The sequence below is a fragment of the Tachypleus tridentatus genome, chromosome 10, assembly GCF_004210375.1.
Source record: "Tachypleus tridentatus isolate NWPU-2018 chromosome 10, ASM421037v1, whole genome shotgun sequence".
In the NCBI taxonomy this organism is placed as follows: Eukaryota; Metazoa; Arthropoda; class Merostomata; order Xiphosura; family Limulidae; genus Tachypleus; species Tachypleus tridentatus.
The window spans coordinates 178,759,936-178,864,591 of NC_134834.1; the positions used below are offsets into that span (position 1 = coordinate 178,759,936).

General features: G+C 30.7%; 2 protein-coding genes across 7 annotated transcripts; one reads left to right on the plus strand and one right to left on the minus strand.

Annotated features, from left to right (window-relative positions):
- The first annotated feature begins 272 nt into the window (after nt 1-272).
- Noc1 (Nucleolar complex protein 1) lies at nt 273-32,119 on the plus strand. Its single transcript, XM_076465508.1, is given in 18 exon segments — nt 273-419; nt 1,400-1,492; nt 3,459-3,511; nt 5,888-6,182; nt 8,634-8,742; nt 14,317-14,508; nt 15,414-15,481; nt 18,163-18,378; nt 20,486-20,683; nt 21,951-22,211; nt 26,076-26,255; nt 27,119-27,268; nt 27,575-28,110; nt 28,112-28,446; nt 29,172-29,277; nt 30,035-30,071; nt 30,667-30,748; nt 30,981-32,119. Coding segments are annotated over 18 exon segments (3,144 nt in total). The 5' UTR covers nt 273-350; the 3' UTR covers nt 31,145-32,119.
- A 3,903-nt stretch (nt 32,120-36,022) lies between these two features.
- Nucleotides 36,023-100,046, minus strand: LOC143231029 (uncharacterized). Of its 6 annotated transcripts, none has more exons than XM_076465501.1 (23): nt 99,712-100,046; nt 96,571-96,658; nt 92,073-92,134; nt 88,950-89,063; nt 81,476-81,593; nt 79,092-79,141; nt 74,420-76,496; nt 71,417-71,474; nt 69,314-70,032; nt 68,312-68,372; nt 60,668-60,724; nt 57,376-58,117; nt 56,037-56,077; nt 54,771-54,913; nt 54,118-54,180; nt 53,258-53,392; nt 50,959-51,075; nt 48,989-49,240; nt 48,194-48,310; nt 47,496-47,570; nt 44,670-44,741; nt 43,705-43,791; nt 36,023-36,483 (listed from the first exon to the last, which is right to left on the minus strand). In XM_076465501.1, the coding sequence occupies exons 2-22, from the start codon at nt 96,634-96,636 to the stop codon at nt 43,711-43,713; spliced, it is 5,220 nt and encodes a 1,739-aa protein (XP_076321616.1). In that variant the 5' UTR covers nt 96,637-96,658; nt 99,712-100,046; the 3' UTR covers nt 36,023-36,483; nt 43,705-43,710. The 6 variants fall into 6 exon arrangements, with proteins under 6 accessions (XP_076321616.1, XP_076321621.1, XP_076321617.1 ...); XM_076465506.1 differs by having other exon boundaries at nt 99,844-100,008; XM_076465502.1 differs by having other exon boundaries at nt 99,440-99,850.
- Nucleotides 100,047-104,656: the final 4,610 nt, after the last annotated feature.

The window sequence follows — 104,656 nt, forward strand, 5'->3', positions numbered from 1 at the left end:
GGCAGCTAGTCATCACCACCCACCGCCAATTCTTGGGCTACTCTTTTACCAACGAATAGTGGGATTGATCGTCACATTATAACGCCCCCACGGCTGAAAGGGCGAGCATGTTTGGCACGACGGGGATGCAAAATAATAGCCAATCTATAGTGGAGTAGTACCTTAAGTTTAAAAAATAAAAAAAGTTGTTTAGGGTCTCGCTGTCTTCGAAAAACTCTTTTTCTTGTTGTTGTTATTTTTGCCGATTGTTTTTATTTGCGTGAAGTGTTTCTTGCAGATGGCGCTTTTGATATATTAAAAGACACACATGGAAGAGAAGAGTTTAAGCCTGAAAATATCGTAGGTACAGTATGGATAATGTTAAACAAACTGCTTCAAAGAAAACCTTTTTAAGAAAGAAGCCTTCGATGAAACACAAAGTAGGCGCTAATGTTTTGTTTTCGGTTAAACAGTATTAAATATACTTCAATATTATGGTTTTGTGTACAGTGTCAGTACTGCGTATTATTCGGCCATTCAAATTTCTCATCAGAAGTGAAGTTTGTCACTGGTATTAGTATGATAATACTGATAGTGATAGAGTAAAACATTGATAAATAGTGTTGATTTTCATATTTGTGAGAAAAGCACAGTATAAAAAGTATTTTTTATGTTATTAAGAGATTAAAATGGAATCTGTAAGTTCCTGAAAAATTAAACATTGGTTTTAAGTTTTCAAAATTCAAGGGTAGGTTTACAGGCAGGTGGCATCGAACTTAAACTTCAGCTCAGGTAGTTAGGATGGTGGCTTTTTTTATTGCTTATGAGAACATTTTGGTGTATTACATAAAATCAGTTTGAAATATAGAAAACTTATTCCAACTTTTCCAGAAGCATTGTATACTCACTAACGTAATGATTTAATACTGTGATTGTTTATAAATTATACAAAATAAAAGTGAAATTTGTTCTACATTAGAGGTAATGATGAAATACGTACAATCATAAATTTTATCCATGTGCAGTTATAAGATGATAATATTCATATGTTGGAAATGTTTACTAATTAACAGAATGATAACTTTGTTTAAGAAAAGACTTTCTGGATGTTAAGAAATTCTGTTTTTATTGTTTTGTTTTGTTTTATTCATTGTAAATTGGTCTTTCCTCACTTACTTGTATTGGTGTCAAGACATTAGGTGAAATTACTTGTCATCACATAATGTGTATATTGTAATATCTTGTGTAAAATTATTTTGTGCAAATGTCATTTGACGTATGCTCAGAAATATAGCTTTGTTAAATTTGCATCAGTAATTAGCAGTTTATTGCTTTATTTTTGGAAATATTAAGCTGTAGTGTGATGTATGAGAACCTTATACATTAATTTTAATATGATGTATTTTTGTTAATTGTTTAGAACAAGGATAGTTTCTCTAAAAAACTTGCTCATAGTGATGAAGTTTTCGAGGTAGCTAGTGATGGAGAAGATGAAGGTGAAACTACAAGAGAAGCAAGTATATTTTATGGTGTAATATATTTAACATTTTAATGAAGTTTATAAGAAAACTCTAAATATAGGTTATTTTTAAAACTTGATTCAGTGTATTTTATGCAGTACATATTTGACTTTGACTACAAAGTACTTATGTAGTAGTATAATAAAGCTGTACAGTTTTAACCACTGCTTTGGGCTTTTATCAGGAAGGCTGTAGCTCTGTCTATCTAAGAAAGGCTTAGATTGTTCATTAAAATGGTGTTTTAAATATTTCTTTAATAGGCCATCAGAACTTTATAAAGCTATGCAGTGTTTTCTTTTATCACGATATCTGTGCAATGACTGAGTCAGAAGATCTGTAAAGAGTTATAAATATTATAGCAAAAAGTTTGAATTTCTTGTTTATACGTCTTCTGCTTCTATTTTTTATGGTAACTGCAAAACAAAACAATGGTATCAGTTAATTTTAATAAGGCAAAATTATTCCAAATGGAATATCCACTTTTATAAGTATTATTAGCTACTAGTTATCATTACTGTTTGAAGTTAGTTTTTTTATAGAAATTTGTTGTTCCTTTAAAAAGCTTAAATACAGAGTGGGACATAAATTACCAATAGGAAACAAAACTTACAGTTGGAATCTCATTGTATTTAGAACTTGGTTATAAGTACAACCTTTCTTTGTCTGTTGAAACATTACATTAAAAAACAAGAAGGGAACAAGTAAAGAAAAACACTTTTCAAAAAGGAAGTAGATATAAGAATGGCTAACATCAGTTCTTCAAAAACAATACATGTAAGGTATTAGGGATGGTATTTGTGTTATCTTCAGGTAATAGCTAGGGTAAGAACAAACATATAGCAATGTATAAAACTAGTCAATTATAGTTGAGTTCATCCAATTTTTGTCTGTTAACATTTTACAACACTCGGTGCTTGTACTGTTATAGAGTTGATGCAAATGCCATCTGACTATCTTGTTTGCATTGATTAATATTAACAATCCCTACTTTTATTTCCTTTTTTAAATAGTTTTTTTACTTGTATACCCATGAAACTATAAAGGGAAGTAAGAACAAATGTTTCCTAGTCATAAGGCTGCTATTATTTCTGTCAAATGACTATTTTAATACTGGATTCTTCATACTAGATAAATAGTTGTAATTTTTTTTGTGATTAATTTTGCTATTTTTCAAAGTGTTTTCATGATCATCCACAAAAATAAAATAATTTGAAAATAATAATTGAAGGATGTTAACTTTTTTATTTTTGTTTCTGTTTAGCAACTACAAGCATATCAGTATGATTAGAGAATATTTTGTTGACAGATACTGCAATGTTTTTTTTTAATTATGAGGTAAATAATTTAAAATTTAGATGTTTGTGATTTGTTTCCATCAGTTTGATTTATTTAAGCATATTAAGTAGATGTTTAACTGACAAAAATGAGTAGTTCCTTTTCACTTGCGTAGGGATAAAACACTTCTAACAGTGTTACTGTCATACTGTGTTCTTATTTGTGATAATTGTTTTTTAGGACACACACAGCATCAAATACTAGCCAGGTCACAATATATTTAAAAAAAAATAACAGTAACTACTTTTGCTTTAAAGAACTAATTTTTGGCAGTGAATCTGTAATGTATAATCTAAACCTTTTAATACCCTGAATAACTTAAATGATTTATTGTGAAATAAATTTGTTGCACATTTTTTAGATATTTATATTACAGACAATAACACATGCTTTCTATTTAAATATTGTAGTATATTTGAAAGAAAAATTGTGTTTTCAGAAATACTGTTAACAAGGAGGTTCTGAAGTTCATGTGTGATTCTAAAATATTTGTTTCAAATTGTTGCTATTTATTTGTGTGTGGGTATGTATTTTGCACACACACACACACACACACACGGATTGATATATAGAAGTGTGTGTATATATAAAATTCTGTATTTATGTATGTTCTTTTACATTTAGGTTGGGGCTTTTATCAAAAAATTGGGGTTGCAGTCAAAATCAAGCAAAACAACGTAAGTGAATAAATATAAGGAATGACATTACTAATACAGCATTGGTATTTAGTCATGAAAAGTTTTGTAAGCCAAAGCATTAATTACACTGTGAAAAGTTTCATTTAACACTGCACAATTAATTATTATTTCAATTTATATTTACATTTATTGTCTTAAAATGTGTATCATGCTAAGCTGATTCAGGTGTATAACACTTGTGTACAATTTTCTCTTCTAAAAATTAGTAGTTAACAGCATAAGTCATTCCTGGTCTTATATTTTTTGTTCTGTATCATGTCAGTACTATGAAGAGAACAAATTTTGATAAAGTACAATTATTCTGTACATGAATTAATCCAATTTTATCAGGTACATATTAAGTGTACCCAATTTGAGTAATGAACAAAACAGATGTTGGATTAGAATATAAGAGGAGTACTGTTCACTATAATTCAGAATTTACCAAGTTTATCTTCACAAAATGTCAATCTGTTGTATATAGTATAACAGGTATGTTAAGAAATTATTTGTACTGAAGATACATTTACTTGAAATGGAAATGAATGTCTGACTTGAACATTGACAAATCAGAGTGCAAGGTGGTGCTCATCTGAGGGATTAAAAATGCTTTTTTGTATTTTACAGTTTGCATACTGCATTGCATAACCTCTACAGTGTATGTATCTATATTTTGGTATCCCTGTGTATTCTATCTTATACATTCTTTAGCACAAATAGTTGTAAATCAACATTGTAAGGTAAAATTATAATTTAAAAATTTTGACATCCATTTCATAACTCCATGTTGAATAGCACTCTGTCCAAGTTCGTGGCACTTTACTCTAAAACAACCAACCAACCAAGGTTGCAGCATGATCACTTTGATCTATACCCATGCATGTAGGGTTATGTGAATAAAGAGGTTATCCACACAGTTCAACTGCTGAAAATGTATTGGGATGTATCTTTTACATGGAAATTTTAACACTGTAGAACAAAATAAACATAAACAAAAAGTCTAGTAATTGTTAGGATAATTCTAAAACATGAAAAAATGAACAATTATTCTTTATTAGGCTGGAGTGGTTATCTTGTGGTCTGCTGGTCAAGTGGACTAAGGCCAATTGGTCTACAACATACTGGCTGTAGGAGAGTTAGAATGTTTTTAAAGATGTAAAACTGACACTTTGTTGTATTTAAGTCAATGGTTCCACTTAATATGTAAGTTCAGTATTTAACTAAGGTATTAGATCAATTGATTACATTACACCTCAGTTCTCACTACTGATTTGTAAGGACAAGAGTTTTGGAAGGGCTTGTAAGTGCCACATTTGTAGTACTGGCTGTCAGGTCACACTATTTCTTCATTTGTCATGGTATTAGCAACCATTTATTATGTTATTTAAAGTGCTTGCCATTTTTATAGAATGTGATCTGCCACGTCAGCTTGCTTCTAATTTAATCCTTTTGTGACTGGTCATGGATCAAAGGCCATGTCATCATGTTTGTTGACTTGCATTCAAAATTTTATTAAAATACTATTTTTGAACTTATGTTACTGATTTTGATGTCAAATTTTAAATCATAATTCAGATTTTAACATTATGTACAAGTTAATTTCTTAACTTAAAAGTAATTATTAAAAGAACACACCTAAATGTTTATTTTTTGTGAGTCACGTTATATGTTAAATGCAGCACTGGTTAAAGTGAGACATTTTTGAAATAAGGTTATTTACATTTTACTGAATAGTGGTGAAGAATTCTCAAGGTCTTTACACTTAAGAACATTATAGTTTTTATTCTGAAAATAAATTATATTATTACAAAATTAAAACTATTTGTATTTGAAAATAATTATCAGAATGTAAAAAAAGCCACATTGAAAATCCATAATGACTTTGGAAAAAAGATGTTGGTTTTAGCACTTTTTCTTCAATCTCTTTGTTTTACTTTTTTATGTAGTTACTTGGAAAGGCATTTTTCATACAATGTAAATTTATTTTGAGATAAATATCTAAATATTTATTTTGATATTTAGAAATTTTTCTGTGACAGGAAATTCCACATAATATCTATACAAGCTGTAGTTTATGTACTTTTTAATGAAAATTTTACTCATTCTAGAGATCTAAAATAAAGATTTTATAAAAATAAAATAATGTATCTGTGAATAAGTTGGAAGAATAAATCAGTAGCATTAGTGCCAGGTATTTTTCAAGTCCTACATAAATATAGGTTCACTGAGGTGAGAAGAGGACAACTAAAATATCATGCATATAATATTAAAGATTTAATTTTTTTATGACAGTGAACTTAAAACTTTCAAAACATTCAGTTGTTATTATTCTGTTTCTTAACAGTTATTAATATTTATTAATATTTATATTGACAGTTCAAAGTTCCTAAAAACACCAATGAAGGAAGTGAAAACACATCAGTACAAGAAAGGAGATAATAATAATTTGAATGAAGTGCGCAGTACTAGTGATAAACTACCAGCTACTCAATCCTCAAGTATGATGACTAGCAAGACAAAACGAAGGAACAAATTCAAAATACAGGATAACCAAGTCACGAGCACTAGTGATGATACTGCCAAGAGTTCTGATAAAGTGCTCTTGAATAATGAATCACAACAACGAAGTACTTTGATTGTTAAGAATGGGATTAAATGGTATGAACATCAGGTGAGAATCGGAGGAAATATATTGTTCTGGATTTTAAAATTTTTACAATATTTTCTGTCCAAAATATATATTTTATTTGCTAGATAAAATTTTAGGATAGATGCTTTGTCTTCATATAATTGAAAAACTGAGAAAAACAAAGGAAAACATTGCTTTATGTTCTCTTTTTGTAGTTAAATGTTTCAAACATAATTTAAGATATGTGTATTGTGAACACAGTCAATTTGTGAATGACTGAAATTTAAACATGTGACATGGTTTTTATTTCATTTTTTAACTTTTTTTTTTTACACTTAAATCCAATTTGTGAAATGAAACATATAATACCAGTAAATTATTCTAAAACTGCATGAAAGTTTTCAACTTTAACAAATAATCTATTCATAGAATTAAATTACTTCAAAAAATATGCTTAAAATGGCATGGCTATAAAAATTCAAGCTGTATTGAGTGTATGAGTGAGGTATTACATTATTTCACTCTGCTGTAGTAGTAACATACAAAGCTGACATCCTTATGCTGACCTTTTCACCACAGTTTTATTTTTTATTGTGCCACCAAATAAATATTAATAATTTGACAAATAAATTTGCATTCGGTATAAACTTTTATATTTAAATATGAGAGATTGTATACTGACTATATCATATAATCTTCAGTATGATTCTAAATGTTAAAAACTTTATTTAAAACTTTGTTTGTTTTACTTATGTTTTTTTCGAGGAAATTTAAGTTCAGGAACATTTAATTTTAGAAGTACAATTGTTTTACATCTTGTATCTGTTTTCATAAAAACAAAATACTGTAGGATATGGCGTTGTTTATGTAACTGAGAAGTATAAACTCTAGTGCAAATTTCATGTCTTTAATAATGATTACGTTACTTTAATATACCAATATGTTTTAGACTGTATTCATTACCCAACCTATATTAGTGTTAGAAATAGTTTAAATCTAAAACTGTTTAGGAGAAAATCTAGAGATATGTATAGGTTCTGTTTTGTGGAAAAAAATGAGATTAGGACGTGCTCCGAGTCTTCCAGTGGATTGAAGTTAGTTGAGAAAGAAAATGTTGTTTCTTCTTATTTTTTTCAATTGTATAAAGTGCACACAATTCATTCAATCTCTTACATGCAAGTGAAAGATAATTAGTTAAGAATTTTACATTAAAAAAATAATTTAAAATGCGTTTACTGCCCAAAATCAACAGTTTATGAATATGAATATCTGACACACAAAAAATATATAACTTTCTTAACATCCCCCAAAAATAGTACTTTGTGATATTATGTGGTACTGAAATTCATTGGTATCCAACAAGTGAAGAAATCCATCATAAGTAGAAAAAGTTTCACAAAAGAACAATGAATTTAATAACAAAGGAATGAGGAATCAAACACATTTTAAAATGAAGATTAATCTTTATTTTAGGATTGCTTGATGTTTGAATAGTTGGGTGTTATTGTTTTGTACTGGTCAGATTCTAAGTTTATAGACTAATATGCCAACTAATGAAACAGAAAGGAATCAGACTTCTGCAGAAAGGATTGTGTCTGCACCACATAGTTGAGTCAGAGAGTCCTTATGTGGTACTATACAATCATACATCATTTGTTGACCAGTTCTTAATTTGTTTGATCTTTTTAGTTGCTGAAGCTATGAGGAAAATAATCTTTCAGAGTGAAGTCTTTGTGCAGTATCCTAATATTCTATATTTTCTGCATCATTCTTATCATATACTTAAGAGAAATTAACTCCAAGCTTATGCTAATCCTTACAAACAATTACATAACCCCTTCTTTGGGAATGACCCACACCTTAGGGGAAGGTAGAACAAAAGACTGCAAGCAAGATGATTACCTGATTTTAGGTATTTGTGCTTGTCTACAGCTCAGTAACATTATGAATACCTGTGCCTGTTCTGTAGGATTATCAGTATATTTCCATAAAGTACATGAAAAATAATTCTGAGTAAAGATATACTCTACCTTTAAAAGGTTAAAATATGCAGTTTTTGGCTGCCATAGAGTAAATTAGTAACACTAATTTTACTTATTCCTGTATTATTGTAAATGTAGGTTAATTGGGTAAAGGACAGTTTAAACATTATACACAAAAAAACAACTTATAAAGGCATTTGTTTATGTGTTGAAAAATGATCTCGGTCATAATTTTGTAATATTTTGGTCATTGTGCAACATCTTGTGTTTGTGTTTTAATGCAATCCAAGAGCATGTTTTATGCAACATATGTACACTAATTCTGATCTTTAAGGGCATCACAGCTGTAAGTTCCAGTTTGATTTTAAATAGGTTGACGAAATTTGTTCATATTATTTATAAAGTGTTGAAAATTGATTCCAAATTTATTTGATCATGAAATAAGTTATGTACATAGTGAATTTTTTTGTTTTCTATCACAAAAGGTTTTTTAAATGATATTCTTTAATAGCTCTCGGCTGAACCTCCTCTTCAGGAGACAATACCAAATGAAGTTTCATTAGAGTTACGATCTTTTGCTCAAAAACTTTTGTCGGGTGACGTTGAACGATATAAAAAATGTATGTATAACTGTTCTTGTGTTCATCTCAGTGATATGATCAAATTTATGTTTTTGTTTTATATTTATCTAGCGAGTAAGGTTAAATATTATAGTATCTTTGTAACACTATAAGCAGTAGATGAATAAATACAGAAGTCGGGTACACTCAATTTATGACTATTCCAAAGTGAATGCTTTCTTAATGTAGATTTATAGGTGAATGTTTTTGCAAAATACCACCACAACTCATTTTTATGACTTATAATTTACATCATGATGAAACTCAGATTGTGCTAATAAATAAACTTTTTCAACATGGGCTAACTAGTGATATTTTACAAAATCTTTATTAGAGTACAATCTGAAATAATTAAGACACAGTTAGAGCTCGGATTTCCTCGTGAACCTGAGAAAACTCACTGGAATGTGGATTTTTGTTATTTTTTGACATTTTAATATAATACAATGTGCATATGGTTGTACAACATCAGCATTTAAGTGAGTGGTTGAGGGAAAGCAATGTTAGTAGTTATCAGTACGTGGGGTGTGTAAGATGACAAAAATCTAATTTTATTAAGCCTTGATATTACAATGGTGACTTGTTTTTGGCATGACTAACTGGTTTGGATTTAAGTCCAAGAGATATCAGTTTGTAGTATACCTTCTGTTTCTGTGCAATACTTTCATAAACTATATTCTAAACTATTGTTGATCATGAAAGAATACTAATTACTTGTGGTTGGAACGACAAATATTAAATATTTTAATCCGAGTAAATACAGAGGGTTGTATTATATTATAAACAAAAGCTTGTAATGTTGGTGGAGGAACTTGAGAATTGATAGTGTTATTGGAATATACATATACATAGTTGACATTAACTAGATATATGAAGTTTCATGGTTTCAGCCTTGTATACATTAGCCATGACTTGATTAGCTGCATGTGTGGGGATCAAAGTTTGCATGCCACAACCTTTTACAGAGTGCCTTTCAACATAGTATTATGTAATAGATGCCAGAAGTATCAATTATTTATTTTACCCTACACTGATAATTTAAATACAGCTCATGGTGAAGAGAGTGAATACTAGATTGAATATATATGGATACGGAAAAATGTATATATGCATTTCATATGTTCTAGAGGTTATTCAAGTTCAATATGCAAACTGTACAATGGATAAAAGTGTTTATATTTGTCATGTGAACATTGCAGTGCACTCCAACTTGTTAAAATCTAAGTCAGACTAACATCTTAAATGCATAGTACAAATTATTTTGTTACATTTTAAGTGTACAACAGACTTAAAACATTTTACTAAAGTTTCCTACATTTTTTGTAAATAGACTTGAATTTGAAATCACGGTCGACGTATCTTCCCAGTACAGGGGTGGTCAAGTTATCTGTTCCCATGCCCATTAAGTGAACTTGTGTAGGGCTAACTTTCCATAGTTGAAAGTATGAGATATGGAGTAATGTTTTCTTGTTTGGGGGTTACAGCAAATAAAGTAAAGCATTTCAATATTTGTACAGTTCAGAACTCATTAATTTCTTGAAGTATTTATTTGTTTTTAGTTATATTGCCGAGTTTCCTTTCTTACAAGAGAATATATATATGTTTCAGTTATTTAAATAGAATTTAAAGGAATTCTAGCATCTTCCAATTATGAAGCAGATCAACTGTTTGAATACTCATAAGTCTAAGCAAGAAATAGTCTTTAGTAATTGATGTTTTTGGTTTCTAGAAAAAAGAGAATTCCATCCTGAAAAATTGCTTGAGTCTGGAACTTTGGTTTGCATAATCTCTGTAATTTTCATTTATAAAGAGGGTAATGACATTTAAGAGCAAATGAAAATTTTAACAACATTGATTCAAAACCTTTTCTGAAACTTTTGTTTTGTGTGAAATATCACACTTTTTAAGCACAACTTCATTTCACCAGTTCAACTGGTATTTGTACTAGTCAGTGTTACCAGTGCACTGAGAAAAGCAACAACATGTTTAATTCTAAATCAAGAAAAATAATGATACAGAATCATAAACAGTTATTGAAATCTATACACAAAATAATTGAACATTCTCGTGTTTCTACTTGCATAATAATAGTAAATGTTTGTTTTGGGTTTATAACCTTCATATTCTTTGCCATGGCGAGTTTTAAGTAATTGTAGTGATGTTTCTAGACTTGCATATTTAGTCTAAAAGTTATTTTCTTTTGAACATTGATTATACTATTTTTTAAGTAGAAAGATTATCTTTTATTATCCATGGTGCCAGAGCATTAGATCTGTATATGATGTATTCACGACATCATATCTGCACCCTGAAAATGGAGAAAAATAAAGTTCTCGAAAATGGGAAACGGGTGAAACAGGAAAATTGTGACCTCTATTGCAAATCTGCATGCATACAGAATAAACATTTCACAAAGTTTGGGGTTGCACTTTGCATAATAAAGTTTTTTCCAGTATCATATAAGCAACATTTCCATTACAGTATGATATTATTTGTGAGAGCACTTGATATTGACTGACAACTGCAGAAATCTTGAAGTGTATTGTGTATTATCCCTTTTTGGATTGAAGATAGAGTTATATGGCCATCCTTGCAAGCTGCTAGAGGTGGAATAATAATGATGATGATAGAAATGTTTTCATTGATTGTAACATGACACTTGTTATTGACTAGAGTTTCAGAAGCTCTTAGGACTCTCAAGACCACACTTTGGGATTTTCTTAACTGATCTTAAGATTCATCACTTATCCAAAATGAAAATTAATTACTAAAATTAATCATGGAACTGAAATGATTCTTCCTCAACTATGATCAATATTTTACTTGAAGAAAATATCCAGAACTATAATACAAGAAAATGATAATACAGTTTAATTACTGTTTTAGTTCTTAGTTTTGCAAAAGCTGCAGGAAAATATTATATATTACTGACAGAGAATTTTTGCCATCATGTGAAAATTATTTAGTTTTCAAACATTCCAGGTTTATCATCATATTTTGATATTTGTTGGACCAAAGCCATTTGATTTCTCTTGCCTTCTTACTTTTCTTTTTTTAATCTTTCTGAATGGTCAAGAAATTAATAACATCTTATCATAGAAACTGACTGTAAAAATTCACTTTTGTGTTAAATGTTATAGTTTCAACTAACTGCTGAAGTTACTTACGATGGTCTACAAAAAGTAACATTCAAATATTTTAGGTGCAAGTTGCTTGAAACGATAACTTGATATGGACAAAAAAAATAATGTATAGTACACTTAAACATTATCATTGCAAGAGAAAGTAAACAATCCATGGATGTGTACACAGGAAGTGAAAGGCAATTGTCCTTAAGCAGAGATATCATATTTTACAATCAGTTGCTACTAGAATATAATTTGGAACTCAATCGCTTTCATGAGTTTGAAAATATTAAAAAAAAAATTATCTAATCTATTTCATTAGTAATAAGTATAGTAAACATTTGTAATTTTATAAAGACAAGTGGGAAGTGATACATACATAACCTACCAAGCTATAGTAATATAGAAAGTTTTAATGCTGCAAAAGTATTGAAACAAAAAAGTCAACAACTACAAAAACTGAGTTACTTACAATTTAATAAAATTATATTAGATGAAAAATAGAATCATTTCCTAGTCATCAAGTTTACATCATTTATCTATGATAGTTGCTTATGTTGTATTCTTATATACTATGATAATTAAATGCACCTCCAACATATGATCAGAATAAATCCAGATGCTACAATAATCACAACTTTGTCTTATGCATCTCTTTATGTTGTCAATGTGATCCATGAAACATATAGAACACATACTGTCTTTGAAGATTAACTAATTTACTCGTGAATCTATTTTAACATTTGTAATTTATCCTGAGAATTCCAGTCTTTATTATTGTAAACATTCTGATTTCCACCTGAGCCAAACTCTTTGAGGTTAGTAACTGTTTAACACAATTTGAGAGATACTTGATTTGTTGAGTAACCTCTGGTAGATATGGCAAAGTTGATTTTATGTGTTGCTAATTGTTACACCTTGTTTATGTGAAATTCTGCACCATGTTCTGCTTTAGGTACAATAAATATTTGAATCCTTTTCTCTCCATAATTGTTATAATATGGACTTTCTTGTAGCATACAACTTGGCATTATGTTAATAGAAGTTTAAATTAAAGATGAAGTTTTCTTTACATGAGTGTAATGTTGTAACAGCTGAATTGTGTTTATAAAGTTTTATGAATGAATGAAGTGCTTGTAGTTCAACAAGTTATTAGTTTTAACTTATTTGAATGTTTCTAGTTTTTATGATTTAAAGAATATTATCATTTTCTTGTTTACCTTTGCAATTTGATATTTGTCAGGAAGAACGTCAGTAAGTTTTAACAGAAAAAATTATCACAATTACCTTTATTTAATGTTTTTCTTTTTTTAACAAATATTTTTTATGCCAATTATCAAACATAATTTTTTATGCCAATATTTAGCTTCAAATCAAATAATGCTATGCTTTGGAAAGCTAATCTATATCACTGGCTAAATTAGTCAACCAACAATATTAGAAACATTCATATCATTGACCAAATGAAGCATATTTTCTTAGCTGTTTGCCTGTGCTTCTGAGAGATGGATGGTAGCTGCAAAATGTGTAGAACAGAAAAGGGATTGTAAGTAGTTTTCAGGTGGAGATTCACATTAACTGCCAAATTGGCAAGTTGTACCAGCGGGCACAAATGAATTGTCACAAATAATTTATACTTGTTGTTGGAAACTACAACTGTTGCTAGCTAAAGTCTAATGTCTATTGATCCATGATTCTCTTATTTTTAGAATAATTCTGAAGAATTTCATAACCACACAAATAACAAAGGGTACATCTACAATGTTCATATTTCTGATTATAGTAAACTGAGATAATTCAGAGTTTGCACCTATGCTCACTTACAGGCTATTTTGTCCATACTGTGATATAGAATATTATATTCAATAGTCAAAGTGTAGATCCTTGTTAGTAAAATAACTGATCATTGGTGATTAGATAAACTTAAAATTCCTTTTTACTGAAACTTGTGTTGTTTTTTTTATCTCAAAAAGCTGTATAATTTTTTAACAATCTTTTACATTGAGAAAACTTGAATGTAAATATGTATTTAAATATTGTATTAAATTCACAATTAAACTTTTAAGGGAGTGCATATTATAATGGTTTTCATTTATTAACTGTCAACTTGAATGATGGATGTGTAATAAGTCGAGAAATAATTTATTAGATTGCTAAACAGATCTGCACTGTTTTATTTGCAAGAATTTAAATATTTTTATTTACAAATTTTAATTTTGTACTTGTATTCTTAAAAAAATACATTTTAGTTTGAGAAAAATATACTGTTTTATGTTTATATAATTGTACTCTTAACAAATTATGTTCACTCACATTAGCAAACTGATTTTGAACAGAATGAAGTAATTGTTTAGAATATTTTATTAAAAACAACTTAATATTGCTGAATAAAAATTTAATTTTTATGGTGTTGAATTAAGTATTTAGTAATTTATTTTTGTATACTTAGATCAACATACTCGACGTGTAAGATCAGATTTTGAATGGGTTCGGACAGTTCTGATTTCTGGAACATTGGCAGATAAAGTTGCAGCCTACACACTTTTGATACAGGACTCACCAGTTCATAATCTCTCCAATGTTGACTCTCTGATTGCCATGGTAAATACCAAAGGGAAACGGGAGTGTATGATGGCAATCGGTAAGTTATTGTAGATGTTGAGTGATTTGTTATTTTTCTGCACAGGTCTATTTTTTCGTGTGTGTATATATATATTCTAATTTTTCAAGAAGTGTTATTTAAAAAAGCATGGTTTATTTTTATTAATATGAGATGTCAACATGAAAAATTAACAATTAACTTATCTTTCAGTCTTTGTTTTGACACTAAGAAACTTTTTTTAGTAGAGAAATACTAGTTTAACTTTTTTTCACTTTGTGATATAAAATCGGGTCAGGGAGTATTAGATTTTAGATCAGATCAGAAAAATTATAAACAAATCAGATTTTGTTACAACTTTGAAAATGGCATGCTTTGATACTGTTAAACACATTAGAGATATTGTATATTATCCTTCCCAATTTATAGTGCTGAATGATTATTAAGAACATGCCATATTTTAACTCAACATAAGTCAATAATAAATTGTTTAATTAAAATTTGAATGTAATCCTGTAAAAAACAAAGTCATGGCATTAATGTATTTGATCCCACAACCACTATTGCATACATATGGTTAATGTTGTTTGATTTTACAAATAATGTAGGGTAAGCTTGCCTTTTTTACTTATTGATCAATTAATGTGTTAAAGACTCAAGGCTTTACTACGTACTGATGAATTCTTAACATGTTTCATGTGCCAGTGTTATATTTGTATGCTGAAGATTAAATTGGTACAAAAGTCAAAGCTGGTGTGAATGGGTGCTAGCCTCTAGTGTTGAGCAATTTACTATGTTTTCTTTAAATTGTAATTCTAAGTACCATTTAGTATAATTTAATTTTTAATCTTAATACTACTTTGTCTATGGTTTGTTAATGAATTGTAAATTATTTCTTTTTGTAACAAATACGAAGGTTTTTAGTATTTCTTTATGTGTCTGTTTAGATTCTCTACGTGATTTGTTTTTATCAGACTTGCTGCTGGAAGATAGAAAACTACGTAAATTTGAACAGGTATTTCAAAATTTTGTACTCTAAAAACAGAAGCTAAATTCCTTATAATATAGAGACAAAAGTAATTTAGTCTCTATATTTGTTACAGGTTTATAATAAATGTAGATTTCCTGCATTTCTAACCTTTTTTATTAACCATTTAAACTGTAAAATGTGTATACGTTTTTTGTTGTTTTTTTAAAATTTGCTTATGGTTGTTAGGTTTTGTCTTTAAAGAATATTTCATTCCAAATTTACTTATGTGCTTATGGACTTCGCAGGAGGCGAGATATTTTGTTTAAACATCACACTTTCAGTATACTTTAAACCATTTTTCATGAAATGATAGAGATATCTAGTTTTTCATTTGACATCCACATGAAAGTGTATTGTTTTGAGGCTCAATCTGGAAAAATTTTAGAAGAATAAAGATTGAGACAGTCTAAACAACTGTTGACATTTATTTAATGTCACTTGAAATAGGTGGTTTTTTTGATATCACAATCAGAATAGTTACAAAAGTTTTCCAGACTAATTATAAGCTTAAAAGTTTTGTAGTGTGTGTGCGTTTTTTTTATTTTATTGTCGTATACTTTGTTAGTTTTATACTTTGTATATTTTAATGCTGCATATATTTTTATAAATAAATAAATTATCAGATTAGGCTCTTAGCATAACAGTTTTAGTGACAGTACAGCTTCTGAGCAAAGTACACTTTTATAATTGAAATTTGACCTTTCAGCTCGCATCAGGTAAGTATGATAGCTCAACAACAGTAAAATATAAAAATATTATCATAATTTTAATAAAATTAGAATCTCAGTTAAGTTTACACTGTTTGAATATGTAAAATATACATTCTAGGCAATAATAGAAAATAGAAAAAATTGTTTTATTGATTTATTTCTTGGAATTAGAATAGTTTTTATAACAATACAAGTGTGGTTTATGTCCAGACATAAGAACTAAATGTTACGGTTTTAACAAAAAGTGTACAAGAGTTATTTCTGTAATAGAACTTGATTTTACAAAAAATTGTATGGTTTTATAAATAAAGAAATGGGATCTAGGAATTAGCATGTTTTTTGTTAATATAATATATTTTTCACAAAAATAATTGTGAAAAAAAAGCATGTCATACTATAATAGAAACTCTAAGTTTGAATAACAATAGACTTCTAACTTTACAAAAAATGCATGTCAAGTTTCATGCTAATAGATATAGTTAAATTTTGTGAAGTATTTAAGGTTTTCAGACTAAGCAACTGTGACTGAGAGAGCTAATGTCATTAAGATTTATTTCAAAAACATATGGTCTCTGATGCATGTTATGATTGTCTGACATCAGTTTTAGTTCTGTGCTTATGTCGTGAAATATTATGAAAGATTAGGTGGCACATTGTTGGCTATTTCTTCATAAGATATGGACTTTGCAATACTTACACAAAGGATAAATGTGTTATGTTTGTGTATGCACTTTTATTATCCAGTGTCATATATTTATTTCACTGCACTTTATTTGTCTGTTATTCTTTTGAGTTCTGACATTCTTGATTTAATAACATTTTTAATTATAGAACAATTGCAATATTTATGCTAATTTTTCTGAGAAACTAGTTGAATCAATATTGAAGAAATTTGGTAGAGTACCTCAGGTGAATGAATTCAAATGTACAAGTTATTGGTGCAGGGTTTGAGTTTGCTTCTATTTTGATATTTACTACTTGAAGTTATCACCATATTAAAATAACTAATGTCATGCACAGCACAGGTACTTTGAATCAGTGGCCTAAATGATAATGCCATTTCAAGTTTTTTATTGCTGTTGTCTTTATTTCAAATTCTTGATTTTTGATAACCTGTATTTGGTAGACATACAATGTAAATGCATATATGTTGATTGACTCTCCATGTGAAGTCAGTAAAATAAGTGTCATGTGTAACATGTGCAGTGTTGTTAGCTAGATCCTATATTCTAAGTTAATCATTAAAAAATTTTCAAAATATATTTATTTTCTGATTTTGATATAATGCACTTTATTATACATTCTAATATCAACTTAAAATTGTTTAAACTGTTTTGTTTTATATTAAGCTGGTAAACCTTCTTCAGGAGTTCAGTTTTGCTGTATATTTAGAAATAATCTCTTTATTTTTCCACTTTTAAAAGTGATGTGCACTTCAAATATTTAGTTATGTTTTTGTATTTCTTGAAAAACAAACTTTTGCCACAAATGTAGGTTATTTATTTAACATAATTTGTGTAGCAAGTGCTAACAGACTTTCAGTTAATGGAAAGTTCAACTTATAAACTACAGAAATTATTTTGTGTGCTAAGTACAGGTTGTATATTAAAGAAACCTTTTTGTGTAGAAATTGGAGGCCACACATGAAAGAAAGTAGTTATTGAGGTAAATTAAGGTCATGCCCTAAACCATTCATTCATTTTTTTGCAGGTGTTTGTGGTAAGGCAAGTAGCATACTAAAAATGATTTCTGTTAGTAACAATTCCAAGTTACAAAGTATCTTAAGTTGCATAGAAATTACTCTTAGTTGTAAGGGAAAATCAAACATTGAATGTCAATTACTGTAAATACCCACTGCTGTTATTGAACTTAATGTTAGGAAGTTGTATGGAATGAGAATCATGTGTGTCATCATGTCTTGAAATTACAGTCTAACTCTTTAATTGTTCATTCCAGCATCCACTCACTATGTTGGAGGAACTATCAAGTGGCAATCGAGAAGCTAGAGATCGTCGTTTGTTATTGTGGTACTTTGAAGATCAACTTAAAGAACGATACAACATGTTTTTACGGGCATTAGAAAAAGTATCACATGACACAGTTGAAAAGATGAAGCAGAAAGCTGTAACAACTATGAGTGAACTTTTAACTCAAAATCCAGAACAAGAACAGGTTTGTACACTGGTTTATGGCAATAATCTGGCATAACATTAAATCTCTATACAGAGATTGGTTGGCACAGTAAACATCAGGTAACTATGAAAGTATTTATACTATAACTTTTTTAATGTAGTAAGAGCATTTTTACAAAATTTGGCAGCATTTAGTAAACATTACATGTATTTTGTACCCAAAAAATCAGATTGTTTTAAGCAAGAGTTTTTACTAAATATTTGTTCATGAATATATGGAGTCAGAGTGTAATTCAGTCCCTGAGCACAAAGTGACTTTCTTATTAAGATTAAAAATACTTTTTTTTCATCTTACAGTTCTCAATTTTTATTGTCATAACCTCTAGAACCTCCAAAATTAATATAAAAAACATGTATTTTATCTCTCATTTTTTCTGTTATAACACTGTATGGACTTTGTCAATTTGACCAACCTTGTAACCATCAGAAGAAAAAAAATTAAATCTAAATTACCCTTTTTTCTTTTTTTCTCTCTCGAATGAATGCAAATTTAACAAAAAATTAGAATATTTCTTAAACAACTTAACTCGCACTAGGTAACTTCTGTTTTATTTAATTTGTTTCTTTAGCTCATTATCCCATAGTTATCCAATAATACAAGCTGTAAATCACATGGCAAGTCTGTAGTTCAAGTTGCATTATTGAATGACATAATACTCAAGCTACATGTGAACATATTTCATAGAGAAATATTTCATTATATGATCTAGTCTAACATTATCTAACTTAGTAAGTTTTTGATTTTTACATTTTAGTTACTATTATAACAGCATCCACTGGTGTTTTAGTATTTATGTTAGGTCTCTTTTTTGTTTTGCCATTGGCCCTCCAATGAAAATTAATCCTAATTTCTTGTAAAGAGTTATTGGTAACTTGCAAATTTTTAGTTATTTGGAATAAGCACTTAAGAATAAAATATTATAACAAAGCCAACAATGTTCTATAACTATTGTTATCTAATGGGATTTCTAAGTAAGGCATAATTGCCTTGAAATAAATCCCAAAGCTGGTCTGTTTGAACTTGGTGTTAGTAAATTTGAATCTGAAGGTGAAATAATTAAGAATTTATACTGAGAACAAGTAAAATGATGGTAATTTATAACTATCTTTTTATTGGCCATAAATGATTTAATAGTATATGTCAGGAGAGTATGGCAAGTGGGTTTGATTTTCTAAGCAATGAAGATTGAAAGTTATAAAACAGATTATGCCTTAATAATATCTGGTAATTTATGTTAAACCTGGAATATCAGAGAGGAGTGATGAAAAAGTAGAAAATGGTCAAGTTAAAGAGAAATAATATTCTGTTGTTCAGATTAGCAGGTCTTGAAAATTTATTTAGTTATTTCATTTTGAAATTAAAGAATTGATGCTTATATTAAAATTCAATTTATTAACTGCATTTTGGTACCAAGTTTATTTATAACCCTGTATGTCTTAACATGCACACTTTTACTTATGCATGTTGGTAGAATTAACTGTTTAACCTTTTCTCCATCTTAAGTACTAGTTGATATAAAAGAGAGATTTATGTATTGTGGCATATTTATTGTTATTTTACTTCAGTCGTATTACAAAAACGTGATTTTCTCCAGTTTTAATCCTAATTTCCAAATCACTCACAGGAGTCTCTGATATTAAAAAAAAGAAAGAAATCTTAGAGTAAAGAAGTGCTAATCTTAGAATTTGTATTTGTTTTATCTTTAAAAAGATTGAATTTTGTGAAGACAGACAAACAAATGAAAATTTAACCATACCTCATTTGGGTTGAGAAAATATATTACGTAGAAGAGTGAACAATGTTTCGACCTTCTACATAAAATATTCTCAACCCAAACGAGCCGTTTTTGCATATATATTTCTCGACATCACTGATTATTATTTCATACCTTTGAAATATTCAACTTTTTTTTTTATTTACAATAAGGTATAGCATGTTTTTAGAGGGGAGTTGTACATTTCTTTGTCATTCAATTTATTTCCAAAATTCCAACTGTATATCACCTACATTTTTAAAACAATCAAAATATTATATTATTGGATAACTGTACACACGATTTGTACATTAACTGTATTTGTATGTGTAGTTTCTACTTAGCTGCTTGGTAAATAAAATTGGAGATCCAGTGCATCGAGTTGCAGCCAGAATTCCTCAACTACTAGGTCATCTTTTAAGTGTTCATCCTGACATGAAGAAGGTAGTAGCCGAAGAAGTTGAACGACTTCTGTATCGTCCAAACATTTCTTCACGTGCCCAATACTATGCACTCTGTTTTTTAAATCAGGTGAAAATATATTTTAGTTTTATGACATTTACTTTTATGTTTTATAACTATTAAGTTGATATGAGCTGAGTTACAATTGTAAGTCCCTTGAAAGGACAGCAGTAAATCTATGAATTTACAATGGTAAGATCAAGAGATTGATTACCCTCAGTGGACACAGCAGATAGTCCAATGTGGCTTTGTCATAAACACACACACACAAAATTGTAACATATTATAACATATTAAAGGTCAAGTATAGAAACCAAATTTTTTCAGCTGTTGATTGGATTATTTTTTTAATATAAGGTAACTGTTTACTAATGTTACTTAAGAAAATAACACAAATTTACAGTCTCCTAAATGAAAATAATTTTGTTGTGTTGCTTGCCTCTCAGTTATAACAATAATGCTAAACAATAATATTTTCCAACAAGTTGAATTAATTTCTTCCACATATTCAATGGGAATACAAGAAACTTTAAAATACACAGATAAAATATTATTGAAATAAAATGGTAAAGAATAAACCTGAACAAGTTTTCATTGTCGTAGATGTCCACCATCAGATGTGATCAAAACTAATCAGGTTTTAGTTTTTACTTAAGTTTTATTTGTACATTTTGAAATTTTGTTGTGTTTTTATTGAATAATATTCTTGGTCACGTGGAGATAATGAATAACTTTGCATGACCCAATACTGTTATAAAGTTTCATTCAGGCCTGGCATGGCCAGGTGGCTAAGGTGCTCGACTCTTAATCTGAGGGTCGCAGATTCGAATCTCCATTGCACAAAACTAGCTCACTCTTTGAGCAGTGGGAGCATTATAATGTGATGGTCAATCCCACTATTCATTGGTAAAAGAGTATCCCAAGAGTTCGCAGTGGGTGGTGACGGCTAGCTGCATTCCCTCTAGTGTTACACTGCTAAATTAGGTATAGCTAGTGCAGATAGCTCTCGTGCAGCTTTGCGCAAAAAACAAAACAAACAAGTTGTATTCAGAACATTTGAGTATATTTCAACTGTGTTTTATATACTATTGTTTAATCAGAATAAAAAGTGGTTTTTGCACTAATATATAAAAGTTCCTATGGAAATATTACTACAACTGCACAATTTGGGTAGATGTTTTCAAAATATTTTTAAATTTGCTAATTTCTTTTGTAAAATGAATATAATATCTGATTTATCATATGTTTCATTTGGTAGTTATTCCTTTGATAAACAGTTAATGTAATATGGTCTTCTTCAGTTGGAATTATGCACATGGTCTTGTCTTTGATGTAGATGGTTCTGTGTCCTGAAGACAACTTACTTGCCGACCACCTACAGAGTATATATTTTGGATTTTTCAAAGCCTGTGTCAAGAAAGGAGAAGTAGATACAAAGATGATGAGTGCTCTTTTGTCTGGAGTCAGTAGAAGTTATCCATATACTACAAAAGACAAAAGCACTAACAAGTTGACAGAACAGCTTGACAGTATATATCGTGTAGTACATTGTGTCAGTTTCAACGTAAGCGTACAAGCTTTGATGCTAATTTTTCAGGTACTTTTCAATTTATTTTTCTCAGGGTAACAAAGGTGATTATGTATGTGTTTGCTTCATATATTAAAATAGTATAAGGCCTTGGTGTTATTACTAAGCAAATCATATTTATATTTAAAGTGATTCAAGTGTTTGACCATAGTAGTTCAGTAAAATTTTGAATTCAAGTAAAAAAAAACATGATGCCATGGCCTTTGACCCATAACCCACTGCAAAAGGGTTAAACAGTCCATTAATTATGTATGTCAGAGTGGGTGGTGAGGGTCTTAACATCACAAAGTGCATTAATTAGTTTGTTTTATCAATGTCACAAATCAGATTATTTCAAAAATAAATACATCAATATTACCTTTTTTTTTTTTTACACAAGTCTCCCAAAAGATACTCACTAGATAGTGAGGGTTTTCCTCTTGTTTAAAACTATCTGCAGGATGAAATGTGATGTTATTCTTCATTGTACATATAAACAAATGTTTAACTTTCATAAATGCATGTACTGTATATTGTTGTATAATGTTCTGGAAATGAGATCAATTGGAGCATAATATTGAGCATATAGAGTGTGGAATTGTGGTTTACAATGTTTGAGAAGTGGAGCATGGTTAGAAGTGAATCAGGAAACCTAGTCAACTGTTTTTTGTGTGAAAAAAAAATTCAAAACTTCCTCTTCACAATAAATATCAAAGAGAATTAATGAGTTTGTATGAAAAAAATTCTTGGTGTGTGTGTGTGTGTGCCTTTTACAAGGTGGTGAAAATGATTACAATTAAACGTGTCATATGGTATCAGTATTATACATATTACATTTTTAGATATTAAGCTCTTTATCTAATCCCTTAGAAATTTTAAAGAATTAGAAGACTATAATAATGGCATTTGAACTACACTCTGTTTGTTATATCCATTGCTTCAATCCTAGAGTTTTTCAGGCTCTATCAGTGGTATAAGAAATGGTGTTTCAACCATTACTGTGTCATCTGTTAGTGGGCTGGTGAAACGGAAGGACTGAAGCCCAAAAGAACTACATATCTCACTCTCCTTTAATGCATATTTAATGTGTACAAGTCTAAATGTGGTTGAGGTCATGTACTGTAAAAATTTAGCTTAAGGTGTTACTATATGTAGATTTTCTGATGTATACAGATTATTACTATTTAGAAGTAATCTATATAGATATATAATGTATAATAACTGAAATGTGGCTGTATATTACAAAATACTAATCCATTAAAACCCAGCCAAGAAAGGGAAGAGTAAAGGTCAGTTTTATATTATACGATACATAACAAGTGCACACGCATCACATCAATGCAAGTTATGTAATGTTCACTAGGCATGGCTGGAAGGTCAGTGTAATAAAAAAAATATATACATATACATAAACATATAATACTACAAGACTTAAACTACTTATTACTAATCAGTTGTATTTTTCGTGTAATAATACATAGTCATTCTAACAAAAAAGAAAAACAATTTATATTTGTTTCCTAAATCTTTTATGATGGTTATGAAGTTGGTCAATTCACAGAACCCACATAATTGGAGTATAGAAAATAACATAATATATAAAGTCTTGCTGAAAACAAAAATTTGAAAAGTATTTAGGAGGTTTTAGAGATCACAAATATTCAGGATTCTGGGAATGAAGAATTGTTCTTTAGTCATAACATGAAATCACTTTGCACTCAGACCAGTAACAAAACAGACTCAATATTTATCACAAACAAATCTTTAGAAAAATTTTTCATTAAAAAAATTTGATTTTTGTGCACAAAAGAATTGTAATCTTCATGAAAACTCTACCAAATTTTGCGAAGGTACACATGCTGTATCAAAAGTTGTAGTGCAAATACCTAATATGTTGATGAAATTGTGTATATTATCCCAAGCCCATTGTGAAAGGATTAAAAATCATAATTTATGAACATTTTGAATATTCTTCTTTTTATACCTGTTTGAAAAACAAGTCTTAGCTTTGGTATTCATACTTGTGCATTTTAGACTTAGTGGTGGTGGTGGTATTACATAAAACCACAAATCATGGAATACTGTAAAGCATGCATAAGAATTATTACTAAAGGTTGGTACAACATGGACTAGGTTGCAAGTCATTGTTCCTTGACATTTACAAGTGCTGTTTCTCTTTCAGTTACATTCTGTTGTTGGCTTCATCATTTGAGTTTTAAAGGTTGCAAACTTTTATACTCATAAAAGTGATCTGAAGGAACATTGAAATTAGTAAATGTAATAGTAACTCAAAATTCTTTAATTTTAGAATTAAACTCAACACATTATACTTCCCTTTACTCTAAGATGCTAGTAAAACACAGTTACTGAACATGCTAAATTTGTCTAAGCATTTTAGTATTAGCTATAACCAGCTTCAAAATATAATTCAAACTTTAGTATTATGAATGAGTTAATTTCTGAATTTGAAAGTAAATATTAAAAGAACACACCTAAATATAGATTTTATTGAGTTGCATGGTATATTGAATGCAGCACTGGTTAGACATTTGTGATGTTAAACTACTAGGTCTACAGTTTCATACAAATTATGAACTACAATTACCAATATTAACAAGCTAGAATATAAAATAAGAGCCTCGTATCTTTTTATTTTGCTGAGATATGGCTTATGTACTGAATCAAATAGTGGCCCTGTTGACCTATTTCAGTTTTTGCAGATAAAGGTCCCTTATCTGCACTTAACACAATATTTGACATGTGAATAACCTTCAACAGCTTAGAATCTCTCCCTAGTGGTTTACTGAGCCATTTTTTATTATTGTTCAGCATAAGAAAGAATGTGTGTTTAGTACTTTAAGAGGGAAGATCTGTAAGGAGAGAGTTTTGTCTTTGATTTGAGATCCAAAATTCATCACCCAGTAAACAGAATCTATGTTTCATAACTGATTTGATCTCAACTTTCATATTATTAATGAAATGAATGGTGCAAACATAGGTTGATCTCAAACCTTACATTGTTTAGAGGAATGAATGATATAAATGTGGATTGATCTCAAATCCTACATTGCATAGTGGAATGAATGATGTAAACATGGGTTGATCTCAGACCTTATATTGTTGGTAGAATGTTTATCCTGCATAAATCTAAGATGCTTTCGTGGTTGAAAATTTTGAAATTCAGGTTTGAACAGTATAAGAGTTTAAATAAAGCATATGTACTGTCAACTAGGAAATATAAAGCTATTTCATACCTTAAGAAAAACTAAAATTTCTTCTTCTTGAGTTATACATATAAAATAGAATGTTATTTATTTATTTCATACAAATAATTAAAGTAAAAATTGCATGGTTAGTAGCCTTTTCTTTTTAAACTAGCAGTATTCATAGAATTATCTTCACAGTTTGCATCTGAAGAAGAAAGGGGCCCACCTTCCAAAAGAGCTTGGGTTTTAGGGTTTTTATTAATTTCTGTCAAGACTTCTTAACCTACGTGTTTTTTCTAACATCATGAATCATGAATGAACTTAAAAATTTGTTAATGCTGTCTGTTTATATAGATTTATTTAAATGATATTAATAAAATTTTAAAAGAGTTTCAAATGAATTTAATATAATTGTTTTTGAGCAAGAAAAAGAAAACTTACTTTTGATATATTTAAAATTTGTGTTTGGATAAACCAAGGAAAAGAATATTCTGATAATAATTCAGTGCTATTTACATTTTCAGAAGTTGGATGTGATGATAACAGGAGGATTGTGTGAACATAAAAGTTAAAAAATATTGAAGATAACATATTTATAAATAAACGTATTTCAGTTTTAGTGATTTAGTTTTATTTTCATCTTACCATTATCAAAATTTACATCCTCAAACTTAGTGTGTGTCTGCAGGTTTTGGATTCCCGTGAAGACATTACAGATAGGTTTTACACAGCCCTGTATCGAAAGCTTCTAGATCCTCAGTTACACCATTCATCTCACCAAGCAATGTTCTTGAATCTATTGTACAAAGCATTGAAGAAAGATCCACATGACCAACGAGCAAAAGCATTTATGAAACGTCTTTTACAGGTTATAACTTCACATCTTTTTCCACTGACAAATTTTGCTTTATTTATTACCCATATAGATCTTGCAAATGAAAATTCCTCTTGAAACAAAGAGCAAAATTAAATGTAGTTGTTACAATAATAAAAGTATATTATTTTGTGTAACTTTTTTCTCATAGGATAGATATACTTGTGTATGCTTCCAAGATTGCATTTCATTTCAAGACTTAAGTTTCATCAATAAAAATAATAAAATAGTTTTAATCCAATCAAAGCTAATTTTTTTAATAAACTGTGAAGCTGTAAACTATTATTATGATCAGTATTTCTTGTTACAAATTGGTACTGCTGCTATGAGTGAGGAAAAGTTTAAAGAAACATATTTATATTGAAAATTTAAAATCTAATCTGTTATAACTTTGTATTGAACTTGATTTAATGTTTGTGACATTTTTAGCAACAGTTTAGATTTATGATCCATGGAGGATAGTTATATGTCAGATGCAAATTAAAAAGCTTAATTTTATCTAGTTTCTTTAACAGAATCTGTTTTTATACTGTACATTTCTACACATGTTTTGGATGATAGTAACAGAACAAAATGGCCATGAAGAGCAGTATGCTTGTAAAGCAGAATTAGTTGATCTATTAATACCAGCAGTAGTATTGAACAAATCTTTGCTTTCTGGTGTTTTAAAATACAAGTTTTCTGTGTGTGTTACAGATTAAATTGTTGTAGTGAATTTGACCATCAAAAACCTATAATTTGTACTTGCTTCAAAAGTATCTAAAAATGAAGAAGGTTTAAGTTTGTGTTTTTGAAAATACATGTACTGGATCTTTATATGTATATATATATATTACTTTTTGTTTTTCAATCTCCAGGTTTGTCAGTACCATTCACCAACTTTAGTTTGTGGTATGTTAATTCTCATATCAGAATTGCTTCGTCGTCGTCCAGGACTACTATTTTCAAAAGAGCAAGCAGTAAATTTATCAGATGATGAAGACGAACACTATGAAGATGTACCAGAAGTAAACCATTCATTGTTTTACTATTTTTGTACATCAGCTGTTGTTTGTTTATTCATTTAATCTTGATGTTTTCCATTTCAGATAAATTGCATTTTTTGTAATTTTGTCTTTAAACAGCAAAAAGTCTTTAGTGAGAACATACTTCATAATTTTAAGTTTAATTGTATCTGTCACCATTGTAAGTTACAAAGTGCACAAGTCATATTCATTAAGTTGGTTGTATTCTTAAACAAAACAAATGAGAATGAAATGACCAAGAGAAACAAAGAAGTTTTCAGCATGATTCTTTCTCTCTCTCTTTGTTAGGAAGATCCAGCTGAAACATTTAACTCTTGTGTTGAAGACACAGAAGAAAAATCAAACAAAAAGGAAGTTCATCCTAATACTCTTTCCTCATGGATTCACAGATCGTTGTTACCATCTAAGCACATTGTTAAAAATGTTTATGATTCCAGCCACAGGAACCCATTATTTGCTGGTGCAGAGTACTGTTCATTTTGGGAACTTATAAGATTATCTAATCATTTTCACCCTTCGGTTGCACTGTTTGCTAGGCAGGTCCTCAACAATTCATCTATAGATTATAGTGGAGATCCTCTTCAAGATTTCACACTTATTCGTTTCTTAGATAGATTTGTGTATCGAAACCCAAAGAAAGGGACAGAAAAGAATGAAAAAGATGAACAACAAAAGGTTTTTGGAAGACGGACCTGTTATGTCCCAAACAGTGCAAAGAAACTACCAATAAATACAGCAGGATATCTTAAACAGAAAAACATTCCAGTTGAAGAAAGGTTCTTTTATGAGTATTTCTATAAGCACTGTGGTAAAAAATTCAAAAGTGCATGATGACTCTGATGTGGAAAGTGTTGCAAGTGATGAGTTTGAGGAATATATATTAGAAAAATTTGAGCCTAGTGGCAAAACAAGTAAAATAGACTTTGCTCAAGAAGTGAACATACAGAAACAAAAAAACAATATGAAAAAAAAGAAAATTTCAAATGAAGATTTGAGAAATGATGAAGATCTAGATAGTTTGGAAAATGAAGATTTTGATTTTAATGATGATGTGGAGTTCCAGAATGCATTTAAAGATTTTGATGATGACCTTCAAGACAATAAAGGCATATATGACAAGGATATGCTTGATGAAGAAAATGCTGCCTTTTCTGAAGATGGTACGTTCACTGGAATTTTCATTGCATTTAATGGAAGTAAAAATTATCTGTATAATGTTTTAGAAAACATGTATAATGTTCTGAAAAAGAAAATTATAATTCATAAACAATATATTTGTATGGCATTTTTGTTTTTATTGTTGGAATTTTAACCAAGAAATGTTTGAAACTGTCAGACACGAGTTGGTAATAATATTTAATGTATAGATGTTTTGCTCATGTCTTTAGCTTATTCACAGTAAAAAACGCACAGTCTGAACTTTAGTTACATGTGACGCACTTTGGCACAGTAGTATTTGAAGTTATTCAAAATATACTGAATGTATTTTAAAAGTCATTAAACTGAGGTATATTTGGTAAACATCATGTGTTCAACTGATGCAGGGTTGTATGCATTTTTCATTGATCTCATCAAGATGTGTGAATCAAATGTAATTTTTCTATTTACTTACACAAAGCAATTGTTTCCCAAAGTTCTGAAGAAGAATGAGATTGCATCTAAGTGAAGAATTAATTGATTAAGTAATCATCATGAAACCTTCCAGTATAGTTATCTGAAAAAGTGGCATCACTTTTTTGTTTCTACGTTGTATCAAATGGAACAAAACGTTTTTGTATTTAATATTTCTTATTCAATAACAATATACTTGATTCCATAAAAGAAAAATATAAATATATTACAGTACTCTGACAAAGTTAATTTTCATTTTTTTTCTCTTATTTAGATCTAGGTCTCATGGAATTTTCTGATTCACTTAATAAACCTGCTAACAGGAAAAGAAAACACACTGACAGAAGTATGAAGACAGTTAAGAGAAATAAATCAAAGAGGCAAGTCTGATAATTGAAGGTTTCTAACAAATGCATAACAATGTTTTCAATTTGTGTTTTTTTCCTATTCCAGATGCACATTGATCATTTTATGACTGACTTAAACATCTTTACTACATTTGCTATATAAACAAGAATATATGACTAACCTGTAAACACCAGCCTTGCTCTTTTGCACGCTGTGGCTGAATTTTTACTGGCTTTTGTCAAAGAGCACAGTATAATAACATGCATGCACAATATCCCATAATTACCATAATCTTCTGAATTTCTAACTATCCGACAAGAGCCATTAAAAATTCAGCCTTGCTCTTCTGCAAACTTGTAGCTAGGTATAAAACACATTTTCTTAAGTCATGGCCCTTATTTGATACCATATTTCATTGTTTCATGTGTGAGAATTTGCTCTGTTTTGGGTTGTATAGGCAATGTTTATACTCATGGTTCCTTTCCCTCCATTTTCCATTATTCTTATGAAGGAAAATTCCCCCACATACATCATTTTAGTACAAGTTGCAACTTTCTAGTTCATAATTTCAATGTGTAATGAGGACTTCTGTATGACAGTGCAAATATTCTTGTGTTTTGCAAAATATACAGAATCTTGAAATATAGATTTCCATAAAGTTATAAGTTTCAGTTGCTCCTTTTCTTTTATATTTTCATAAATTTTAAAACTTAAACTTTGTTGATTAGAAGATTCTTATCTGTTAAAAATAATAGTTTAAATTCCAGTTTATTTCATATTTCTTTATAGCTTTAACACGTCTGAGCTTTTTGCTGATGCAGAAGAGGTAAGCAGGACTTTTTTGAGCTAAAACATTACAACAAAATTAATAAGAAATTAAATCACTGAAGTGGTATTTGTGTAGTATGTTTAATATGTTTATGTATTTACACACACACACGTTTGTTGAAAAATCAAGATTTAGATAGATTTTACAAATTAATTTATTAAACTAATTTAACTGAATTATAACTTGATTCTAGTGAATTTATAAAATTAGTCCCAATCTATTGTGTTTTCAAAGTATGAAATAAATTTTAATCATTGAAACTCCTTAGCGGTTGGTGCAAATTGGCTTTATGGTAGAGATTTGGATTTCATAGCTGGTGAACCAGGTTGGAATCCATGCAATATCACAAAATTTTCCCCACACTTTGAATTGTTGGTCATTTTAAGAATGCCAGTTAGTCCCATTGTATGTGCATAGTAGGGTGCTACTGAACATACTTCAAATCCAGGGATGGCAGCATGCAACCTTATCACTTGGTAATATATACAAATACCTTGTGTTCCTTTAAGATTAGAAAATTCGTTATTTATAAATGTGGAATAAACAAGTTCAATGCAAGTAAAGTTAAAAGAATGTATTTTTTTCATTTTAGTTCTCCAGTATTCTGGATGAAAATGTAGGGTCTAAAGTTGATTTTACTACAGCTGAAGCTATGGCCAACAAGGACAATGCTCGTGAGTTATATAATTTTTTTTTATTACAGAATTAATGATGTAAAATAAAACTTAACTTTTATTTCCTATTATGAAGTGCATGATTTTTATATTTACTTTGCATTGTTTATTAAAATGTTTAGTCGTATCTACTGTTTGAAGAAATTATCATTGTGCATTTCTTGTTCTAAGAATGTAATTTGCTTCACTGCTGAAAAGTTGAAGTTGACGTCCAAACATGATTTTATTTTAGACACCAAACAATTACTGTGGGAGTCTAAACGTGACAAGTGGATCAAGGGAAAAGACTGGAAAAGCAAAAGGAGAATGAAACCTAAACCAGGAAACTCTTTTAGAAGAGGACATTTCTCCAGAAAACAGAGACCATCAAAAATAGCAATAGAAGACATTAACTAGCATATTCACAACTTGAGAAAGGAAATAATCTCCACTTTTAATTGTAAATTTTTTGGTCTTCATGATTTTGAATAAGTACTATGTTTTGCTAGGGAACATTTGAAATAAGTATCATTTTACACTTGAATACTGTTAATGTTATTATAGTTGAAAAATATCTTACAAATTTGCAAGTGATTTGTTCAATTTCTTACAACCTTCAGATCCTCATGCACCACAGACATACAGTCTACCAAGATATATGTACACCAAATTCTCCTTTATGTTGTAGAGTTTCTGCTTTTAAACTTACAAATTCCTGGCTTTACCCATACATGCCGTTCTGAGATACATTTTTATTTCAAGTGGGTTTCTTGTCATCAAGAATTTGCTTCCATTATCATTAAAGCTTTTTCTTTTGTCAAAAACTTTGAATCTTTTGTCACAAAACAAAAAGATTCCAACCTACGGGCCTTCATAGTCAGCTTTGACATAAAAAAAATTATTCACACAAGTGCCTGTTGAAGAAGCAAGTTCTTTGTTAGAAGTTTCCTAGCTGTCCTTTAATTGGGAACTCAAAATACAAATGTAAGGAAAAGATAAAAAAAAATATTTCAAAGAGGGAAACTAAGTATGAGTTAAGACCTAAAGAAAAAGAAAATGGCTAATAACTGGTTTTTGCTGGTAACTGTGACCATCATAATTCGTAGTCATATATTCAAGTTTTTAAGCTATATTGATAAAGTATCTGTGTGTGTTTGTATATACACACACACACACACACAATTAGCAGTTTAAAAACATCATTTAAACTTTATTTAAGACTATACTGTAAACATTTAAAAAGTTTTAACATTAATTTTATGATTGGTGTTCATTCAAAGAGAAGGTTGTTTATGTTTTAGTTTTACAGTGCATTCACTAATTGTATTGCTACAATAATTTAATAAACATTGTGATTACTAATTTGGTAATTTATCAAGCTAGTAAATATAATTTTGTGTATATCTGATGACAGTATGGCATAAAAGTAAAAAACAAAAGTTGTGCCACAACAGAACTGAAAGTCTGGTCTTTTGAGAAGCATGTATTGTGGCTTTAGAGATTTACAATATTTCAAAACTTGAATATTTAACAGTTGGTGAAATTAATAGCAGAACAGATATCACTAAGCACAGTAGTACATAGTATGTAGAGATGGGTCAATAAGAATATGATCAGCACAGATAACCCTTGTGTAGCTTTGCCCGAAATTCAAAACAAAGAATAAGGTCACCACATTAAATCTATTCTTAAGTTGAGTGATAATAAAAGTTCTGTTAAAGTGAAGAACTCGCTAAAGAGCCAAAGTGTTCATCTTTCATTTTTCATTTCCCATGCTAGACAAAAAAAACGTGTAAAGTTTTTCAATGGCTTCAGTATGAAATAAAAGTACTTTTAGAGCACTTTGAAACAGGCTATCATTAACAATGACTCAGTATGTAAGTATGGGCTGAGAAAATAGTAGCTTATGCATTCAATCTATTACTCTGATGCTTACAATTAACAACTAAAGTTGAATTACAGCCTTATGTGAGCACATGTCTGTGTATGAGTGATAACGCACTTTATGATCTCATCCTTATTAACCAACGTGATCCTAGCATGGGATGGAGTCAGTTTGTATACACATGCAGTGAGTTTGGATGAAGTTGGAAGACATGGATTCTGTAAGTATCCCCTCTATGTTGGTTCAGCACTCCAGGGTACTTTAGCATCCTGGCTCCCAGTATAATCCAAAATTAAAGAAACTTTGTATAATATTAACAGTATATATATATTACCATTTTAGTATAAAAAAAAGTTTACTTATCAACCTATTTCACTGTAGTTGTTTAAAGCAAAGAGGGGAAACAAATCCAAACAAAAAGTTTTGCAAAATTAAGTATAATGTAGGGATGGTAATACAAAAAAGTACAGAAACAAGAAAGGGATTATTAAACAAAAGCACACACAAATCACTGTAATTAAGCCAGTAAGTACTAAATCTATCTTACAAGCTTTTGGTTATTGACCACTGTAAGACTGTATAATACCATCAGCTTAAATACTTTTATTCAAACTTAAGAAGTTATTCTTGGAATAACAGTTTTGGTACTTCTGTATTGATTTTGTATGGTTTAGGTATTCATCCCTGCCTTGTTTCTGTACGTTTTGGCAAGGCTATCCTTATATTGTACTTAAGTTTTGTAAGCATGATTTTTATTACTTGTATAGAAAAAAAATACCACATATACTCCCATATGATGGGTTATTTTAACAGTATGTACTAACTAAAACAATTACAGTAAGAACTTATTAAACATTGCAGAAAAGTAACTCAGTTCTACTGAACTAACTGTAGTCTAGCATAGTGTTGTATTAATATTTTTTTTATGTAAAATGTTTTTTTGTCATGTTTACATATTTAAAAAGTGTTTTACTTATACCCCCAGTCATCATTATTGAGAACTAATTCCTTAAATATATAAATAATTTTTAAAGTATATTGACCTTGAATTCTGATAAAGTAAAGGCAAAGCCTTAAGGTGGTAACCTTGTTTTAAACATTCATTGTTGTAATCAAAGTTAGTATAAAATTCATTCAAAGTCATAATTTTCTTAGTTATTATTTATTCATATATTGATCTGTTGGCACTTTGTTCTGTACAGTCAGTTAATCAAGATAATTAGATTGATTTTAAAAGTAACTGGCACAATTCTATCAAAATACATACAACATCCATTAATACCAATTCATGGTAAACATTCACTTCAGTGCTAACTATGTACTAACCAAGGTAACTAAAATTATTATGCCTTTGCACTACAGTAACCTCCATGCCCATTTGTTTGCTGTTAAGTTAATACAAAAATGTATATACATAATTCTGTAAATAAACAAATTACAAAAGTATTACAAACATAATATTAACAGCATTTTTATTTACAAATACCTAGATGGTTCTTTAGCTTCTGCTTTTTTAGGGTAATTTAGAAATAAACTGCCATAGTATGTATAAGTTTAGATTCCATTTATTTGGTTATAAAGATCCCTGTTAAAGATTTTTTTTTACTGCAGTAAACTTTCAAATTTAATTAAACCATGTGCCATCTGAAGATGCAAAAATTGTGTACATAAATTGTTTTCAAAAATTCTCTTTTCGTTTTAGAATATAAATTTTGATACTTTGAGTTTCACAACTGAACAGTGTATTAATTAATGTATGCATTATACACATATCTAGAGAAATGTATTAACTGCAATGTTCGATATTTTTAAGTGAGAATTAGAACTTATTTAATATTTAAAATATCATGTGGTTATGTTAAAATACATCTGTAAACTAATTCAGTTAAGCAAGGTATACAATGTTGTTGTATATAAGGCAATTCAATCTTACCTTCTGAACAGACTTTGGCTCCTCTTGGGCAGCTGGAAAGAAATTCTGCAGCAAGGTATTTTTCATTTAGTTTCCTAAATTTAAACAATTTAAAAACTAATGTATATTCCATATTCTTTTTTTCCTACCAACCAAGGAATCCTTTTAGGATTTATTTTCATTTGTTTAAGAGATGCTGAATTTTTTCAGAATATAGAATATTCAGGTCCCCCTTATCAAATAACTTAGATTTTGAAACTTTTACAACTTGTGGTGACTACAGAATTAATATTTTTTTTGCATTTTCTTGTTCCATGTAGAAAAAAAATAAATGCACACCAACATGTCCAAACTTAGTAAATTTTTATGCAAAAGTATGGATTAAAATATCAACTTCACATTTTAATTCTGAAAATGTCATAGTCCTGTTTGCAGAGGGTGTGTGGGTATTAGTGACTGGGAGAGTCATCTATGAATAATGTTTGTCATAATATATAAAATTTGCCCATTATAGTAGTACATGAAAAACTAAACTGTGTAAATGCATTTTGGAATATTTGTTCTAAAAGGCGTGTCGTACAATAGTTAGGACTATCTGTTGCTTAAAAGTTATTTAGTTTATGGTTAAACTAACTTAGTTTTAAAGTCGTTAAATGTGTTGAGTACAGAATGTACATGTCGGCTTTATTTGCTGTTACTATAATTACATTTTGATGAGAAAAATGCACTTGCCTTATCTTGACATGAGATGGAATTGTTTATATACACAGGCTGTTCACAGTCCAACAGTTCTAATGTAAATATAACTATTTCTTACAATAAGACTAATAATTTTTATGACATTTATTGGACCAGTGCAGATTTTCTTGTAAGATAAGATATGGTATTGAAGAAAAATGTTCTTACTGGTGATTTGTATTGAGTCAATAATAAATTACATAACTAAGATTATTTTTTAGTTCATGTAGCATGCACTGAAAATACTTATCAGTTGTAAAGTTATATTTTTTGTAAATAATTAAAACTATCACCAGTCTTTAATATCACAAACACTTTTCACTGAAGAATTATGTTTTGCCAATTTAAATAGATATACCACTTAAAATGTAGCATTATTAAAATTCCAACAACAGCATTGCTCAAAACTGTACTTAGCTGTGACTAGATATGTTCCAAATTTTAGCAGAGATAAGAAAGAGTGCATCATTACAGGGACTTGTCCAGTTAGATTCAATAACTAAAATCCTACAATAATTTGTTTTTTTCTTGTGCTTACATAATGTATAATAATGCAGTACCATATTACTTCAATGCTCAAACATTTAAACTAACAAATACAGTGATTGTGAATAAATATAAACACTTTAGAGTTTCAATATATTCATAATAAATACAAAGTTTGAAATTATGGTGACTTGAAATAAATTTTTAAAACAATTGTATCCTGTCAATCAATAAAAATTCTGAGAAAAAGATATGTAAAAAATCATTATTCATATCATCAGGAACCATCTGTACTTTATTTACATTCCACAGGATTTTACAGAGCAAAAATGCAATTTGAATGTTAAAAATTCAAGTACAGTGTAGTGTGGTTCAAAGAAAAAAACAAGTGGGAATTCTCAATAGTGGCAACTGTAATTAGATCTCAAATTTGACAAACAGGTGGTGCTACAAGCTAAAAATTTGTACTTAAAATCTTAGAGCCATGGCTAAATTATATTTTTATTCTGTCATCAAGTGTTAAAAAATTACATACTCCAAAAATTTATTTATTTACATAAAGACTTACGAAACAGATTTTCAAATATTAATATTAAATAACTGCAGATACACGTGTTCACTGAGCAAGAAAGAATTTCACTTTCTAAAAGACAATAAATCTGTTATATCTCTGCTTGTACACTTGGTGTGAGCCTTGCTGCTGTAGCTTACCCATAACTGTGGCAACGAATTTCCCTATAGAACACAAGAAACCTATATCATCTCTGCTTGTACCCATTTATCTTTTTTTGTTAACATAAGTATAATAAAATTGGATTGCTTTAGAATATGTATTATAAAGACTGTTTTTTAAACATAATTTTTTCATGGTCCTTATAATCTAATTTAGCATAGAATGTTTTATGACTGTTTTACTACAATGAAAATTTGAATAAAAAGTTCATATGAAAACTAAATTATTTCAAAAACAATATTTTCACTGCTTATGGTAATACCAACTAATAATTGAAATAAAAATTGCCTAACAAACACACCATTTGTGAATATTTTTCATATTAAATAATTAGGGAAGTATAATGGGTTATAAGTAGGATCATTTTCATATGTTTGTGTCTAAGAAAATGAAACCATTTTACAAACATAATGTACACTACTGCACTCCATTTTATTTCAAATAAAGTTAAAAACACAACTGTACTCACACTGAAGAAATGGACCCTTTTTCTATTGTAATCTGCTCCCAAGAAGTTCATGCATCAAGTAATTTAATATCATTCTTGAATTCTGAATTTACCGTGTAACAGCTTATATTGTAGGTTTAAAGATCAACAAACTAGATATAAACTATAACAAGTCAAACATTTTTGGATAAATATTTGTAATTTTCTGAACCTGAAAATCACCGTGGGCTCAAACTCATCAGAGTCTGACTTACACTGACTCTATACATTTAGAGATAAATCTTTAGTTAAAATATTTAATTTAGAAAATATTTTTTATGCACAAAAAGACTTCTTATGTTTAATAAGCTCTTGTCAGATTTCATGAAGATACACAAAATACATTAGAAGTGAAAGTATCAATACATTCATTGTTTTCTGGTCATTGCAAAATTAGTCAATATGTCCATACTTGTACATAAAGTTAATGTTTTTGCTTGGGAAGCTTATTTTAAAAACATCAGTTGTAAAGACATGATAGAAACAAAGCTAATCCACACACTACCAATTACATGATGGAAAAGTTGCTTAACTGAAGAACCCTTTTTTAACCCTCTCTCAACAAACAGCTCAAAGGGACCATATCACAGTATTACGAACTTAATTTCAATATTTCAGTAAACAACTTTATTATCTTTGTACACCAATAAAACTGGAATCACAACATACTCTTATAATTGAAATTTTAACTTCTTATTCTGAAAGAAAATATCAATAAAAAGGAAAATTTGCTTTTTTTTGTATCAAACAGCACATCTTTTCTTATTACTCAGTTTGTTTTATAATGACTACCATACAACACCTTTAGTGGTTTACAAATCAGAACTGAAACTTCAGACTTTTACAAGCTGCAGTGCATAATATGAACATCCTACTTTTGTGATTTGCTGAGATATCAGTATATTTAGCAAACCTACATTGAAGCCTCTTGTCTACTAACCCCAACTTATGTTTTTACAACCAACAGAAAGAGCACATTCCAAACGATGTAAATTTTGCATTTGTTTGTAATTGGCTAGGAGGAGAAAATTCTAATTGCAGAAGCAATTCATTGTTCTGAGCAAAAATGAGTTGTTTTTTAACCTACATACTACTCAGAAAGCAAGATAAATTACTGTGATTTTGTGTGTATCAATACAGTGCTTGAAAACTTTGATTTTCTAAAACACAACTTTAAGTTCTAAAAAAACTGATATGTTTTCCCTCTCCATCTTACAGAATAAACAAAGTTTATGGCTAGGCTTAGCAAGTATGACATGCATGAAGAAATCAATTTTGTGACACTATATGTACCCCCTCGGTGTGGATTCTTGTATGTGGTGAGGGGACCTACCAGGGAAAGTTCTGTTCTTTCAGTTTACCTTCTCTGGGATCTAAACATTCACCCATGTGTTCGCTGTGCATGGCAACCCGTGAAGGGTAAGAGGATCCTGGTGGTTGAGGGGTCCAACCCTAACACACCATTTTGGCCTTGAATTCCTGTAGATGGGTGCCCCCTCGGGTCAGTCAGCTGGTCCACTTGGACTAGGGTCAAACATGTACCAGCATTGGATGTTCTCAACAGGTGTTGAGGACATTGTATCTGATGCTGGTGTTTAGCTATAGTGCTCGCAAAACCCTAATGTTGCAGCAGTGTCCTTGTGTCTTTACACAGAAATGACAGGCTGTGTGATGGACGAGTGCATGGAGGGGTGGCACTGTTGGTTAATCAGCATGTGCCCACCCTGTCTTTGCCACTTGACACACACTTGGAGGCTGTAGCCATGTGTGTTTCCTTGGGTCATACTGTCACTGTTTGTTCTCTCTGTCGACTGGAGAGACATATGATCAATCAGAACTTGATGCTCTCATTGAACAGTTGCCGTCTCCCTTTTTCATCCTGGGGACTTTAATGGACACCATTCCCTCTGGGGAAGTGCTGATACTGATAGGAGGGGTCGCTCTGTAGAGCATATGCTCTCTGATCACAACCTTTCTCTTTTCAGTACTAGTTCTACTACTTATTTCCATGCACCTAGTCAGTCCTTTACTGTTATTGATCTCTCAATTTGCTCCCCTTCATTATTTTCCCATTTTTCATGGAGGGTTGATAATAATCCATGAGGCAGTGATAATTTTCCTATAATCTTGAGAGAGACTGGCTGTGGTCGATGCCACCCCACCCGAGTGCCCCAGTGGAAGCTAGATCAGGCAAACTGGCCCTCTTTCACTGCTCTCACAGAATGTGATCCTGCCATCATCTGTAAGCCATTAGTAGACAATCGTGTGGCAACAGTAACTGACTGTATTTTACAAGCAGCTGCTCAATGTATTCCTAAAACCTCGACACGTTTTTCACTATATTGTCATCCATGGTGGAATCCTACCTGCCACATGATGGGGAAGGCTCAAAAGCGAGCCTGGGATGCTTTCCGTAGATATCACACACTCTCGAACCGAATTGCTTTCCAGCGGGCCCATACACATGCTCGATAGGTAAGATGTCAAAGCCAGAAGGAATCTCAGATTAAGTTCACAACTAGCATATCCTCTACCACCAGTTCCAAAGTTATATGGGACAAAATTCGAAAGATCAGTGGGTAATATCACTCTGTGCCCCTCTCAATCTTGCTCTCTGATGGCCAGGAAGTGGCTGATACCCACAGCATCGCCGATACTCTAGGTGAATGTTTTTGCCATGTATCTAGCACTTCTGCTTCTTCTTCCACCTTTTTAGCCGTCAAGAATTGGGCAGAGAAATCACCTCTTTCCTTTCGAGCTGATTGTCTCTATGACTATAATCAGCACTTTACACTGGTGGAATGCAAACTGGCCCTTCATCAGTCTGGCAGTACATCAGTTGGAACTGATGATATACACAATGAGATGCTGCACCATCTATCTCCTGCTTCTCTTGCTATCATTCTGGTTGTTTGTAACTGGATCTGGCAGAAGAATGTTTTTACCAATGCCTGGTGCCAGGCTATTGTCCTGCCTTTCTCCAAGTTTGGGAAGAATCCCAGATATTTTCAAACTACCGTCCAATTGCTTTGACAAGCTGTCTCTGTAAGACTTTAGAGAGGATGATTAATGCTCATCTTGTCTGCTTCCTCGAAGCAAACAATCTCCTCTTGCCCACCCAGTGTGGGTTCTGACGACAGTGCTCCACCATGGACCATCTTATTTGACTTGAAACGTCAATCAGAGAAGCCTTTCTCAAATGACAACATCTTGTATCAATATTCTTTGACATTGAGAAAGCTTATGATACAACATGGAGGTATGGCATTTTGAGAGACCTCTATATATCTGGGTTATGTGGCCATTTGCCCATTTTTATTAAAAATGTTTTAATGAACAGGAGATTCCAAGTTCATGTGGGTGCAACACTTTCCCGTTCTTTTCTACAGGAACTTGGAATCCCTCAGGGCTGTGTTCGGAGTGTCACACTTTTCAGTGTACAAATTAATGCCATCACTGAACATCTCCCTCTCACTCTTGCAAACAGGCTCTATGTCAACAACTTTCACATCTTATGTCAGTCGTCGAACATGAGGTATATTGAGTGGCAGCTACATACTGCCCTCAATTGTTTACTGTAGTGGACAACAGCAAACAGCTTTATCTTCTCTCTCTCTAAAACCATTTGCATGCACTTTTGCCACTAACAGAGTATTCACCCTGATCCTGAACTCTGTGTCAGTGAAGTTGTGCTGCCTGTGGTCTCTGTGACAAAATTCTTGGGGCTTATCTTTGACCTTAGCTAACCTTTATACCACACATCAAGCAGCAACGAGTCAAATGTACAAAGGCACTGAACATCCTTCGTGCCCTCTCTTCTACCACTTGGGGAGTGGATCGATGTTCTATGCTAAAGATATATAGTGCTCTTATCTGATCGAAGCTCAACTATGGATCAATGGTCTATGGCTCTGCCAGACCATCGGCCTTAAAGATGTTCAGACCCTATTCATCAACAAGGACTTTGGCTCTGCACTGGGGCTTTCTGCACTTCCCCAGTTCAGAACTTATACACAGAATCTCATGGACCTTCTTTGCACCTCCACCGTTTGCAACTGTCTTTACTATATTCTTCAAAAGTTCGTTCCTTACCAAAGCATCCCACCTGGGGTTGTGTTCTCCTTCCTCTATGGGCCCTGCTTTTTCAGTCCAGACGGTCTGCTATTGCTCCTTTTGGCTTTCGTATCCAGGTGCAGTTGGATGAATTGGGTCTGTCCTTGGATAACATTGCTGTATCCACTGGTCAGCCCACCCCACCATGGCTTCTTACAGTCCTCAATTGTGACCTATCTTTAAGTCATCTGTGAAAAGTAGACACTCCTGATTGGAAATACTGTCTGTTATTTGCTGAACAACTTTTGAACGATACTTCCATTCCTATTTATACAGATGGTTCGAAATAAGATGACTGTGTGGTATCTGCCATGGTTTGTTGTGGTTCGGTGGTTGCACGCAGAATCCCCTCTACAGTTTCTGTGTTCACTGCTGAACTATATGCCATTTCTCTTGCCCCAGATCAGCTAAGCAGTACTCAAACTGCACAATTTATACTGACTCGCTTAGTTCTCTAGTGGCCCTAGAATTGCTTCACATTGGTTCACACCCTGTTCTCGCCAATATTCAAAATCGACTGGCCTATTTTTCTTTAACATCTACTTCTCTCCAGTTTTTCTGGACACCGGGCCACATTGATATTCGTGGGAGTGAGCTCGCCAACACTATCACTGCTGTTCCTGTCCCATATGTGGACTATGGTCCTGTATTCAAGGCTCGGCTCTGTGCAAGCTGGCATTCAACTTGGAGTAAGCAACGCGAAAACAAGCTTTTCCAAATAAAACCCTGTATTGGACTTTGGCTGTCTTGCTTCCATAAGGATCGGAAAAAAAAAAAGTTGTTCGAACTGGACTATGCATTGGTCACAGTTTTTAACTCACCGTTTTCTTTTATCTGGAACTGATGCACCAATGTGTAGTCTGTGTAACACTCGGATCACAATAAACCACATTTTACTTGTCATCGTTACGATTCACAATGACGGCACTATTTTAAGTATGTTCTGCCCCAAGGTTTGTCCATGATGTTAGACAGTGTTACTGGTGATGGTGACACTGTCCACCTTGGTAATGCTTTAGTTTTTTAAAGGCCATTAATCTTTTTAATTTATTCTTTACACCTTTTCAATGTGGCTCCCTTTTAAAAATCACAGTTCTTCTATTTAAATTTGAAATTAGAAACTGGCTGTAACATTAAATAACTCAAAACCAGGACTGGAAAGGCCAACTTCAGGTGACTGATGGTGGTTTTTGTACTTACCTATTAGTCTTCCTGGCGAGTTATGATTATTACAGTCACATTACAAAAAGTCTTTTACAACTTGAGTTACTGTAGTTTTTCTCTTGATGTTGTAGACTTGATGTACACACTGCTTTTATGTTATTTATTTATTTTTTTTAACTTTGTTTTGTTTTACCCTAATTTCCTTTTACCTTTTTACTGGACGTTTGGTGCAGATAGCCTAGCTGCTTTGTGCCATAAAACACTAAATCAACCAACAAACCAACTATATGTACTAGCATTTGTTTTTCTTTATATTTTAAGAAAATTAACTAAACATTGTGCATTCATAAGCAAAAAGTATATATATATATATTTTTTTTTTACATGTTCATAAGCACTTAAAAACTTTTACACCTGAACTTCTAACCTCTGATCATCTTGGGAGATAACTAATGTCTAAATATATACCAAGTACATTGGATCAGCCTTATCTTTCTACACAGCCAAATTATAAACCTTTTCATGCACTTTTAATATTTTAGATAATTTTCACTGCCCTATAAACAAAACAATAAACCATCTTATTCTATTCTTGAAGTCAGGATTATGATATACTCTGTGGAAAAAGTTTGGTAATTGCACCAACTTGTTTGATACTAATGTCATATTACAGTGCCACATAAACAGTATAATGGGAAAAGCAGTGTTTCACTTCTTTATTATTAGTAGATTTCTACTTCACCTGGTAACAGAAGAATAAACATAAGAACTAGATGTAAACAGGTTAGAAATCAAAACTTTCAGAAGAAGTACTCTGGAACTGTGTCACAAATACTAAAGAGAATAGAACAGCACTGATCCTTTATTTCACATTTTTTAACTTACAAAGTTTTAAGGTAGTTACAAGGTTGGCCAAAATGTTAGACCCTGTACAGAATTATAGCAGAGAAAATAACAGATAAAATATATAGTTTTTTTTCTGAAAACAACTATTTGCTATTCATTTAGGAGCTTTTAGAAATTATTCAAATAAAATTATTCAGATGAAGAGAAATATTTTTATTCCTAACACAAAAATCACTTTGCACTGAGAATAGTCAACAACCCGATTCCATATATTCAAGGATAATTTTTAGTAAAAAATACTTGATTAAAATTATGTCTACATAAGACCTGTATTGTTTACTAAAAGTTTGAACAATTTTGTGAAAATACCCAAAATATGTTAAAAGTTATAGTATGAAAATCTTATGGTCGTGTAACAGGTGTAATCCAGTGAGTTAGTAGCAAGAGAGTTAATATATATTTTCATATTTATACCTGTTTTTATTAAACCAGCTTTACACCAAGCACGACTTGGCAATAACCAAATTTCAGTATACAATATCATCAGTAATCTCTAATAACCTTTGTATACATTTACCTATTAAATAATTTGTACATATAATTATTAAAGTACCTTCATCTAGGTTGATGGCAGATGATCATTAGCTTTATGGAATTCCAAATCTTCATATCTGGTAAAAGTTAGTCCACATTGAGGTTCCTGCATAAAAAATTTGACATTAAATGTTTCATGTACTTTAAAAAATCTGGTAAGTTATTACACAAAAACCCTCTCTCTTTCTCTTTTAACTATTTTGCAAATGGGAATAACTTTTAAAAGTTTAAAATACTGTACTTAAAAACTATTTAAAAAATTATATTCAGTGGGGTTTACCTATTACAAAAATTGAAAGTAGAAAAGGAGATATTGGCTACAGACAGATTTTTAATATCTTCAGTAAACCATACTGAAATGAATTTATATATCAGTTTATAACTTACAAGAGAGGGTTGATTTTAGTATTTTTGGAAATTCTATTATTCCATGTGGAATACGAACATTATGAAATTAAACTATGTGTTAGTCTGATGGTGTATTATCTGGATTAATGAAATTATTCGAGTACTGCTGCTGACTGATAATTGTCCAAGACAAGCTATGAATTGATATGTTAATATTACAAAACTTTATTTAAAACTGATCTTAAGTAATCAACCTTACTGACTTTCGGTCAGTGAAAGTGAAGAGTTTTTATAACCTTGGTTATCTGAATTAGTTTTTAAACAGGGAAGCAAGAATGGAAAATGTATTTTGCAATGTTTTACACCTACCTAACTATTAAAAGTTGTATATAAATTTGTCACTTCATTAAAAAAGAAACATTTTTGTTTGGTTATTCCTTTCTTTTTATAATTTTGTAGTTCCAGCTTATAGCAAAATTACTATTTATGATTCAAGACATGGAAATGAAACATCAGAAGAAAAAAATATTTAATGATAATAAATGTATTTCAGTTGTTAAATACATCAGTTAAAATATCTTCTTCCTGGTAATAAAATGAATGTATACTCATCAAATCATACATAGAATTCCTTACCATGCATACTAGACCTTTAGAAGGATCAAACTTCGAAACTTCAATTTTTCCCTCGTGATTTCCTGTTACAACCTATAAAGAAAAGTAGATATTACTAAAACAATATGTTCACAGTATTATATATTTATTTTAAAAAACAGGAATTGTGTTTTAATTTATTTTTATTACGTTAGATTATGTCAATAGTAACTCAAAAGACAGAATATTCTTATAATATCCTTATAAATTCTAAGTTATATAATGTTTGAATCTTCCTGTTACTTCTTCTAGTAACTTAGTAACATAACTGTTAGTCATATCATGTATCAAAGTCATGCATTTGATTGTGATGGTTTCATTCACAGATCACAAAGTTGCCGAGATTAATATTCTATCCTCTTGTAGCAATAAAACATTAAGTACATGTTTGACTAATTGTGCTGTTGACAACTGACTGGAGAAATTTTTATATACTTTTAATACTGGGTGTAGAAACGTTAGGTTGGAAAATATGATTAATGTAATGTTTTAAAACTGGATCATAGAGATTTTGTGAAAGATGTGGCTGTCTAGTGATAGTAATATTATTTAGTTTTATGTGGAAGTTACGTTTAATGTAAGCATACAATCAATAAGCATAAGAGGAATTATTAAACTGTTTAATAAATTAAAATTACAGGCTTATTCCTAAAACAAGAGCTTTTCATCACTTGTTGGTCCACGATAACAAAAGTGGCCAAAGGGAAGAACTGGTAATAGTTTCAAACTTTTCTTTGTGGTTTGATTTTTGGCAGTTTCACATTCAAAGTTATATGTGAAGCAAGCCCTATATCTGTGCTAAAAATAACATAACAAGTTTCTCAGTTGTAGTACATATTTTGTCAAGATATTTTTAAGACTGGGATTCAGATCTATAGGAATCCTTAGCCTCTTTTGTAATCAGAAGTTTTGGTTTGTCAAGTCATAAGGGAAAAAATTTGTGCTGGTCCATTTCTCTGGTATGATAAACTTGGTGTTAATTTGATAACTTAAAGAGGAGCTCTTTATTTAAAGTTAATCTGTGTTGTAACTCTTGAGTTTTAGAATCAAGTCTTTCAAAGTCAAGAGGGTTTCACCATTAAGTTAGAACTTGGTTTCCAATTTGGTAGTTTATTGTGAAGTGTTTGTGTTTATTTCTGCCTTGTGACTAAAAATTATTTGCACTATTACATATTTACAACATTTACAAATGTTGACATTCTGAAATAAAATCATACTGTGGAATTACAAAGTATTTTTAAAAAATCCAAAAATATACAATGTAAACAGTTAATTGTTTGCTGGTATGGTCTGAAATACTATTTTACTTGGTAAATGAAGTGTATTTTTCCCTAATCATTAAGTTCACATTCCTGGTTTATAATGCTGTTTAAAGGTGCCACAAAAATATCTTTAGTGTATTGTACCAGAATATGGTATGTAAAATAAAACCACTGAGTGTATTTTGTGACATTAGTGCTAACTACATATATCATATATTGGAGTCAGAATTATTCATTTCACTTTGTCACTTTCTAATCAATATTTCTTTTACACACATACTAGAAATAAAACAAACATTCAGGGATGAGTACAACTTCCATGAGGCATTATTAGAAAGTGTTAAAATTACTTAATGTATTGTGTCACTTTTATTACAGTATTTGTTATCCAACATGTTATGTTATCCTATAAATGTTGTATGAAAAAACATCAAAACTATTGACTTTATTAATATTCCATTTTCATACCAGCATCAAAAAGTGTCAAGTAATTCACTGTATTTTGGAATTTTCACACTGACAAACATTAATGACAAAGGTTGTCACAGCTTAAAGGCTCCAGAAGCAAAGTCAGCTGGCAACACAATCTTTCTAGAAAAGCAATCAGAAATGCATAAAATTTACCTGTGAGGCACTGACTTGTATGTGTGAATAAACCAGTAACACCCTTTACCATTCACAACAGAATGTAAGTTCTATTTGTACCACAAAGATGTTGCATCCATGGTGTGAACTAACTAACCACTAAACTTTAAGACAGATATGATAATTGCAATCATCTACATTGTGGATTATGAGTTTTGCAAAACTAAATGTGGGAAGAGCTTTCATGCATAATTAACAGAACTAGGACTTCCCATCACCAAAACTATGGTTTCTGCATTATATAAATGAATAATTGCTTCACAAATGTGGCCTTCTGAAACCACAATTGTTCTCCATGTTTCTTATGGATGGGATACAAATAAAAAACCTCAATACCTGTTGTAAATTAAAATTTGTGTTGAAAAATATTGATTACAGATTTGAGGTAAGTGACCAGTAAGGTACTTGGCTTCCATACTTTTCCACCAGGACTGTTAAACCAAAGAAGTTTACCATATGTAAATCTTGCATGCACCTTTAACACCTGACAGCATCTATTATTAGAGATCTTCTTTGAAATAAAATATAAGATTTAATGCTGACAAGGTTTGGTAAATAATTACCATCATTATATTAGTTGTTTTTATGACTCATAAAGAGGTAAATTAATGTACAGAATCATATACTAACTTTTCTCTACATTAAAATACTATTATTTGTGAACTTTCAGTCTTCTTATCAAAGTCTTTATCAGCTTATTTTAAAATTTATGCTTATTTTCATCAAATAAACATCTGGTTAACTCTTACAACATCTGGATGTATAAAATAAACACACAACTTTAATCCTATTTCCAGTATACATAAACAAATACAATCTTAATGTGGCACACTTTTATTTTTAAATTTGAAGATTATTAATAAAAATCCACAACTATGTAAAATCACAATAAAACACTTACCATATTTTTATATACATCTAAACATAAAACCATTGCCTTGCCAGCCCCATAAAAACAACACTGTAAACTGAGATCCTATTCAAAACCAAAAAGAGATCTTAAAGTAATGATAATCAACAATTACCATACATCAATCTACAGTAAAATAACATAATATTAATAATGTACTATGGGTTGCTTTTTTAATTGATTCAAAATATTGAAACAGGAGTAGTTTTTTCCTCTATTTTAATATTTGACAAATAGATTTAACTTGGATTCTTCTATCACAATTTTTAATGTCTGAACAATTTTTCACTACCAGAAAAAAAAACAACTAAAATATTACGTCTAAAAATCACCATGTTTCTTGTTTCACTGCAAGAACTCAGGTGCATACTGTCTCATTTGTTTTACTATATTACATGTAACTGTATGTATCAAAATATCAACAATTATATGTATTATATACACCTATAAACATGTTGCAAGGTACTTTTATTTAACAGTGGAAAATCAGCTTACACTACAAGTTTTCATTTTCTATTACAAAACAGTTCTGACAATTGAAACATGTTGCTAGTTGCCATTAACAACAAAAATATTAATTATCAGTAAGATGTTTATTCATAAACATTTTAAATTCAGATTTTTAGTTATTCTGTTTCATTAGTTTTGATTACGAAGAGTCCAAAATCTCACCAAGTCTCTCTTCTTACCTGTCTTCTATAACAACGAACAAATCCATCAAATGATGACACAAGTAATTTATCTTCAAGCACTTCCATGCCTGTTGCTGAAGATTTACAATCTAATGTTTTCTCCAGTTTACCAGTCTGAAACGAAAAAAAAAAGTCTGCATAACACAAGCTTTATTACATAATCTTTGCCAAGAATATAGAAGAAAATTAATATGAAATATTTTAAAAAATCTAAAAATAATCATGTCAGTGCACTACTTAATATTCAATCATGAAATTGTATTTAAGAAAATTTTTGGATATTTTAAATTACTGATGGACATTACAACTACAGATATACTAATATTGTAATAATTTTAAAATCTATACATCTAAAGTTAATTATTGTGTTTTTACTACTATTAAAAACATTTAGGTTTAATTATGCTAGATACAAATTTTTCAAATTACTAATTTATCACACTTTCATGCTTTCAGTCTACTCCCAGCTTATCACCTATTAAATAATAATTTTATCAATTATATTTAACCATGACATTCCAAAATTTGTAATCATATTTATCAGATTTCACTTTTTATTCACTTCCAATTTTGTGATCCTAAGTCTGTTGTCATTGATAGAAAATATAAAACTAGGTATATGAAATACCCAGAGCAAAACTTAAAAGTGCTTTCAAATATTAAGTTGTTCTTTATTGCTATTAACAAAAACAAACAAAAGGAAGAATTAATAATGATTAAAATGTAAAAATAATTTTACTTATATGTTGCATAACTAATTGGAAAACAAATAAAAATAACTGAAGAAATTACCAAAAAATCATGAATTCTAAGAGTTTTCTTGGCTGTGCTAACATAAACAGTGGTTCCTACAAACTGCAGACAACAGGGAGGTTGGACTGGCTGTTCAAAATAACGAAGAAGCAAGCCTGTATTAGAATTTCGAACCGTGATAAGACCATCATATGCTGCAATACACAGTAACTTCTGCAGACCTTCAGTGGTGGCATATATGCGACTAATGGAACTGGCAGAACACTCCAATGGTTTCAGCTTTTTTTCTCTCTGTGTCAATAGAGAAAAGAACATTAAAGCTGAACGTATGTATTGTCATGATATAAAAGACTGTTTAGTGTAGATATTAATTATTTTTTTGAGTGAATATTTTATGATTGTTTAGTTTTGTTTGTAACAAGAAAGTCACAAGTAATTATTTTAAAGTGAACATTATTACAATGTAAATTGGAAAGAATCATACATTGTGCTTGTAACTCATTGATGTCAGGATTATTGAATATCACAGCATATTTATTCATGTCTAAGATATAGTGAGTAGGGCAATAAAACAATAAAATTTAAGTATAAATAGATGTATAATGTTAAAAATGTAAAGCTACTTAGGATAAATGTGTAGTTTCATGCTACAAAGAAACAAAAGGGTGATTTAAATTTATTTTGATTTTTTCTTTGGTGGTTAAAGGGTCAGTCAAATTGATCAACCCTGTGAAGAGTTAGGGCAGAGAAATTAGAGACAAAATATAAGGCTTTACCAAAAATAAATGTTTGAAATGAACTTTTGAAAAATACACAAATGAAAATCATTTTACACACACAAACACGATTACAAATATCCTCAATATATTTTGAAACAAGTCTTTTTTGGTATAATTATAATACTTCACTAAAAATACTTTTTTGTATGTGAAAGATTTATAATGTTTATTGGAAGACTGCCAAACTTTGTGAAGATATACATACCATATTCAGAGTTAGTATTAAAGAAAACTTTAAACAAGTACAAAGAGGTCTCAGGGTAAGTTAAATAGACTGAGACCGTGTTGAGAGAGTTATGATATCATAATTACTCCTTTTCATGCTTTTGTCTTGTGTAGACTTCAATAAATTTTCTTTGCTTCAACAGCCTAAAGTCAGTACAGTGTATTTCAGAGAAAAACTAGCTAGTCAAGTTTGAAAGGTCAAAAATCCTTCTATTACACAAATAATGACTTAAATTTTTTTCACTTCTCGATATCCGATTTTTTATTTCTTAATATTTATGGCATTTTTTGCTCATTGCAGATCACTGTTAACTCAGTGCAACAAAAAAATAAAACCATTAATTAATAAGGCCTTAATTAAATATGATAATTACAAAGTTAACATTCACATTAACTACTTTATGATATTGTTATACAGAACAGACTGTTCAATGAATTATACCACTGCCACCTTGGAAAACACTAAAAGAACAGTATAGTTGGTGTTGCATGTATATGAAAATATGGTGAAATTGGTAAGTTTTCTTTGCCTCTCTTACCAAAAGGTTTTTACAAACACTTTCTTGAGTTTTCAAATTTATAAACAATACAAATGTAATTTACACACTACAAAGGGAGTTACCACAGAAATCCTTTCAATGCAATACCAATTTCATTTTATCTTTTTATCAGTGAAACAAAATGCACATGTCTCGCTCTTGAAATAAATAAAAGATCCACATGCCCTTTGCTGCAAAGTATTCAACATTACCCCTAAAAATCCAAATCTAAGTGCTTGAAAGTTATTATCTGAAAGAAATGATAAATGATGAATTCCTACTTTCAGCAACTACAAACAAAATCGAGAAAAGCAAGTAAAACTTTATTACAATTACAATGACATAGCTTAATCTGGATCTATTTACTAGGGAATGGGGTTTCTTAAACAATGATCACAACTTTTTTCTTTCTATGAAAGATACCATTATCAAATGTTAACCATGACCTATTCAACTTTTTACTAACCTGTATAATATAAGGAACAATGTATCCAGTTTTCAGACCCAAGAAGAGTCTACCCCAAGCTGCAGTCATGCATAAGATTCCAGAACCTAAGTCAATCTCTTGCAAACACCTACCACTCTGAAAAAAACAACTTCAGCATTTATAAGCAAAACAAATAGTTAAAAAAACAACAAACAGAAATTTTGAAATCAACATTTATTTTTGTAACCATTTTTGTACATTTTTTGTAACTACAAATTATCAACATTTTGTTAGAAACACATCTGCAATCCAAGTTAAATAGCTGAACAAAAATCTAAAAAAAAAAGAAAAAAAGTTAGTGTTAGTTTAGTGAATTCCATGTGAAAGCTTTATCTGGAAATACAATGAAAACACTTAATGAAGAAGGAAAATGTTCACTTCAATATAACTCAAAATTTGAACTTTAAAACATTTACACTTTCATTTTGTGAATAGACCTTGGTACTGTCATCAATGGTTTGAACACAGACATATAAGTAAGTTACACAAGAACATTACATTATACATAATGTACAATAAAAATTCTTACATGAAATAATGTAATGAAACTTCTCAAACAGATCTTCTATACTCATCAAGAGATTTTAATACTAACTGGCTTAACAAAACAGGAAGTAAGTAGAGTTACAAACACTACTTATAAACTTACAGTGATGTAACTCTATTTAATACTTTATAAAAATGATAATAGCACAGAATTACATTAAGCAAGCCATACACAGTATGATGAGAAAATATGTTGCACAACCACATTCAATGAACAATAAAATAAAAGAACTCAATCAGTATTATGAAAAGTTTATCATGTATTTACAAATCAGATCATATACTGGATCTTTCTCTTTAACAGTAAAAAAATAAGAAAGAAATTCAATACAAATATGTAGTTGCTAGAAGAAAATCTACTTGAAAGTGTACAATTATCTCTAAAATGTACAAACCTTTCAGAAATATATCCTAGATTTTTCATATCCCTAGTAATACATTACAAACACATTTTATTTCAAAATATACTTCCTTCATAGAAACTTTAGTCTATGATGTTTCACCACGTAACTGTAATGCAAATCAACAGGTCCTATTGACTGACCTAAAGTTCATAAACAATCATTAAAGTTTAAAGCACATATCTGCATATGTTGAAACATGTACTATAATATTTAATATGTGAAAACCAGTATCAGATTGTTTAAGTACACAACTTTTCTCTAACAGTCTAACTACTGATGGTTTTGTTGTTAAAAAATGCAAAAATGTATACATATTTTAAAATTAGTTAAAAGTTTATTTCAAAATACTTAGTAATATGCACATTTTAAAAGTTATTACTGTGCTTTATTACAATTGCAGTCTATTTTTATACTGATTTCAAAAATATTTGAGCAACCAGAAAAAGTCACTAATAAGTATACTAATAGTTGTACATCTGAAAAACCTGAGTATCTATGACACATCACTCTCCATGAAACTAGTGTTTGTTATAGAATAATAAAAATGAACCTCTTTTCTCAGCAAGTGGAGTGAAAATTCTTCAATAAAAACTACACTGTAAATTGTAAATAATATCAAGTAATCTGGTGATCTAAGTTTCAGATATTGATACTGATAATCAAGCCTGTATGTTTATTATCATTAATGTTTAGCCTAATACTATTATTGTAAGATATTATGTCTACCAAATTAATTTTTCTAATATTTTTGCTTTATTACACTTACTTTTAAGTCTACATATCATTCAAGTTCACCTTCTCCATTACTTGAGTAAAACATGCAAGATCTTAGCAACATACTGACAAGTTTGTTTACACATTAAAAAGTGTGATCTTTGCCTATCATAACATGGAAGAATGGGAACTAAGTTCTTTAAATATATTATTTAAATCTAGCTTTTGTGCAAGTTGTGAGTGAAAGACATAACACGAGATCTGATTGTTGTTAAAATTTCACCACTCTAAGTATTTATTGTTCTTTTAATTATATTCTGTTTACATTCTCAAATTTTATTCTGTTATGTATTCAAAACTATACCACTGTTCAATACAAATTGGGTGTAATGTTTGGTGTAATCACAGATCCCTAATAATGAGATGTGTACATCCAAATATGTTGGGATATTCAGTATGTTACCAATCATAGTTGTGGTCTTACTGTTCTTCATTAAATTTTCTAGGACAATGCACATATTGAAACAATAAATACTATAGAAGTTATTAAAGTAGGAATGTATTATTGTATTAAAGGCAAGTTTAAAACAGCGTTCACAAAACACTTGACTTACCTGAACTTCAAAACAACGTAAAAATCCATCATGACTACTAGAATATAAGTGAGTGGCCACATTTTTCTTGTCTTCAACATGTAAAGCACTTACTAGTTTCTTGTGGTTTTTATATGTGGTCTTGTGTTCTAGTGTCTGTTGGGAAAAAATAAATATACTGTAATAACTGATGTTCACAGAATATTAAAACTAGTTCTTCAATCTGTTAATTTTATCACTTAAACACAAATTAGTACATTCAAACTTTTTTTAAATTATATTTTTGGTTTATTACATAAATTCAATAAACTAACTATTGGCTAACTATGCAAGTAAAATGGATAACACTTTGCTTTGACAGTTAACATCTCTTTCATGTTGTCCTTTTTTAGTTTTAATTTTTTACATAAAAGCTTTTTATAATCTTATTACCTATGTTGTGGATAACAATCATCTTTTTTTTTTCTTACTACATTCCAAAAGTTTAGAGTAAACTGAAAACCTGGTTTAGACATTTTACCATTTTATTTCTATCCAAGAAATGACTATATAAACCTTAAAAGCATTTTTTTGTTCAGTTAGTATTTTCCAGTTCAGATCATGAAAACTACATTTTGAAAAAATTATAATTTTTACATGCTTCTCATTTCTACCATAATTACAGGTAACTGAATTATTCTGATATAAAAGAAACAAGAAAAGTCAACTTCAGATTATTACAACTATTAGAAAGAAAAACATTTATAATTTCATTAAATTTCCATTCCATTAAAATACCAAAAACATAAAGTGGATTAATACATTAAACACTTTAGACATTTTAGGATATATTAACATAATTTATTTTTACACTGTTTAGAATTATTAAATAAACTTCTAACCTGGAAGTCAAATCTTTTAGCTGTTGTGTCTGATGAGGCAGAATATAGGTATCCTCGATGGATCTAATAAACAGAACAAAAGTCACTGACAAATATTCAACTTGTACAGCAGAGTTCGCTAAGTTATACATATTGCATCCTGTGAAGCCCAAACCATTCTTTTAAAGTCACACTTGGAAAGTGTTGAAATATGAATGAAAGTTATTATCACTTAATAACGTTTAAGAGTATGTTTTAAAGCTATGAAAATAAAACAAAAACAATAACAATATATGGATTAAAAACCTAAAATTATTGAACAAAATTTTATTTTTTTATAACATTTTTACACCAAAAAACAACATAACAGTTATTCTAATCAGAGTTTACAAAGTAAACAAACAAATAGAAACTGCCCATTTTTCAATAATGAGGAAGAACTATTTTTTGTTAAGTTGTTCATTTGTCATACACATTAAAATTAATAAAAAGTTCAGCTGATTTCTTTACACATTTGGAATCAATATTTGTTAATTTTGCATAAAATTATAATTTTAATTATAATTTTGCATGTTATAAAAATTATACACTAGAGAATAACTACATCGACTTATAAGTTATATGCTAAATGCTATTTGATCAAGTGTTATTTTTAAATACACAAGTACTGATACCTTGACAACTACAACAGCACTCTGATGAGCCTGAATCTCCTTTTGTAATGCTTGCCACTCCACTTTATCCTCTGCTGTTCTAGAAGTGGCATCAGGCAGATTTGATTTTGATATGCCATCTGATACAGATTCACTAACATCCTCTGAAAAAGTTATAGTTTGGTTACAACCCTGACTTTTTTTATTTTATTCTCAAAACGTTTAGGATCTGTAAAATAATATGCGAGGGGAAAAAAAATGTTTATTGCTCCAGGTCATATTTGGCTTATAAGTAACTTACCTTAAAACATTTAGGTATTTTGTTCAGTATACTAAGGTATATGACCACCTTCAAGTAGTTGGTATTGTTTCAGCTTACTCGGTTCATACTTGAACAAATTTTGAAGAGGTAAGAAGAAAGATGGTAAATTAAAAACTATTAAAGTGAGGGTTTTAGTTCTGTTTAATACTCTCTTGTAATTATTTAATAAAAGTGTGGAGTTTGCAAGTCTATTACAAATATAGGGTTATATATTTTTATTATAACAGTATTTTTGCTTTTTGTGCATCTCATAAAAGGGTAGATGTTAAGAGTTTTATACTGAAGAAATGTTGGGTGGTTCATTTCTACTTTAAGACTATATCTAAATATTAAGAGTAACTGCTTTCCCACAACTTGCTGTAGGCAGTAAGAGTTGAGATATTGTCAGTTCAAGCACTCAACTCCTAACCCTTAACTGATTCTTCACAGTTGCTGGCGAGTTAGACATCAGCATATGGATCTTATCTGATAGATGGAATATCCACAATGCATTTGGATGCTCTGGCTACAGACATTATGTCATGAGTTTTAATGATGATAACAAAAACTGGTAATGGAAGAATTAATTTTGATTTTTGTGTCCCTTTGTAACATTTTTTATTTATATTAAGTAAATCATTATTATTTTATAGTGGTGACTAAGAAAACTGTTTATTTACAGTTAATATAGTTGAGTCATTTACATGCATAGAGTTCATTTTATTTCTAACTCCTAAACACGATAAACTGGTACAAAATGTGGTCATTAGTCTGATGTTTTTTTTGCCATAGTGCTTATGTGAAAGATGAAACTTTCATGCTTAGATATTATTTTCAAACTTTTCAACAAACTGAACAACATAAAAGTAGCTTTCTGTTGAAATGCTTGCAATTCTTAGTGAAGTAGTTCAGTGAAAGTATCATAACTAAATCAAAAAATATTTAAATTATACACACACAAATTACATTATAATAACAAAACTTACCTAAAAGCTTTTCATCGGCAGAGCATTTCCTTTTCTTGTTCCTAAACAAAGGCAACAATAATAAAAAATCCTGATAAACTCAAAAGTATTGCTGAATCACTAAAATCACCCAAATATTAATACTGTAAGTACAGATAATTAGTACTTTGTATTCTTTATGACTTGGTAATTACTATGCAGTGCACGTTTATATTAAGTTCATTTATACAAAAAACAAATTCGTCTCTTAGCCTCTCAAGCAAACATTTTACTAGAGTTAGAACTAAAAGTACAGACTTTTAACTATCTATCTTAAATCACTGTTGTGCTTTTTTAATTATAGAACTGCAATGTTGTGTTTTATATTTACTTACAGTAGTTGTTTAGGTTCTATAAGAAATTATATTTCTCAGACAAAAGCACCAAAACTTATTACTAAAAAATTCCTTATGATCCAAACTGAGAACTTGACTTATACTTTTCTACCACTCACTTAATAAAAGGAGGTTACTGAAGAACAGCAAAATCTCTAGCATACTAACTCATAAAATTACAAATACAATAAGTCCTGTTCAAAGTTTATCTTTTTTACATACATTACTAATATTGTATCATGTATTTCAGTTTACGTCAAGTGATTTCTATACATCTGTCTAAAAATTTATACTATTCTCTGTTGAATTAGATAAAATGATTTTCCTTCACTAGCAATGCATTTACTTTGATTCTTCCAAACTAGGTACCCCAGTATTTTTTTTAGAATCTTATTTAATGTTGGAATTTTAACTCTAGGTATACAGTGTTGAAATGGCAAAACACAACAACAAATGTCATTTTATTATTACAAAAAAATGATATAGTATTTAACCTCCACCACTATTAAATATTCTTATTGTTCACATCTTCAAACTGACTTCTGATGAGTAGCAGTGAACCAGCTGTATCCAGAGCTATATTAATGGCTTCTACCACAGAATAACAATGTTATAACAAGATTAGCAAATAACACTAACATTAGCTAATACTAATAAGTAATTCAAAGAAACTTGAGTTTCAAAATAATAGATTAGATACATCACAAATCTATAGATCTCTAATAAAAAAAACATTCAAATCAACTAAATTTAAAGCTCTATAAAACTCAGCTTAATATCAGTTTGTGATACTTGCATATTTTAAAATGTACATTCAATATTTAATTTTGGGAAATATAAAAATATATTAGAAGAAAAATGCAAATTTTAACTACAAAACATAAGGCATTAACATCCTAATTTTAAATGGTGTACCCTATAAAAGTAATGTTCAAAATTTATCAAATATACAAGAAAATGTGTTTGCTACAAAATTTATATTATACCTTGATTTTTTTGTTGAAAATGACTCATTCTCTATTATATGCTGGCTTGTTGTCTTGTCTTCAGAAAGAGTTGAAAAGTTTTTTGATTTTTCCATCTTTTTTCGTTTTTTCGATGGAGAGAGACATATAGTTTCTTCAATAAAAGTTATTTCTGACTGTAAATCTGTTTGGTCAGTTGTTTTCGTAACTGAATCTTTAGACTTGGCTATGACTCTATCAGAAAGGCTACAGTCACTTTCTTCCACAGTAGATACTTCTGAGGAACTTGTGGGTTCTGTACTTAATTTTCTCTTTTTTGAAGAGTTCTTTTTGGCTTCAGTAATTGTTACCTTTTCTTGTAAACTTGAATCTGAAGGATTAAGTTTTGTGACAGCTTCCTGTGTTAGATCTGTTGTTGAATCTGCATGACTGGTGCTCACAGAATTTAACAAGTTCTGAGCATTTACTTTTGAACAACCTTGTCTCTGTAAAATTCCTGCTATTTCTTGGACCATATTCATATTTGACTGACAATATGTCCCCAAATAAGTGACTTTTATTGAATCATTTACTGAAGATGTTGTACTAACTGGATTTATTATAGTACTGCTATTATTTGGAAGGTCAACTGTTGTTAATGAAACATCTGGCATAGTATTAGTAGTAGCTAAGAAGGATGTTTCTGCAGTCCTATCTTCCACAGATATTCCTAATTCTTTTTCCTGACCAGGTATCGATGACCCATCTTCAGGACAGCTTATGGCTGGGTATAAAAATTATATCAAAAATTATTTTTTATTGATGTAAAATTGGATTAAAACAGATATTTACCTCTATCAAAAGACTGAACAATATATTTTGTTCATGTCAACTTGCAACTTCAAATGTGTGGAAAAACCCACTGTGTGTGTGTGTGCGGATAATAGTTGCATCTCGTGCCCTCATTAACATTATTGTGTAAGTTATTGGTTAGGCCACATTTGGAATACTGTGTTCAGTCATGAGTTCTTACCTCAGAAAGAACAATGAATTGTTCAAAAGGGTTTAACTGAGGGCTACTAGAATGATACCCAGGATGGAAATGTCATCAAAAGCAGGTAGGTTAAGAATTCTAAACTTGTTTTCTCTTGAAAAAAAGAACTGGAGGGGATTTGATTGAGGCTTATAAGACTATTAAGGGAACTAATAGTATTGATGCATCATCTTTCTTCTCATTTAATGGATAGAACAGTAAGACCAGGGGACATAAATGTAAATGTTGGCAAACAATAATTAATCTTCAGCTAAGATTGCCTTATTTTTCTAACAGGGTGGTTGGCCTCTGGAAAAGGTTGACTTTGGGTATGGAGGATGCATTTAACTTTAAAGACTTTAAGGGAAAGCTTGATAAATATTTGAATGAATACAGATGGCTTTAATTTTATTTTTTTACATTTTAGTTTAATGTAGCGAATAGAAGAACCTACACAAACTAAAAGCTCCGTTTTTCTCCTTTAATATCATGTCACTGATAATATACAGGGCAGTCATCTCCTATCACAAATTTCTATATCTCATCCACATGATTTAAACAACCAAATGGTTAAATAATATCTAATACAGTTCTGATAAGGTTTTATCATCAGTTACACATTCACACATGTACAACATAAAACAAAAGTCACATAACTGGAAACTGCTTAAGGCTTAATAAAAGTACTTTGTTCATGTTTGGTCCTTTTTTTTAAAATTACAATGCTTTGCATTTTAACAGACGTGCTGTGGATTTAATTATTATATTTACCAAATGAAATAAATCATCAAATTGCACAAGTTTACTTACTTTTCCTGTTTAGTAAGCATGTTAGGAGATTGAAAAATACTCCAGACTCAAACCTTCATTGAATTTTGTTTTTTTGTTTATCTTTACTCTATTCAAACAATGTAGATAAACAAACTGGCTACTTAATTATTTCTAACTGCACTCATGTTTAACATAAAAACATTATTATACTTATCAGTGACAGTAAAACATCTTTTAATTATTTAATTTACATAATTTTAGTAGGGAATTACTCCATGTTTTAAAAAGAAATACAACAGCAACCATACGGTGGTATCTAGTGTTTTATTAGTGGTGGTACTTTCTCAACATCAGTGATTCATTTGCCAAGTAGAAATTGTCCACATTATCTTAATAAAAGATAATATTTTTGGACCAAAATAATATTTTTCACATTGAATTAGAAGCCACAAAATATTGGCTTATACCCTTAAATAGAAAAGGAAAATAGCTTTTGTTACATGTTTAATGTAACTAAGATTGATAAATGCTAAGATAAAGGCACTTGCATCACACAATAACAAACGAGACTGAGAAACAATGATTGGTAAATTACTGACAAAATTAAACTTATATTTAAGTTACAAGGTCACATTAGTGTTATTTCCTCCTATGAAGTTCTGAGCACAGGTGTCTGCAAGATATATTACAGAGAGGAGCAAAAGATACATCTATGGGAATGTGAATGCTTATGATTATGAGTGCCATGCTATACTCAGAAAAAAAAAATTTGGAAATTCACAAACAGTAATAAATTGAGTCAGAAAACACTGAAATCAACCCTCAAACTTAACTTTGTGTATAAAATTAAAGAAATACATTTTATCAAATACATTTTGAGTCTGAAATTTGCCCTCCAGATAGGATGTACCAATGACCATGGGTGTAATCCAGCTAAAATAAATACACACACGTTTTTGTTTCAAAGCACTTGCTTGTCGTAAAACTTCAATACATGAACACAAACTTTATGAACACTGCACTTCATTTGCACATGAAGAGCAACAGAAATGTTCTGATAACTAAACTAATCAACTTTTACATAAATATCTATTTTAAACAAAGTTCTGAATTTTTAAAATTAAATGTAAGATTTTAAAATTATATCCAATAAATTGTACCAGATTAAGCCAAAGTACACGTGAAACAATGTTTAGTTTTGAAAGCCTTTTTACCTTACTGCTATTCATAAATAAAATTTCTAGTTTTATTATGAAATTTGGTTGTCTGTTGTTCTCCTGCCAACATAAAGTATTGTACTTATAAGTGTAAAAACATAACTCTATATCCAATGCAATGGAAGCTATTATACTGTGAAAAGCTGTACACAGCAAGACACTGCCTTAATAATGTTGATAACAAAGAACTATGTACTTAGCTATTGTGTGATTACAAAATATATAAATAAATTAAAATCTTTATGCACACACACATATAAATATACAACATATTCTTTTCATAACAAAAATTAACCAATTTAAAATATATTACCTTCAGTTTCATCTCTTTGTGTAGTCTCCTGGCAATTTTTTGTCTTTCTTTTTTTTTCTATGAAAGAAGATCTATGTTAGTACAATGAGTTAAATGTTTTCGAAGATGAAAGAAAGACCTTGTAAACCACAATAATATAGTAAAAGAGAAAGGGCCCTATGGAAACAAAATCCAGGAAACACATTCAGTTTCTTATCTTCTCTGTTTACCAAAGTACCAGATAACTAAATGAAATTGGAATATGTGCATCATTAACCATTAAATGTAAAGTCAGTGATACATTTGATGTTTTTAATAAACAATAACATTAAATTTATAATTTTAGAATAAAGTCATTGTGAACGGCTACTTTTGAAATACACTTGTTGCCTCATATAAACAATCAAATGGGAAAATTGAACTATTTCAAAAAACATTTCTGGATGGCTGACACATATCTATTAACTAAACCTTACAACCAACTTCACAATTAGACTAATCATCTGATATTTACTTCACTAGCAAAAAAAAAATTTTTTAGACAAATGACAACAATTTGTTAAACAAATTACAAAAATTTTGACTCTATGATTTACAGAGAAAAAACTCAGAATTTTTAAAAATAAGTTATTGAAATATACAAAAACACTACACACAAGACCAATCTATACAACAAGAAAGGCAGTTATCAGTAGTACCCCCACCAACTCTTGGTCTGCCCCTACTCACTTGTTACAGAAGTAGTTTTGACTACCACTTTTATAGCATGTCCAGAACTCCCAGGTGTGGAGATTGTTTAACTATCAATGGATATGAACCTTGGATTCACATTTTGAGCAAGCTAATTAACATCATGCCATTTTTCAAGTAAAACTCTCATTCATATGTGAGCTATGCATGTATTATGATGTCTACAATAAACATAAATGATATTTAATATTAATTATCTTAGCTGGGGTAGAAATATTCTAAATTTTCAGTAGGACACATGTCCTGTTGGACAGTGAAACTTCCAGACATTTGAAATTTTAGCAGGACACATCAAAATTGTCATTGAACATTACAGAAAATAAGAAATCAAGTACAGACAATTATTATATAAAACAGAATCATTTTATTTATGGCACTAAAACATTATTTCAAAGCAAGTGGTAACAAGCCTTGTATCCATTAAAAATGATGCATCAATCAAACTGGTATATTTAGTCATCCAGCACTAAGATATCAGCTGATGTAGACTCAGTATCTCTATTGTCTCTATGCGTGAGTTCCATGTAGACTCACAAATCATCTGGTTTTTTACTGTCCTTCCACCAGGATACTACAGACTTGCATAGTAATTCTGTGCTTGCAAGATCACAGGTCTTATTCTTAGCTAATTTTATTGTCATCAAGTCATTAAGAGAATCATTTATTAGTTTGGACTGCCAGTTATCCTTAATAACTGCCATCTGGGAAAATCCACATTCTGGTTCAGCAGATGACACGGAAATCACCTGCATGAGGCATACCAAGGCCAACACTGATGATCCAGGGAAAGGTTTACAGTCCTCAACAGTAATTTGACTTAGCATGTGGGCCCACAATCCACTTGCACTACTAGCCAAAGACTCATATGATTTGGCAAGTCTTGTGGCTTTGAGCAGTGTCTCGTGTAAATCAGCTTGGCAAATATCAGCTGCAATGTTGAAACCCTTAGCTTCTAGCAGAGCACCAAAGTGGTCCAGTAGTGTCTGGAGTTCATTATGGCCATAAGATGACAATGCTTCCTTGCTTTTAGGCCAGTTGCTTGGTTCAAAAATTTGAAAGGCACCAATAAAATCCTTATCAAATTCTTCAAATCTCTTATTCAGATATGTGACAATTTTACCTATGAAGATGGCAATTTCTTCAGCCATGGATTGAACAACTGTCTCTTTTGTGGCACTTTTTGAACTTCTCGCCCTTGTCTGACCACTAATAGCAATCACCCTTCCTCTAAGTAACCACTTGCCAGTTTGTTCACATGTTGTGAGCTCTTTAACTATTTTCTGGGATCTCTCAACATGATTCAGATTGCCCAGCTTCTCTTTGAAAACAGCAAGTTTGTCAGGAACAATGTTTACAGTAGCAAAATTGTCTTGCATTTTGAGACTAACAGATGTAAAAACAGTTAGAACTGCCAAGAGTATGTCCATGTACAAGATGAATTTAAGGCTTGTCAAAGTACTGTAGAATCCTGCAGCTTTTTGTCCATGTTCCCCTTTGTCATGCAGCTTTACTTGATACAAATGCTCTGCTAAAGCTGGCCAGTTATGAGAAACTGACTCCAGAGTGTGCTCTTTGTAGGCCACCCACTGGGTTCCTGTCCCTTTTGTTGGCTTTACCAGCTTCTTTGAGGCCAGCCCAATTCTGTGGTGAATTGTCATAAAACTTCCATAGGTTTTCTAAAAAGGTTTGTATACTATCAAGGTAAGGGATGTCCTTCATGGTCTTCTTAATTGCAAGTTCCAATCTATGACTAACACAGTAGATCCCTATCAAACAAGGTTGACAAGTCCTTTTGTGCCAAAATTGACAGCTGACCCATGAGCTGTCAGTCATTGATTCAAGCCAGTCAGGAAACTTGCCATACATGGACAATGCTGCAAGTACAAAAAATTAGTACCCAATATTAGTTACTTTCTGTAAAAAACACAAAATGTAGATTTGTACTTTGGAAAATTCAATTGCTCCATTATCTATTACACTAGTTGTGCTAGGTTAAGCTCCAGTTCTGTCAGTGGTAAATACATGGTTCTTCTTGGTTTAAATCAATTGAAAAATGCTTGAGATTTCACTGATGTATATTAATAATGGAATGACTATGTAAACCTGAATTAAAACACATGTGTACATGAAATATTGTCCATTTTAATTTTTCTTAATTAGGAATTCAGGATAAATCCAGAAAATTCTCATCCCAGGTAATTAAGAAACCTTTACCTGAACTAAGTGCCTGTAGCAAGTGTTCAGAATCAGCCTTCTCAACTAACTGCAGACACAGGAAGTGGGTTACTGGGTAACAGTCACTGTCCAAGTATCTTACATAGATTATCTCCTGCTCAATGTTGGCAGTGTCTGTTGAGCCGTCAGTCATAATGCCAAAGAATAATGAGGTGTGCAGATGAGATCTGACATTAATTCTAATTGTTTCTGCAATATACTTCGTAAAGATAACTGCTTGTTTGTCATTGGCATAATGTTCTGTTAAGTTCATATCAAAGTTGTGCTCCTGCAGCAACAGAAGTTCTTGAAAATCGCTGAATGGTTTGGCATTCAAAGCCATATAAAGGGCAATCCTGAAGAGCACAAGCAAACGATCTTTCTCAGTCCGGTTAAGTTTGCTCAATTCTTTCATCACGGGAGTTAAATCAGGTGTTTCTGTTGCCGTCTTAGCTTGACAACTTAGACTGTGGGCATGACTGTTTTCATGCTCCTTAACAGCACTTGCTCTCAGGTTGGAAGATCCTGTTATGAAGGTGTTTTTCTGCCTTCCACTACATTGGTCATATTCCTGACAAATTGAGAAAAACGTCAGTCCGGCAGTGTTATTATACTCCAGCCATGGTCGGCCTCTATTCCATTCATCCTGAAAATGACGAGTAGGCTTAGTGCCAGTATTAGCAGTAACAGTTTTTGCTTTAACACTTGGGCTTGGGTCAAAAAGCTTGGGTTTTTTCACTCAGGGTTCCATAGTATTGTCTTCTGATTCATTAGTCTTGCTCGTGAAGCCAAACTGAAACAGATCGTGAGACTTTCCCATTTTTTTACTATCAGACACCATGGTCAGATCATTGTGAATGTTTGGCAGTCACGTGACCATCTGGGACGGCATGGATAAGGCGACCTAAAAAGCGCATTTTGTGAGCGTTCATGGCCGTTTTTTTAAATTTGTTTTTTTTTTGTCTTAATTTCACTCATTATAGAATATACTTTTAAGTAAAATCTTTGGGCTGTGCATACACAGCTTTTGCCTCATTTATTTTTGAGGGGACGATGAATTTGTGTCTGATATGTTAGGAATATGACCACCAGTCATGATGTCTGGGGATAGCTAAGAAAGTGCAGGTGAAACTTGATTTTTTAACAGACATGTCCGGCTTTAAATAGAAAATTTTGAACCCTGTCTTAGTAAACTAAAGTGTAAGTTTAAAGCTAAAGACAAACTAGAAGTTACTGAACATCTGGAATATTATCTACATTTGGACTTTTGTAACAGTAATATTAGTTACTAATGCTGACTAAATAATACCAATAATAATGATATAAACTCCTAAGTTTGAGAAAAAGTACTAAATGTGGTAACAATGTGCATGTAAAATAATTTCTTTTGACTACATGAGCTAAACATATTTTGCTGAATTTCCATGAAATAATTAAAACTGCAACAAGTTATCTGAATTATTTTGGCAGCATATTCAGAAAATAAAACAACAATCTTATCAGTATTCATTCTTGATAATTTAACAAGTAGTGTTATAAACAATGCTCTATAAATTCACAAATAACTATGCATTTTTACTGTAAAACCACCTATTTGAGAATTTTATGCTAAGTAAGCACATTATATTAGCAATAAAATTACCAACATTCCAAAAACACACAATTTATCCCATGCATCATTAATCAAATTAGAGGCCATATTCTATAGCACATTAACTCTTCAAGCTAATAGTTTTGATGATACCAAAATATTGTTTGTTTGTTCTGCAGGCATATCTCAGCCAGCCACTTCTAATTTTGAAGTTACAGACTAAACCAAAATCAGTCTTATCAACACCACTAACTACTAACTTCTGAGAAACTCATTAGCAACAATCAGTAGGATAGGCAACCATATTATAATGCCCTAACAGCTTAAAGTATAAGCACATTTTGGCAGCAGGTTTTGACACACATCAGGTACAGTAAGCCAACTTATATAGTTAAAAAATTAAATTACTTATTTATAGTATAAATGCTATTCATAATAAATATTCAAAATATACAAGAAAACCTACACAAGATTAACTCTGTCCTAACTAATTTATCAACCTATTTTTTGTGCAATTATAACAAATTAACTTGGTGCTATCTTTTCTACAGAAAACTTATAAACACCATAACTGATAAACCTACACAAGTTTCCTGAAGCTTTAAAACAAAAGTGAATTCCTTAAATCACAATCAGTACAAAAGACTGGAAGCAATAAAATGTTACTATAAAATATAGTCTCTTATATGAGACCGATTGTGTGAATCTGACAGTTAAATATCACATGAAAGTCAACTGGTCTGGTAAGTTTTCCTAACAGACTGCTATTACAGTACTAATTGTAAGAACTTATGATTGAAAGCAAAAAAGAATATGTAATAACATGTAATCCACACTATATCTATTGACAAGGTCTTCATCCAATACCAGGACTCATCAGGCCAGCTAGAATATGATAGAATAGTAATGGTCAAGAAACTATTTATATCATGAATTGCATGAAGAACTGTATGGTATGAATTTGACTTAGTAATGAATTATAATTATTATAAATTTTATTTAAGTAATTTATAAACTAGTATTAGGAGAAGGGTTAAGAACATGGGATTATTTATGCATTTTAATTATTTTTATTTATTGTTATTAGTTTTACTTAAGTTAACTTTACTATCATTCAGGAAAACTGTTGAACTATCAGGCTAGTCTTCTTGTCCCCAGAACACATCAAATACACACAGCATCAATGGGAGAAAACTACATTAGCAATTCTATGAACTTATGAATGAAAACAAAGATACATATGTAATAATAAGTCAGCACATTTTATCTGTTGTATTCAGTGCCAGTGATACCTGAGGCCTCACCAGGCTACCTGAAATGTGACACATACAACAGTAATCATGATACTTGCTACATAATCAACTGCATGACCATGTGTAAGTTATATTTAGTAGATAAATTGTTATTATTATTAATGATGCTTAGTTAATTTATTAATCATAATTAAGATAAGGATAAATACACAAAATTATTTGTACATTTTGATATGTTTATTTATTTATCATTATTTCTACTTAATTTTACCATCAGTAAAGTGAATGAGTAAATATGATTAACACACTGTGCATATTAAACTGAAACCTAAACTCATATGAAACTATCTGATTTAGTCAGTGATATGAGGAGCATGCATAGTTTGTATTACCAGTATTTGTAGTTTTACTTTAACACGTTGGCTCCCAAGCCTATTTTGCCGATACTTTTCAGGGTCTCACTAGTCATTTTACAATTACTTTTTTTTAGGAAAATTGTATATGTAGCCACTGTACCCCAGCCAATAAGTAGCCCTTTGAAAAGAAAACAGAGCACAACTCATCAGTGGGTCATGTGGATCTTACTGGAAAACTACCACGACTCACCTGTGGGTTGCATGGGAGCCAACGTGCTAAAAGAGTTAATCACTGTTTTCATCATACAGTAACAACAAGAACTAAGCATCTGTTACTTGTTACTTTTTCAAAGAGCCGTACGAGAATGCAATGAGTAAATAATAAAAATTGGAAAACATGTACACCGTTATGCACTACTATTTGCAAAAACTGAGAGTATGTGATAAGAATGCACTTTCTGATCTTTGTATATATGTGATAAAATTTCAATTACATTAACTAGTGTGAATAGGAATAAACATTTTACCCATCATTCTTTATCTTAACAGGGCACGTGTGGTTAAACTAGTGCACAGTTACCTGATCTGTGTAATATCTAATAATTCAAGGGCCTATGTAGAACAGGTGTAATGATCAATTAGAGACAAAATGAAAGAGACATATTATGGTGACAAAGTGAATTTATACACTTCTTTGATTAAGGATCAAAATAATGGTTGATTGTGCTAATGGTTGATCTACAACATTGTTAATTATGAGCTATACAAACATCCATCCCTACAGAAGGTAAAATATGACACAATATACAATTATTTCATGAAACATACAATTTTTAAAGAACTTCATTCATTTTAGATCTAAAAGAAAAACTAATTAGCATACAGAGACAAAATAATATTAATAACACACGCCCTACTACTGTATTTACAGTCCTAATTATCACCCAATTATTTAGTAATGGGGCCAAAATATCATTTAAAACATCTTAACCTAGGTCACTCAGTGTATAAATAATAATTAATTTAACATAGCATCAGATGAGGAGCTGCCTTTAATGACAAATATTTGACTATTTTATGAAGAATGGTTATGCTAATGATACCCACTGTTTTATATTGTTGTCACTTCGACTTGCATTTCTTTCTCTCTTTCTTTACATTAATGAATTTTAGGCAATAACTGATAAAAAATTTAAGCCAAAAATGTTGTTTTATGTTTGACATGCTTATGGGATTACATAAATACTGATGCCTTCATTTTCTTTATATTTTCAACATTCTATTTTTATGATTTTAGATTTCCATACAATGAAGCTTATTTTCATTTTATGATAACATTATTCATTCCAGAAATAGATGCTTGTTTACATACTATTTATTTTCACTCATAAATTCTTATAATCATTGAAAGTAAATGGAAAGTTAACTTAGAATTTCCCCACTGGTAACAAAGTTAAGAAACAGTTGCATTCTGTAACTTACAAAGACACCATCAACATACTTTGAAGTTTCTGTACAAGTTGATTTCTCCTCATTCTCAGCTTCTTTTCAACTTTTTGTAACTAAAAATGAAAGAAAAAATGTAGTTAAGCTTGATGTCAAAAAGGTTTAGAATATAATGCTGTTAAAATTAACAGTTTCCTTACTTGAAAATGTATTTCAGAAAGATACTCATATTTCTGCATCATTAAGGGGTATTACCCCATGCACACTATGTATAAGTTTGTGTGTCTGCCATTGGTCTTGAACAAGGCCCCCACCACTACAAATATCAAAGTGTATTGGGTCAGCCTATGATGTCATTGTATGCTGTAGTCCTCAACCATTAACAAGGTTACACATCTTCCATGTGTTGTAATCTCCATGAGCACCAGTCGCTGAATGTAGGCTCATTCTTGACAATGAAAGCAAAATGCAGCAAGAGTGTGGAGGAAAGATAGGAGAGTTTTCTATCTGAAATACATTTTCAGGTAAGAAACAATATTCACACTCAATATGGATGTTGAAAATCTCTCCCAAGATAAAATACTTGTGATCAACTGTTCTGTATACAAAAACAACAAAGAAACTAATCTTGAAGATGTTATTCAATGAAGAAACCAAAGTAATTAGGACAAAATAGAATAAAACTAAGGGCAAGATAAAAAAGAGGTATGTGCAAGTTGACTCGGTAAAGCTGAAAGGACAACTTCACTCCTCAAATAATTTTTTTTTAATATATATATATATACATTAAGTGCACATATGGCCATGTTATACAATTAAGTCAAAGAAATCATATTTAATGGACAAAAATCAAACTCTGACTTTGTTTGTTGAATTTTGTACTTGTCATCTCTAATTTTGAAGTGAGGGATTAGAGGAAAGGCAGCTAGTCAACAACATCAACTCCACTTTTTGTCTTACCTAACCTATTTCAGGGTATAGCCTATGTCTGTACAACTAGAGTAAACAATAATCTTTGTTATATGAAAAGACAGTGAAAATTATCATTAAATATTACCTCTAATTTTCTGTTTTTCCACATTTGTAAATAATTTAAAAGATGTTCCATTGTCTGGTTGGCTATCTTCAACTCAGACTGGATGGTTTCTTCATCTCTGGTCACTGCCATCAGCTCTTTAAGAGTTTCTTGAGATAGGACACCAGAAGATGAATATGTTGATTGACATTTACTAGAATTTAAGTCTGATTTTATATGTGATGTAATGCTTTCCAAAGAAGGAGCAGGAAAATCAGGTAGAACTGACGTGGAGGGTACAATAGTAGAAATTTGGCTTTGATGGTCATGAGGAAGGCATGAGTCAGTGTATGTTTGTTCACTGTTTTGACTGGTGAGGAAAGCATGTCTCCCATTTACTACTGAACCTTCTGAATTAAACTGTGTCTCACCACTGTGCATTTGAGAAGTTTCCATTAAAAACTGAGTAACATTATGCTCAGTTTCAGTTTCTGAGGTATTGACATCTGTGTGTACAACATTCAATTCATCCTCTTGTACAATAAAATCACTATTCAGGTAAGTGTTTTCTGCAGATTCTTCTGGCTCAACAGGTTCAGTTTTAATTGAAACTGCTAAATCAACTGAGTTTGGTGCCATACATTGATCTTGGCATGCTGATATTTGTGTTTCTAGCATATTACCCTTCTGACACTTTAGCTGCTCTCCTACTGGAAACACAGCACTGGCAATTTCATTTTCAATACTCTCAGATTGTGCTTCTACAAAGAAAACATTACACAAGAAATATAACTGTTTAACATTCATTCAAAAACTACATATTATATATAAAACATGAACAGGCTATATTTTTTAAAATGCATACTGAAAGAATACACAACTAAAATCAAAACTCCTTCCTCATTGGAGTAGATGCTATACACTGAACAAAATTTAAACAGATGAACATAAAATATTTGATTCTCCAAAGTTTAAAGGTACTATTTGAATGTATGGAATGTATTAACATTTAAACACATATTAATATCAAAGCTATTATTTACTTAAAGACAAAAAAATTTATAGAGCTCAGTACCTGTTTGTAATCTTACTCAAATATATACCAAGTCAGTTTTGTTAAATCTGTAAAACACAGTTATCAACCTGAAACCATCTCACATTGCAATATTCCAGAAAGGATCTAATATACAAAACATCTCAGTGAAATCCATGCACTATGTTAAAAAGCCACATTTCTTCAATTCCAAACAATTAACTGGTAATAACTTCAGTATCTATAAAGTTATTTCATCATGATCTTCAATTATCAACAACACACACACACACATTTGAAAAACACAAATCTGACAAATTCTGTCAATTATACAATTCAAAAAACACTGATGTACCAAAAATATTTTATCATGAAAATCTGGGTTACTTGTATGAATCTGATGCCACCTGCATGCTCACACATACAACACAAATACATACACTAAGTGTTGCATGGTACTTTTCAACTGAATTTATATAAAGCTTCAATTAAGCTTATATATAATAATATCGCAGTATCTAGTCCCTTTACTGTTTTAAATTTGCAAGTTATACTTAAATTTAACATACAGCAGTCTCTTCCATAAAATGTATAATAGTTCATTACCAGAATACTTGCACAATGGAACTCATAATGCATTTATTCTTATTATTTTTCCTTTAGTTAACATTTCTCCATTATGCAACCAACTAACAGTACCACATTTCAGATATTCAAAAAAGTATTACATAGCAGTAGAAAAATAATAGTCAACCATATCAGCTGATTAATTAGTAACTGGATGATTTATTAATTGAAACAAACTCCTTACTCGTATATAAACAAATAAAGTGTGTTTTATATTTCAAACAGAGAAGCATGGTGCTCAATTAAGGAACTTTAACAATTTTTATTTAACCATTTATTTATTTATTATTTATCACTTTCAGAAAGAGCAACCCACATGTCTGATAAGGTTCAATCAATCACCATTCTGTACTATGTATTATATTTACAGTCCAACAGACAGAAAATTTGCTTCAGTAGAACACCCAAAATTTATCATTAAAAAAAACCAATAATACTGAATGAAACTTCTCAAGATTGGCTATTAGTCGGGTTTAAATAACTACCATTTCTGTCCCATTCACATTCTTGTTTGATGATCACTTCTGTGGAGTCTATCACTTTCTGTAATAAAAATAATAACATTTTAAGAAAGGTACTTAGCTTTGCCATGAATATTAACTATATCAGATACTAACTGCTTGTCAGTAAATATTACTCCTTTATGTATGTCTTTAAACTTGTTTTTCCTTGAATAATTATCTACAAATGATTCACAGACTCTATCTTCTATTACAAACAAAGAAACAAACAGAACTTATTAAGTGTAGAAGGATCCTAATTCAACCACTATTTTCTGTACTATTTCCGATATCTAAATATACATCCAGCTTGCCAAATATTATTTCTTTAGACTCCCCTAGTATTTGAAGGATGGCATGATTTTTGTGATAAACAAATCAACTTAAATTTAGCTTTACTGTAAAAATAATAATTAAAATACAGTTTATTACTTCTACCACAATCATCACCTAGAATCCCTTGTATATATACAAGGAGTTGGGACAGGACAAAGCTGAAATGTTGCTCCACTGATGAACAACCAGTAAAGGTGATTAATGAAGAAATAAGTAAGATGTGACCAAGAACATTCTTTATGTAAGAAGCTGCTGATAATAAGGCCAGGATAATAGGAAGTAATTGTAACAATAATAACAAACAGTTTAGGTCAGTGAAGAGAGGACTCAGCACATGAAACAAAAAAACAAAACAAAACTCAACATACTAAGAAACCAAAATGAACACAGCCATAACACTATGCTTACCAGATAAGTTATGACAAATTAGGCAAAACAGAACAATACTTTATGAACATCAATAAGTTTCCTCCACAAACCGTAGAAAACATTATACGCACACACCTAGACAGAAAGCTAAATCAACCAACAAATGTAAATATATCTAACGAATAAAAAAATCACGAAACCATATACAGCTGCATACCATATATTCCCGACATCAGCAGACAAATAACAAACATGTGGCAAAACCTAGTAACAAAATATGACATTCCAGTTAATACCAAATTTATTCCAAAACCAGGCACAAAACTGAAGTCTATACTATGTAAAAACTACACTGACAAACACCACACCAACATTATTTATAAAATACAATGTGATAACTGCCACGACTTCTATATTGGAGAAACAAGTAGAAAAATGGAAACCAGATTCAAAGAACACAAAAAGTCACCTTCACACGTTTTTTGAACACTGCAAATCAAATAAACACAACATAATCATAGAAAACACCCAAATATAAACAAATACAAAATTAAAAAAGCCTTACTTATAAAACAACTCAAGCCCAAAATAAACCAATACAAAGGAACACCTTTGTACCTATATTAATAAATATAATCAAACGTCTAAGCACGCTCTCTACATTCCTATACTCAGTTACATAACCCCCTTCAAACATGTGGCCAGTTATCGGTCAGTTATCTCTTCCTTTCTTTGTGAACCTGACGATGACTGAAGAAAGTCAAAACGTTGTTCACTTCTCTGCATAAAAATTTTCTCAACTCAAACCAGCTGTTTCTATATATATATATTTTCTCTACAAGTGGGTTTTCTCGTCATCACTGATTATTATCTACACATGCTAATGGTTAAAGAAAAAAATACCCTCTTCTATGTGAATTGTTGATCTTGGCTAAAACTACTTTAGTTTTGAAAAAAACAACAAAACAAATATGGGTGTAGAGAAACATTAAAAACTTGTTACCGGTATAAATCAGCTCCCTGATAATACCAAAGATTGAAGACGTCATTTTGAGTACAAATACAAATAGTTAGAATAAAAATTACTTTTAAACACCTGGAAATAATCAGAAACTGGGAAGTTATAACAAAACAAAAAACAGTTAATTTAACAGTTTCAGATAAGACTGAGTTAGAAAGATTTTCTTTGGACACTTATGACACTGAGGTAAAGCTATGCAAGGACTATCTACACTGGCTATCCCTAATTTTAAACTGACAAACTAGAGAGAAAGCAATTAATCAGCAACTTTTAAAGGTTTTGATCATCACTCTAATGATGTTATGCACTAATGAATCGAAAAGTGTAGTGTTATTCTATGGTAATAAGATATATACTATGGATGCTCAGATCCACAATATGACATGCTTATCACCAGACTGTGTCCTTCCCACAGTTTTCACATTGTAGTATAATCATGAAGATATCTAATTAAAGGAAAATGATAAAAAAATAGTTTCACTTGTCTGATGATATTTAAAGAAACAAGAAGAACTGCTTAAACTAATGAAAAAAAAAGTCAAATTCTTTTGAACAAAACTCAAATCAATGAGAAGTTATGAAAATTAAAATAATTGACTTAATCAAAATAAAAACTATCATAAAGGATATAACTAAATAAAAGTTCAAAGGGAAATAAAATTTCATGAGAATGATGCAGACTTGGCCACAGGAAGTATACATTATTAATGCTAGTTAAACTACAATTTTTCAAAAAGATGATATCATGAGTTATACATGTTTACATATCATACACATGTAGAACATTAATATTAGGAAATGTGAAATTGGTCCAACAAAAACAAAACAGAGATCTGATGCTTGGGAAAAAACACCTAAGAGGTAGAGGTAAGAATATTAATAACTATTTTACACACAAACCTGTATGTGTCCTGTTTATATTTCCATTTGAATTTAGTTAAAAATCTCACTGAAAAAATTAAATTTTCACTGAATTTGACAATCGCATAAAAATCTGTACTGTATAAAGCAGTGCATAGTTTATTTTTGAACATGTAAAGTTAACCTTATGAAATTACATGTATGCTTAATTCCAAGAGTTAAAATGGAATGTGTAAAAAAACAAAATTTGATAAAGAAAAGCTAGAAAAATGAAGAATCTAATACTTATTGAAAGTTATATAGTTAACAGCAAAAGTTTTTTTACAATTTTTTTAATAAAATTTTATCCAATAATATTTCTTTTTGAAAACATTTTGAACTTCAAAACATGTTTTTCTTACCTGAGATTTCTTACCAGAATTTTGTTGAAAGTCATTGTCTGGTTCATTCCTCTTAAGTGGACGAGGCTTTAAAAAAATGTCTTGTGGTACAGAATCGATTTCTGAATCCCTACTAACAGAACACAATTCAAACTGTGTAAGTGAATCATGAGTCTTTGCTTCTAACACTGATGGCTGTTTGCTGCTCTCAGTAATTTCTTTCTCTGTACTTGACAAATTAGAGCATATATTTCTACGAGGAGAATTCCAGTCCATTAATGAAAATATCTCTGTTTCACTATCATCCTCTAACATATGTACAATACTACTGAGAACATCAATGGAAAGTTCACTTAGTTCTACTTCTGTCACAAGACTGTTTAACTTTGGGTCAATGTCATTTGTTGAAGGAGAACATTCCTTAGAAGCACTGGGACCCATTTGTAGATTGAACCTGGGAAGAGTTAATTTCTTAGACGACTGAGTATAGTCATGAATCCATTTTCTTAGCTGGTTTTGTTCTTTTCTTGTGCGAGGGAAGTTCACTAGACGACTCAAAAGCTCTTTGTTGTACGCACTAATCTCATGTTTTGATTTTTCCAAAACTTCTGTGAGCTTTGCAAGCTTTTGACTTTCAACTGATGAAGATAAACACTGAGCATCTAATTCATTAGATGAGGTTGAAAACTGACATGAATCTTCAGTCATTACTTTAGGTTGACCTTCTAACTTGGAGGTCATTATATGCATTCTATCTTTAGACTTTTCTTTATTAACCTTTGAAAACATCTCTGAACCAACAGATTCACTTTGTATTTTATTACTGTTTACAGAAATATCATTACCATTATTTCCTTGCTCAGAGCTAGAAAGTGTTTTTTCACCAAAAATAGCTCTTTCAGTGTCCGGTTGTCTGGAAGATTGTACAGATTTAGGATTTAGAGATTTTACAGCTGTTTTGTCTACTTCAGGTGTTTTTTTATCAACAGTTAATAATGATACCTCTCCAAAACCAGCATCTGTAGCTTTAGATTTTACACAAAGTGATTTTTTTCCTAAATGCTTTGACTTTTTGTCCAAAGTAGTGTTTGTGGTCACATAGAAATCAGTGCATGTTTGTCCGTTTCTCGATTTTTTATCATAAGATGTAGGGTTTACATTCTTTCTGTGACAGGATGGATTATTTGTATTTACACCAGTTTGTTTTTCATTACATTTTGGTTCAATACTATACCTAGCTTTGCTATTTGCACCACGTGTTGTTTGCCTCAAGTTTGTGTAACGTCTGTTTTTATAAGCACTCTTATTTTTTTCCTTTAATGAGGTATAACGTACAGTACCATCTTGTTCAGATAAGCCTGTTCTATTATCTCTTTTTGTAGAAGAGAAGGCTTTCTGAAATTTTTTCCCTTTGCATGGATTATTAGATTTTATATTTTCATTTGTGACTAGATATGATCTGTCATGAGGTCTTCTTATATAATCTTCTGGATTAGTGTGGTTATCTAAATTTGATAAATCTCTCTCTATCATTCTTTTTTGAGAATATAAACTTTCCAGATTTTGTTCTGATCCATCAGTGTTGCAGTCAGTAAAATAATAATGAGTACCTTTAAATTCTTGGTTTGTAGAATACTGATCATAATATCTATCATTAACTGTCTCTTCAACAGCTGGATAATAATGACAACTTTGCTCAGTCTCAATATTACCATCATTATACTGATCCTCTCGAGACCATTTATGTTTACTGTTGTAATTATGTCCAGACTCTTTAAATTTAGAGAATTGTTTTCTCTTTTTAGAATATGGAAAATCACACCTTGACTTGTCTGGAAGCCAATCAATATTCCAGTTAGATGTATAATTCCCTTCATATACACTACTTGTGTGGCTTTCTTCATTAGAATAAGCTTCCGAGTTCAACTTCAACTTGGTTTTAGGGAGTACATCTGAGTGAGTAAATGAAGATGGCCACATTCTTGAAGTCAATGGTTCAGGAAATTCTGATGGCATTTCTTGATATATCTGACTTCCCTCAGCTAAGTTTTGCATATTATAAGATTGTCTTGTCATCATGCCATCTTGCGATGGATCACTAAAATAACAACATAAAACTTGAGAAACATGCCTCATTATGTTCCTTTTTTCAAACATTCAATTCTGATAAAAAAATTAGCTTGGTCTATGTCTAATGAATAACAAAAAAAGGATCACAAGTTCTAAATATCTTCCTGAATAAATTAAGATATTTTATGAGTCTTTCACTATTAAATGTTATATAAGGAGGATTATTCACATCATTCGGACACTTTTTATGTGGTAATGTAGCAGCAGCATGGTGTCACAACTGGTATGTTAACACTGGTATATCTTGTTCACAACAAATTTTTCCAAATATTTGATAGTGCAATGTCACCCAGGTTGGACTTGTAGCTACAAGGTTATTACCTTGTTTTTGAATTATGCTCTTAGCTTTGTGAGGGCTATCTGCACAAGCCATCCCTAATTTAGCAATGTGAGACAATGGCAAAGGCAGCTAGTCATCACCACCCATCACCAGCTATTGGGCTAGTCTTTATTCAAAGAATAGTGAGATTGACCATCATATTATAATGTCCCCACAGCTGAAAGAGTGAGCATATTTAGTGTGACAGGGATTCAAACTCATGACCCTCAAATTGCGAGTCAAGTTCCCTGAACTCTCTGGCTATGATGGGCCTCACAGAGTCCTTTCCAAAGAAAACTACTCATATGGTGAAAATACTACCCAATTCAGGGTCAAAAGACAACCTTTTGAAGAAGGCAGCCTTCATTTTCTCCATAAAAGCAAAATATTCTCAACAGAACACTTAGGACAACATAAGAATTCAAAACATACCCCAATATAAACTGTATTAGAAAGTAAAGGCTTGAGTTATTAAAATAAAGAACCCTTTGATGCTAAAACAGTGCTGACTAGTAACACTTTTCCAATAATTAAGAATGATAAGAAGTTTGATGTAGATGAACCACAAACTCTTCCCAGCCTAATTAAACAAATATATATTTCCACAGTAAAAAGTGTAGTAATAAGTCTTTTTCAATAACTTCTTAGATTTTTGAAAGATTTTCTCATCAAAAACACAAATATTTGTACGTTTTTTAATGATAACAAATTTTAAAATTACATTGCACAATGCCAAAGAAAAGTATTTTCTGCAAGGCAGTACATTATTTCCTCTTAACAACTCATGAACATAAAAAACAACAACATATTTTATGTCAATCACGTATAAAATGTGGTGAACCTTGCTGCTTGAGCATTTATATCTAGAATTGTACAAAACTGTAATCGCAATTTTTATTACCTACAGGTTATTCTTCAGTGATGCAAATTTATAAGATTAAGTACATAAAAAACTGAAACTTAAAAACCTTTTAAAAATATATCAAACCTCCAACTGTGTTTAAAATCACGCACACGTATGTGTATATGTATATACTTACAACTATATAAGTGCAAAATCTAGATATGATATTACATGTAAATAATATTAAAAATAATATTTTCAATTTCATCCAAACAAACATAATCTTCACTGCTATCATAATTATTTCAGTTGGCCTTCACTAATGTTAAACAAGCTATTGATTGGTAAAAATATTATATTCCTGAACTTCACTGGACTGATAACCTTATACTGTTTTAATAAAAAATATTATCTTTGTTTGTTTGTTTTTTAATTTCACACAAAGCTACTCGAGGGCTATCTGTGCTAGTCGTCCCTACTTTAGTAGCGTAAGACCAGAGGGAAGGCAGCTAGTCATCATCACCCACTGCCAACTCTTGGGCTACTCTTTTATCAACAAATAGTGGGATTGACCGACACATTATAACGCCCCCATGGCTGAAAGAGCGTGCATGTTTGGGGCAACGGGGATGCTAACCTGCGACCCTCAGATTATGAGTCGCACGCTTTAACATGCTTGGCCATGCCAGGCCAAATATTATCTTTCTCAAAAGTTCTACATTACAGTATAGTAATGACTGAAAAATTAAAAAAAAACAACTAAATGTTAATTTCTATAGAAATTACAACACTCTGGAAAGATTGCCAACCTTTAAATCAATCACAACAGGGCTTGGTTCAGCCTTATTTAAACTATGTAATTAACAGACAGCTAAAAAAATAATACACAGTAAAAATATGTCAAAAGTGAAATTATTAATATTTTGTACCTTATAAAACAATGTGTAAAAATGACAATTCCAAATCTGACATAAAAAAATAATCCATTTTGTTTCTGGCCAAAATTCACTTAATTCTTTCATGATGAGTTACATGTATGTTTTTACATAAATACAGCTTACTTACTAAGCTTAATAAATTATATTGGAATTATATGGTATCAGAACAGTTATTTATGATTTCTTTGGTTATTCAACTATATATATAAACCTAAAAACATTTTGTATGATATCCTCAGTGTATGTATAATTATATTTTTTTAGTTCTGAAAAGCATTACTTTTGCAACTACATGTAAAAAAAAACATTTGTCTTCCATCACCACAATATAATGAGGTTTATATTCTTTTTCAGTGGTTCACATCTCACATCTGCTAAATATTTGATATTTCTGTTTTTTTTCTAAAATTATTTCACTGATTGAAATAATGATGCAACTTACACTGTACTGCTCTTACTTACCCTAAAGGAAACTTTGTCTGTTTTTTGCAAGCTTGATATTCATTTGATATCTAAGAGATGAAAAAATTAATAATTATTAGTCTATCAACATTCAATTATTGACTTACTGCAATTCTACAATACTGATTTACAAATTATTGGACTTAAATACCAGGAGAATGTGCTGTTACTTACAACTTTATTTGTTAACCTTTATGATTGCAATTTGTTCTCAACACTTTGGTTTGCTATGAAGGGGATAGCATCTTTTCTTTAAAAAAACTAAATAAACAAAATAAATAGTAATATAAATTTACAAACAATATTCAAAGCTTTGGCCCTAAAAAATGAAAATAGATATTTTAATATTTTTTATAATTTTTACATACACTTCATTACTCCAGATTTACTTTTGTTTAAACAACCATGGGTAAATCTTGCATATATTTTCTCCTTGACAACTAACAGATTAGCTTATGCAGCAATATTTTGTTAGACTGTTACTAATGAATGTTTGCTTAAAGTCCACTCCATTTTACACATATTAATTTATTTTTTAACAGTGCAAGTAATGTCAAAATACACTCTAAGTGAGTAACAATGTAAAGATTTAATGTCAAGTAAATGTGACAAAGTAATAAATATGTATTTATACAAGGCAAAATATCAGGAGAAACAATTATCCTTGATGCTAAGTGAACAGTTGCACTTACAAAAATATCCAAAATTCTAAATAAAAAAAAATCAAATTAGAACATCAAAGTTTTCAGTTTATAACCTTTTCATAATGATTATTTTAAAGATTTTATTAAAATATAGGCAATTTTACTAACGAAAATTAGCAATTTTTTTTCTTTTCCACAAGCTAACCACAAAACTACCACCTTTAATGGAAGTTTGCAATGATTATAAGTCAGATAAAAGCTGGATGAATGGAAATTTCCAAAATAGTGATGTTATAGTAAAGTTGTAAGATCACTTAAGATTTTATGATTTTAAAATACAAAACCAATGTCTTCTTCCTACAGTAACTGATAAGCAATTGTATTTTTCTCAAAGAAACTCTCCACTTATTTTAATTTGCTGCAGAAATGCATTTTCAACTAAGCAGTTTTAATGACTGGTCCTTAGAGTAAAACTACTTCTTTCTTCACAGCAAAAATAAAGAAATTAAATCAGAATAATTTTCTTCAAATCATTGGTTCAAATGGCTCATGTGTTTCTAATTTAAAGGGAAAAATACATATGAAAAAAATATTCTCTTGATTTCCAAAACGCTTTGTTAGAAATAACATCTTACTCTTTTTTTCAGTCACAAAGTCATATTTGTGAATACCTGCAATATTTAAGCTGTATACACCCAAATGTGGCTTAACTCTTGAGTATGAAATATGATTACAAGTTGCTTTAGTTCACACTCAGTAAAACAGTTTTAATTTTGGTGCATAACTCAACTTCCTTGGATCTTTATATTCAATTTTAAAATTTTTGTTCCTAGATCATTTATTTCAAGTTAATTTAGTAGAAGTTGTTATGAAGTATGTTTACCCAATAGTTAGCAGTGATCGAATTTTACAGTTGTTTTACTTACAATGGTAATGGTAGAATGATGAATCAATTTTCAAACCCCCAAAGTTTTAAAATTTGATGTGCCTCATAAACTGATAGGTTATACTGATTTAGCATCAAATCAAATAATCAATTAAAAAGTAGAAAGATATTTCACAACTACTCAAAACACATTAGGAATACCATATTATACTGCTGCAGAACAGGTGAGTGGGGTAATTTCTTTACAACCAAATCATCTTGAGCAGAGCTTATACACAAACATAAAACTAGAATGTTTAAATATGTTTTAAGTATACAAAATATATTTCATTTCAGAGATTCATCGTAAAATCAGTCATTTCACATCAATAAATTCAGATGTCTTCGATGTGAAGAGGAATACATGGCTTCACCGCTAAGTGATTGCCTGCTCATATAATAGAAGTCTACTTCTAAAAGACCTTAAAGACAGAACATGTTAGCAAAAAATGCAACAATAATATTTTCACAATGACTGAAATTGATCAGTATCTGTCAAGATATCATGTACTTGCTAAATTAGGTCAATTTTGTAGTTGAAACCTGTTATAAGCTTGTTGTAATTTTGAAAAACACTGAACTGACTAAATATATTTTGTATTTGAATGTAATTGTTAGGAGACATAAAAGGAGAAAGCAACTGAGATAATGAGGGATAAACTTCCATAAATAACTATATTAAGTTAGAAATCCAAACCAGAAATCTAAAAGAATCACATTTATCCTTCAAAAAAACCATTCATGAAATTGCTTATGAAAAATACAGTGTAACAAAATATAAAGAAGTTTTAACATTTAGATTCAATAAGCTGTACCTTTTTCTGTTGTTTTTTACCCTTATATATACTTGCTGGTGTAATAACTTCCTTAAAATCATATGTTTGTTCTTCATCTGTAATTTGTATACCTTTTCCTTTGAATGAGCTCTCTTTGCTAATCAATAAGAAAACATTCAAAAACATTGTTAGAAATAATATTTCAAATATAAAACAGAGTGAATATTTTGCACAAAAACTTTACGACTATTTAGACTTCTCACTCAAATGATAAGTTTTTTTTTTCCTTACATTAGTTAAAATATTCTTATTCAATATAATTCTAAAAGCAACAGATAAACACATTTACAGTTAAATCTGATTATAAAAAAGCACTCCCCTGCCAATACAATCAAGTAGCATTTACTACCAGTACCTGTACATAAATCAACATGTGTTTTGTTTTCTGAGTTTCAGTCACTGAAACATGCAAAAACAAATTTAACAACAAATGAAGATTTTGCAGTCTACAGAAAATAATGAATAAAAAACAGAATAAAACAAATATAATGTTAACCTATCTCATTTAATCCTTGTTTAACACAACAGCTTAAAGATATATCAACTATGCACACATGGGGCATGAGAGTTAAACCATTCATTACCGAAAAATACACTTCAGATAGACATTCACCCTTACAAAAAAAACAAAAAAGCTAGTGCCTCACTACTAATATTGAAAAGTTTCTAGCTTGCACAAGCTTTGGAGGAGTTTGTATCCCTACACATAATAAACAAGACACTCATTAATCCGTAACGCAATCATAATTTGACTATAATCCTTCACTACAGGAGGATGACACAGAACCTCCCCTTGAAAACTTTGTATAAACAAAAAGCTCATCCATGATAGGGCAAACTGACATAACTGAAGTGGGAAGGTAGGATGGGTGGGTTAATCTGAAATACATTTTAAGGTAAAAAACAAATGCTACACTTCAGACTACTTTACTCAACCCTGCACATAACAACTAGAATTCTATATTAAGAAGACTGTGATGGGACAGGTATGAAGAAGTTATAAAGATGAGCTCCTTTTTATACTATGTTAGCAAGAAGGAAAACTCATAGAGTGTATCGTCCACTGGGGAAAGTGATATCCATCTCAAGCAGGAAATACTCTTAATCCACCATAAGAGGCTGTTCAGAAAGATTCTTCCATAAGAATATTCTGTTTTATACATTGTTTTTCGAGAAGGTTGGCAGACCATACAAGTTAAATGTAGCTGCAACAGTATGTCAATCCTCACAGTATCAGAAAATATACAGGTTCAGATACAAGTCCCACATGTGCTTTCCAATAACCTATCTGGCTAGTTACAACCACAAGGAATAAGCTGGAGAGATTGGGGTAGCATATTTTATTCTTCCATTTTGACATCACTAGCCCACTTCTGATCAAGAAGTTTGCCCATGAGGATATCACTAACATTACACTGACCCAAAGAAAAACTCTTCACATCAAACTCCTAAGCAGCTTGGTACTGGAGAAGCAAGAATTTTCCCTCACTCCATATGAAAAAATGTAAAGGGAGGATTTCAAATAGGGAGAATAGCAAAAAAACGTATGCTAGCCAAATAGGAGTAATTTCATTTACATAAGGTTCCTCACTGAGAGACTGGATAATGGGTTGCCACAAGTAAGGACAATAGAAGTTGTCCAGTCGAGCAGGTATATAGCCACCCTTTTCTGTTATTGTTAGTTCAGTAAATTTTGAAGGGTAGCTACACATACACTGCCAAAGAAATCTTGCAAAGAACCTCATCTCAACAGTAGTCACTATAAATGTGGATCTCTGAAGCAGTATCAGCCAGTCAATGGGTTCCTGGATCTCCTTTATTATTTTATTATTAATAACTCACATACAAATCTTGGGAAAATTACAGAGTAAGAATGAAGAGTGGAGAGAAATAAAATCCAGAGATTGCTGAGACTGCAGTTTGATATAAGTAATTTATTTGGATACATATACATCTCTTCTTGCAGGATTTTGCACAGGGGACATCTACAACCAGAAGCAAGAAAAGACACAAAATGATAATCTTGACTGAAAGCAACATTAAAAACACAAAGTATTATCCTTCATTCACATGACAGTATTGTGGCTTTGTGTGTTTTACTATCTTGTGTTCTGAATTGCATATTTGAAATAAATATTTTATAATGTAGTAGAACTATTAGGCTTAAGTTTCCCCAGCAGGCCAACAGCAAAAACAAGAAGCCATATATAAATTGTAGTTTTTTTTATTATTTTTTGTAAAAGTAACTAAAATTTAAAATTACAAACTCAGTAGATTATATTGTGAAAAAATATTTTTCCATGAGGTATGTTTGTGAGTTGCTTGTGAGTTAAATCAATTTATATCATAAGTTGAGCTACACATGTAGCATGTCATTTACATCTTGCATCATGAAATTATTAGCTTCACGTGGTTAAAAAGTATTAATAAAATGAAACTAATGTAAACTGTTATGAGCCTTAAGCTATTTAGAACAAATAATTGTAATATTCTATTACAAACTTCAGTCATTTGAGGGAGAAAAAAGAGAGAATAATTTAGAATTATTTTGGATGTTTGCATGGTGGTTATAAAGTCAATCAAACTGACTGAGCTAATCAAGTGTCAGGGTATAAAAAATAAGATATAAAATTTAACTGAATAAAAAAAATTCATTTTGATTTAATAGAATATAGAAGTTATGCAAATAAAATTTGAAAACTGAGATGAAAAAAGCATATTTTAATCTTAACATGAAAATAATTTTGTATTCAAACTAGCCATTAGTAACGATCAGTACATCTGATATTCAATTTCATTCCATGTTCACTGCAATGTCTACAGTTACACTAGCATCCATTATCCTGATATTCAGCTCCATGATTCTTGCTGTAAGTGTGCACTACTGATATCCTTAACATAACCCCTTACTTATTTTCTATACTGTCATCAGTAATTACATTACACCACAGTCTCTTGCTTGGTCCTTGTAAGCCAAACAATGCACTGAGCCTAGTTTTGCATGGTTGCCATTCTACAGAGCAATACTAGTCACTGGAGTAAAACAAAAGGACAATAAAAAACGTTTCAGTTTGTGTAAAGATGTTAAAGATTGTATTTCCTTATTTATTTGTTTTAAAATAGGAATGATAATTTTGGATCACTGAATATCTGATGTGCAAATTTCTTTATTAAAACTTCTTTTGTCTATTTATGTGTCTACTTGCATTCTTTACTAGTAAAGTACTTTTATAAAATTACATATTAATTCTCTTGCTACAGATAGTTCAAAATGAGGATGTCAAGAACTTTCACAGAGTTACATTTAAATTTTAATTCAACTCCATTGCAAACAACGTATACAAATAAAGTTGGCATCAAAATATAGTTAATATATTGAAGTTTTAATATTATATAAGTTTTAAGTTATTAATTTTGTAAGTAACTATATAAATTAATCTTCCATCTCTCCTCGTATTAGAATCGTGAAATTTGTTCTCTAAATTTTCCTCCTCCTTAAATTTATTTACAACTCCTCTCTAAAATACAAAATTTAAAGTAATTACACATTATAATATAGTTATTTCTGAAGAAAAGTTGAATTTTTATAGCCTTTAATCTTCTATATTTGGAGTCATATATTAGCAAATCAGACTCATTTGCCATGTCCACTTTTCACATCCTCTCTTTCACAAACTCTCAATAGTTTTCTCTAACATTTTATATTTTATCATTTATTACCAACAGAAAGACAACCTTTTAATATAATGAATGATATATAATGCTACACTGTTTTTAATAAAAAATACTGTCAATTTCATCTTCAGTTTTAAAATTGATCTTTTGAAGTGTTTAGATTAAGTAGATACGTAAATTATTTTAAGCTCCTCTTGTTCCAGTTGGAAAGCCACTAAAACTATATTTATAGAACATTTATTACTTTATGCATGTTATTATCCTGTGTTCTTAGGTGTACAAATTGAATAAATAAACACTATTTACTATATAAATTCCATCATTATTAAAAAACATGATTTAAACTTCACCAGCATCAAACTACAAAAGAAACATACAAGAGGTCAAAGGCAAGTGTCAAATTTCTCATTTCTCAAAAATATTTTAATTTGTTATAAAAGACTTAAATTGTAAAAATGACAAACTAACTAGGCTAGATTAGGTAAAACAATGAAAGCTAATAATTCTGCAAGAAGTATGCTCATAAGAAGCTATTGCATTCTGTCATTCAATATGGTAACTTCAACTATGTTTGTTGAATGATTTACAACATGTATGGCAAGATTATTACTTAAACACAGTTCAATTGGCAAAGAAACAATAAAATCAAGCAGATACAGAGGTAGACTGTTACAAGCCTTAAAGTGTTTAAAGTAAACAATTGTAGTTTTCTGTTACAATATGCAGTCATTCTAGAAAAAAAATGTAATTTAGGTTTTTCATATTTTTTTATAGTGGTTATGAGGTCAGTCAAATTGACCAAGTCTGTATACAGTTATGGTAAAGATAATAACATATAAGATATAAAGTTTTACTGAAAAAAAAAATTGATATTTACTCAGGAAGTTTAAAATCATGAAAGTAAAATTTCAAAGTTTTCAGATGAAGAAAAGTATTATATATCATGAAAATTTCCTTTACAGTTAAGACAGTCTATACTCTAATTCTATATATTACTGGGCAAATCTTAAGCAAAAATACTGATTAAAATATCTGATATTTTGCTCACAAAAGGCATGTAATGTTTACCAAAATCTTGCCAGATTTCATGAAGACACACATATTATATTAAAAGTTCTATTATGGAAACTGTGATGGTTACCTTATAGTTAGAAGATCATTCATATTCATTGACCTTGTATGGAAAGAGTTAAATGGTATTTTTATATTACATTCAAAGTTAAAGAATTTACTTTTGTCCTGTGTATTTCATTGTTTAAAATTGTTTTACCCTGTATATTTAAATGATAATCATACTATAATTTTACTTGTTGGTATGTATTACAAACATTCACAGTAAGAAATTTACATAAAAAACCATGGAGCTGCATTATGAACTTCACAACAGCTAGCCTGCCTGCTGCAGTGAGCTGCAAAGCTCAGTGAACAAAACAGTGCAACTGCTCTATGAAGAAATAACAACAAAAGGTAGATGTAAATGTACATTACTAACCATTTTGTACAAAAACATTTTAACCACAGTTTTCAAAAATATCTAATATTAGATCTTAGAATAACGTTTTCAGTTTATTTATCAATAGAATTAAGTGCAGTTATGTTTAGTTCTAACTAAAATAAAATAAAAAAGCATACACAGTTACAGTTAATTTATCTCTTTGTTAAATTTTGGCCTAACATTAGTTGAGGTTTTATATAGTACAACCCATATACAACTGGACTTACATATTTCAATGTTTACAATTATAAATAATTTTTATTTAAAAAATACCACATAATGAAGATACTAACTTGACCACAAATTCCTTGTGGCTTTCTGCTTGTTAACATAAATATTGTATTGTATCACTTTATTCTTTGAAAGTAATAATCTTTTGTATGTTTCACTAAATTTGTTATAATGTTATGTACAGTTCAAGTTCTATGTATCAGGCTGTTGCATATGAAATACCAGATTTTTAAAGGAAAATATGAAACAAGCACATCATTTTGTTGTTTAATTTATTTCTTCAGAATAAGTTCCTTTAGACTCAGTACACTTCTGCCAACAAGTCGTAAGTTTCTAAATACCATCTTTAAAGAACTGGATGTCTTTTGATGCAATGAAGCCTTTGAAGGTACATTCAACTGACCTTTGGTTTGCAAACGTTTTTTTATGTTAAAAAAATGTCCAAGTATTTAAAAATGTGATAATCTGTAGGGGAAAGACGTGTTGAATTCGGTGGATAAAGTAAAGTTTCATTCTGAAATTCAATTAGTTTTTGAACAGTAACATGTGAGACATGAGGTTGAACATTGTCATGAAGCAATACGAGTCTACTGTGACTGACTATTGCTGGATGTTTTCAAACAACTCTTGATGCATAATTTTTGGTTCACAGTAATATTTCTCTGTCGAATTTGTTTCTCCTGGGATTAAAAATAAGCAATGTATCACACCAACTGATGGCTATCAAACACTGACAATAAACTTCTTAGGGTGAAGAGCTGGTTTTGGCATACGTTGCAGTGCTTCTTCATAAACGAGCCACTGTCTGGATCATCATTTATTGTCCTAAAGAATCCATTTTTCATAACAGTTCACAATTCTATGAAGAAACAAGTCATTTTGGCATGAATAACATGTGAGGAACAAATTTCAACTTGTGTGATGGTTTTCAGTCAATTCATGGGGTACCCATTTATTTAGCCTTTTCACCTTAACAATTGCTTCCAACTGTTGGAAAAACTGCTAATAATAAACAATAAGTTTGTCAGCAAGTTCTCTCACAGTTTGGCAAGTATCTGATTCAACAAAGGCCTTCAATTCTTCCTCATTAATGGCTGTCTGAGGGTAGCCCCAAGGCTCATTTTCAAGGCTTGTCACCAGAGCGAAATCTCCTAAACCAACATTGTGCTGTGTGCTTATTAGTTGTGCTATCACCAAAAGCATGACTGAAATTACAAGCTGCTGTTGCTGCACTGTGACCAAGCTTGAACTTGTACAAGAAAATTACATGAATATCAATTTTACCCATGGTGACAAATATCAATAATTTAATTTATGAAGTAAGAAAAATAAAGTTAACCTGAATGAACCAAACAATATACTTTATTATTCTGAGAAATTTATGATAATGCTTTTCTTGCAGCCACTAAAAATCGAGTTTCAAATTTTCACATGAAAAGTCTGACAGTTCATATGCAACAGATTTCTTATTATAACTAAATTTTGAATTTAAGATCAAGTAAAACATATTACATAAGTAACAATGTTAGCTTCTTCATTTTCACATACATTTAACTGTTTTAAGATTATCTGTTGTTTCTATCAACTCCAAATGTACCAAGATCATTCCACTTACTGTACTTATATGCAAATTAACCATCATTATACACAGAAATGTTCTGTGGCATGTGTTCTTTCTTTTCACAAGTAGTAGTATATTCAACAGTTTTAAATAAAATCATTAATACTTCACAGCATTCTCTAAGAGTTGTTAAAAAAATTCAGATTAACAGGAACATAGTTCCAATTAGTACTGCATTTTGAGAACTACTTTGAAACAAAATACAGAAAACAGTATAAACTTTTATTGGTTGTGTTAAGACTTGTAACCCTTTCTGGTTATCAAACAAAAAACAGTGTCTATGCAGTTTACATGATGTTCAACAATAAAGAGTGGCTGAAAAATATGTCACATAACTTGATTTTTAGCTTATAAGTTATAACAAGTGGTATATATAAAACAGAAAAGACCCATAATGAAAATTTAATTACCCCAGTAAACAACACTCTTACCAAATATTTCTTGCACGTTTTAACTTTTTCTGATGTCTTCTTCCATCAAGATGATCTGCATAATTTTTTATACGATGAATGTTGATCTTACATAAGGTGCAGAAATGACTTCTCCTACAGTGAAGAATTATGAGCTTTTATTATGAAACTGTAATTAATTTTTAAAACTCATAAAATAGGTAAATTAATATGTACAATTATACATGGACTATTCTGTGTTAAAATAATTCTAATTTTGACCTTTCAACCCTTTTACCCGAACATTTTTTAGAAAACAGAGTGCCGAGCTATAAAATTTTTTATCACGTGATAAAGGCTCCAGTAGGAGGACCGAAAGCTTGCAAAAAAAGTATTTTAACATGAAGATGAGATCATGTATAATTATACAAACTGTAGTTACATCTATAATATCTTGCAAAAAGGTGCACAACTTTTAATTTATATTTAAAACACATAAAAGGTTGTCACATCATTTACAGTTTAACCCTTTCGCTACAGGCTTGGATATTATATATACGAGTTTGTATACATATTTGCATGTTAAGTATTTACACCATAACTTTTGACACAATGTGTATCTTCACAAAAGTTGGTAGACTTTTAGTTAAGTTTACAAATTTTTTTGTGCACAAAAAATCAGATTTTTTAATGAAACATTTTTTTAAAGATTTGATTGTGAAAATATCAAGTGTTTCATTACTAGTCTGAGTACAAAGTGATTTCATGTTGTGATTTTAAAAAAACTATTTTTCATCCCCAAAATCTCAAATATTCATGTGATCTCTAAAACCTCCTAAGTGCATTTCAAATGTTTGTTTTCAGTAAGACTTTATATTTTGTGTTATTTTCTATACCCTAACTATGTGGGGTATGTGAACTGACCAATTTCATAACCATCATAAAAGATTCAGGAAACAAATTATATTTTTTTGTGCTAGAACAACTGCATATTATAACACAAAACTACAAATGTTTAGTCTTAGTAGCTTGAGTGTCATAACATTGTATATTAATTATTTTTTATCATATTGACCTTCCAGTCATGCCAAGTCATAACTCACACTGACATGGTGTACAGGCACTCATGTTACCATATTAAATAATACAAAACTAGCCTTTAGTCTTTACAGAGTGACGCAGTTTTGGCTGTGTTTTAGTGGACTAATATTTTATGATATATAGTTACATTTCAATTATTATACATTATATATGTTTATGGATTATTACTCTTTAGAAATAAGTTATAGAACTTATTTTTCTTAAAATGTTGAACAATAAATAAAAAAGTAAAGTAAATAACTATCTCTTCCAGCTATAACCTCTGAACTTGGTTGCTACTGGACATTGGTTGCTAAGCCTATTAAAATTTCACATGTTGAGGATATCAAACAAATTTTTTTTTAGGTTTTATATATATAGTTGAATAACCAACAAATAATAAATAACTAAACTGATACCACAGAATTCCATTATAACTAAAGCTTAGTAACTAAACTGTGTTTAGATCTAAAAATATATTAAACTTCAAGCAGACTAAAGACACAACCTACCTGCTTTAAATCTTGGTTTGAAAGAAAGTGGTAACCTTTTCACAAATTAAAATGGCTGAAAAAGCTACAAGGGAAGGCATTCTAAGCTGTCGATTGGTTATTCACGTCATATATTGAAGTAGGTGTATATAACGAATCATTTCCAAAAATGGAAAGATGTGAACATGACCACTGTATTTGATTCAGTACATTAGCCATTTCTTGGCAAAATAAAAATACAAGAGGTTCTTATTTTATATTCCAACTTGTCAATATCAGTAATTTTAGTTCCTAATTTGTACAAAACTACAGACTTAGTATTTTGACATCACAAACATCTAATTTTGACCAGTGCTACATTCAACGTACTATTAAAACCCATATCTAGATGTGTTCTTTTAATACTTACTTTTAATCTAAGAAAGTAACTCATATATAATATTAAAGTTTGAATTATAATCTACAATTTGGTTTCAAACTTATTTACAGAAAATTATATAATAGTAGTTCAAAAACCTTTTGAATGCAAGTCAACAAATGTGACAACACACCTTTTGACTCACAACCCATCATGAAAAGGTTAAAAAAAATATGGAAACACTTTAATATATTAATAGACATCAGAATAATTTCTAATAAATATAAAGCCTTCACAATGAACACATGATTCATGTGAAGTATAAATTGATAGTGAGAAAAAAGGTAACTCATATAATAAACAAATCTGTATAGTGAACATGCAATGCATATGAAGTCTGATGTGATTGTGAAACAGGGCAACTGAGGCATAACATACAAACCTGTACACTGAATGTGTAATTCATGTCAAGTATGATATTAAAATAACAATTTTAAAATATGAAAAATTATCTATGACTTGATTCCAAGTACTTTAATTAAATTTTCAGTATAACTCTGTAAAACCTACATGTGCAGAAAATGTTGCCCATATGGAAAGAGTTAATCACTAAGCTTCAATCAGTTCCAGGGTACTAAACTTTTGGTCCATGTACATAGCCACACAGATATAAAGTATACTTAAGCTGGCATGCAGTGGCAAACAATAGGGAATACAAACATAAGTCTGATTCACCACAAAATTTTTTTATTCTAGCTTTCAGGACACAAATCCTAAAAATAATTTAATAGAAAAAATATGTACACTAAAACATTAACTTTACAACATTTGTAAGTTAAATTGGGTTACAAATTACTGAAATTAGTGAAATTTTCACAACAAAAAACAGTAAAATATTCTCCAGCTTCCAGGACCTTTGGCCCCAAACATTATTTCCACACTAAAGTGACTTTTGGACCTGTTTGTACCTATAATCATTTCTATTGTGCCCACCACTGTGGGGACATAAGAAAACAGATAAAACCATATATCCAGCCATGTTCAATGGAGTACAGACGATTTTGGTTAAATTACTGTGAAGACTTGTAAAAAAGAAAAGAAAAAAAGTAATAAAAACTAAAATATTATATCAAACTTACCAACAGGAAACCAATTTCTCAACAATGTTTACCCTTTTAGATGTAATAATTTTTCAATGCTGATTAATAAATATATTAAGCAGTATTTTTTACTCACCCCTTCCTCATTGTTTCTAACTTCATGTGATGCATCAAAGAAAACTCATGCTCAAAATACTCCTACAAAAATACCATAGATGAAGAAGTATTACAATAATAGAAAAAAGGTTTAATTTAACTTTGATTTCATCACAACTGCTAACATTACATTTAGGTAAGATACAATTCATTGTTCTTCAGCTTCAATTCTTGATACACACTATCTGAAATCCTGTATCCTAGTGATATAAAATAATTATAAATATTGATATTATCAAATTACATACTGTACTCTTGTATTCTCTGTCAAAATGTAATAGTTTTCCTTTTTGTACACTGTACAATCTTTTAATTTTATACACATTAATTGAAAAAATAATTTTATCTTAAAAACTACAAATAGGCTAGTGCAAATAACACAAAATTAAAAATAAATAATAACACACAAAATATGAAATAAAGATCATCAAAAAACCAGAAAACAAAACACCAGTTTATAAATTATACAGAACAGTGTATGGAGCTATTCTGAATAATCAAACTGAAACCTCTAATGTCGTGTTTTATACAGCATTATTAATTTGACTAGATTAAGACAGTTATAAGCATATATTTTAAAAGGTATTTCTAACCACAATAAAACCACTGTAGCACAGCAGTACACAAACCTGTCCTATTATGGTTTAAAATATTAATTTGTTTCATGAACCAATGATGAGATTAAACAAAGTTTGTAATCAATATAAAATTCAAAATATTCATTCATGTTTAATTTCTTCATAATGCTTTTAATTCAAATCATGAATTCAATTAGCAGTAATGTACATCACACGAGGAACACGTGCACCTAAAACTTTTGTGAAATATGTACTTAACAGCAACTTAGACTGGCAAATACATTATCATAGCAGACACTTTTGGATTTTGGTTTATTAGAAAATTTACCTTGATTGATTCATAATATCACTTAAGTATAGAAAAAAAACACATATGTGTGTTTGTGTGGAATGTAGTTCATCTTTTACAATTTGGTTGAGTGATGGTAAATCAGCCAACTAACTGCCTGAGATCAACTACACAAAGTAGCACGAAGTTCCATACTTATAATTAAAAAGCCTTATGAATAAATGGGAAATGGCGACAGTTTCTATTCTTACATAGCTCAGCTAGTTAAAGCACTGGTCCCATTACCAAAAAGTATTGGGTTAAAGTTACAGTCCCACAGTTTCTTTTTTATTTATATCAGATATACATGTCACACCTTGGTTCACACCCTGTTCTCGCTGATATTCAAAACCGACTGGCCCATTTCTCATTGACATCAACTTCTATCCAGTTTTTCTGGAAACCAGGCCACTTTGGTATTCACAGGAAAGAGCTTGCAGACACGGCAGCTAAATCTATCTGCTCTGGCACTATCACCACTGTGCCTATTCCATACATGGACTATGGTCCTGTATTCAAGGCTCGGCTCAGTTCCAGCTGGCAGTCGACTAAGAGTGAGCAATGCGAAAACAAGCTTTTCCAAATGAAACCCTGTATTGGACTTTGGCCCTTGCTTCCGTAAAGATCGGAAGGAGGAAGTTGTTCTGGCTAGACTACGCATTGGTCACAGTTTTTTAACTCATCATTTTCTTTTACCTGCAACTGATGCACCAATGTGTAGTTTGTGTAACACTCAGATCACTGTAAGCCACATTTACGACTCTCAATGACAGCACTATTTTGAACATATTCTGTCCCAAGGTTTGTCCATAACATTAGACAATGTTATTGGTGATGGTAACATTGTCCACCTTGATAAAGTTTTTAGTTTTTTAATGGCCATTAATCTTTTTAATGTCATTTAAGTATTTTACAGTTCTTCATTAAACCTTTGTTATTGTGGTTCCGTTTTAAGAGACACAATCTCTCTCTAGTTCATTTTGAAATTATAAAATAGCCGTAACATTAAATAACTCGACACCAGGACTGGAAAGGCCAAATTCGGGTGACTAACGCTGCTGTTTGAACTACCCGTTAGTCACCCTAGCGAGTTATTATTACAATTTTGCTGTATGTCTTTTAATACTTTTATTACTTTACCCTTTGATAATGGTTGTAATGACACATAACCCAGAACCAGGACTGGAAAGGCCAACTTCAGGTGACTGACGGTGGTTCTTTTACTTAACTGTTAGTCTTCCTGGTGGGTTATGATAATTACCATTATGTTACAGAAAGTCCTCTATACCTTCTCTTTCTGTAGTTTCTCTCTTAACATTGTAGACTGGATGTCAACATTGGTATTATGCCATTTATGTTTTTAATTGCTGTTTTGTTTTACCTTCATTTCCTTTTATGAATTTTACTACATTTACTTTACTTTTACCTTTTTACCAGATGCTTGGCAAGTTATTATTACAATTTTGCTACACGTCTTTTGAAACTTTTATTACTTTACCTTTTGATAATGGCCGTAATGGCACATAACCTGGAACCAGGACTGGAAAGGCCAACTTCAGGTGACTGATGGTGGTTATTGTACTTACCCATTAGTCTTCCTGGCGGGTTATGATAATTACCATTATGCTATGGTAAGTCTTTTACAACTTCTTTTACTCTGGTTTCTCTCATAACATTGAAGACTAGATGTCAACATTGGTTTTATGCTACTTATGTTTTTCAATGCTGTTTTGTTTTTCCTTCATTTCTTTCTATGAATTTTACTACATTTACTTTTGCCTTTTTTACCGGACGTTTGGCGCAGATAGCCTAGCTACTTTGTGGCATAAAACACTAAATCAACCAACCAACCATGCCACACCTTATACACATATATTTATAATTTGTGAACATTTAATATCACCTCTTATGCAATAGGTTTATCTCCATGCAGGTGTCAAGTAATCTCACATACATGTTAGAAAGAGAGACAAAAACCAAAAATTTCCTTTTTCTTTTTGTGGGGTGGGAAAATGTCAGGCTTGTGTACCTGCTTACATGTGGTTTAACATGAAAGCTTCCAAACATAAAGTGGGAAGTTTGTTAATGCACAGTGAACAGATGGAGGAGATAGAGAAACTAAACTTATTTCAACATGTTTTAAAAGTTGTTTGTTGATATGTGGATTTGCTACTGTTGTCCAACTTGTTTGTACATACTGCCTTGAAAATACAGTAAATCAATTTCAGTAAGTGAACAATGTGTTCCTATGTGTCATTTTTTCAGCAAATATCATTGTCATTTTGAGTAAATTAATCAAGAGTCACTTTCCTGATTCCAAGAAATGATCAAGATATCATGACAGCAATAGGTCGAGAGACAGAAGGAGAGACATGAGAGAAGCCAATGGACAATAAAAAATATTACACAGACTAAATTAAAGGGGAAAAAGAAATTTGAGGGAAAGAAGCAACATTCCCAAAAGATACAGAATCTCTCACACAGGAAGAGCAGCAGACAAACATAAGTTCCAGAGAATGAGTTAATAAAGACCCCCAAATGAGTCAGTTAGTAAGTGGGGTCAATACTGACTTGATGAGCTGGACAAGAAAACCCAAACAAGATAACTCCCAAATAAGAAAAAAGATTGCACCAAAGGATGCTTTTCAGAATGGTTGAATGAGGAATCAATTTTCCACATAGTGGTGGAAAAGCAGGTCCAGTAAGAGCATCTTAAGTGTAAAATCCTGTCACTGTTCTGATGGGAATAGACCTGAAATGAAAGATCTGACCTTTGTTAATGGAAAAAAGGAAGCAATATTGTAAGCTTCTGCAGGAGTAGAGCCAAAATGCAGCTCCATAAGTAAGTCACCTCCAGGTCTCTTGATGGCTGGCTTGTCTGGAAGAAGCCACAAAACAAGCCATAGAATAGAATGAGAACCTCAAGAAAAAAAAACTGTCTCAAAGGAATGGTGCCAGATAATGTTTCCCGAAATAAACTGAGAAAATCTTGTTGTTTGTTCTTTCTTATGGATAAAAGTGCAATACATTTCTGTATACTTTTGACTTGGAACTGATGCAGACTGTGGTAACAATAACTACGTTTGGTATCTCCAAGCATAAGCTATGATTTACTAACAATATAAATAGCAGTTAAATTAATGATAGTAATGATAAGTCTGCCAGCTTAAAGAGGTGAGCAGATGAAACATGCTACTGTGCATCCTTAAATAAGTGAAAATGAAAACTACATAAAGCTGAAAGAAAAACATGTTTATAAGTGATAAAGTTAAGGACTTCAAAATACTAGGTAATATGCTCATCTAGTACATATATTTACCTTATATTGCAAATATACACAGTATTTCATTTCAAAGCTAATCAAAGAAGCATTCTAAAAATTAGAAACTATGAACAAACAAAAATCAAGTAACATTAAGAAAACTTGGTAAGATATTTATTAGAACTTAAACTCTGGATGCTAAACTTGCTTGAAAACATTACAACAACTAAAAAGAAAGAAGACAGCCCAAGGCCACTTTCCTCTTTCTGTCTCAGTTTCTGAACTCTTATTCATAATGAATCACATTTACCTGATCTGTCAGCAGAGTTGTGTTACAAAGCTGACAACAAGTTTGTGCTTCTTTGTTTTCATCCATGTTCTTGTGTAATGTCAAGAACCTAGAAAAGCAGTATACCTATATTCAGAAACAATGTTGTTTTTCAATTCTACATAAAAAAAAAATAATGCTTTTAATTAACATTTCCTCAGAAAAAAATACAAAACTATGGATAGCATACACACATACAATGTAATATGATCAACATCTATTCAAACAAATACAGTCAAATAAACTGAAGATATTTCAGTGTGATAAAATAATCTCATAGTCAGGCAAAACCAATTCAAGAACAACTTGTTTCTTCACAGCTTAAGGTAATACTATTTTAACCTGTTGACTGCCAAGTATTTCAGCTGGTACAATACAACTGAATTGCTTCTTCATTTTGTAACTTTTTTCGTGGCACAATTTTGGATCGAAAGTGAAACAATTTGTAAGTAGATCAAATGCATGTGTGGTGCTGACATCTAACATTGAAGTTAGGTATTATTGAGAACGAATTAACTTGTCCGTGGCACTGTGTTACCAATCGGCTTGGACGAGTTATTTCATCTACAGCACTGAACAGGTTAATGATACAATGAAAAACATTCTGTTGCCCAGATGAGGATGTCAGGAGACAGTCATTTAAATAACTGCTCCACATTATATTCCTTCCCAACTTAAGAAAATATGTACCCATACTTATGGTTGAGTGAATGGTAAAAACTATCTTCAATGGTAGGTAAGAACTGTAATTTTATCCATATAATACAATTCCAGAACAAAAACAGAAGATGAATTACGTGACAAAAAGCTACATGTGATAGCTATCAGTTAAAAGTTGAAAGGTAATAATACTTGTTTCTCACACTTCAGATCCATGGCCAAGGATATAAATCCATTTTCCAACTTTAAATTGGTATATCAGTTTTATATATATCTGTTTGATATATCTATTTCAATCTCTGACTGATAATGAGATTTTCTTATATTTAAAATTACAATAAACAAGTTCATACACCACATACTTGTCATACCTGACAAACTAGGCAAGATTCTACTGAATCTGACCACAGAACATTCATACTTATTTTCTAATTAAACTACAAGTATTACTTCTTCATCTTTGGTATATTTATTATCCTTATTAGACATATTTAATTAATCAATATTTTTGTTAAAAATACTAAGATGGTAACCTGCTTAAAATGGTGACCGATAACTAAAGAACTATTTTACTTACGTTAACTACAGTTCTTTTAACTGACCACAATACAGTTCTCTTTTAGTGGAAGCTTGCTGCATACAACTACATCAGTACTGCATCTCACAACATACCCTTTGATGCAGCAAGCCTTAGAATTAATCTTTTTATTTTTAAAGGGGTGATCATATGGACTTTTCCCCATGATTTCTTCTAAAACTCAATTTAAATTAACTCTACTTGGTAAATGTTATTAGCTTAATGTCAGTGTTATTTCAACAGGGTTAAAAAAAGAGAAAGTCTGTACCTTTTGACAAGGTGCCACACAAAAGGTTAGTTCAAAAACTAGCTACTTCCGCTATTTGGCATTTGGATGGAAAAAGCAAAAGGACTTTATCGGTGAAGTTCAATCAAATTGGACCCTTTGTTGCAAGTTAAGTGCCATGTGGGTCAGTGCTCACATTGTTTTCAACAGGGGCATAATTAGAAAATTTCTGAAATCTGCTGATGACATTAAACTTTGGCACCTCTAGTTGTACTGAGGAAGTTGAAATCAATGGATTAGATAGACAAATAACCTTTAATTAGAGTAATTTCAAAGTACTGTTCATGAATTACCTTTTTTTACAATACAAAGTAAGTTTGATAATGCAATTCTCACTTTTAAAATTTCTAATTGTAAAACTGGAGTCCACCAAATGGCAAAATATATTTCAATTTTCTTCCTAATGTGACACTACCTCAAACCTCAATAACCTGATGCAAAATTCACTTTTCATGATTTTTTTTTCTATTTTATAAAGATTTCCTCTCGAGCTAGTAAACATGCAACTGACCTAAAATAATAAGGTTCATTTAGCTCATCATATATTAGTAACATTAATCAACTGAATGGCAGTGAATTTAATGAGAAAAAGCATGTTGTATGTAGAAGCAAACATTTTGTTTCTGTGCATTGGTCATCACACTAACTCTATATATATTTGATCACCTATATTATCATGAACAAAATACTTAACATACTTCAGAATACATTAACTTGTTACTATTAGTATCAAACTAAAGACATCACAAGGTTTGAAAGAATTTGGGAGTTAATATCCAGTATGTTTAAGAATTATGTACATTCCCTTTGTTCCACTCAGAGTACAAGATATTATGGTGTAATTAAATATAAATAAAAGTATGAATAAACAAAATAATTTTGAAAAAAAATAGTCATATACATATATATAATTATATATGTACACTTATGCATACATGTACATATTTATTTATCATAAGAGTCTAATTAAATGATTAAAATTAATAACATAACAAGGTATACAAGTAAATGTGGTTGAAAATAACGTAAATAGCAAAAGCTATTAGTGTAATAGAATGTAAAGTGCAATGGAACTTTGGTCTTAAAAATTAAAGCAAGGTTAAGATAATGTCTGACGTGAAGTTGAAGCAAACAGGCTCGACTTCGACAGCAAATAAAAACTAATATGAAATAATCACATATAAAAAAATGTTACATGTTCTGAAACATTATAGCGATAGAACAATATCAATCCGAAAGGTGATTTATTCTCTCATTTCGATTTTAATACTATTAGTACTAGCAATAGTTTTCAACTTACAAATACTAGTCATAATAAGCCTACTCACGTCAGAATGCTCCAAATTACGAAACAGTAATACTGATAGAATATACCTTCAATGATTTTTCATTTCTTTCAACTTTTGATTCTTATGATGTTATGAAAAATGAGAGTTACGCTTATTTCCCACTTGTTTACTATCAGCTTTAAGTTAATATTTAATTTAGTAATTACTAAATTAGTGCAACCTAGACTAGAAAGTTTACATCTTAAGTTTTAAATTTTACAGCCAAAGAAAACAAAAGCTTCGTCATATGTTATAACGTAATAGTTTAACACCTCAGATATTAATAACAATCCATGTACTTCAAGCTGATCCCTAAATTGTCATAACTGAAACCTTTCGCTGTAACTATGTGATAATTTAGTTCACTTCAAGTTCATTACAGAAATGGAGGAGAAAAAGCACACCGTAACTAATCTAAAACGGTTATTGTAATGGCATCAACAGATGTAATTCCTGGAAACACACAGCCTTTCCTATTTTAATAACTTTGGTAGTCTTACAAAAATACATAAAAATGAAAGCTTATTCGTGGTGAATTACGTTTTCAAATAAAATAAATAACTGGGTGTGAGAATATCTGTAGGTAATAACCTCACATTATCGAAACAAATCATTTTGATGTGTGTCATATGTGAGTAAATATTCTGTTTAAAAGGATTTAAAATGTATGCTCAAGTCTCTGTCATATGCCACTGCTATATGGTTTTAATTTTGTTACATATGCAACGCTCTAGGTCTTGTCATTAATAGTTATATATATATATTGTTGTGAACTATATTTTAAATGTTTGATTTAGTTGTTTGATAGAGAATGCTGCTTACACTAAGTATTTTACGAAATATCTGGAACAAGGATATATTTTAAATATGAACAAATCAGAGAATCATCGAGTCGGTAGAAATATGTATTCACATCTGGATTAGTGTGAGTTTTAAAAGTATTTTGGAGTTGATCTTTGAAAGCTTCGGCTGTTTCTTTATTTGTGTGTGCTATAGTGTTATTATGTTCAAGTGGAGGATATTTCTTTGTGTTTGTGTTTTCGTTTGTGAGTCTTTTAAGATGTGACCAGATTTTTTTCGGGTCAGTTTTATCATTTAGTTTAGTGCAGTAATTGTCCCATTTATTTTGTTTTTGTTGTTTTATTTGTGTTCTGATGAGATTTCTAATGTTGTTTATTTGTAAAAGCATTTCACACTGTTTGGCACCATGGTCTAAGGTTCCGAATGAATGAAATGGAACTACCGCGAGAAATTATTCGCTGGTAATCTAACTTTTTGGAAAATAGAAAGTGTAGAGTAAATGTTGAAGGAACATTTTCTGAATACTTTACTCCACAATCTGGTGTCCCTCAGGGAGGAGTGGTGAGCCCTATACTCTTCATCATGTATGTAAACAATATGCCACTGAGGGATCCAAATCACGGATTCTCTTCACAGTTCGCAGATGATATGGCAGTCTGGAAAAGTGCCACAACACCCACGATAGCAGCCACTAACATACAACCGCAACTTAATAGAATAAGTGAATACTGTCAAAAATACAGAATAAAAATAAACACAGCAAAAACACAACTCGTAGTCTTTACGAAATTGACAAAACACAAAAAACAACAGCCAGAATTATACATGAATGGCTCTCTACTCCAGATTGACCCATCGGCACAATTTTTAGGTCTGACCTATGATTCAAAACTAACTTGGATCAATCATGTGAACGAAATTAAAAATAAAGTCTGGCGAAGAACTAATTATGCTAGGAGTCTAACTGGTAAAAACAGTGGAGCATCTACAGATAACATACTAAAAATCTATAAAACTTATATTAGACGAGTAATAAATTATGCAGCTCCAGCATGGATAACTGTGAGCAATAAAATAATTAAAACCAAACTACAAATAATCCAAAATACACTCCTAACAACTGCATACAGAGTTCCAAGAACTATATCATCCCAGTTTATTCACAAATACTCAAACACACCAACCATACCAGATAGACTCCTACATATTACAATTATGTACTTTAATAAGAACTGGATGAAAAACGAATTACTATGCGAACTAGACAGGTATCTCATACATGATGAAGCTAGTCCTAAATATCTTTCCTCAGCTAACTTATATTTTAAATATAAAAATAAATAAATAATAATAATAATTAAAAAAATAAAAAATATAATAATAATAATAAAATATATTTCTACTATATATATATATATATATATATATATATATGTACTAAACAATTTTAAAAATGCCACCAACAAACTTAACATTTCTGCTAATATAATAAAATAATCATAGTAAATGAGCCACAATACATGGACATTGCCCTGAAAAGGATCTAAATAATATTCAGTTCCACAGTTATAAAATTCGTCAAAAACATAAGTACGGGGAGGAAGAAGAGGTCATAGAGAACCTGACCCTCCAGGGTATGAACTTTATTACCCAAATACCGACGACATTCTTCATCGAGTCAGTTTTTCAGATAATCTTGCTTCTGAGATTAATAATAGTTTTTCAACTCGTTCAGTGATTGAGAAGTTAGTGAAGTACACAGGCCAGTGTAAGTTATCGCATGTATTCAGTTAGTCGATCAATCAGTCATGAAACTACAGAAGTAAATTTATTTGTATCTTACCAATTACCAATTATATTTCTGTATAAAATGAAAACATTTTTTATGAATTTAGATCGAAAACTACAAATACGTGCAAGTAATAATTACTTGTAACAAGTGTTAAAGGAGAAATAAAGTAATATATTATTATTTCACCAAATAATTGTTAAAAGCTCACCCAGTGATAGAACACATTAAATTATTATTGTCAATAATGGGATTATTTTGGTGAAAATATGAATTAAAATAGAACTTTGCTTCATTTTCATGACGATAACCAGAACTACAACCGAGATTGAAGTTTTGCTAGAGGTGATGAGACTATTCAAACAGAGATTGTGGTGAGAGAACTATGGACACACTGGAGAGAAAAATCGGGAATAAATTCAATTTAGGTTAGATTTTTTAGGAATGGTCAAAAAGATCCTTTATTGCATCTAAAGTAAAAAATTTTCACCCCAGTCAAGTTTTGACAACTTGGCCATCTGCTCACATCTTTGTTTTTTGTTATTCCTTTAATCTGTTTTAGCATTGAGACTTACAATGGTGGTATTGTCTTCTTGGCTTGTTATAATCTCTTGTAGAGACGGAAGAGACAAATTAAAAATGAGGGCCAAACGTTTATTTGACCAATCCAAGTGAAGGAATGTGCCATTGATAAAAATTTCAAGAAACAAAAGTGGAGGTACAGAAGTGAGTGCTAGTACTGTAACGTGGTCGTGGGTTGATTGCAAACAGGCCTAGTGGTTGTTTCGGCTTAGCCGTTGGAGTTTCGACTAATACTACCTGATGTCACATAAAATATTTATTTAAAGTGAGGATGCAGTGGGCGAATGGAGTACACAGGTACTAACTCGAGGATTTACAGTTAAAACAAAGAGACTTGAGCGTAAGACTTTCAACAACAATTTTATTTAAGTAATCAAACAATTAATATCTACACACATGGTATACATAATTTATCTTTATTCATGGTTATCATAGGCAATCATTTTAACTCTTCTAACATAATGACTGATGTTTCTGTTCTTTGATTAGTCAAGCATACAGCTTCTGGATATCTCGTTAAGTAGTTTGCGACTACTAACACATATTTATTTCCCGTGTATGAAGTATGTAATGGACCTAAAATATCCATAGCAACTAACTGAAATGGTGTGGTTAAACTTGGCATTCTTTGTAAGTGAGTATTTTTAAAATGTGGGCTTGTCTTTCACTTTTGACATTTTCTGCATGAATCACAATAGCATTTTATATACGAGGGCTGTACAAAAAATACGCGGACTGACGTCATAAAACAAAATGTACTTTATTTAAAAGTTACAGGTCTGGGACCCCTTCAAAGTACTCTCCTCCCCAACGCACACACTTATCCTAACTGTGTTTCCACTTGTTGAAACAGTCCTGGTACGCTTCTTTTGTAATGTCCTCCAGCTCCTTCGTCGCATTTGCCTTAATCTCGGGAATCGTCTCAAATCTTCTTCCTTTCAAGGGTCTTTTGAGTTTGGGGAACAAGACAAAATCGCAAGGAGCAAGGTCAGGGGGGTGGGGAAGAACAGTGATCGAGTGTTTGGCCAAAAACTCACGAGTTCTGAGGCACAAATTTCGCAGCAACGCGGTGCATCTTCAATTTTTCGGTCAAAACCTCGTAACAAGATCCAACTGATATCCCACACTCTTCAGCAAGCTCCCTGAGAGTCAGACGTCGATTTGCCCGCACCAGGGTGTTGATTTTGTCGACGTGTGGGTCGTCAATTGACGTGGAAGGACGTCCAGGACGCTCATCATCTTCAATGGACTGTCGTTCATCCTTAAAACGTTCATGCCACTTGAAATATGCCGTAGACTTCATAGCAACATCACCGTAAGCCATGTTAAGCATAGCAAAAGTTTCAGTCGCAGATTTTCCAAGTTTAACACAAAATTTCACAGCAAGTTGTTGTTCCTTCAGGTCATTCATTCTGAAATCCGCCAAACAAAAAAATCGCACTTCACTTAAAACTGCGTAGTTAAAACACAAATGAAGATATCTGCAATCAAGAAATGGCGTCGTAATCAGCTGATCTGTGCGAACCTAGCGACACCAAGCGGATTTCCCTGGATCCAACTGGAGCCGCCTAATTCAAACAGTCCGCGTATTTTTTGAACAGACCTCGTATTTGCGCATATTTAGCCAAAAAAACCGTTTATTTATCCTGCTATATGTTTTTGCAAAAGCTAATGTGCTGCAAACGGTGTATCATGATATGTTTTCATAACATTCGTCTTTAGATTATACGGTACAACTATCCTTAATGATCCATCATTAGTAGTATCTTTTACATAAGATATATGAGTTTAATACTTACTCTGAATCGTTTCACTGTAATACTTTATTTCGTAAGTTATTTATTAACTTATCTTTCTTTTGTTCACTAATTACATAATCTAAATCTCAAATTACTTTTAAGTCATCTTCATTTTCTGGTTTAACTTCTCTTATTTGGTCAATAGGCTGTTTTTCTTGAGTTTCTTCGGTTTCAGTGCTTCCTACTCTAATTCTGCTTAGAGCATCTACATCAGAATGTTTTCTGCCTGGTCTGTGTATTACTTCA

Coding starts and splice junctions, on each gene's coding strand:
- LOC143231029 (XM_076465501.1), bottom strand. CDS start 96,636: ATGGATGAAAACAAAGAAGCACAAACTTGTTGTCAGCTTTGTAACACA. Junction 47,571..48,193: donor TTCGTTGTTATAGAAGACAG/GTAAGAAGAGAG, acceptor GGTTTTGAATAG/GATCTCAGTTTACAGTGTTG. Junction 44,742..47,495: donor TAGATGTATATAAAAATATG/GTAAGTGTTTTA, acceptor TTTTCTTTATAG/GTTGTAACAGGAAATCACGA.